Source organism: Pristiophorus japonicus, chromosome 24 (assembly GCF_044704955.1).
Source record: "Pristiophorus japonicus isolate sPriJap1 chromosome 24, sPriJap1.hap1, whole genome shotgun sequence".
Lineage (NCBI taxonomy): Eukaryota > Metazoa > Chordata > Chondrichthyes > Pristiophoridae > Pristiophorus > Pristiophorus japonicus.
In genome coordinates this window covers 12,032,168-12,176,346 of record NC_092000.1, presented here as the reverse complement: position 1 = coordinate 12,176,346, position 144,179 = coordinate 12,032,168, and the positions used below count along the sequence as shown (strand labels likewise).

The 144,179-nt window shown below is 48.6% G+C and overlaps 2 long non-coding RNA genes across 2 annotated transcripts; both read right to left on the bottom strand.

The window, feature by feature from the left end:
• Positions 1–24,732: 24,732 nt before the first annotated feature.
• LOC139237810 (uncharacterized) lies at positions 24,733–31,818 on the bottom strand. The gene is made up of 3 exons (XR_011588521.1): positions 31,716–31,818; positions 29,110–29,218; positions 24,733–24,801 (listed from the first exon to the last, which is right to left on the bottom strand). It is a non-coding gene; the product is annotated as an uncharacterized lncRNA (long non-coding RNA).
• A 96-nt stretch (positions 31,819–31,914) lies between these two features.
• On the bottom strand, positions 31,915–116,857 carry LOC139237846 (uncharacterized). Its single transcript, XR_011588535.1, has 3 exons — positions 116,789–116,857; positions 64,153–64,216; positions 31,915–31,991 (listed from the first exon to the last, which is right to left on the bottom strand). It is a non-coding gene; the product is annotated as an uncharacterized lncRNA (long non-coding RNA).
• Between the last annotated feature and the right edge of the window lie 27,322 nt (positions 116,858–144,179).

The window sequence follows — 144,179 nt, the reverse complement described above, 5'->3', positions numbered from 1 at the left end:
ATGCTGATAGATTTAGATGAGGAAAGACGGGAGGAGGCTCGAGTGGAGCATAAACGCCGGCATGGACTGGTTGGGCCGAATGGCATGTTTCTGTGCCGTATATCTGGTGTAGTCCCATGTAAGCTAGACCTGCACACTAACCACATACCCTCAATAATCCCATCAGATCACATGCTAACCAAATACCCTATTCAATACACCAAGGTAGAGTTGCAAACTAACTGAGTATCCCAATGATTCCTCTAATCCATATCCACATACTAACTAAGTACTCACCAATAAGACTGGTAAATTCACCAAAATAAAATGGAACTATACTAACAAGGTTACCAAAATACATTAGTAAATCCAAACAATAATTCAACAGCCCACGTCAATTGATGAAATATAAACTTTTTTATATATATGCACAACATAGCGACTGATTTTTAAAAATTTGTTCCTGGGCATCGCTGGCCAGACCAACATTTATTGCCCATCCCTAATTGCCCCTTGAGAAGGTGGTGGTGAGCCGCCTTCTTGAACCGCTGCAGTCCATGTGGTGAAGGTGTTCCCACAGTGCAGTTAGGGAGGGAGTTCCAGCGACGATGAAGGAACGGCCGATATATTTCCAAGTCAGGATGGTGTGTGACTTGGAGGAGAACGTGGAGGTGGTGGTGTTCCCATGCGCCTGCTGCCCGTGTCCTTCCAGGGGGTAGAGGTCATGGGTTTGGGAGGTGCTGCCGAAGAAGCCTTGGCGAGTTGCTGCAGTGCATCTTGTAGATGGTACACACTGCAGCCAGGGGGCGCCGGTGGTGGAGGGAGTGAATGTTGAAGGTGGTGAATAGGGTGCCAATTTGTTCTGGATGGTGTCGAGCTTCATGAGTGTTGTTGAAGCTATACTAATCCAGGCAAGTGCAGACTATTCCATAACACTCCGGACTTGTGCCTTGTAGATGGTGGAAAGGCTTTGGGGAGTCAGGAGGTGAGACACACACCGCAGAATACCCAGCCTCTGACCCGCCTTGTAGCCACATTATTTATGTCGCTGGTCTAGTTAAGTTTTTGGTTAATTGGGAAAATGGGGGAAGTTTTAGAAATGCACCTCATGGCACCACCTAGTGGCCACAATCTACAACTACATCGTTACCGGCAACTGTTTACATACAGAAATTCCTTTCTCAGTCTCCCTCCGCCAATTCCGTTCCACTCATTGTTTCGATGCACATCTTCCTCAAGCAACAGTTTTTCATGTGCTGATGTTTATGGAGGGTAGAAGGTGGGAGGCCAGCCAAAAGAGCATTGATAGAGATGGAGTGTTTAATCGCAGCTGCCCTTATCTTAGCTCGCTCCAAGTCTCATTCACCCATCATCTCTATTCTCGCTGACCTACATTGGCTTCCGATCTGGCAATGCCTCTATATTCAAATTCTCATCCTTGTTTTCAAATACCTCCATGACCTCGCCCCTCCCCGGGAGATGTTACTGCATTAAAGGAGCTATATAAATGCGAGTTGTTGTTGTTGTTGTTGATGTTGTTAGATGCCTTATTGTTGTTAGATGCCTCGCCAAGGCTTCTTCGGCAGCACCTCCCAAAGCCGCCAACTAGAAGGACAAGGGCAGCAGGCCCATAGGAACACCACCACCTCCACGTTCCCCTCCCAGTCACACACCATCCTGACTTGGAAATATATCGGCCGTTCCTTCATCGTCGCTGGGTCAAAATCCCGTAACTCCCTCCCTAACAGCACTGTGGGAGCACCTTCACCACACGGACTGCAGCGGTTCAAGAAGGCGGCTCACCACCACCTTCTCAAGGGGCAATTAGGGGTGGGCACTAAATGCCAGTGATACCCACATCCCGTGAATGAATTTTTTGAAAGACCATCACTTGTATGTTCAGCAAGTTGGGCGGTGTATCCAACAACTGAGCCATTGATACCTCTTCACAAGGGGCAGTCGGGTTAGCAAAAATGCTTTGCTCATGGGGAGCTGAAGGGTAAAGTCCCAACGCTGGTTTTTGGATATTTTAAGGGCAGCTGTTTGTTACACAAGATCCTAACGCACGCCAGACTGTTTAAAATATGAGCGCTGTAACTGAAAGAGGAAAGGTTACTCAGACTGAAAGCACCCAGTCTGATGGTTTCACGAGCTGCTATTATTTTGCCTCTTTATTTGGCGACATGCCAGGTTCGTTTCCAAGAACTGTGACTGGTGAGGTTGCAACTTGTTGGCGGGCCATCATTCTGCAACTGGTTTAGAAACGTGGCATTACTAGGCACCAGAGATGACCGCAGCACTGTCTTAAGTTGCATCGCGTTGACGAACCTGTATAAAACACTGGTTCGGCCTCAACTGGAGTATTGTGTCCAACTCCATGGCCCTCGCCCCTCCCTATCTCTGTAATCTCCTTCAGCCTCACAACCCCCCCCACCCCCCCCCCCCCCCCCCCGAGATGTCTGCGCTCCTCAAATTCTGCCCTCTTGAGCATCCCTGATTATAATCGCTCAACCATCGGTGGCCGTGCCTTCAACTGCCTGGGCCCCAAGCTCTGGAACTCCCTCCCTAAACCTCTCCGTCTCTCTACCTCTCTTTCCTCCTTCAAGACGCTCCTTAAAACCTCCCTCTTTGACCAAGCTTTTGGTCACCTGCGCTAATTTCTCCTCGATGTCAAATTTTTATCTCATAACATTCAGTGACGCGCCTACGTTAAAGGCGCTATATAAATACAAGTTGTTGTTGTTGTAAACACCTCCGTTGACTTTGCGCCTAAGGGACAGCACGGGGCCAGTTCGCACACAGCCCTTTGTGTAAAGAAGTGTTGCTGCTTTGCTTTTAAGTAGCTTTGCTCAAGTTCTGAGAGGACAATTTCCATCAGCAAGGCAGGTCAAGCACCAACCACAATCTGCATTTAGATAGCGCCTTGAACGTAGCAGACTGCTTCACAGGAGCATTATCAAACAAAATTTGCTACCGATCCAACGTGACGCTGGGCCGAAAATTGAGGGCTCTCCGGCTGCGTACGATGTGCGTTCGCGCCCGAAGAGGCCTCGCAAGTTTAATTTGACAGATCGCACGCGTCCCCGCAGGAAGAACATCCACGGGGCAGAGATTGGGCCCAACTTTTGCCCAGCAAATGTCCTTCAAACTCTTACGCCTGGTAAAAGCAGGCGCATAGCTTACTTTTACCAGCGTAAGAGGTTTAAATCATAGAAAAATTAAATTTAATCAATAACTTTTATATTAAAAATGCTGTCCATTAAGGTAAGTTTATTTTTAACCCTATTAAAAATAAAATACCCCCCAATTTTTTTTTCTAAAACTTTTAATTTGAATTAATGTTAAATATGTGAGGTTTTTATTTTATTTATTGTGTTGTGTTTCTTGTTTTGGTCGGCGGGGGGTGGGGGGGGGGGTTATTTTCATTGACAGTAATGGGAGCTCCCATTATCAATGAGAATACTAGATGTTAAGTGGTCCAGGCCCACGTGATCCCAGGATATGAATACACACCTGGAGGACATGTTGCACAGTGAAACTAGGCCTCCGACCACAATCCTATGCTCCTTCAGGACCACAAGGTATTTCCATTAAAACATTTCCGGTTGCAGGCGTTTGCCCGAAGGAATCCTTCGACCGCAATTTCCTCCCCATTACGACAGGTGACCAAAAGCTTGGTCAAAGAATTTAGACCAAGGAGGAGAGAGAGGTTTAGGGAGGGAATTCCGGAGTTTCGGGCCCCAGGCAGCTGAAGACACGGCCGCCAATGGTGGAGCGATGGAAATCAGGGATGTGTGAGAGGCCAGAATTGGAGGAGCAGCAGAGATCTCGGAGGGTTGTGGAGCTGGAAGAGGTTACAGAGACAGGGTTTGGATTCTGCTGTTCTTGCGGCTGTTGTTCACATCCTAATGAACTGTGTTCATTCTGTGAGTTGGCCTTTGTTTCTGCTGTTGTTAATAACCCTTCAATTATGTAGAAGTTTAATATTTTGATATTTCAAATAACAGTGTCGATATTTGATGTCTCCAAAATAAGAGGAGACTAATTGATGTCCTGTTTCTGACTGCTCCATTTTTGATCCGGGCAGAGGATAAGTGAGAGACCGAGGCCCGGGAGCGTCGTGATTGGGGCCCAGGAGAGGCGAGGGTTCGGGGCCCAGAAGAGGCGAGGGCCCAGGGGCAGCACGGGCCCAGCCCACACTGCGATATGTGCGCGCACTAGGTCCGTGCAGCAGAGCTTGGTCTCCAGTCGCCCTGGTTAATCCTTGCCACTGGACCAAGACCTAGCTCTGTCAAGCCCGTGTGGTGGCTGGTGTACAACGGCCACCCCACGTTAAAAGAACTCACGCACAGGCATCTTCCACCCTTCAGGATGGAGTTTTGGGACCTAGAATGTCAGGTCCCTCATTGAAACGCCTGTGAACTCATCCCTTTTTGGTGTGGAAGCAAGTAATCCTCGATAGTAGGGACTGCCTAACACTAATACTAATACAGAGACAGGGAGGGGCGAGGCCATGGAAGGATTTGAAAATGAGAATGCGAGTTGCTGGACCGATGTCGTTCAGCGAGCGTAGGGGTGATGGGTGATACCGCCCCTTTAAATAAAATGGCCCCCATCAGACTAATAACAGATGGCTTTGCCCAATAGCCGCTGTATCCATTCAAGCTCTGCTGCATACATTCTTTTAAACTATAGCCTGTCAGTGTCTATACTTAACAATAATGGGCAGGTTGGAGTATACGAGGTTGTAAATGAGAAGGACAAGTCACTGTCTATCTTTAAATATCGCCTGCTGTGGGATAATGGTTCTTACCCGCCGAAGCTTTTAATCAATTTTTAGTGTTTAAGAGTGTAGGAGATAATGGTAACATTGGGATGTGAGACGTGAGATGTGTGAGCATCGTAAAATTTGTTTGTCCATTGTTACTGTTTAACCGCATCTTAAAGGGGCACCGTCTTCACAGAGCAAATGTTTTTCTCATCTGTCTTTGAAAAGAAAGACTTGCATTTATATAGCGCCTTTCACGACCACCGGCCATCCCAAAGCGCTTTACAGCCAATGAAGCACTTTTAGAGTGTAGTCACTGTTGTAATATGGGAAACGCGGCAGCCAATTTGCGCTCAGCAAGCTCCCACACACAGCGACGTGATAATGACCAGATAATTTTTTTTTTGGTGATGTTGGTCGAGGGATAAATATTGGCCCCAGGACACCGGGGATAACTCCCCCTGCTCTTCTTCGAAATAGTGCCGTGGGATCTTTTACGTCCAGCTGAGAGGGCAGACGGGGCCTCGGTTTACCGTCTCATCCGAAAGACGGCACCTCCGATAATGCGCCGCTCCCTCAGGAATAGATAGATATGCCGATAGGGGTGGGAGAAGGCTTGTGTGGAGCATAAACACCGGTACGGACCTGTTGGGCTGAATGGCTTGTTTCTGTGCCAAACATTCTGTGTAAGACTACGAAATAGAAGGCGTCTTATGCAAGAAAAGGCGATTTAATTGGCTTTTGGTCTGCAGACAGGGCTGACTGTTAAAAAGGAAGGATTGTTGTACACCTGCTGGCGTTTTCTGATTCCAAGTATTAGGCAAATAAAAGCAGAAGGAGCCCAAGGCAGAGGAGGCGTCCATTTGCCAATGACAGTGTACTAACAAGACATGAAATATGTTGATTCCTTTGAGACGCCTGCCAGAGTAGTCACGCTAGATTGCAACTGCCACAATCCAAGAAAATTACATTGGCGATTCGTTCCTCCAAAGTCATCATTTAACTCCCCGAGCACCGCACTTCAGTCACGGGATAATGCAGAGCTACAAGTCCCGAGATCAAACACCATCTGCATCCCATCAGGGCCGGGGGGGAAAAAAAAAAACACTCCCAAATGCAGGGACAAAGACTACGGGGCCGGAATTGGGTTTTGCGGAGGCCGCCCGTTACCGCGCGTTGGGAGTGGGCCGCAAAGGGCGACCGACGACGGTAAGCACCGTCCGCACTCCGGCTGAAATTCAGTCGGCTCTTTGGCAGAGGTGCCAAGAGGCAACGCTGTGCCGGCTAACGCCACCCTTGTGGTGACGTCATCCAGCGTACAACGCCTCCTTGGACGCCTCTGTCACGATATGTGCTTTGTAGAGCAACAGGCGGCCCGTACGGCCTGGAAAAAGTGATGGTGAAAGGGCGGACCTCGGGCGGATTCGCCGAGAAAAGGAAGGCGAGTTTTTCTCTGTATTTATTTCTGCATGTTTTCATTGGTTTTATGAGTGGGGGAGTGTGTGTGTGTGTGTGTGTGTGGATCGGAGAAGTTTTAGTTCCTTTTCCTTTCCTTCCCGTTTATTTCCCCGGCAGACTCCCGTTGGGAAAATTCAGCCGGCCTCCTGAGCTCCCGCCCGAGGATGAGTGTGCAGTGCCACTTGTTAGCGCTGCTCTCTCACCTTTGGGAGTTACAACTTGAATTTAGCCCGCACCTAGCGCCCGGCGCTAAATTCAGCACTCGGGCAGTAATAGCGCCTCAAAAACGGCCATAACCAATTTCGGCACCTATGCATTTAAAAAATGGTGAACTTTTTTCGAGCGGGGCAGGGTGACCTGTTGCAGTCACTCTTCTGAAATTCCCACACATTCAGGATCTACTCCATAGAACATTCCCAGGCAATTATAGCATGGGTGCAGAAAAGTTTATTTAAAATTCCTTCACAGGATGTGGGCATCGCTGGCATTTATTGCCCATTCCCTAATCGCCCTTGGTGAGCCACCGCCTTGAACATGCTCCCACAGTGCTGTTAGGGAGGGAGTTCCGGGATTTTGACCTAGCAGCGATGAAGGAACAGCCGATCTATTATCAAGTCGGGTTGGTGTGTGACTCGGAGGGGAACGTGGAGCTGGTGGTGTTCCCGTGCACCTGCTGCCCTTGTCCTTCTAGGTGGTCGGGGTCACAGGTTTAGTGAGGAGGACTTGGCAGGGTCAACTAGGGCTGGGTGCGCCTTTGTTGTGTCTAGTGCTGAGGTCGATGAAAGGTATTCTGTCTGGTATTATTCTTTGCAGCAGTTTGGTGCAACTGAGTGTCTCACTGGGCCATTAAGAGTCAACCACGTTGCCGTGGGTCTGAAGTCACACATCGGCCAGACCAGGTAAGGGCAACAGATTTCCTTCCCGAAAGGGCATTTGTGAACCAGATGGGTTTTTACGATAATCCAGTAGTTTCATGGTCACCATTACTGATACTAGCTTTTTATTCTAGGATAATTTAATTAACTGAATTTAAATTCCCCAGCTGCCGTAGTGGGATTTGAACTCGGGTCTTGGATCATTAGCCCAGACCTCTGGATCACTGGTCCAGTAACACAACCACTGTGCTACCGTACCTGATGAAAGTTGCCTCCTCACTCCCCAGTTATTTCTACTTGCCATCCTTATGGGAGTAACCCTCTCGCCTCTGAGACAGAAGGTTGTGGGTTCAAGTCCCACTCCAGGGACTTGAGTACAAAAATCTCGGCTGACACTCCCAGTGCAGTGCTGAGGGAGCGCCGCACTGTCAGAGGTGCTGTCTTTCAGATGAGACGTTAAACCGAGGCCCTGTCTGCCAATGCAGTGCCATTGGGGCCCTCGCCTGAAGGGGTCCCTTGAACTTTAGGATTTTTTTTCTTCAAACTTTTCATTTAATAGGGTTTACTGTCCTATTTCGCTTTTGTTCGGTTCAATTTCGCCTAAATATTTCCTTATCTTAAAAACTAATTATTTAGTAAAAAAATTCGGTTCAATTTTGCCACAAAAATTCCCTAACCTCTAAAAACAAATTATTTAATAATTGTCTTCGATTCAATTTTGCTAAAATTTTAAATAACTATATAATTCGAATAGTAATATGAGATACAATAAGTTAATGTGGCTTCTGTTTAAAGACATCCTAATATACCTTTTCATGTTGCAGTAATATCCACCACAATCCCCTGATGTTATAGCACTGAGGCCTTCTTCTGTCTTGGTTAAGAGGGACTCTTCGCTATCGGGTACCCTTTGATGATTTTTCCACCATTCCTGTTGTTAAATATCTTTTTATAATACTTCTCTGTACTGCAAGATAATCCCTCGTATGCTACAATTTCAGAAACGTTCTTTGCATCGTTATGATTTTTTATTATTGTTTCTTGTCGTTCATTAGTTATTTTTTGCGTAATTTTGACGAGCTGTTGGAGTTGAATGTTGAATTGTTTCAGTGTTCATTTTTAGAGTAAGTGAAATTGAACCGAACAAAAGCAAAATTGAAATTAATTTTTAAAAATTAAATAATTCGTTTTTAAGATAAGGAAATATTTCGGTGAAATTGAACCCAACAAAAGCGAAATAGGACCGAAAACCCTATTTTTTTTGTAAAAAGAATTTAAAACTATTTTCTTTCAGATGAAAAAGTTAATGCAACAGTTGTTAATTAATGAAAACCTATGCTCTATGTTTTATTTATAAAAATACAATTTCTCTGTTTGCATTGGGGCCTACATCCTTAGTTACGTCACTGCCCATGGTACTATTCGAAGGGCAGGCAGGGAAGTTATCCCCGATATCCTGGGGCCAATATTTATCCCTCAATCAACAGATTATCTGGTCATTTATCTCATTGCTGTGTGTGGGAGCTTGCTGTGCGCAAATTGGCTGCTGCGTTTCCCACATTACAACAGTGACTACACTCCAAAAGTACTTCATTGGCTGTAAAGGGCTGTGGGAAGTCCTGAGGTTGTGAAAGGCGCTATTTAAATGCAGGTCATTCTTTTTTTCATTCGCACTAGTGGTCGGTACTTAACTGCCCTCTTAAGCGGCATAGCAAGGCAGTGAGTTGTATCAAACCCAGGGCAACTAGGCCTGGCCATCGACACGCCCGAGAATGAATAAAAAAATAAATGTGTGCGAAAAATGTAGGTTTTAGCACAGTAGGGATAATTGATCATGAAGAAATCCCAGCCCTGTTTGTACTCCACCCTCTCGATGCCGACACCTCTTCAGACTCATTGCTATTGGATCAAACTACATAGATCTTGTGATTACCTCGGTTTTCGGACATCAACCCTGAGCTGAGGGAAAAATCGGGTATTTATTATCGAAGAATCATAGAATGGTTACAGCACAGAAGGAGGCCATTTGGCCCATTGAGCCTGCGCCGGCTCTCTCCAGGAGCACCTTAGCCAGTCCCACTCCTCTCCTCCCTTTTCCCCTTGGCCCTGCTACTCTTTTTCTTTCAGGTACTTATCCAACCCCCTTTTGAAAGCCGTAATCGAATCTGCCTCCTTACACCAAGCCTCGTCCCATTCGGCCCTTCTGTTGACGTTCGTTCAATGTTCTTATAGAGATAGATTGTTGGAGTCCAGGGCAATCAGGGGATATGGAGATCGGGCGAGAAAGTGGAGTTGAGGTCGAAGGTCAGCCACGATCTTCGTGAATTGGCGGAGCAGGCTCGAGGGGCCGTATGGCCGACTCTTGATCCTAATTCTTATGTTCTTAGGATCACACTCTTGCTATGTCAAGCAGAGCCACAGTCACCGCAGAGTCTCAGTGTAGACTGCTACCATTCGATGAGTAGAAATTGTGACCTGAGGAGTTAACACAGCCACACCAATAAAAAAACACCGACTCTCGGTGTCCGAGCTCATGCGGCAAATGCATAATATGCACAGAACCATAGCCCGCTGAAACACTTTAACATGCTTCACGCGCAATGAATTACTTCTGATGTGCTATGGCAGTTGCTATGGAGACGAACGTGGCAGCCATTTTGCACACTTCACAAACTGCCGCAAACAAATTGAAGGGTGGGCAAAGATTATTTGGGCCGATCGATGCTTATCCTCGCCAAGGTCCTGCCCCACCCTCCTCAACCATTAGTAATCCTAACTCCCGTGGGGAGTAAGAGGGGGCGGAGTGGGGAGGGGTAGGGGGGAAGATGAACAAAATATTAACCAATTTCTGAAAAATAACTCCCTAATTTTAAAGGAGGATTGCTCCTCCAATTCTGGCCTCTCCCGCATCCCCGATTTTCATCGCTCCAGCATTAGAGGTCTTCAGCTGCCTGGGCCCTACGCTCTAGAATGCCTCCCCGAACCATAGAATCGCAGAAAATTACGACACAGAAGGAGGCCATTCGGCCCATCGTGTCCGTGGTCAGTCAAAAAAGAGCTACCCAGCCTAATCCCAGCTTCCAGGACTAGGCCTGTAGCCCTGCAGGTTACGACTTTTCAAGTGCACATCCAAGTACTTTTTAAATGTGGTGAGGGTTTCTGCCTCTACCACCCTTTCAGACAATGAGTCCCAGACCCCCACCATCCTCTGGGTGAAGAAATTTCTCCTCAAATCCCCTCTAAACCTACCAATTACTTTAAATCTATGCCTCCCTGGTTGTTGACCCCTCTGCTAAGGGAAATAGGTCCGTCCTATCCACTCTATCTAGGCCCCTCATAACTTTATACACCTCAATTAAATCTCCCCTCAGCCTCCTCTGTTCCACAGAAAATAACCCCAGCCTATTAAAACTTTCCTCACAGCTAAAACCATCTCTCCGCCTCTCTCACCTCCTCCTTTAAGGCGCTACTTAAAACCCACCCCTTTAACCAAATTTGTGGTCTCCAGCCCTAACATGTGGAGCGATGTCAATTTTTGTCTGGTTATGTACATGAAGCGCTTTGGGACATTTTACTACGTTAAAGGCGCTATATAAATACAAGTTGTCGTCGTTGTTAAAAGGCCAGCACACAAATATCAGGAGAACATGGTAACCCGTGACGCATCACTAAGCAAACTTAACTCCCACCTCTGTGCCTGTCCCCCTAACCGATGTATCTCAATGTCCTCTTACCTCAGGATCTTGTCAAGTTCTTAAAGGACCGCAGAAAACTCCTATTTAAAAAGGTGTGTGGTGGGAGTTGTGTATCACAGCCCAGTTATAAGCTACATCTGGGGCTGGCGCTCGTAAGTTAAGCGACACGTGGGTCTAACCTGGGCTAATTCCGGGCAAATCAGGAATTTGAAGGGGCGCAGTGGGTGGAAAGGTGGACTAAAGAGGCTAAAGTCTTTAATTCCCCGCTCCACTCCCACTCTGACCTCTCCGTCCTCGGGCTCCTGCACTGTTCCAATGAAGCTCAACGCAAACTCGAGGAACAGCACCTCATCTTTTGTTTAGGCACTTTACAGCCTCTGGACTCAACATCGAGTTCAACAATTTCAGAGCGTAACCTCCTACCCCTATTTTTTTTTCTTTTTTCCTGTTTTTTTCTGTTTCCCACTGTTGATGATTCTGCCATTCCCATTCACACCCTATCTAGACCAATCTTTTGTTTCTTAACTTGTCCCATTACCATCTCCTTTTGCCTCGCACCATCATCCCTTTTGCCTCTCAAATCTCTCCTGCCTTCCACCCTATCACAGATCTTCCCTTTTGTTCTTTCCTCCCCTCCCCCTCCCTTTCCCTGCTCTTAGCCTTCATAGCGAGGGGATTTGAGTATAGGAGCAGGGAGGTCTTACTGCAGTTGTACAGGGCCTTGGTGAGGCCTCACCTGGAATATTGTGTTCAGTTTTGGTCTCCTAATCTGAGGAAGGACGTTCTTGCTATTGAGGGAGTACAGCGAAGGTTCACCAGACTGATTCCCGGGATGGCAGGACTGACATATGAGGACAGACTGGATCGACTGGGCCTGTATTCACTGGAGTTTAGAAGAATGAGAGGGGATCTCATAGAAATATATAAAATTCTGACGGGACTGGACATATTAGATGCAGGAACAATGTTCCCAATGTTGAGGGAGTCCAGAACCAGGGGTCACAGTCTAAGGATAAAGGGTAAGCCATTTAGGACCGAGATAGGGAGAATCTTCTTCACTCAGAGAGTTGTTAACCTGTGGAATTCTCTACCATAGAAAGTTGTTGAGGCCAGTTCATTAGATATATTCAAAAGGGAGTTAGATATGGACCTTAAGGCTAAAGGGATCAAGGGGTATGGAGAGAAAGCAGAAATGGGATACTGAAGTTGCATGATCAGCCATGATCTTATTGAATGGTGGTGCAGGCTCGAAGGGCCGAATGGCCTACTCCTGCACCTATTTTCTATGTTTCTATGTTTACACTTGCTTAAAAACCTGTCACATCTCTAACTTTTTCCAGTTCTGACAAAGGGCCATCGACCTGAAACATTAACTTTGTTTCTCTCTCCTTAGATGCTGCCTGACCCACTGAGCATTTCAAGCATTTCCTGTTTTTATGATCGGTGAAAGTCTTGATTGTGAGACTGCTCTCTGACAATGTGGTTTAAGGGAATGAGCACTTGATTAACGAAGCTCTTGATTTTGTTCTCTCTCAGTTGGATGTTCCTGTGATCTGAATGAGTGCAATCAAAGCTATCGCAAAACACAAGCAAAATCGAAGACTTTTTGAGAAATGTTTTGTTGACCACTTCAATCAAAAGACCACGGGAGACAACTGATATAACTCAAACCATTTATCAGTAACGGATGTTTATTTGAAGACAGTGCATAATAATTCATCGCGACAGTAGAACAAACTGGGCAGAGACAAATTTAAGACAGTTGTCAAGCAGATCCTCACATGAAGGGTCCGCACTTCTGATGGACTTCTGGCTAGAGTACTCGAAACAAATGTTGGCTGTCCTGGTGAGGAGGATGTTAGATTTTTCTCGATGGACGAGCTAAGATGGGCCAATGGGTTGGTCATCATCCTATTTACCTTGTGGATCTTCTGACCCGTCACTGTTCCCGTGTTGCGGAAGTCGAATTTGCGGAAAAACACCACTGTCACTGTGAAACAATCGAAACTAGCACAGCTGACACAAGCAGTGTCTCACCAAAACCATCTGGTCGGGGAGCAGATCAACGCGCCGTTGGAGGGAAGGCAGCAGGGTGCTAACGAAGGTCCACTCTGGATGGAACAGCTTCATCATAAGAACATAAGAAATAGGAGCAGGAGTAGGCCATATGGCCCCTCGAGCCTGCTCCGCCATTCAATACGATCATGGCTGATCTGATCATGGACTCAGCTCCACTTTCCCGCCCGCTCCCCATAACCCCTTATCCCCTTATTGGTTAAGATTACTTAATCACGGCTGATACGTTGGACATGCTGAGTTTGCAATTAGACTGGAACTTGCTTAACTCTGCAACTCCAGGATGGGACACTGTCCTTTATTGGCAGTGAGAGAGACGCTCAGTCAGGGGGAGATTCACATTTAATTTTTGCAGGCAGCAGAGGAAGACTCCCCCCCCCCCCCCGGCCTCCCCCCAATCCCCGGCGTCTCGACTCCAATACATTACAGAGTCACCTCTCGGAGAAAGCTACATCCAGAATGAAGTCATTATAAACCAGCCCACCCTCCGACTCACCGTGCGCAATGCCACGGGAGATCTGCTAGTCCGTTCAAAAATAATTGCATCCGTCCTGAACTCGCGGGGGGGGGGGGAAATAGTAAGAGCCGTTACTAGACAACAGGGGGCTGTCTGCTTTTCTGCGTAATGTGCTGAAGGAATAGCAGCGGTTTCTGCGAATGTAATTGTGCTTGGCGGGATTGTTAGCTGCAGAAGGAAAATCAGGCTAAATTCTCCCATTTGTCATGAAGAGACATCTCCCTTGCCCCAGTTGAAAGCTCGGCTGCACCAAGTCGGGCATTTTCAGTTGTACAGTGGCAGGTTAGAAGTTTCAGACCCAGCTAATCCAAGCAGTGAACCTTCAGAGTTCCCAATAGCGTGACACCCTCCCCTCTAACGTCATGGCCACATCGGTATTGGCTGTTAATTTGGTCCAACAGGGAGGTTGCTGGGCTCCTGACGAAACTACTGTCGACAGCCAAATGTTTAGCTGTCAGTCAGTGTCGCTGGAGAAATACCACCCAACGATGACTCCGCAAGATCCTACAAATCCCCTGGGAGGACAGACGCACCAACATCAGCGTCCTCGTCCAGGCCCAACGTCCCCAGCATTGAAGCACTGACCACACTCGATCAGCTCCGCTGGGCAGACCACATCGTTCGCAACCCAGACACGAGACTCCCAAAGCAAGCGCTCTACTCTGAGCTCCTTCACGTCAAATGAGCCAAAGGTGGGGCAGAGGAAACATTATAAGGACGCCCTCAAAGCCTCCCTGATAAAATGCGACATCCCCACCGACACCTGGGAGTCCCTGGCCAAAGACAGCCCTAAGTAGAGGAAGTGCATCCGGGAGGGCGCTGAGTTCCTCAAGTATCGTCGCCGAGAGCACGCAGAAGTCAAGCGCAGGCAGTGGGAAGAGCGTGCGGCAAACCAGGCTCCCTGCCCACCCGTACCCTCAACGACTATCTGTCCCACCTGTGACAGGGACTATGGTTCTCGTATTGGACTGTTCAGCCACCTAAGGACTTACCATAAGAGTGGAAGCAAGTCTTCCTCGATTCCGAGGGACTGCCTATGAGGATGAGGATGATGACACTGACATACTGGAACCCAAAGAAACTTACAGCACAGAAAGGGGTACTGAGGAAGTGATCAGCCATGATCTTATTGAATGGTGGTGCAGGCTCGAAGGGCCGAATGGCCTACTCCTGCACCTATTTTCTATGTTTCTAGAAGGAGGCCATTCAGCCCATTGTGCTCATCCCAGCTCTTTGAAAGAGCGATCCAATTAGTCCCACTCGTCTACTCTTTCCCCATAGCCCTGCATATTTTCCCTTTTCAAGTCTATATCCAATTCCCCATTGAAGGTTACTATTGAATCTGCTCCCACCGCCCTTTCAGGCAGCGCGTTCCAGATCACAACAACTCGCTGCGTAAAAAAAAAATTCTCTCCATCTCCCCTCTCATTCTAAATAAGAGCATAAGAAAAATTGGAGCAGGAGTCGGCCAATCGGCCCCTCGAGCCTGCTCCGCCATTCAATGAGATCATGGCTGATCTTCTACCTCAACTCCACTTCCCTGCCCGATCCCCATATCCCTTAATTCCCTTAATATCCAAAAATCGATCTCAGCCTTGAAAAGACTCAACAACTGAGCCTTCACAGCCCTGTGGGGCAGAGAATTCAAAAGATTCACCACCCTCTGAGTGAAGAAATTTCTCCCCATCTCAGTCCAAAATGGCCGACCCCTTATTCTGAGACTGTGTGACCCCTGGTTCTAGACTCCCCAGCCCCGGGGGAAACATCCTCCCTGCATCTACCCGGTTCTTTAGCCAGTGATCTTAAATCTGTGTCCTCTGGTTACCGACCCTCCTGCCATGGGAGACAGATAGTTGCTCTATCAAAACCCTTCACGATTTTGAACACCTCTGTTAAATCTTCCCATAAACCTTCTCTGCTCGAAGGAGGGCGATCCCGGTTTCACTCCTCCCTGGTGAGCTCGATTAGGTTGTCACGGCCAGCAAACACCACAGTAGCATCGATGGTAGTCAACGGGTCACGGCATCACGGGCCACTCTTGGTTGAGGTGGCTCCCCGTAGAAAGTGGTGCTCCACTCCTGTTCCTGCTGAACTGAGCCAGTGTGTATGATATCGACTGATTATCAGCTCAGTAGGCACGGGAGATGGAGCCCGGTTTGTCTTGTAGGCAGAGCCCAAGTGTCTTGGAGAGAATACACAGTTGGAATTTAATCACGTGAGGGAATCCTCGAATGAAAAGCGAGAAACACAATGCCCCCGCCCTCCCCCCCCCCACCGAAGCAAAATAAGAAGCATTGCAGTTATGTTATTGAAATCATATTGAAATCATACATATCCCTCCTGGGAAGAGGCTGACCCAGGTGACATTCTCTTTCAGTTCCGCCCACCCCCATCCCTTTCTGGGGTATGGTCTCTCAGGCACTAGATACTCTCCGAATCCTCAGTCAAATGGCTATCCCAAATGTGTGAGCCTAGACAGCGAACGCCAGCAGGCATTCCGATTGCACAGGTGCCCGTTTGGCCTGACCCACCATGTGTTGCACCAGGAAAGTGATCAGGAGCTGTGGGCTGCCCCGACCTGTGTGAGAACACCACTGCAGGTTGGAGCGCCGGGCCCTGGAACATTGTGGGCGAAGGTGCAACGATCGAGGGAACGGGGCCCAGAAGAGCCGCGGGCCCAGGGGCAGCACGGGCCCAGCCCACACTGCGATATGTGTGCGTACTAGGTCCGTGCAGCAGAGCTGGTCTCCAGTCGTCCTGGTTAACCCTTGCCACTGGATAAAGGCCTAGCTCTGTCAAGCCCGTGTGGTGGCTGATGTGCAATGGTCACCCCACATTAAAAAAATCCACGCACAGGCATCTTCCACCCCCTCAACTGGAAAATCAGGTCCTTCATTGAAACATCTGTGAACTCGTGTGGAAGCAAGTCATCCTCGTTCGAGGGATTGCCTATGATGATTATCCCTTCTGGGATCCAGTTCCCTCCCCTGCCCCCCCAGCAGTTTGGAGGTCCATCTCCACTCTCCCCTGTTAACATCAAGACCATAATCTCCTCACCGGCCAATCGCCGTGTGAAATATTTTTGTAGACCGTAATCACTGCAGGAAGTAGACACAGAAGAACGAATAACAACAACAACCGCTTGCATTTATATAAGCACCCTTAACTTTGTAAAATGTCCCAATGCACTTCACAGGAGCGTTATCAAACACCGAGCCACACAAGGAGATATTGGGACAGTGACCAAAAGCTTGGTCAAAGTGGTAGGTTTTAAGCATCTTAAAGAAGGCAGAGAGGTTTAGGGAGGGAATTCCAGAGCTTGGGGCCCAGGCAGCTGAAGGCACGGCCGCCAATGGTGGAGCGATGGAAATCGGGGAGGCTGAAATTGGAGGAGCGCGGTGAACTCAGAGGGCTGGAGGAGGTTACAGAGATTGGAGAGGGGACAAGGCCTTGGAGGGATTTGAAGACAAGGCTGAGAATTTTAAAATTGCAGTGTTGCCGCACCTGGAGTACTGCGTGCAGTTTTGGTTTCCATATTTAAGAAAGAACTGCTTGGGAGGCAGTTCAGAGAAGGTTCACTAGGTTGATTCCGGAGATGAGGGACGGTTGAGTAAGTTGGGCCTCTACTCATTGGAGTTCAGAAGAATGAGAGGTGATCTTATCGAAACGTATAAGATAATGAGGGGGCTTGGCAAGGTGGATGCAGAGAGGATGTTTCCACTGATGGGGGAGACTAGAACTAGAGGGCACGATCTTAGAATAAGGGGCCGCCCATTTAAAACTGAGATGAGGAGAAATTTCTTCTCTCAGAGGGTTGTAAATCTGTGGAATTCACTGCCTCAGAGAGCTGTGGAAGCTGGGACATTGAATAAATTTAAGACAGAGATAGATGGTTTCTTAACTGATAAGGGAATAAGGGGTTATGGGGAGCGGGCAGAGAAGTGAAGCTGAGTCCATGATCGGATCAGCCATGATCGTACTAAATGGCGGAGCAGACTCGAGGGGCCGTATGGCCTACTCCTGCTCCTATTTCTTATGTTCTTATGCGGGACTGGAAACCAATGTAGGTCAGCGAGCACGGGGTGGGTGGCTCTGGTGATTTAGTCGTCAAGATTTAGTTCGGACCTGGAATTTTAGGTCCATCATTGGGACACCTGTGAACTTTTTGACGTGGAAGCAAGTCAACCTCGGTTCGAGGGACTGCCTAGGATGAAATGATGACCTTTAGCAGTAACGGTGTCAGAATTGTAATCCTATTAAGATGGAGACTTGCTCACCATTGTTGGATATGGCTCTCCAATCGTGTGCCAGGCTACTAGGCAGAAGGACTAAGCTGATGGAACCAGAGGCGACACGAGGAAAAACCCTCTTTTTACGCTAACGTGTGGTTAGGATTTGGAAAGCACTGCCTCTTGAAGCATCTTGAAGGAGGAAAGAGAGGTAGAGAGGCGGAGAGGTTTAGGGAGGGAGTTCCAGAGCTTGGGGCCTAGACAACAGAAGGCACGGCCAACTACGGTTGAGCGATTATAATCAGGGATGCTTGATAGGGTGGTGAAAACAGATTCAACAGTAGCCCTCAAAAGGGAATTGGATAAATATCTGAAGGAGAGGAAATTGGAGGGATATGGGGAAAGAAAAAAACTTAAAAGACTAGGATTCATATAGCGCCTTTCACGACCACTGGATGTCTCAAAGTGCTTTACAGCCAATGAAGTACTTTTTTGGAGTGTAGTCACTGCTGTAATGTGGCAAACGCGGCAGCCAATTTGCGCACAGCAAGCTCCCACAAACTGCGCTGTGATAATGACCAGTTATCGTTTAGCGTTGCGGGTTGAGGGATAAATATTGGCCGGAACTCGCAACCCTCCCAGATCTCTGCGATCTTCCAATTCTGGCCTCTTGTGCCTCCCAACTCCTGTCGTCCCACCAATGCCTTGAGCCGTCTAGGTCGTAAACTCGGGAAACCGCCCCCCTCCCTAAATTTCTCCGCCTCTCTCTCCTTAAAAACTACCGCTTTGGCCAAGCTTTTGGTCAAGCTTTTGTCCTAAAGTCCCCTTCTTTTGAAACGGTGTCAATCTTTGACGGATTACGGCTCCCGTGAAGCGCCTTGGGACGTTTTCCTATGCGTAAAGGCGCTGTATAAATGCAAGACGTTGTTGTTGCCTGCTCGTGAGCAGCGAGGCCCACTGCAAAAGTCAGGAGGGAGGGTGGGACTAACTGGATTGTTCTGAGAGAGAGAGAGAGAGAGAGAGAGAGAGAGCTGGCACAGCCTCGATGGGCCGAACGGCCCCCTTCTGTGCTGTACGTCAGCTGAGAATGGAAGGGACTATGGCTGGTCCCGAAGGGCTTTCGATGGGGGTCCCTGGGCCGTGATCCGTCGGTCGGCTGGAACAGTCCCCTTGGCTTGCCGCTTACAAGTGAACCACAGAGGCCGGATGAAGCCATCGGCAGGACAGAGGGAAATACAGCAGAACAAACAGGAAACCCGGGGAGGGAGAGAGAGAGAGAGAGAAAAAAAAAAAAAATTTCTAATTACACTGCTAATGCCTCGCCAGAAGCAACAATAGTCACCGCGGAGAAAGATCAATAGCCAGTTTGAAAAAAACCCTTTTCCATGTCTGATTGCTGGCTCGGCTTTGCTGATACCGCACACGATGATGGCAGTTCTTCAAACTGCAGCTTAACTCCCCTCAGTAAAAATAAAGATTAAAAAACGGTGGAAAAGCCCAGGCTGCGTTGGTTTTGCTTGTGATTGAGACTCAATGGTCACGCCCCAAATTTTAAAATTTCCCCTTTTCCATCACTGGCTGGGCTGATGGAGGGGGCAGATGTGTGGTCCCTTGCCAGCGCTTGTTCCGCCTTTGCGGTTTCACGTTTTAAACGGCAACAACAACTTGCATTTATATAGCGCCTTTAACATCGTGAAACGTCCCAAAGCGCTTCACAGGAGCGTTATGAGACAAAACGATTTGACACCACATGAGGAGAAACTCGGGCAGGTGACCAACAGCTTGGTCAAAGAGGTGGATTTTTAAGGAGCGTCTTCGGACTGAGATGAGGAGATAGTTCTTCACTCAGAGGGTGGTGAATCTTCGGAATTCTCTGCCTCAGAGGGCTGTGGAGGCTCAGTCGTTGAGTATATTCAAGACAGAGGTCGATAAATGTTTGGAAACTAAGGGAATCAAGAGATATGGGGAGTGTGAAGGAAAGTGGAGTTGAGGTGGATGATCAGCCATGATTTGGTTGAATGGCGGAGCAGGCTCGAGGGGCCCGAATGGCCTATTCCTGTTCCTATTTCTTATGTTCTTATAACTGATCACTTAAGTATAGGATAACATAGAGGCAGAACAAAGTTCACTTTCCCTAAACCTCTCCGTCCCTCTACCTCTCCCTCCTCCTGTAAGACGCTCCTTAAAACTTACCTCTGTGACCAAGCTTTTGGTCACCTGCCCTAATTTCTCCTTCAGTGGCTCGGTGTCAATCTTTTTGTTTCATAGTACTCCTGTGAAGTGCCTTGGGATGTTAGATACTACATTAAAGGCGCTATATAAATGCAAGTGGTTGTTATAGTACCTCCTCAGATACTCAGGACATCCCAAAAAGTGCTTGACAACCAATGGACGACATGAAGTGCAATCACTGTTGTTATGTAGGTAAATGTCCATTTTCACATGAACAGGCTCCATAAACAGCAAATGGGAACATAGAATCTGGTGGTGCTGGTTGAGGGATAAATATTGCCCAGGACACCGAAGAGAATGTTGGCCAGGACAGAGGGGAAGTCCCTTCTCTTCTTCAAATAGTGCCATGGAATGTTTAGTTCTAGCTGAACAGGCAGATGGGGCCTCGGTTTAATGTCTGATCCAAAACGCAAGATCTTTCTCAGGGCCGTACTGAAGTGCCCCCCCTAGACTGTGAGATCTAATCCATAGTGGGACTTGAAGCCACAACCGAGAGGGCCAGGGTGCTACCAACTGAGTCAAGGCTGACACACTGCGATTCTTTAATGGGTTCAAACAAACTGTGAGAACACAATGTCACACAGGCCTCAACGTCCGTTACGACTGACATGCATCTTACATGGCCACTGTTGGTACTTACACACCGGTCACCCCATCGACAAGGCATCTAATGCTCTTGTCGCATCACGGAACCACACAAAATTTAAAAAAAAGATGCAAAACCTACTCACCTGAACTTGTAGGTGGATGAATGCCAGGAGCCTCCACCACACCAACGTGGGAGGTGGGGGGGAGAATGGAGTGATCAGGAACACACACACACACACACACACACAAACAGCAACTGCACCAACTACCCACCCAAGGTTGAGCTGGCCTGCCAGAGGTCGACCAGACAGAACCCATATAGAGCCAAGCCCAGAGCACAGTTAATGCAGAGGCGATTTGCACTGAGGGTTCAGGGGGGAATGATGTCATGTATCTTACATGGCCACTGTTGGTACTATATCAAGGTGTGCCACCCAGAGGGCACTGCGGTGGGAGACTCGCAGGTTACCTGTACAGGTGTGCCTGGCCTAGTATAAAAGGCAGGCCACCAGGTGTGATCCTCACTCTGGAGTTAAGTAATAAAGGAATAAGGTCACCACAGTTCAAGTACATAAACACTGCCTCGTGGAGTCATTGTTGGAGCATCTAAGGACATAACAACGACCTTGAATCGTATTCCAGCTCTATGTGTCATAAACAGGTGGTCACTTTCACACTGAGTGGGATGCTCGCTGTTGTACCCTGGGGTATGATGAACTGTCAGAACGTTGTGTCAGCTATGGCCCAGAGGGGAGCACTCTCGCCTCTGAGACAGAAGGTTGTGAGCACAAAAAAATCTCGGCTGACAGTCCAGCGCAGTGCGGAGGGAGTGCTGCGCTGTCGGAGATGCCGTCTTTCAGAAGAGACGTTATACCAAGGCTTCCTCTGCCCTCTCAGGTGGACATAAACAATCCCACGGCACTATTTCGAAGAAGAGCAGGGGGAGTTATCCCCGGTGTCCTGGGGCCAATATTTATCCCTCAATCAACATAACAAAAAAACAGATTATCCGGTCATTATCACATTGCTGTTTGTGGGAGCTTGCTGTGCGCAAATTGGCTGCTGCGTTTCTTACATTACAACAGTGACTACACTCCAAAAATGTAATTCATTGGCTGTAAAGCGCTTTGAGATGTCCTGTGGTCATTAAAGGCGCTATATAAATGCAAATCAGTCTTTCTTCTTTCTCAAGCCTTTTTTTGAATGGATAGATCAAATCGACTCCTTCATGTGAATTTATGTTATGTTTTGAACTGCAATAATATTATATTTCATTGCACACCCTCTATATACTGTAGGAAAACAGCATGTATATTGTAAAGAATAGCAGCCCCTATATACAAATTTATTCATTCATGGGATGCCAGCATTTATTGCCCATCCCTAATTGCCCCTTGAGAAGGTGGTGGTGAGCCGCCTTCTTGAACCGCTGCAGTCCGTGTGGTGAGGGTGCTCACACAGTGCTGACTTGGTTGTACTGGCGTGTCCCAACAGGCTCACTCAGCCATTTCAGAGTCAACCACATGGTGTCTGGAATCACATATAGGCCAGACCGGGTAAGGACAGCAGATTTCCTTCCCTGAAGGACATTAGTGATGGGTTTTCACGACAATCCAGTAGTTTCACGGTCTCTGTCACTAGCTTTTTTAAATTCCAGATTTATTTTAATTGAATTAAAATTTTCCAGCGGCCGTGGTGGGATTTGAACTCACATCGCTCGATTATTAGTCCAGGCCTCTGGATTACTAGCCCAGTAACATAACCACTATGCTAGCGTACCATAATATCACACAATTGGGGTCAATTGGATTTTGGGCAATAGTAGCAGATCAGCGTCTCCTGAAACATCTCTCCCAATTTTAATTTTCATTGAAGTCGAAGCCCACTGTATATATAGAGAGTAGCACACACTGCGGATATTATTGAGGAATCAAGGCCCTATACATTCTTCAGAGGAATACAAGACCACACATATATAAATATGAGTATGGAATGGCAGATCATGTAGGTATTGTAGAGTATTAAGGCACTTCCTTAAGAATGTTACATTTCAAACTTTTGCCAGTTCTGATGAAGATACATCGACCTGAAACGTTAACTCTGTTTCTCTCTCCACAGTTGCTGCCCGACCCGCTGGGATTTCCAGCATTTTCTGCTTTTGTTTCAGATTCCAGCAGCTGCTGTATTTTTCTTTTGTTGTTGGTGTTATAGAGAATGGTTGTGTATGTATTAAAGGGAATGGCAGACCCTGTCTGTGTTAAAGAGAAAGGTAGATCCTGTGGCTATTAAGGCAGGTCTTGTGTATAACAACAGACCTTGCATTATATTCAATCTCATTAGTTACCCATTCGGGGCCCAAAGCACACTTTCATGGTCTGTGTGATGCAGTTCTATAACTGGGAGCCGATTTACCCATTGAGCCAATAAGGGACCTCAATTTCACTGTGTGTGTATTCAGTTTGTCAATTTTAAAAAGACTTGCATTTATATAGCACCATTCATGACCACCGGATGTCTCAAAGCACTTTACAGCTAATGAAGTACTTTTTGGAGTGTAGTCACTGTTGTAATGTGGGAAACATTGGCCAATTTGTGCACAGCAAGCTCCCACAGACAGCAATGCGATAATGACCCAGATCATCTGTTTTTTTAAATTATCTTGATTGAGGGATAAATATTGGCCCAGGACACTGGGGATAACTCCCCTGCTCTTCTTCAAAATAGTGCCACGGGATCTTGTACGTCTGCTTGAGAGAGTAGACGGGGCCTCGGTTTAACGTCTCATCCGAAAGACGGCACCTCCGACAGTGCGGCGCTGCCTCAGCACTGCACTGGGAGTGTCAGCCTAGACTGATGTGCTCAAGTCTCTGGAGTGGGACTTGAACCCACAACCTTTTGACTCAGAGGCATATAATCATTGAAAAGGTGATCCAATCAGAGAGTCCCTTTGGGTGGGGGCCTTACCTGGGTCCAACCGGAATGCGGGAGTAACTATCACACTCGGCTTGTCCATTATTACCTAACTCCATCATTTTCCTTGCTGTGGCATTTCCGTATTTCACTGTGAACCTCCCTCGTACAGGATATCATGGTCGCAACACCTTCCGTGGCCTGGGATGCATTCCTTTCCATGTGAGATGAAAGATGTTTTTGAATTCCAAAAGGTTGTAACACAACAAAACTCGTCCGTACTGTTGAAAGAAAGTTGTCACTTTATCATCTAAAAGGACTGCATTCAACGATTCCCAAATTACAATGTGGAAGGGGAGCAAGAGGGAGAAATCTTTCTTCTGGAATACCAGCAGAATAAGAATGGAGGCTGTCATGTATGTAGACCATGTGTACGAACTGTATAGTCACATAAGGTGTGCCACCAGAGGGCACTGCGGTGGGAGACCCGAGGGTCACCTGCATAGGTGTGCAGGGCCCAGTATAAAAGGCTGCCCACCGTGCTTGTGCCTCACTCTGGAGTTACAATAAATGGGGCTAAGGTCACAACAGTTCAAGTACAATACTAGACCTCGTGGGACCATTCATAAGAGTGTTAAAGACATAACAGAGGCAGTTCCTTGGTGCAACAGTGTTAGCTGTGGCTCAGTGGGTGGCACACTCACCTCTGAATCAGAAGTTTGTGGGTTCAAGTCCCACTCCAGGAACCTTGGTTACAAATCCTTCCATAGCCTCGCCCCTCCCTATCTCTGTCATCTCCTCCAGCCCCACAATGCCCTGAGATGTCTGCACTCCTCTAATTCTGGCCTGTTGAGCATCCCTGATTATAATCGCTCAACCATTGGTGGCTATTGCCTGGGCCCTAAGCTCTGGAATTCCCTCTCTACTACTCTCTCCTCCTTTAAGATGATCAGCCATGATCTTATTGAATGTTGGTGCAGGCTCGAAGGGCCGAATGGCCTACACCTGCACCTATTTTCTATGTTTCTATTAAAACCTACCCCTTTGACCAACATTTTGGTCACCTGCCGTAATTTCTCCTTATGTGGCTCGGTGTCAAATTATTTTTGTCTTATAACACTCCGGAACATGATCTTGAGAATAAAACATTCTAAGCAAGGTTGAAAGATTTGGAATGAGTCACGCTTGGATTTAACAAAGGGAAGCCCCCAGTTGCCGTGTGGATATCTGGAGTGTGTCGTGATGTCCGGGATATTCTTGCTGGGTCTTTTAGAATGTTCAATAACTCCCACCGACTGCTCCACCCCCACTTTGTTGGTGGAGAAAAGTGAAACCAATTGAGTGCAGACACGCAAAGCAAATGATGCAAGCCACGAAATGTTGTTTTTTAATTAATATTTTACTGCAACGTTTTAACCTTAGGGGACATCATAACCGCGAGCTTGGGAGTTCGACTGTAAAGCAGGCTCCAGTCCTAAAGTAGAAGAAAGAAAGACTTGCATTTATATAGCGCCTTTCACGACCACCGGACGCCTCAAAGCGCTTTACAGCCAATGAGGTGCTTTTGGAGTGTAGTCACTGTTGTAATGTGGGAAACGCGGCAGCTAATTTGCGCACAGCAAGCTCCCACAAACAGCAATGTGATAATGACCCAGATAATCTGTTTATTTGTTATGTTGATTGAGGGATAAATATTGGCCCCGGGAATAACTCCCTACTCTTCTTCGAAATAGCACCAGTGGGATCTTTTACGTCCACCTGAGAGAGCAGACGGGGCCTCGGTTTAACGTCTCATCCGAAAGACGGCACCTCCAACAGTGCAGCACTCCCTCAGCACTGCCCTGGGAGGGTCAGCCTGGATTTATGTGCTCAAGTCCCTGGAGTGGGACCATGAACCCACGACCTTCTGACTCAGGGGCGAGGGTGCTGCCCACTGAGCCACTGGCTGACACTGTGTGCCCCCGCTAACGCGCTCCGCCAACATGGAGGGCAGACAGACAACCGTGGGCCCGCGGCAGGCGTGCTGACTGGAGAAGAACCAACACTCCCCGCTAATGCAATGCTAGAGTGGGTTTGGCCCCCGGCCATCGGCAGGAAGAGAGAAATTTCAGGTGGGTGAATGAACCAGAAGATAAAACAAAGGAGACTTCCTCCAAGGCAACAGGTGTGAGGCTGTGAAAGGAATCGTAACCCTTTGGCTTCCAGCGTAGTTTGACTTCTGCACCAAAGTAAAGGGCGAGCACAGCTCTTCCATTTGAATACAGTACACATTTAAACTCTACATAAATTGGGGGGGGGGGGGGGAAAGGGGTTGGGGGTGATGTTCACTGTGGTTTCTTTCTTTCGCTCTTCCCCCTTTTATATATATCTCTCTCTAAGCGTCTATGTAGTTGAGAGGTTTGGCAATACTCTTCTTCAATCCATGTGTTGCAATATGGGAGAAAGACTTGGATTTATATAGCGCCATTCACGACCACCGGACGTCTCAAAGCACTTTACAGCCAATGAAGTACTTTTTGGGGTGTAGTCACTGTTGTAATGCGGGAAACACGGCAGCCAATTTACGCAAACCCCCACACACCGCAATGTGATAATGACCAGATGATCTGTTTTTTTTGTGATGTTGATTGAGGGATAAATATTGGCCCCAGGGATAACTCCCCCCCTGCTCTTCTTCTTCTAAATAGTTCTGTGGGATCTTTTACATCCACCTGAGAGAGCAGACGGGGCCTCGGTTTAACATCTCATCCGAAATACAGCATCTCCGACAGTGCAACACTCCCTCAGCACTGCACTGGGAGTGTCGGCCTAGATTTATGAGCTCAGGTTCCTGGATTGGGACTCGAACCCACAACCTTCTGACTCAGAGGCGAGAGTGCTGCCCACTGAGCCACGGCTGGCACTATGAGGATGGACTGCCTGGGATGACCTGCATTTTGACCTTTTATTGTTTCTCTCCTTGAGGCGAAACCTCGAGCCCTCTCCTTGACTCTTCCTTGTGATGGGAGAATCAGGAACGTAGTTCCTTGGTGATATTACAGGCCGTTTCTGTGGCTCAGTGCATTGGAAATCCAGCATATTTACCCCACTGTGCTGTCTAAATAAGAAAAGCATGCCTTCATATAGTACCGTTCTGCGTCTCTCATGAACATCTCAAGTACTTCATTTGCTGTGAAGCGCTTTGGGGCATCCTGAGGTCATGAAAGGCGCTATATAAATGCACTTTCTTTCTAAAGTATCTGGTCACCCCTCTCATCTTGATTTCATGTGCCCTTTTTGTAGATAAAATAATAGATGGGTTCAACCATTTGACTTGAGGAGGAGTGGCTGGGGGGCGGGGGGGCGTAACTCCTCGCTGGCAACAGCTTCCTCTTTGTGATCTTCTCATCCTGAAGATCTATTGAATCCATGCAGCTTCTCCCAGCGCTGTCGGATACCTCTGTCCCATTCACTTCCGCCTGACAAAAACTGACAACAAGGACTCTGACCAAGAGGTTCTGACCCGCGAGGCTCACGATGGGATGACCAAGCTAACGGAACTTGGAACGTCCACCAGCGGTTTCAGCGGCCGGCCGTGCGAGTCCCTCTTCCTGTTGACTTCTGCCCGAGAGGTGCGGAACTTAGCCACTGTGAACAAGGAGACGATTACAGCTCTGTTCACAAGTCAGCTAAGCCCTGTACCGCAGCGGACTAGAGAGAGAGAGAGAGAGAGAGAGAGAGAATGCGGTATCATGACAAGCTCTAGCATATGAGAGATGAGAAGGAACCATTTGCAATACAGACACATTTTCAGTCCAGAATTCCTTTCTTAATCGTTCAGGTTGAGCCAGCCACCCCTGGTTGGGCGCATCCATTCTGATGTTTGGTGAAATATTTCATCCTCCCCCATCGGTTTGCCATCTTTCCCTTCTCACCAGATCCATTCCCAACGGGAAGGCCGCAGGATTGCTCCCCGTGCCATTCCCTTCCAAACTTTCCCTCCAACCTTCCCTTCCCGTGGGGATGGCCCTGGCCTCCTCAGCCCTGACACCACCTCGCAGTGGCTGAGATCGGGAACCCGAGGCCAACTTCCAAAAGGCCCATCTCCGCCATCGCCATAGAAACCCGAGGGCTGCCGTTTCATCTGGGTTTAGTCTTGGCTTGTCCTGGTTTGAAGTGGGCCGCCCACGAACTTAAGTCATTCGACCAGAAACCTCCTCTTTTGAAAATGATTAACCGCCCATTATCTCGAATGCTATCGGGTCTGCTGATCATTCCGAAGGTTTGATGAGCGTTCATCAGCAGCCAATCGACAGCCTGGATCCCTGCCCTGCCCCATATCCAGTTTTGGACTTGGCAAAAGGTTGGTGACCTGATGTAATAATTGTCACTTTCTCAAATTCACCCTATTTAACTCTTAGACTCACAGACTCATGTGGCACAGACAGAGGGCCATTCGGCCTATCGTGCTGGTGTCGTCTCGTTGAAAGAGCCAAACAATTAGTCCCATTCCCCCTGCTCTTTCCTCGTACCCCTGCAATTTTTTCCTTTTCAAATATTTATCCATCTATCTTTTGAAAGTTACTACTGAATTTGCTTCCAGCGACATTTCAGGCAATGCGTTTCCAGATCACAATCCCCTCTGTAAAAAAAAATCTTCTCAGCTCCCACCGGCCTTATTTTGCCAATGATCTTAAATCTGTCTCCTCTGCTCATCGATCCTACCGCCAGTGGAAGTAGTTGCTCCCGATCTAATCCTATCAACACCCCTCTTCTACATAAGATGGAGCCGGCGTTAAATAGAATGACATTACAATAATGACGGGATGAAACAATTCGGCGCACTTAAATTCATGCTTCTTATTGTCCGCTTCTATATAATGAGACGTCAAACGCTAACGGTCATTTCAGTTTTGGGACTGATGATGCAGCACGTGTCACCAATTGGTAATCCCTGGCAATGTGATTCCGTGTTTTATATAAAATCACGTCACCAGGAATCCCCTTCAGCAACAGTGGAAAGTGGGCAGGGGGCAGTGAACAAGCCCCAATTGTCCTTTGCCGCGTCTTCCAGTTAATAAACGTCGCCATTTAAGACCCAGTCAAAGCCCCTCAAAAACACTCAAAGCCTCCCTGATAGAGTGCAACATCCCCACCAACATCCCCAGTCTCTGGCCCAAGACCAGTCCGCCCTAAGTGGAGGAAATTCATCCAGGAGGGCGCTGAGCACCTCGAGTCACATCGCCGAAATCAAGCGCAGCCAGCGGAAAGAGCGTGCGGCAAACCAGTCCCACCCTCCCTTTCTCTCAATGACTATCTGTCCCACCTGTGACAGGGACTGTGGTTCTCGTACTGGACTGTTCATCCACCGAAGGACACATTTTAAGAGTGGAAGCAAGTCTTCCCCGACTCCGAGGGACTGCCTATGATGCTGAGTCAGTGTGAACCTCAGACGCAAATTCTAGAAAGGTACAGTGCAGAAGGAGACCATTTGGCCCATCGCACCTGTGCTCGTTGAAAGATGCTATCCAACTAGGCCCAATGCCCCTCCTCTTCCCCATAATCCTGCATTGTTTCCCCCTTTTAACCCCAAACCTTGCATATTAGACTTGTGCCTTGATGATAGTCCAGCAATTCAGTTCAGTAGAATGTTTTCTTTCGCGGTGATGCTGGAGCTTGATCTCTGTGGGCCCTACTGGGACTGAACCATGAGAGGAGGCAGTGCCAGCATTGGGCAGGATCCACTTCACTGTAAGACTCAGCGTGTCCAGTTCAAGCTCAACAGAATTAACTTTTCACTTACCAGAACGTGGTTATTTCTTTACCGCTATCTCCTCTCCGGAGAGTGCCGATGGGGGTTCCTTGGATACTGGTATTCCTCAGCAACTGCCACCAAGAGTTGATAAGCTCAGCTACGAATACACAAGAAGGGACAACCAATCTGCCTGTCAAATGCATTCCTCCCAACGGACCGATAGACTGTCCATAATTTATTTTGTGCCCTAAGTGATGCAACAACAGGGGGGGTGGGTATAGATTTAAAGTCGTTGTTTGAAGGATTAGAGGGGCGATGAGGAAGCATTTCTTCACCCAGAGGATGGTGGGGGTTTGGAACTCACTGCCTGGTAGAGGCATTTACAAAGTACTTGGATATGCACATTAAAGAGCCGTGACCTACTTGGCTATGGATCTCGTGCTGGAAGGTGGGGTTAGGCTGGGTTGCTCTTTTTCAACCAGCATGGACACGATGGGCCAAATGGCCTCCTTCTGCATCAGAACTTTTCTAGGATTGTATTCTAACAATGCTGAGGTAACGCTTCTCGTTCAAGAATTCGAGATTTGCCAGATATTCAGTGCGTATACCCAACGGAGGATGGTGTCGGGGGGGGGGGGGGGGGTGGGGGGCGGGGGGAGGGGTTTGGACGTGGAACCAGTGGGTGATTTGGTTTGTATTAAAACTCTACTTCTTATTCTCGGATCGCTAATCCCCTTCTTCTAATTCCCCTCCTGAAAACGCGGAGGTTTTTTCCGGGACGTGGATCCACAGATGACATCGGATCTCTGGTGCCTTTACCGAGTGGCAATTGGTTGCGTGCGGGACTAGCTTGAGACGGGAACACCTCAGCCGAACTCAATCCCATGCACTCGCCCAGCCCCCGCTTCCTTTGTCCCACCATTGGTGGCTGAGCCTTCAGCTGCCTGGGCCCCAAGCTCTGGAACTCCCTCCCTGAAGCTCTCCGCCTCTCTACCTCTCTTTCCTCCTTTAAGATAATCGTTCCTATGCAGCACCTTGGGATATTTTGCTACGTCGAAGGCACTATATAAATGCAAGTTGTTGTTATAAGAACATAAGAAGTAGGAGCAGGAGTAGGCCATACGGCCCCTCGAGCCTGCTCCGCCATTTAATACGATCATGGCTGATCTGATCATGGACTCAGCTCCACTTCCCTGCCTGCTCCCATTAACCCCTTGTTCCCTTATCATTTAAGAAACTGTCTATCTCTGTCTTAAGTTTATTCAATGACCCAGCTTCCACAGCTCTCTGAGGCAGCAAATTCCACAGATTTACAACCCTCAGAGAAGAAATTTCTCCTCATTCAGTTTTAAATTGGTAGCCCCTTATTCTAAGATCGTGCCCCCTAGTTCTAGTCTCCCCCATCAGTGGAAACATCCTCTCTGCATTCACCTCGTCAAGCCCCCTCATAATCTTATACGTTTCGATAAAATCACCTCTCATTCTTCTGAATTCCAATGAGTCGAGGCCCAACCTACTCAACCTTTCCTCATAAGTCAACCCCCTCATCCCCGGAATCAACCGAGTGAACCTTCTCTGAACTGCCTCCAAAGCAAGTATATCCTTTCGTAAACCAAAACTGCACGCAGTATTCCAGGTGTGGCCTCACCAATACCCTGTATAGCTGTAGCAAGACTTCCCTGTTTTTATACTCCATCCCCTTTGCAATAAAGGCCAAGATTCCATTCCTGAGGATTTCTTGAGGCAGGGATTGACAATCCAGGTGCGTATCCAATAGCTAGGGTCAAACTTTATCCGATCGCCCTCTCTTACCTGCTCAAAGCAGAGGTCAAGAAAATGGAATCGGTTTGGCTACAACTGAGTTTGGGATCAGAGAGGGACTGCCACGTCACATCCTCAACCACAACAACAATAAGTTGCACGTAAAAGCCCCAAGAGTGCTTCATAGGTGCGTTACCAAAGAAAATGCGGTGCCAAGGCGATATTAGGACAGGTCGCCACAGCCATGCCAATTGTGTCCTCCCAGCCAGGTCTGTACACAGACCTTCCAGCAGTGCTTGCTGGATAGAAATGACGATGACAACAACTTGCATTTATATAGCGCCTTTAACGCAGTGAAACGTCCCAAGGCGTTACAAAAAGATTTGACACCGAGCTTCATAAGGAGAAATTAGAGTAGGTGACCTAAAAGCTTGGTCAAAGAGGTCGGTTTTAAGGAGCGTCTTGAAGAGAGGTAGAGAGGCGGAGGGGTTTAGGGAGAGAGTTCCAGAGCTTGGGGCCCAGGCAACTGAAGGCACGGCCACCGATGGTTGAGCGATTATAATCAGGGATGCTCAGGAGGACCAAATTAGAGGAGCGCAGACATCTCGGAGGGGGGGGGGGGGGGGGTGGGGTGTTGTGCGACTGAAGGAGATAGGGACGCAGATGTGTCCTTGCATGTGACCTGTTGATCCGCCATGGCTCTGCAAATGACGCCACCCCCCCCCACCCCCTCGCTGGAATTTGAGACAGGGTCTCTGGCCTTGGGTGAGTAGGGTGGGCGGGGAGGGGGTGGTTCTACTGGGCCCCTCCTCCTGTCAAGAAGTTCCAGGGCCCAGTATTATTAAAGAAACTCTAAATAAGGCGAGGAAAGGCGATTAAAAAGACAGTCCTACCTCGGAGATTTCAGGCTAATCCTGCTCCGGTTGTGTGCTGGGTATTGTCACGCAACTTTGGAGAAAACGGTGACGCTGGCTTTCTGCGAATTCACCGCCAGGCCTTCACATGGAACCTTCCTTTCATCTTTTGTTATCTGCGGCTGAATCGCTGCTCGTCTTCAAAGCCCCAGCGCGTGAGGTCAGTCCGAAAGCAGGTGGGGGGGAGGGGGGTGTGGGGGGGCGTTTCCTGGAAGTGCTGGCAGCCGCGCTTCGTAAAACCGCCGCTCGATTTCGCTGGAAAAAAAAAACCGACAGAAAGTCATCCTGTCAGACGGACGGGCCACCCTCTCGGCGAACCTCTTGCGTGCTTGACGTTTCGCTGACGGATTGAGAAAAAAAAAACAACCACACACCGACACTCTCTGTTGTAACCTCCTTGCGGTCCCTTGGAATTAACCCCTCGCTCGCTGACTCTGATTGCAAGCTGACGGTTACCTGCCTTCGTCATTTTCTTTTCTGACCCCCGTTGGCTTTTTTGTCTCCTCTGACCCTGCTTTGTGCAGCAGTATCGCCTACTCTGCAGGATTACCCTGAAATCTCCGAGAATTAAAGACCGATCTCCCGGAAACCGCTACGACCAAAACTGGCTGCAAAATCAGAGGGGTAATTTTTTTTTGTTTTTAACTCGTGCTTTTCAACTAAATTTATTTGAACACTTTTAGGTATCAAAATCTTGGACATGGGAAAGAAGGCTGTTATCCGATAGTCACGAATCGTCCAATCATAGAAGGAAGAGTCTATTTCATTTCCGATTAACGTGGGCACCATGAGGATAGAATCGCAGAACGGTTACAGCGCAGGAGGAGGCCATTCGGCCCGTCGAGCCCGTGCCGGCTCTCTGCAAGAGAGCACCTCAGCCAGTCCCACTCCCCCCGCCCTTTCCCCGTAACCCTGCAGAATTTTTGTCCTTCAGCTACTTATCCAACTCCCCTTTTGAAAGCCACGATTGAGTCTGCCTCCACCACCCTCTCAGGCAGCGCGTTCCAGATCCCAACCACTCGCTGCGGGAAAAAGTCTTTCCCCCCATGTCACCTTTGGTTTTTCTGCCAATCTTTTTTTTTTAATTTCAAAAATATACTTTATTCATCTAAAAATTTGTACAGTACATTCAAAAGCAGTTCAGTCCGTTTAGCTGCGGTCAGCAATCCCATACACCACATTTGGGTGCATCCCAAATTTTCTGCCAATCTTTTCTGCCAATCGCCTTAAATCTGTGTCCTCGGGTGTGTGACCTGGAGGGGAGTGTGGAGGTGGTGGTGTTCCCATGTGCCTGCTGCTCTTGTCCTTCTAGGTGGTAGAGGTGGTGGGTTTGGGAGGTGCTGCTGAAGAATTATGCTGGTTATCTTAAAATTTCCGCCCTTGAATTATTGACTCACTGATTAGTGGAAGTAATTATTCCCTCATTACCTTATCAAAACCTTCGCAATTCTGAACAGACCTCCTCTCACCCTTCCCTGTGCTAATAAAAGGAGCCTTTAACTGATCCCTGTCTCACAAAGATCTTGATTTCTGTTTTGGAACAGCATATTGTGGGTGAGAGAAGGACGAGAGCAGCGGGTGCAAGGGGACACCATTACCTCCCAGTCACACACCATCCTGACTTGGAAATATATCGGCTGTTCCTTCATCGTGGCTGGGTCAAAATCCTGGAACTCCCTCCCTAACAGCACTGTGGGAGCACCTTCACCACACGGGACTGCAGCGGTTCAAGAAGGCGGCTCACCACCACCTTCTCAAGGGGCAATTAGGGATGGGCAATAAATGCCGGTCTTGGCAGGGGGAATAAAGAAAAGGATTAAAGGACAAACGAGAAGATTTTGTTTTGAATACAGATGGCTGTTAGGACATGAAATGCTGAACCAGAGGTGGTGAGGGGGTGGGGGGCGGGGGGAGGGGGGGGGGAGGGGGTGCAGAATCTTTGATAGCTTTTAGAAGGGAAAAGGGATAAATATTTGAAGTGCTATGGGGAGAGGAAATGGGAGTAAGTGGTCTTTCAGAGAACTGGCACAGGAGCGTTGGGCCGAACGGCCTCCTTCTGTACTCTATAAAATTCTATAAGACTAGACTTTCCGCTTTACATCGCTGGGCTAGTGACTATATATCGCCCAAAACGGCCTGCTCGCGCCCATTTTGACTGAAAAGTGGAAAGTTGGGCTGGAACAGCGTTGAAAAATTGCTGATATACTGAATCTTTTAAATATGAACCATAAAATTCAATGGCACTTTATTCACGCTTTTAAAGTCCTCCTTTGATGACATTGTGCGATCTACGTGGGCAGATCCATCCGCTTGTTGTATTCCTGGTTCCTGCAACCCTCCACCAGCGACCCACACAACGCAAAGTGCTCAGGATTGGCTCCCCACATTATAAGGCTGTTCTAAAGGATCATGTTATAGAGGCACATCTTGGGAGGGTCTTCGATATCACCGGTTCCAGGAGCCCATAGTGTTTACAGCATAAAGAAAGACTTGCATTTATATAGCGCCTTTCATGACCTCAGGACGTCCCAAAGCGCTTTGCAGCCAATGAAGTACTTGTGGAGTGCAGTCACTGTTGTAATGTGGGAAACGCAGCAGCCAATTTGCGCACAGCAAGCTCCCGCAAACAGCACCATGATGATGACCAGATAATCTGTTTTTTGTGATGTTGATTGAGGGATAAATATTCGCCGCAGGACACCGGGGATAACTGCCCCCTGCTCTTCTTCAAAACAGTGCCGCGGGATCTTTTACATCCACCTGAGAGAGCAGACGGGGCCTCAGTTTAACGTCTCATCTGAAAGACGGCACCTCCGACAGCGTAGCGCTCCCTCAGCACTGCACTGGGAGTGTCGGCCTGGATTTATGTGCTCAAGTCCCTGGCGTGGGACTTGAACCCACAACCTTCTGACTCGAACCCACAACCTTCTGACTCGGAGGCAAGTGTGCTCAGCCTCGCGCCTGTAGCTTCATGTGACTGGATGGGGAAATGGGCCTGTGGTTACCACAGCAGCAGCCTAAAGACTTCCAGAATGAGAGCTACAATACACAGTGCTAAATAATACAGGGGGATAGGCTGGTTGCTGAGCGACACGTACACTATCTGATTCACCCTTCCACCCTCTACCCTCACTGCGTTGTCGCACTGAGACCCGGCTCTGACTCATACTGGACCTCAGAAATCCCTTGGCCGTCTCAGTCTCACTTTCCAACAGTGACTGCACTACAAAAGTACTTCATTGCCTGTAAAGTGCTTTGAGATGTCCAGTGGCTGTGAAAGGCGCTATATAAATCCACGTCTTTCTTTTTTCCTCCTACAGTCGACAGGCTTTGAAAGCCCAACCTTGGTGTCACCTAACCACGATTCCTTGATTCATCGGAAGAACATAGGAACAGCGGGTGGCCATTCAGCCCCTCGAGACTGCTCCCCCATCCAATGGCTGATCTGCGACCTAACTCTACATACCTGCCTTTGGCCCAATTCTCTTAATACCTTTGGTGAACAGAAATCTATCAATCTCCGATTTACAATGAACAATTGATCTAGTGTCAGTTGATGTTTGTGCAAGAAAGCTCCAAACTTCTATCACCCTTTGTCTCAATTTCACTCCTGAAAGGTCTGATTTTTAGACTATGCCCCTTAGAATCCCCAACCAGCAGAAATAGTTTCTCTCTATCTACCCTTATCAGTTCCGCTTAATATCTTGAAAACTTTGATCAGATCACGCCACAACCTTCTAAATGCAAGGGACGCCACCCTAATTTGTGTAATCTCTCCTTGTAAGTTCACCCTTGAAGTCCGGGCGTTATTCACCATTGCTTCTCTTTTACTGGTTGTTTTGTCAATCTCGGTGTCCTGAACTGTGGACCTCAGTCCTTCACCGACGCAATTGGTAAACCACTTAACCTTTGCTTCCCTCATTTATGATGCAAGCCTGTTTCTTCAAGTGCGCTGCAGCCCTTGTGACCTCCCCAACACACAGGTTCCCCGGCCTGTAGAGTAAATGATTAAACCCACCTCTAGGCCGGGTGAGAGATAAGATACCAATAATTGTGCCAAGTCAGAGTGCAGGATTGAATCAGAACTCAGGCCCATCCCTCTGTGGAACTTTTATTTCATAAAGAGCCGGGGGGAGGGGGAGGGGGGGGGAGTTCTCCCCGGTGTCCTGGCCAAAATTGATCCCTCAATCAGCATCGCAAAAAACAGTTTATCTGGCCATTGCTTGCTGTGGGAGCTTGCTGTGCGCAGATCAGCATGCCGCGTTTCCCACGTTACAACAGTGACTACACTTCAAAAGTACTTCATTGGCTGTAAAGCGCTTTGGGACGTCCTGTGGTTGTGAAAGGCGCTATAGAAATGCAAGTTCTTTTTTCGGATACCAGTTGCCGTTGCTGGTTTTGCTGTGGCCCTTACGGCGAAAGGGATCAAGGGGTATGGAGAGAAGGCAGGGGTAAGGTACTGAAGTTGCATGATCAGCCATGATCATATTGAATGGTGGTGCAGGCTCGAAGGGCCGAATGGCTTGCTCCTGCACCTACTTTCTATGTTTCTATGTTTCTATTTACACCGCCTCTGGACTCATCTTTTGCCGTGCCATAGAATGATACGGCACAGAAGGTGGCCATTCAGCCCATCATGCCTGTGCCGGCTCTGTGAACGAGTGATCCGATTGGTTCCACTCCCTCTGCTCTTTCCCCCCCCATCCCGGGAAATTTTTCCTTTGCAGTTATTTATCCCAATCCCTTTTGAAAGTTAGAATCGCTTTTGCCGTTTAATCACTCCTGCCCTCCACCCTATCACAGGCCTTTTACCTTAGATCTCGCCTCCCCCCCCCTCGTCCTCCCCACACTTCCCCCCTGACTGTGCTTGCTTCAAAACGATTAAATCTCCAACATCTCCCCCTTCTGACCAAGGGTCATCGGCCTGAGACGTTAACTCTGTTTCTCCCCGCACACAGACTGCCTGACCTGCTGAGTGTCTCCAGCATTTTCCGCCTCTAGTAGATCCCGGTTTGATTTTGTGTAAACTCACAGGACTCTCCCTTGTCTGAACAGACCCTTCTACACCATGATCCTATTGAATGGCGGAGCAGGCTCGAGGGGCCAACTGGCCTACTCCTGCTCCTATTTCTTATGTTCTTGCACTACATCAGCCGTGTCGCTTTAATGGCCCTTTGACTCGGCCCTTTTTAATGAAAAAAATTCTCTACCCTCCAATCCATGCCCCACGTCAGCAAAGTACAGTTGCCTGTCGCGTCAGAAATCGAGCAAGCCACAGAAAGTGGAGTTTGACGCGGGTTCAAGGGGCGCCACACGGGCCTGCCGCGTCACCTGACTTCCTTGCCCGCCGACCTTGCGACTCGGAGGTTTTATGCCTTTAAGAGGTAGCAGGAGCAACACTGGGGCGAAGTCGACAACAATCTGCATTCACATAGCGCCTGACACGCAGCAAAACATTCCCAAGGTGCTTCAGGGGAACACAATCAGGACAAAACTGGCGGAAGGGTCGAGAACGAGAGGGCACAGATTTAAGGTGATTGGCAGAAGAACCAAAGGCGACACGAGCGAAAACGTTTTCACGCAGCGAGTGGTTGGAATCTGGAACGCGCTGCCCGAGAGGGTGGTGGAGACCGACTCAATCGTGGCTTTCAAAAGGGAGTTGGATAAGTACCTGAAGGAACAAAACCTTTGCATGGCTACGGGGAAAGGGCGGGGGGGAAGTGGGACTGGCTAAGGTGCTCCTACAGAGAGCCGGCACGGGCTCGACGGGCCGAATGACCTCCTCCCGTGCAGTAACCGTTCTATCTTTCTATGAAAGTTTGACATTGAGCCACAATAAGGAGATATTTGGGCAGAGGACTAAAAGCTTTTTCAAAGAGGTAGGTTTCAAGATGTCTTAAAGTAGGAGAGAGAGAGAGGTAGAGAGGTGGGAAGGTTTACGGAAGGAATTCCAGGGCTTGGGGCCCAGGCAGCTGAAGGCACGGCCGCCAATGGTGGAGCGATGAAAATCGGGGGATGCACAAGAGGCCAGAATTGGAGGAGCGCGGACATCTCGGAGGGTCGTGGGGCTGGAGGCAATTACAGAGAAAGGGAGCGGCGTGGAGGGATTTAAACACAAGGATGAGAAACATAGAAACATAGAAAATAGGTGCAGGAGTAGGCCATTCGGCCCTTCGAGTCTGCGCCACCATTCAATAAGATCACGGCTGATCATCACCTCAATACCCCTTCCTGCTTTCTCTTCATATTTAAGGTGGAGATAGACACATTTTTGAACGATAAGGGAATCAAGGGTTATGGGGAGCGGGCGGGGAAGTGCAGCTGAGCCCAAGATCAGATCAGCCACCATCTTATTGAATGGCGGAGCAGGCTCGAGGGGCCGTATGGCCTACTCCTGCTCCTATTTCTTATGGTCTTATGGAAGGCGAATTAGGGCCGTGACACTTAGGGCCAAGGTGCTGAGAACGGCGGTGTAGTCCCGCTCTGGAGAGACTGGTCTCTGCCCGCTGACTGACGGAGGCACGGGGTGGGGGGGGGGGGGGGGCAGGGGCGGGAGGGGAGAGGACGGGGAACCGTCTGACAGCTGGGATACAGAAGCTCTGAAGGTAGGTATGAAGCACCGAGGGAGAGGGTGGATGGCACGTGGTTCTCAAGGCCAGGAGGGCAAAGTGAGCAGCCAGACCCGAGGTACGGGCTGGTCAAGCGGTGGCAGTGGAGTTGAGCATGTGGAGTAAAGGGAGATGACACTGCTTGGGCTGGACTTTGGTTATAGAATATTCTCTTCTTCAGCGGTCCCTCGTATCGAGGATGATTTGCTTCCACGCCAAAAAGGGATGAGTTCACAGGTGTTTCAATGAAGGACCTAATATTCCAGATCCCGAAGTACACCCTGAAGGGTGGAAGATGCCTGTGGGTGGAGTTTTTTAACGTGTGGTGACCGTTGCACACCAGCCACCACACGGGCTCGACAGAGCCAGGTCTTGGTCTAGTGGCAAGGGTTAACCAGGATGACTGGAGACCAGCTCTGCTGCACGGACCTAGTGTGCACACATATCGCACACAGTGTGGGCTGGGCCCGTGCTGCCCCTGGGCCCTCGCCTCTTCTGGCCCCACGAACTCACGCCTCTCCTAGGCCCCGATCACATCGCTCATGGATTGTGCTTCTGTTAGCGCGCCCCCCCCACCACCGCCCCCCCCACCCCGGAGAGGCGGTAAATGGTCTCCAAATGCTTAGCGCCCGGGCGGACAACTTCCAGCACCCCCACCGGGAAAATTGGTGCCGATTTTGCAGTGGCTCTGAGCAATGCCACCCGGGAGTGTCCCACCGGTGTGCAACGCCCCCGGTTTCGACAGCGATGCGATATTTGCTTGGAGCGGCACCAGTAGCGCCCCCTAGTGACCCAGCCAGAGAAAGCTGGTGTGTAGAGCTGTCCCGGGGCACTAAGGGACGGAATGATTGAAAAAGGGTAAGTGAAATTGATATTTCTTTGGCTTTTTTTTTTTGCGATTCGCCTTTATTTGGGGAGAGTATTTTGTTGGGAATGTTTTTTTTTTGGTCCTGATTTTTTTTTCAGGGAGGCCTCTCTTAAGCTGCTCCGAGGCTGGCTCTTTAGCACGGGGTCTTCAGTTGCTCACCCGGCCTAGTGCCGCAAGAGAGGTGTGGAGCGCCTCCATTAGCACTCAGCCCCACTCTCGGGGCACAGCAAACAAATGTTTTGGCTGCCGTCACTAACTATTTGCCGTCGCGCGAAATTTCCCGCCCCGCCACCATTAGCCCCCCCCCCCATCAGAATTGTCCAACTGAAAATCTAGCCCCTTACGTTCCGTGCCTGCTCTCGTCAATTCTCTTGATGGCACGAGTGAGATGAAGGACTCACCACACACTTGTATCCTCGCGTGCCTGATCACCAGGTACACCAGCGTCATCAGGCCCCGTCCATCGGGACCATTTCCTACCGCCATTGCTAATCAAGTGAAAGGTGATTCTGTGCTGCCATTCTGTGCTGCACGGGCCCAGCCCACACTGCGCGATGTGTGCGCGCACGAGGTCCATGCAGCAGAGCTGGTCTCCGGTCGTCCTGGTTAACCCTTGCCACTGGACCAAGACCCAGCTCTGTCAAGCCCGTGTGGTGGCTGGTGTGCAACGGCCAACACACGATAAAAAAATCCACGCACAGGCATCTTCCACCCTTCAGGATGTAGTTCGGGACCTGGAATATTAGGTCCTTCATTGAAACACCTGTGAACTTTTTGACGTGGAAGCAAGTCATCCTCGATTCGAGGGACTGCCTATGGTGATGATGATTCCTGTGTACACACATATATATGAGCTGCAACAAGCGCCTGTTGAACTTAAACTAGTTAATTCTTTGAGGAATACATTTCCTTTGAAGCCTTTTGCCCCCCCCCCCCCCACCAAAGAAATCCACATGTTTTCCATCTCGCAACATCTGCCAGACACATGGCCTGCAGATTCTCTCGGCTGAATGTTACGAGAGAATTATACAGTAACAGAACACCGTGCAAACCTGAACTTAATGGGTCTTTGGTAAGTGCAAACAGCGGCAAGGAGGACTGGAACTTGACAGGGGTATTGAGCCTGTGTGTGTAGTTACACCTCACGAGAACCTTGACGGCCCCTTTCGCCCTCGATCTTATGCCTGCGGTGCTCATTAATTCCATTCGCTGCGCCATGCTGCAATTATTTCCAAGATCTTTTTTGACTCACTTCCTCGAGCTTTCCCCAGTTTCCTCTGGGTTTGAAGCGCAGTGGGAAGCTGAGCAAAACTGGAGGCATCGAGTCCGGAGAGGGTCCGTACACCACTGAAGCGTGGATTATGGCACAGACTAATAGCCAATAGCCTCATTAATATTCCCATGCTGAGGCAGCAGGGGAACGGCCTGTACCGTGCACATGCTGACCGTAGAAGCTTCATATTACTTGCCTTATATTTTAGCACCAGATGCCCAAGTTCGAGCCTGCGTCCCAGAAGAAGGAATTTACCCCGGGGGACTGGCTGGCATAGCAGGCCCTGTGCCCCAGACTTGGGTTTGAATTTAGCCCAAACGAAACGTAGGAACATCAGAATTAGGAGCAGGAGTCGGCCATTCAGCCCCTCGAGCCTGCTCCGCCATTCAATAAGATCACGACTGATCTTCGACCTCAACTCCACTTTCCCACAGCACCCCCATATCCCTTAATTCCCCCCAAAATTTGTCGACCTCTGCCTTGAATATACTCAATGACTGAGCCTCCACAGCCCTCTGGGGTAGAGAATTCCAACATAGAAACATAGAAACATAGAAAATAGGTGCAGGAGTAGGGCCATTCGGCCCTTCAAGCCTGCACCACCATTCAAGAAGATCATGGCTGATCATTCCCTCAGTACCCCTTTCCTGCTTTCTCCCCATACCCCTTGATCCCCTTAGCCGCAAGGGCCATATCTAACTCCCTCTTGAATATATCCAATGAACTGGCATCAACAACTCTCTGCGGCAGGGAATTCCATAGGTTAACAACTCTCTGAGTGAAGAAGTTCCTCCTCATCTCCGTCCTAAATGGCCTGCCCCTTATCCTAAGACTGTGTCCCCTGGTTCTGGACTTCCCCAACATCGGGAACATTCTTCCCCCATCTAACCTGTCCAGTCCCGTCAGTATTTTATATGTTTCTATGAGATCCCCTCTCATTCTTCTAAACTCCAATGTATAAAGGCCCAGTTGATCCAGTCTCTCCTCATACGACAGTCCAGCCATCCCTGGAATCAGTCTGGTGAACCTTCGCTGCACTCCCTCAATAGCAAGAACGTCCTTCCTCAGATTAGGAGACCAAAACTGAACACAATATTCCAGGTGAGGCCTCACTAAGGCCTTGTACAACTGCAGTAAGACCTCCCTGCTCCTATACTCAAATCCCCTTGCTATGAAGGCCAACATACCATTTGCCTTCTTTACCGCTTGCAGTACCTGCGTGCCAACTTTCAGTGACTGATGTACCATGACACCCAGGTCTCGTTGCATCTCCCCTTTTCCTAATCTGCCACCATTCAGATAATATTCTGCCTTCGTGTTTTTGCCCCCAAAGTGGATAACCTCACATTTATCCACATTATACTGCATTTGCCATGCATTTGCCCACTCACCTAACCTGTCCAAGTCACCCTGCAGCCTCTTAGCGTCCCCCTCACAGCTCACACCACCACCCAGTTTAGTGTCATCCGCAAACTTGGAGATATTACACTCAATTCCATCATCTAAATCATTAATATATATTGTAAAGAGCTGGGGTCCCAGCACTGAGCCCTGCGGCACCCCACTAGTCACTGCCTGCCATTCTGAAAACGACCCGTTTATCCCGACTCTCTGCTTCCTGTCTGCCAACCAGTTCTCTATCCACGTCAGTACATTACCCCCAATACCATGCGCTTTGATTTTGCACACCAATCTCTTGTGTGGGACCTTGTCAAAAGCCTTTTGTAAGTCCAAATACACCACATCCACTGGTTCTCCCTTGTCCACTCTGCTATTTACATCCTCAAAAAATTACAGAAGATTTGTCAAGCATGATTTCTCCTTCATAAATCCATGCTGACTTGGACCGATCCTCTAACTGCTTTCCAAATGCGTTGCTATTTCACCCTTAATGATTGATTCCAGCATTTTCCCCACTACTGATGTCAGGCTAACCGGTCTATAATTATCCGTTTACTCTCTCCCTCCTTTTTTAAAAAGTGGTGTTACATTAGCTACTCTCTAGTCCATAGGAACTGATCCAGAGTCAATAGACTGTTGGAAAATTATCACCAATGATTCACCACCCTCTGAGTGAAGAAGTTTCTCCCCATCTCCGTCCTAAATGGCCGACCCCTTATTCTGAGACTGTGACCCCTGGCTCTAGACTGTCCAGCCCGGGGAAACATCCTCCCTGCACCTACCCTGTCGAGCTCAGTTTGAGCTTGTTTCTGTCCCTCTGTCCATTCTCCCTACTTTAGGAGGGAATTCAAGGCCATGGAGAGGGTACAGAACAGATTTGCTAAGATGACACCAGGGATGAGTGGCTTCAGTCATGAGGAGAAACTTGGGAAGTTGGGGCTTTTTATTTCATAGAACAGAGAAAGATAATCAGTGATCTGATAGAATTATGGAAGGCTTATGGGCCTCTTATTCTGAGACTGAAGTCGGCAACCACTTGGTTAACCTCCTGGTTGCTATCGCAGCAACATTTCTTCCAAAGGCTTTTGCAGTTCCTGTTTGCTCACTGGGGGCTGATGGTTATCGAATCCCATTCAGGTTGATCACCGCCATGCATTGCAACAACAATTTAACATGAGATAAATCAATTATTTTAAGCTAAAGCGTGACAACAACTGGGTGGCAGTGTGAGCTGGAGGAGGATGCTAAGAGGCTGCAGGGTGACTTGGACAGGTTAGGTGAGTGGGAAAAAGCATGGCAGATATAGTATAATGTGGATAAGTGTGAGGTCATTTACTTTGGTGGTAAAAACAGGAAGGCAAATTATCTGAATGGTGACAGATTAGGAAAAGGGGAGGTGCAACGAGATCTGGGTGTCATGGTACATCAGCCATTGAAAGTTGGCATGCAGGTACAGCAGGTGGTGAAGAAGGCAAATGGCATGTTGGCCTTCATAGCGAGAGGATTTGAGTATAGGAGCAGAGAGATCTTACTGCAGTTGTACAGGGCCTTGGTGAGGCCACACCTTGAATATTGTGTACAATTTTGGTCTCCTAATCTGAGGAAGGATATTCTTGCTATTGAGGGAGTGCAGCGAAGGTTCACCAAACTGATTCCCGGGATGACAGGACTGACATATGAAGAAAGTCTGAATTGACTAGGCTTATATTCACTGGAATTTAAAAGAATGAGAGGGGATCTCATTGAAATATATAAAATTCCGACGGGATTGGACAGGTTAGATGCAGGAAGAATGTTCCCGATGTTGGGGAAGTCCAGAACCAGGGGTCACAATCTAAGGATAAGGGGTAAACCATTTAGGACCGAGATGAGAAGAAACTTCTTCACTCAGAGAGTTGTGAGCATGTAGAATTCTCTACCACAGAAAGTTGTTGAGGCCAGTTCGTTAGATGTGGCCCTTACGGCTCAAGGGATCAAGGGGTATGGAGAGAAAGCAGGAATGTATGATCAGCCATGATCATATTGAATGGTGGTGCAGGCTCGAAGGGCCGGATGGCCTACAACTACACCTATTTTCTATGTTTCTAACAACGCAAGAAAGACTTGCATTTTTATAGAACCTTGCATGACCACCGGGCGTCCCAAAGCGCTTGTCAGCCGATGAAGTACTTTTGGAAATGTAGTCACTGTTACAATGTGGGAAACGGAGCAGCTAATTTTCACACAGCAGGCTCCCTCAAATAGCAATGTGATAATGACCAGATAATCTGTTTTAGGTGTTGTTGAGGGATAAATATTGGCCAGGGACACCGGGGAGAACTCCCCCTGCTGTTCTTCGAAATGTTGCCATGGGATATTTTACATCCACCTGAGAGGGCAGACGGGGCCTTGGTTTAAGGGCTCATCCGAAAGACGGCACCTCCGGCAGGGCAGCGCTCCCTCAGTGCTGCACAGCAGTGCTCTGGAGTGGGGGGATTGAAACCCACAAGCTTCTGACTCAGAGGCGAGAGTGCTGCCCACTGAGCCACGGCTGACACCTAATTGGCAATCCCATTCATAAAGTGCTGCTGGCGTGGGGAACAGAGGGACTCACACGGGCACAGTCAGGGCCCTGTTCCGAGGTTGGTTCCTCGGAACATGATTTTCTTGTCCAGTTGTATGTTTAACAGCGAGGAGCCAACGATCGATGGATGTTTCCATTCTAATGGACTTCGGGGCTCTCTAATTCCATACTCAGCGATACGCTGTTCCTATTCTGGCTGACTATTGCTTTGTAATCAGGAAGAGGCAAAGTCTTACTTCAGCATTACAGGGTCCGTGAGGCCGCTGATATCATTTCCCTTTACATCAGCAGCAGAAACCGTTAATAGACACTGGGAGTGAGACACTTCAAAACTGTCAAGGAATTTCTCCGTTGGGCAGCCTGCTGCTTACGTACAATGTCTACCATCACTGCGCGCGTCACTAGTCAGCCGTGACTCAGTGGGCAGCAATCTCGCCTCTGAGTCAGAAGGTTGTGGGTTCAAATCCCACTCCAGAGACTTGAGCACATAACTCCAGGCTGACACTCCCAGTGCAGTGCTGAGGGAGTGCCGCACTGTCGGAGGTGCCATCCTTTGGATGAGACATTAAACCGAGGCCCTGTCTGCTCTCTCAGGTGGACGTAAAAGATCCCACGGCCACTATTTCGAAGAAGAGTTATCCCGGTGTCCTGAGGCCAATATTTATCCCTCAACCAACATCACTAAAAAAAAACAGATTATCTGGTCATCATCACATTGCTGTTTGTGGGAGCTTGCTGTGCGCAAATTGACTGCCGCTTTTCCCACATCACAAAAGTGACTACACTTAAAAAAAAAAGTACTTCAATGGCTGTAAAGCGCTTTGAGATGTCCGGTGGTCGTGAAAGGCGCTATATAAATGCAAGTCTTTTCTTTTTACTAGCAGAAATGGAACAGAATCATATCTCATTAAAATCGCGGTTCAGCGAATCTGTTTTTTTTGGGGGGGGGGGGTGGGGGGGCTGTGGGGTGCACATCATATAACAGATGAAACTTGTGGTGGCCCTAGTTCTACCAACCTTTCGGACCACAGTGCAACGCGCAGTCCATCTCAGGGTGATCGCTACCTCAGACTATGGGATAGGAACAACAACAACTGAAGCCTGCATTTATATAGTGCCTTTAACAATAAGAACATAAGAAATAGGAGCAGGAGTCGACCATTCAGACCCTCGAGTCTGCTCCGCCATTCAATGAGATCATGGCTGATCTTCGAGCTCAACTCCACTTTCCTGCACTATTCCCATATCCCTTGATTCCCTTAATATTCAAAATTCTATCGATCTCGGTCTTGACGACTGAGGCTCCACATCCCTCTGGGGTAGAGAATTCCAAAGATCACCACCTTCTGAGTGAAGAAATTTCTCCCCCATCTCAGTCCTAAATGGCCGACCCCTTATCCTGAGACTGTGACCCCTGGTTCTAGACTCTCCAGCCCGGGGGAAACATCCTCCCTGCATCTACCCTGTCAAGGCCCTGAACGAATTTTACAGGGAACTTTAACAGTGCAAACATAGAAACATAGAAAATAGGTGCAGGAGTCGGCCATTAGGCCCTTCGAGCCTGCACCGCCATTCAATGAGTTCATGGCTGAACATGCAACTTCAGTACCCCATTCCTGCTTTCTCGCCATACCCCTTGATCCCCCTAGTAGTAAGGACTACATCTAACTCCTTTTTGAATATATTTAGTGAATTGGCCTCAACAACTTTCTGTGGCAGAGAATTCCACAGGTTCACCACTCTCTGGGTGAAGAAGTTTCTCCTCATCTCGGTCCTAAATGGCTTACCCCTTATCCTTAGACTGTGACCCCTGGTTCTGGACTTCCCCAACATCGGGAACATTCTTCCTGCATCTAACCTGTTCAATCCCGTCAGAATTTTATATGTTTCTATGAGATCCCCTCTCATTCTTCTGAACTCCAGTGAATACAAGTCCCGTGTTGCTCCACAGGAACGTTAGCGGACCAAAAAACTGACTGATTTGGAGGTGAATCAGGAGGGGGGCGGGAAGGAGGCTGGGTGGTTTTTCCACTTGACTACTGCCTGTGGCCTGCACCCCAGGCGAGGACCTGTGAGAAAGGCCTCCTGGCCGGAATGTGCAGTCTTTGGGAGGGGCCGCACCTAAAAGGGGAAACTGTGCAAGTTGCGAGTATAAAAGGCATAATTACCGCCGCAGCTGATGTCAAAGTGGGTTGGGAGCCTTTTGATCTTTTTTTATAAGGAACATCAGAAGCCTGCCACGAGATTATAAGCCTTCCTGTAAATAGAGCAATATGTACTGCAAAGCTGGTGATGTGGTTTGATCCGGGCCACTCCTGTTGACAGGGTCTGTGGCCCGGTTGTGGTGGGTGACGGGTGTTGCACGCACTGTCAGCTTCATGGCTCTCGGGGACACCCGAGATCATCATCATCATCATCATCATCATAGGCAGTCCCTCGGAATCGAGGAAGACTTGCTTCCACTCCTAAAGTGAGTCCTGAGGTGGCTGAACAGTCCAATACGAGAGCCACAGTCCCTGTCACAGGTGGGACAGACATTCGTTGAGGGAAAGGATGGGTGGGGAGTCTGGTTTGTCACACGCTCCTTCCGCTGCCTGCGCTTGGTTTCTGCACGCTCTCGGTGACCAGACTCTAGGTGCTCAGCGCCTTCCCGGATGCACTTCCTCTATTCAGGGCGGGCTTTGGCCAGGGACTCCCAGATGTCAGTGGGGATGTTGCATTTTATCAGGGGAGCTTTGAGGGTGCCCTTGTAACGTTTCCTCTGCCCACCTTTGGCTCGTTTGCCGGGAAGGAGTTCCAAGTAGAGCGCTTGCTTTGGGAGTCTTGTGTCTGGCATGCGAACAATGTGGCCTGCCCAGCGGAGCTGATCAAGTGTGGTCAGTGCTTCGATGTTGGGGATGTTGGCCTGGACGAGGACGCTGATGTTGGTGTGCCTGTCCTCCCAGGGGATTTGTAGGATCTTGCGGAGACATCGTTGGTGATATATCTCCAGCAACTTGAGGAGTCGGCTTCGCCATCAAAAATGAGCTGGTCGACCGTCTCAAAGACTCCCCCTGCAGGGCTAGCAAACGCCTCATGACTCTTCGACTCACCCTATCCCGGAACCAGTGCGCCACAGTCATCAGTGCGTACGCCCCAACACTCAATGCAACTGATGAGGCCAAAGAGGATTTTTACTCCAGCCTCGAAAAATCCCTGTCCTGCGTCCCTGCGGGCAACAAACTGATCCTCCTCGGTGATACCCGTAGGAGTGGCAACTCCCTCAGGCAGAATGAAAGCAAGGTCCAGCTTAGCTTCTCTGTGGGTGGGCCAGCGACACGCACTCCAGGAGGACGTTAACATCGAGGAATATACTTAACCAAATGGTCTAAAATAATCCGTACCAGATGTCATACTGTTCACTCAGTGTATACTGCGCACTGGATATAGAAACATAGAAACATAGAAAATAGGTGCAGGAGTAGGCCATTCAGCCCTTCGAGCCTGCACCGTCATTCAATAAGATCATGGCTGATCATTCACCTCAGTACCCCTTTCCTGCTTTCTCTCCGTACCCCTTGATCCCCTTAGCCATAAGGGCCATATCTAACTCCCTCTTGAATATATCCACTGAACTGGCATCAACAACTCTCTGCGGCAGGGAATTCCACAGGTTAACAACTCTCTGAGTGAAGAAGTTTCTCCTCATCTCAGTTCTAAATGGCCTACCCCTTATCCTAAGACTATGTCCCCTGGTTCTGGACTTCCCCAACATCGGGAACATTTTTCCCGCATCTAATCTATCCAGTCCCGTCAGAATCTTATACATTTCTATGAGATCCCCTCTCATCCTTCTAAACTCCAGTGAATAAAGGCCCAGTTGATCCAGCCTCTCCTCATATGACAGTCCAGCCATCCCTGGAATCAGTCTGGTGAACCTTCGCTGCACTCCCTCAATAGCAAGAACGTCCTTCCTCAGATTAGGAGACCAAAACTGAACACAATATTCCAGGTGAGGCCTCACTAAGGCCTTGTACAACTGCAGTAAGACCTCCCTGCTCCTATACTCAAATCTCCTAGCTATGAAGGCCAACATACCATTTGGTTGCACCTCCCCTTTTCCTAATCTGCCGCCATTCAGATAATATTCTGCCTTTGTGTTTTTGCCCCCAAAATGGATAATCTCACATTTATCCACATTATACGGCATCTGCCATGCATTTGCTCACTCACCTAACCTGTCCAAGTCACCCTGCAGCCTCTTAGCGTCCTCCTCACAGCTCACACCACCACCCAGTTTAGTGTCATCTGCAAACTTGGAGATATTACACTCAATTCCTTCATCTAAATCATTCATGTATCTTGTAAATAGCTGGGGTCCCAGCACTGAACCCTGCGACACTCCACTCGTCACTGCCTGTCATTCTGAAAAGGACCCGTTTATCCCGACTCTCTGCTTCCTGTCTGCCAACCAGTTCTCTATCCACGTCAGTACATTACCCCCAATACCATGTGCTTTGATTTTGCAAACCAATCTCTTGTGCGGGACTTTGTCAAAAGCCTTTTGAAAGTCCAAATACACCACATCTACTGGTTCTCCAACACACTGGAGTGTAAATCCGATCATATCCTAGAATTCAGCCCATCCACTATATTCCCTCCCTCCACCACTGGCGCACCGTGGTTGCAGTGTGCACCATCTACACGATGCACTGCAACAACTCGCCAAGGCTTCTTTGGCAGCACCTCCCAAACCCGCGACCTCTACCGCCTCATCATCATCATAGGCAATCCCTCCTGAAGTGAGTTCTTTGGTGGCTGAACTGTCCAATACGAGAGCCACAGACCCTGTCACAGGTGGGACAGATAGTCGTTGAGGGAAGGGGTGGGTGGGACTGGTTTGCCGCACGCTCTTTCCCCTGTCTGCACTTGATTTTTGCATGCTCTCGGCAACGAGACTCGAGGTGCTCAGCGCCCTCCCGGATGCACTTCCTCCACTTAGGACGGTCTTGGGCCAGGGACTCCCAGGTGTCGGTGGGGGTGTTGCACTTCCTAGAAGGACAAGGGCAGCAGGCGCATGGGAACACCACCACCTCCATGTTTCCCTCCAAGTCACACACACCGTCCCGACTTGGAAATATATCGGCCGTTCCTTCATCATGGCTGGGTCAAAATCCTGGAACTCCCTCCCTAACAGCACTGTGGGAGCACCTTCACCACACGGACTGCAGCGGTTCAAGAAGGCGGCTCACCACCACCTTCTCAAGGGGCAATTAGGGATGGCCAATAAATGCTGGTGAGTGAATTTTAAAAGGTCATACCACACAGGAGGTGATTCGGACCATCGTGTCTGTGCCAGCTCTTTGAAATGCAATTAGTCCCACTCCCTTCCTCTTTCCCCATAGCCATGCAAGTTTTTCCTTGTAGAAGTATTTGTAGAAGGATTGCAAACTCTTACCCAAAGCGAATGAAGCCCTTTTATAGTAATGTGTTGGATCTGGACTTTGCAAAATGGTAGCGCTTACTAGAATGCATTGGATCCCTGACAAAATACAGTGGTGTTTTATTAACCAACACCCAGAAGTTAATATGAATTATAAAGTGAAGACAATGCACTTCCCAAGGGGGAAAGGAAACATAGAAACATAGAAAATAGGTGCAGGAGCAGGCCATTCAGCCCTTCGAGCTTGCACCATCATTCAGTAAGATCATGGCTGATCATTCCCTCAGTACCCCATTCCTGCTTTCCCTTCATACCCCTTGATCCCTTTAGCTGTAAGGGCCACATCTAACTCCCTTTTGAATATATATAACGAACTGGCCTCAACAACTTTCTGTGGCAGAGAATTCCACAGGTTCACAATTCTCTGACTGAAGAAGTTTCTCCTTATCTTGGTCCTAAATGGCTGAGATGAGGAGAAACTTCTTCACACTAGAAGAACAAACTACAAGATCAATTGCTCGACCAAACAGTACACTTTCAGTAGGGCCATTTCAATTGGTCAAGAAAGAAAGACTTGCATTTATACAGCGCCTTTCACGACCACCGGACGTCCCAAAGCGCTTTCACAGCCAAAGTGTAAACACAAATGCCCCTGTCCCCGAAGGGGAATTCTCATCCCTTTTGCCGGAGAACAGGAAAAGATGAGAGAGCAGTGCTGGATCCCAGTTCCCCCAAAGTCCCACATCCGAGTGAATGAATAGTGTAGATGTATTTCAGGGGAAGCGAGGTAAGTAGGCGAGGGAGAAAGGAATAGAAGGTTTATGCTGATGGGGTGGTGTGGGGCATAAACACCGGCACGGACCAGTTGGGCCGAATGGGCTGTTTCTGTGCTGTAAATTTCTATAAAAAGCTAGTATCAGTAATGGTGACCATGAAACCACCGGATTGTCGTTAAAAACCCCTCTGGTTCACTAATGTCCTTCAGGGAAGGAAATCTGCCGCCCTTACCCGGTCTGGGCCTATATGTGACTCCAGACCCACAGCAATGTGGTTGACTCTTAACTGCCCTCTGAACTGGCCCAGCGAGACACTCAGTGATAATTAGGGACGGGCAAGAAATGCCGGCCTTGCCAGCGACGCCCACATCCCGTGAATGAATTTTTAAAAAAAATCCTACGAAATAAGATGCTGAGTTCCATTCTCTCATCACCTGAGAAAAACCTCCGGCAGAAAATGTGACGGTTTTATTTCGCGCACTTTTATGTCAAAGTGAATTTGGGCGCCATGTTATTGTACATAGCAAGCGACATATTGCGCTGGGGACAGGGGGCCTTTAAGAGGTTCACAGGAATGATTGGCAATATCATGGAAGGAGTCAAACATATGCTTCCCCCTCCCTCTTGTTCTCAATGGGCTGATCCATTTATGATGTCATAAGTGAAATCACAGCCCTCGAGTGGAACGATCCATTCAAGAAGGTGGGTGAGCAACAGAACTTTGTTCATGCAGTCTTAAGGTGCTGTTCGAGAGCTTTCAAGCACTGGATTTTGACCGGAGCCGGGAGCTCTCCGGAATTTAAAGACAAACTACACTGCTGGGCGATGGTGGCGCGGGAGAGTCTACTTTGATGGTCTGCTCCTTCGTGCTCCTTTCATTTGGCCTCCGCAGAATGCCTCCAGCATTGCAAACAAAATCTATAGTTAGGCTTTAACGGCTGGCAATAACATTCTGCAGCTGCATGGTATTTAGTGAGTGAAGCAGACCATAAAGGAGATATCGTTTAACAGGGCTGTAAAACCTCCCATCCCTTGCTCCCAGCAGCCCGCCCCCGCCACCATTAAACGTTTTAATCCTTGCAGTAAGTTTCTGGTCGAGTAAGCTGGTACAAATCCATCGGCCAGCTGCTGAGTGTGCAACTAGAGAGCGAGAGAGAAAACCCCATGGGAAGATACTCGGTGGTTCCATGGGTGTGCATATACTTTGTTTGCATCTCACACATCTTTCTGGCCCTTCCCTCCCCCACCGCCTCGCTCCGCCCTAACGCACAAACAATTAACCCAGCCCAGCCAGGCTGCTGGCACAAAGAGGAATTATTTTACGAGCAAGAGGGGCGACACGACTCTCTCTCGCTTGCAGGGCAGATGTGAAGAACCTATATAACGTCCTTTCCCACCAGTGCAAGCATCTCAGCAATGCAGTGGTGGCGTCTTATGAGCTCCATGTCACTGCAGGACGCATGCTATCTGCTTCTGGGCGAGGACCTCACAGATTGCCAGAGAGTTAAGGGATGATTCATTGCTGATATTTCAGCCCCTGGCTGGGGAGTCTAGAAACATAGAAAATAGGTGCAGGAGTAGGCCATTCGGCCCTTCGAGCCTGCACCACCATTCAATATGATCATGGCTGATCATGCAATTTCAGTACCCCATTCCTGTTTTCTCTCCATACCCCCGATCCCTTTAGCCGTAAGGGCCACATCTAACTCCCTTTTGAATATATCCAATGAACTGGACTGAACAACTTTCTGTGGTAGAGAATTCCACAGTTTCACCACTCTCTGAGTGAAGAAGTTTCTCCTCATCTCGGTCCTAAATGGCTTAGCCCTTATCCTTAGACTGTGACCCCTGGTTCTGGACTTCCCCAACATCGGGAACATTCTTCCTGCATCTAACCTGTCAGTCCCGTCAGAATTTTATATGCTTCTATGAGATCCCCTCTCATCCTTCTAAATTCCAGTGAATATAAGCCTAGTTGATCCAGTCTTTCTTCATATGTCAGTTCTGCCATCCCAGGAATAAGTCTGGTGAACCTTCGCTGCACTCCCTGAATAGCAAGAATGTTCTTCCTCAGATTAGGAGACCAAAACTGTACACAATATTCAAGGTGTAGTCTCATCAAGGCCCTGTACAACAGCAGCAAGACCTCCCTGCTCCTATACTCAAATCCTCTCGCTATGAAGGCCAACATGCCATTAGCTTTCTTTACTGCCTGCTGCACCTGCATGCCAACTTTCAATGACTGATGTACCATGACACCCAGGTCTCGTTGCACCTCCCCTTTTACTAATCTGTCACCATTCAGATAATAATCTACCTTCCTTATTTTTCCACCAAAGTGGATAACGTCACACTTATCCACATTATACTGCATCTGCCATGTATTTTCCCACTCACCTAGGGGGTCACAGTCTCAGAGTAAGGGGTTATAAGAACATAAGAAATAGGAGCAGGAGTAGGCCATATGTCCCCTCGAGCCTGCTCCGCCATTCAATACGATCATGGCTGATCTGATCATGGACTCAGGTTCACTTCCTTGCCCGCTCCTCATAACCCCTATTCCCTTATCGATAAGAACATAAGGGTCGGCCATTTAAGACTGAGATGAGGAGAAATCTCTTCACTCAGAGGGTGGTGAATCTTTGGAAATGTTATTAAAGCCCTCCATAATGCTATCAGATCACTGATTATTTTCCTCTGATAAACAAGAACATAAGAAATAGGAGCAGGAGTAGGCCACCTGGTCCCTCGAGCCTGCTCCGCCATTCAATAAGATCATGGTAGTTCTATGAAATAAAAAGCCCCAACTTCCCAAGTTTCTCCTCATGACTGAAGCCTCTCATCCCTGGTATCATCTTAGCAAATCTCTCCTGTACCCTCTTCAAGGCCTTGACATCCTTCCTAAAGTAGGGAGAATGGACAGAGAGACCGAAACAAGCTCAAAATGTGGACGTTGGCCACTGGGCTTGACAGGGTAGATGCAGGGAGGGTGTTTCCCTGGGCTGAGGAGTCTAGAACCAGGGGTCACAGTCTCAGAATAAGGGGTCGGCCATTTAGGACTGAGATGAGGAGAAATTTCTTCCCTCAGAGAGTGGTGAATCTTTGGAATTCTCTACCCCAGAGGGCTGTGGAGGCTCAGTCATTGAGTATATTCAAGACAGAGGTCGATAAATTTGGGGGGAATTAAGGTGAGACCACACCTAGAGTACTGCATTCAATTTTAGCCTCCTTATTTAAGGAGGGATATACTTGCATTGGAGGCTGTTCAGAGAAGGTTCACTAGGATGATTCCTGAGATGAAGGGGTTGTCTTATGAAGAAAGGTTGAGCAGGTTGGGCCTGTACTCATTGGCGTTTAGAAGAATGAGAGTGATCTTATTGAAACATATAAGATACTGAGGAGGCTCGACAAAGTAGATGCAGAGAGGTTGTTTCCCCTCATGGGGGAATCTAGAATCTCGGGGGCATAGTTTCAGAATAAGGAGTCCCATTTACGTCTGAGATGAGGAGGAATTTCTTCTCTCAGAGGGTTGTAAATCTTTGGAATTCTCTGCCCCAGAGAGCTGTGGAGGCTGGGTCATTGATTATATTTAAGATGGAGATAGACAGATTTTTGAACGATAAGGCTAATGGGGAACGTGTGGGGAAGTGGAGCTGAGCCTAAGATCAGATCAGCCATGATATTGAATGGCGGAGCAGGCTCGAGGGGCCAAATGGCCGACTCCTGCTCCTATTTCTTATGTCCTTATGTTCTTATGAATTAGGAGTAGCTTTGTGCTGTCGGCCCATGCCCACTGGAAACTGGTTTGTGATTGCCGACACTCATCTTACTTCGGACCCTCAGTCTGGGCTGGATTCAAATCCAGCCGCCAGAGGTGAAGCGGAAGTCTCTATTCCACTATGCTATGCTTGCCAACCTTGTCTCTTTTTGATATATCAATCCCACCTACCTCCCTTCTCAGCCTATCCCTCAATACCTTCTCCCTCCAACAACTGCAGCTTGCATTTGTATAGCGCCTTTAACATAGCAAAACCTCGCAAGGCACTTCACAGGAGCGTTACCGAACTAAATTAGCCACGTGAGGAGATGCTAGGAATGGCGATTACAAGCTTGGTCATAGATGTAGGCTTTAAGGAGCGTCTTGAAGGAGGAGAGGTTTAGGGAGGGAATTCCAGGGCGTATCCTAACTTGCATCAAGTCCCGTTCACCCATCACCCTCTGTGCTCGCTGACCTCCATTGGCTCCTGGTTAAGCAACGCCTCGATTTCAGAATTCTCGTCCTTGTTTGCTCTTTGCCTTTCCGTTATTGTTCATGGGTTTGTATGTAACCTTTAGGGTTGCTGACCGAGGGCCGTGTGGCTCTTTGTCGGCCAGCGTAGACACGATGGGCCGAAATGGCCTCCTGCTGCGCTGTAAATTTCTATACTTCTATGTTTCTATGTTGTTTTCAAATCCCTCCATGGCCTTGCCCCTCCCTATCTCTGTACGTAAGAACATAAGAAATAGGAGCAGGAGTAGGCCATCTGGCCCCTCGAGCCTGCTCCGCTATTTAATACGAACATGGCTGATCCGATCATGGACTCAGGCCCACTTCCCTGCCCGCTCCCCATAACCCCTTATTCCCTTATCTCCTCCAGCCCCACAACCCCCTCCCCAAGATATCTGCGCTCCTCTAATTCTGCCCTCTCGAGCATTCCTGATTATAATCGCTCAACCATTGGTGGCCGTGCCTTCAGCTGCTGAGGCCCCAAGCTCTGGAACACCCTCCCTAAACCTCTGCGCCTCTTTTTCCTCCTTCAAGACGCTCCTTAAAACCTACCTCTTTGACCAAGCTTTAGGTCACCTGCGCTAATTACTGCTTATGCGACTCAGGGTCAAATTTTTAGTCTCATAATATCCCTGTGAAGCGCCTCGGGACGTTTCACTACTTTAAAGGTGCTATATAAATACAAGTTGTTGTTGTTGTTAGGGCCTAGACATCATCATCATCATAGGCAGTCCCTCGGAATCGGGGAAGACTTGCTTCCACTCTTAAAATAAGTCCTTAGGTGGCTGAACAGTCCAATACGAGAACCACAGTCCCTGTCACAGGTGGGACAGACAGTCGTTGAGGGAAGGGGGTGGGTGGGACAGGTTTGCCGCACGCTCTTTCCGCTGCCTACGCTTGATTTCTGCATGCTCTCGGCGACGAAACTCGAGGCGCTCAGCGCCCTCCCGGATGCACTTCCTCCACTTAGGGCGGTCTATGGCCAGGGACTCCCAGGTGTCGGTGGGGATGTCGCACTTTATCAGGGAGGCTTTGAGGGTGTTCCTTGTCACGTTTCCTCTGCCCGCCTTTGCCTCGTTTGACGTGGACGAGTTCCGAGTAGGGCGCTTGCTTTGGGAGTCTCGCGTCTGGCATGCGGACAATGTGGCCCTGCCCAGCGGAGCTGATCGAGTGCGGTCAGTGCTTCGATGCTGGGGATGTTGGCCTGGACGAGGACGCTAATGTTTGTGAAGGCACGGCCCCCCCCCCCAACGGTGAAGCGATTCAAATCGGGGATGGGCACGAGGTCAGAATTGGAGGAGCGCGGAGATCTCGGAGGGCTGGAGGAGACGTACCCATCCTGGGAATGCTCGATGCCGGCACGCGGGGGGGGGGTGCCCGAGTGGGGAAATATCCCACTCCCCAAGTATCTTACAGCCCTCACCTTGAAGCTCGCGAAACCTAATTGCCAGATGGGTCCGACATGAAATTAATCACGAGGTTCTCAGGCTTGACCAGATGTTCCAGGATTTCAGCACTGTTCAACGTCCCAGCACTTAGCGGCCCCATAAACCCGTCAACTAAACAAACGCCTACGTACAATCGAGGCAGGAGAACGATTCTTGTTGATTGTTGGCTGGCTTGAACCCGGTGTCAGAGGAAACCAACATAATCAGTCTCAAGTAACTCTCATGGCCCAATACTTTCCACTGCATCGCTCCACAGTAGTTACCCAGGGATTTGATAGAGAGAGGCCCTTTCAACTCTTCAAAGGGGAGGGGGGGGGCAGGGGAAAGGAAATGCTTTCAATATACTTTTTACAGCATATAATTTATTTTTAAACTACTGTAGCTTTCCTGCTTAATTTTTTTTTCTCTCTTTTGGAGAGGGCAATCATCGGGGACAATAGTGTGTGAGTGTTTGCTTTGCAACGCCCTTTCCAATTCGCTCACATCGTATTCTGCGAGAAACTGGGGGTTGCAAGCTTAATAAGAATTGCTGCCAGCACGATTACGTGATCAACTGGAGAGATTCAGCAACCCCCCCCCAGCTACCCGCACTCCTTCTCCCCGGTTCCCCAAATCGCTCCAGAAACGCTCGTGTTTTTTTGTTGCAGAGGTATTGCGAGCAAAGCTTTCTCTTAATTGCCTTGTCCAGACACCCACTTCCGCTTCCTCAGACTGTGACAGAGCTGAAACAGACCCACCTAGCGATGGAAGCTGTGCTGTGTGTGTCTGCTGGAAGCAGCTGTGGGTAAAGAAAGGCAGACTTACGTTTATATAGCGCCTTTCACGACCTCAGTGTAAGGTCTGCCCACCAACAGGGGGCACTACAGTCGGATGTCCTCATCATCATCCTTGGCAGTCCCTCGAAGAGAGGGTGACTTGCTTCCACACCAAGAAGGGATGGGTTCAATGAAGGACCTAATATTCCAGATCCCGAACTACATCCTGAAGGCTGAAAGATGCCTGTGCGTGGATTTTTTTAGCGTGGGGTGACCGTTGCACACCAGCCACCACACGGGCTTGACAGAGTCAGGTCTTGGTCCAGTGGCAAGGATTACCCAAGACGACTGGAGACCAGCTCTGCTGCACAGACCGAGCGCGTGCACATATCGCAGTGTGGGCTGGGCCTGTGCTGCCCCTGGGCCCTCGCCTCCTCTGGCCCCGAACTCACGCCTCTCCTGGGCCCCGGTCACTTCCCTCTACGGATTCTTGCCGCTCCTTCTTCGGAGGTCCTAGGGTCATAGGTACGCTTGTGCTGGGCCTGGTTTATAACCTGAACTTCACCTTTGTATCTTCACTTTTGGAAGCCATTAAAGACGACCAGGTTACACCTAGTCACTGGCTCACAATACGGAGTTCATTGTATCATTTCATACACTACACTCAGGACATCCCAAAGCGCTTTTCAGCCAATGAAGTACTTTTTGGAGTGTAGTCACCGTTGTAATGTGGGAAACGCGGCAGCCAATTTGCGCACAGCAAGCTCCCACAAACAGCACTGTGATAATGACCAGTTTAGCGGTGCGGGTTGAGGGATAAATATTGGCCAGAACATGCAACCCTCCGAGATCTCTGCGCTCCTCCAATTCTGGCCTCTTGTGCCTCCCAACTCCCGTCGTCCCACTAATGCCTTGAACCGTCTAGGTCGTAAACTCGGGAACCCCCCCTCCCTAAATCTCTCCGGCTCTCTCTCCTTAAAAACTACGCTTTGGCCAAGCTTTTGGTCACCTGTTCTAATGTCGCCTTCTTTTGAGACGGTGTCAATCCTAGACCGATTACGCCTTGGGACATTTTCCTATGTATAAAGGCGCTATATAGATGCAAAACATTGTTGTTGCCTGCTCGTGATCATCATCATAGGCAGTCCCTCAGAATCGAGGAAGACTTGCTTCCACTCTTAGCATGAGTTCTCAGGTTACTGTACAGTCCAATACGAGAGCCACAGTCCCTGTCACAGGTGGGACAGACAGTGGTTGAGGGAAAGAGTGGGTGGGACTGGTTTGCCGCACGCTCCTTCCGCGGCCTGCGCTTGATTTCCGCACGCTCTCGGCGACGAGACTCGAGGTGCTCAGCGCCCTCCCGGATGCACTTCCTTCACTTAGGGGGGGTTCTTTGGCCAGGGACCCCCAGGTGTCGGTGGGGATGTTGCACTTTATGAGGGAGGCTTTGAGGTTCTACTCGGAACGCCTTTGCGCCAAACGAGCCAAAGGTGGGCAGAGGAAACGTTACAAGGACACCCTCAAAGCCTCCCTGGTAAAGCGCCTGCTCGTGAGCAAAGTCAAGCTGAACAATGGACCTTGGCTATGGTGGCCTAGCCACTCAAATAGCCATCGGCCACTGCCCAGGCTGTGGAAGAAGGGCCTCTTGAGCGAGGTATCTGCGGATGGTCACGTCTGCGAACCACTTGCCCAACGTGAGTCTTCAGGAAAGCAGGAGGAAACACTGGGACAATTACAGAGGGATCGTAAGATTGGGATCGCTCAGTGGGAGTCGGATTTCCGGCGATTTCAGAACAAGTCTGTTGGAAGGAACAACATTCCTGCAATTATAACAGCAACCAGTTCAAACAGGGTTTGTGAACTTAAGAGTCGAACTGAAAATTGTTCGGAAACGAACGGATCGAAAAGCCTCAGACCGTTTAGGCATTAATTATGCTCTTTGAGAACAACCCGATCATTTTAGCCGTAGGTTCCTGTAGGACACTGCAGGCACCAACTAACTTCGACTTGCCGTGCAAACACGACCCCAGTCTCTAGCTGGGTTCAATCTTATCACTTAAAAAAACAATTTGTTCACGGGATGTGGGCGTCGCCGGCAAGGCTGGCATTTATTGCCCATCCCTAATTGCCCTCGAGAAGGTGGTGGTGAGCCGCCATTTCAGAGAGCAAGTTAAGAGTCAACCACGTTGCTGTGAGTCTGGAGTCACATACAGGCCCAGACCGGGTAAGGACGGCAGAATTCCTTTCCTAAAGGACATTAGTGAACCAGATGGTTCTTTGTCCGACAATCCGGTAGTTTCATAGTCACCATTACTGATGCGAGCTTTTTTTAATTCCAGATTTTTTTTTAATTAACTGATTTTAAATTCCTCCAGCTACCTTGGTGGGATTTGGACTCAAGTCTCCCGGATCATCAGTCCAGTTCTCTGGAGCACTAGTCGAATAACATAAGAACATAAGAAATAGGAGCAGGAGTAGGCCAATACGGCCCCTCGAGCCTGCTCCGCCATTTAATACAATCATGGCTGATCCGATCATGGACTCAGCTCCACTTCCCTGCCCGCTCCCCATAACCCCTTACTCCCTTATCGGTTAAGAAACTGTCTATCTCCGCCTTAAATTTATTCAATGTCCCAGCTTCCACAGCTCTCTGAGGCAGCGAATTCCACAGATTTACAACCCTCTGAGAGAAGAAATTCCTCCTCATCCCAGTTTTAAATGGGCGGCCCCTTATTCTAAGATTGTGCCCTCTAGTTCTAGTCTCCCCCATCAGTGGAAACATCCTCTCTGCATCCACCTTGTCAAGCCCCCTCATAACATAACCACTGTGCTACCATACCCTTCATTTGCACAGTGAGGGCAAGTGAACCGGGGTTGGGGGGGGGTGGAGGGGGAGATGAGGTGAATCTTTATTTTGCGGCGCGAGTTGTTGAGCCGACGGTGCGTATCATCCTGCACATAACGCACTGGAGCCCGTGTGTTATCCTGAATGGCGGCTGTACAAAACAGCACGTATCTACTTTTTTTTAATGCAGAAGGCCCACTTTCCCCGAGTTGTTCTGCCGACGGCGTGCTAAGCTGGGCCACACAGTACGTCGGGCTGTGGTGCCTCCCATTCCCCAGCTTGGCCGGCGGGAAGAGCAGGCTCCCTGAGGGTAGTGTGAGCTTGGAACGTCGGCAGTACAATATATGGCAAGAGCTGTCAGTGGAAAAGAAAACAGCACGTTTTGGCTGCCGAGAAAAGACAATAAATTAATGGTCACAATTTAATAGCCCTGAGTGGGGATCTTTCCGAACCAGCATAGTTTCCATTAATATCGAAGCCCACAGAAAAACTATCAAACAGCGCTGTCTTCAGTGATAAATGGCAACTTCTGTTGCGTCTGGTCAAACCACAATGCTAACACCATGACAGGCATAAACCCACGATTGGTTTTGGACCGAAAGTCTCCTTGACAACAGCAGCAGCGACTTACGTTTACCTGGCGCCTTCAATGTAGTAAAACAGGAGTGATTACCAAACAAAATTTGACACCGAACCACATAAGGAGGAATTAGGGCAGATGACCAAAAGCTTGGTCAAAGAGGTCGGTTTTAAGGAGCGTCTTGAAGGAGGGAAGAGAGATGGAGAGGTTTAGGGAGGGAGTTCCAGAGCTTGGGGCCCAGGCAACAGAAGGCACGGCCGCCGATGGTTAAGCGATTATAATCAGGGAATGCTCAGGAGGAGCGCAGAATTTGAGGAGCGCAGACATCTCGGGAGGGGTGGGGCGGGGGGGGGGTGGTTTGTGGGGCTGGAGGAGGTTACAGAAATAGGGAGGGGTGAGGCCAGATTTGAAAACAAGGATGACAATTTTGAAATTGAGGCATTGCTTAACCGGGAGCCAATGTAGATCAGCGAGCACAGGGGGTAATGGGTGAGCGGGACTCGGTTGGAGAACCTAAATGTGACAAACTACACTGGGCAAAAAGCCTCAGTCACCTTAACAATCTGGCCTGGAGGAAGAGAAAGGTTGAGCGGTCACTCGGGATGCCTCAGCGGCGATGCATTGGACAAGGCCCTGGCCCGCGTGACACTCACAGCGCCTCAGTCCCGGTTGCTATTTTCCGTGGCATCTCCGCTAGAACGGGTCGGGAGAAGGCTGAGCCATATCTGGGATAAGATGCGGCACAGGTGTTTACGGTGTCAGGCAGGTGCGGCCTAGTTTGGCTTTACCCCGGAGTTTTTTGGTCAAGCTGATCCGCTCACACTGCGGGGCAGGTCTTGCATCAGCGACACACCCACTCCACGGCCGCTAACCTCCCCCAACACCGGCGTTTTTCTCCCGGATTTCCCCCTTTCACCTTCCGGGGCCTTAAATTCCCCCCTCATTTTCTCTGGCATTTGGCTGCTAGGTTTGCCTACAGCCCAATCAGAAACATAGAAACATAGAAACCTACAGAGCAGAAGGAGGCCAATTCGGCCCATCGTGTCCGCGCCGGCCGACAAAGAGCCGCGCGGCCCTCGGTCAGCAGCCCTGAAGGTTACACATAAACCGATGAACAATGAACAATGGCGGGCAGGTAAAGAGCACCCGGCCCAACCAGTCCGCCCCACACAACTGCGACACCCCTTACACCGAAACATTCTGCACTCCACCCCAACCGGAGCCATGTGATCTCCTGGGAGAGGCAAAAAACCAGATAAAAACCCAGGCCAATTTAGGGAGAAAAAAATCTGGGCAAATCCTCTCCGACCCATCCAGGCGATGGAAACTAGCCCAGGAGATCACCCTGGCCGTATTCGATTCCCTGCAGTACTTACCATTAATACTCGCGCAGACTTTGACACAATCTGTTCCTGTCTCTTTGTATCAACCACCTCCTCCCACCCTCTGCCCTGCCTGTAATATATATCGCTCCACCCGGTGGGTTACTGTGGCATTGCAGGCCAGCGCTGTTTACAACAACGTAGAAACATAGAAAATAGGTGCAGGAGTCGGCCATTCAGCCCTTCGAGCCTGCACCGGCATTCAATGAGTTCATGGCTGAACATGCAACTTCAGTACCCTATTCCTGCTTTCTCGCCATACACCTTGATCCCCCTAGTAGTAAGGACTACATCTAACTCCTTTTTGAATATATTTAGTGAATTGGCCTCAACTACTTTCTGTGGTGGAGAATTCCACAGGTTCACCACTCTCTGGGCGAAGAAGTTTCTCCTCATCTCGGTCCTAAATGGCTTACCCCTTATCCTTAGACTGTGACCCCTGGTTCTGGACTTCCCCAACATTGGGAACATTCTTCCTGCATCCAAATGTCTAAACCCGTCAGAATTTTAAACGTTTCTATGAGATCCCCTCTCATTCGTCTGAACTCCAGTTGATCCAGTCTTTCTTGATTGGTCAGTCCCGCCATCCCGGGAATCAGTTCAGGTCACCCGGCAGGGGTTCCCTGAAGATATCAGCCATCTTAAAGCTGTGCGTGTTTGTGATGCCGTACTGAAAACATCACACTTCCCACTTTGCAAAACCTGCCACTTTGCAGAGATTCTGCAAACTGTCTGTGTGAAAGCACTTGGGGGCTCCACCCATACTGCAGTCACTGCTACAAGTCAGACCTGGGTTTTAATTGTGAAGGTATGAAATGTTGCTAATTCTATCCCCTCCGCCACCTCCCGCTGGTGACTGCACCGACTACTATTGAGGTACTTTGCTCAAGCTGTTGTCTATTTATGCGGGAGGGAACAACGACAGACTATTTACGGTTGACATGAACAGCCCGATCCGCGCCTCCCCTGAAGTCCATGCCCGTGCTCGTTCAACCACTCAGGAGCAGGCACGTTGACTCACGTTCCCCCAGCTCTCAGCAGCGCAACGGGGAACACCAGCGGACTTAAAAGGAGCATATCACTCCAGGGAGCAGTGCAAGCTGGTGCAGGTTGGCGACGGCAGTGAAGAGGGCAACTGGACTGGACGTCACCATAATCCAGGTCGGTGATTGGAGCGTGGGCAGGTACAGCAGGAGTGGCGAGGTCGGGGCGAAGGAGCGGCGCGTGATCGTGGAGCGACGTGATCGAGGCCCAGAAGAGGCGAGGGCCCAGGGGCAGCACGGGCCCAGCCCACACTGCGATATGTGTATGGCACTAGGTCCGTGCAGCAGAGCTGGTCTCCAGTCGTCCTGGGTAATCCTTGCCACTGGACCAAGACCTAGCTCTGTCAAGCCCGTGTGGTGGCTGGTGTGCAACGGCCACCCCACGTTAAAAAAATCCACGCACAGGCATCTTCCACCCTTCAGGATGTAGTTCGGGATCTGGAATATTAGGTCCTTCATTAAACCCATCCCTTCTTGGTGTGGAAGCAAGTCACCCTCTCTTCGAGGGACTGCCTATGATAATGATGAGGACCTCCGACTGTAGTGCCCCCTGTTGGTGGGCAGATCTTATGTACACACATTACACTGAGGTCGTGAAAGGCGCTATATAAACGTAAGTCTAATGGTGAATTTAAACTCATGTCTCTGGATCATTAGTCCAGGCCTGTGGATTACTAATCCAGTGGCATAACCACTATGCTACCGTACCCGTAATTGTTAGGGCGGACTATAGCCACACCTGGACTGGGTGCCTGAAATGAAAGCGGGTTCCATTTGCCAATACTTAAAACTCATCGTTAGAAAATTCAGCAGCCCATTGCAGTATGGAGTAGTACGTTAATGGTCTAGTGCTTGGCTCCCTTGAATGCAGGTGATCCTATTTGTTTAATGGTGTGCAAGCATTGGAGTGTTTGTCCTTACTTTCCGATTGTATTATAATCATTGTTATGCATGTTCCTAAGCAACCACTGTATCGTGCTTTCCCCAAAGGACACAAGCTAATGCTTCTTTTTTTTAATAGACTTGACTCTCACTGCATTGGAAGTGATTTAAAAAATATATATAATCGACCATCTTTTCAGCTGTTAATAGGAACTTAACCAATAGCACTTGCATAAAATCTTGGTCGAGGTGGTTCAGAGCTCTGCCTTCTCGCTCCACTTAATGATCAGAAGCTTCTCTTACCCAGTCCGATGGTCTCATTGGTCTGTGCGGAGCTCATTCTTCCAGTCGACACCAAGCCTTTCATCTGTACCGGGACAAAACAGTATGAGTGTGAGTCACCATCACATGATAGTTCTCTGATCTGCTGTTGCACAATGCCACTGTTACTGAGGATAGCCCCATGTCCCTCCCCCAGAGCTTACTCCAGCACCATTCAGGCCTAAATGCTGACCCACCCACCCACTCCTAAGCTCCCTCCACAAGCACAAACGCTCCAACAATATTAACACCTCGAGTATCGCTGCCACACTTTAGAGCACAATAAAGAAGGACTTGCATTTACAGCCAATGAGATACTTTTTGAAGTGTAGTCACTGTTGTAATGTAGGAAACGCGGCAGACAATTTGCGCACAGCAAGCTCCCACACACAAATGTGATAATGACCCAGATAATCTGTTTTTGGTGCTGTTGATTGAGGGATAAATATTGGGCAGGACACCAGGGATAACTCCACTGCTCTTCTTTCGAAAGTGCCATGGGATCTTTTACGTCCACCTGAGAGAGCAGACAGGGCCTCGGTTTGATGTTTCATCCGAAAGACGGCACCTCCGCCACTGCAGCGCTCCCTCAGCACTGCACTGGGAGCATCAGCCTAGATTATACAGAATGGGACTTGAACCCTCAACCTTCTGACTCAGAGACGAGAGTGCTACCCACTGAACTACAGTTAATGCCATAATGTGCCGATTATTCTGCAGAATTGGTTAGAGTAGATACACCAAAGTGAAGAATGGGCAGTGAAGAGAAGGAGATGAAGAGAGGGCGATGAAGAGTGGCAGTTGAAGACTAGGAAGAGAAGAGTGGGAAGGAATACTGGGAGATGAAGAGTTCGACAGTTTTGACATCATGATGAACCTTGGTTTGGACACAGTGAAGGGGAAAGAATGAGTTGGATGGTTGAATTGGAGCATGTGTTGGAACAGGTAAATTAACACTCGATAAACTTCCAAAGATTACGTCACTGATCATTCAACATCAATGTCATTGTGCATCAGCTGTCGTCATGACAATTGACGTGACTTTGACCCAAACCATCTCATGAAACTCAGTAAATATCCTGCAGAGATCCCAAGGCTGCTATATTACCTTACAGCACAGGTGACAGTTATAACCAGCGCAAACTTCGGTGCTAGGAATCGTATTGTTTGGACCACTTTGTAATTAACCTTCTTCGCAGTCGCTCCTGGGTATCCATTATCTCTCTCCCTATGAGGGAGAGTGAATATTATAGTCCACCAACCAAAATAACTTCATAAAACTCTAGATCATAACAATCCTGTCTCGGGATATCTTGTAACCCTACCAAGAAGACCCTGAGATTAAAGAAAGCGATTGTCTTCAATTAGTATCCTCCACTGGCAGAAAACCACATTATGTGAAAATTGCGACATATTATATGTGGAAATATTCTAATTAATATCAGACCTCCTCCCCTCAGTCAGTCACTCTGGGATTTTCCCCGTTCTAATGTTTTCCTGACTGTTGTGTCAATAATGGTTCAGTGGTAACATCCGCTCTCTGAGCGATCTGCTTATGGGATCAAGTCTCCACTCTGGAGAGTTAAGCACATACTCTAGGCTCACACTGAGGGAGTGCTGCACTGTTGGAAGTGCTGTCTTTCGGATGAGATGTTAAACCCGAGGTCCTGTCTGCTCTCTCGGGTGGATGTAAAAGATCCCGTGGTACTATGTTGAAGAAGAGCGGGGGGAGTTATCCCCAGTTTCCTGGGGCCAATATTTATCCCTCAACCAACATCACTAAAACAGATGATCTGGTTATTATCACATTGCTGTTTGTGGGAGCTTGCTGTGCGCAAATTGGCTGCCGCGTTTCCTACATTACAGCAGTGCCTACACTTCAAAAGGTATTTCATTGGCTGTAAAGCGCTTTGAGACGTCCAGTGATCGTGAAAGGTGCTATAAGAACATAAGAAATAGGAACAGGTGTGAGCCATACGGCCCCTCGAGCCTGCTCCGCCATTTAATAAAGTCATGGCTGATCTGATCATGTAAGTCTTTCTATCTGCCATTTCAGGGGTATGTAAAAAATCCCATGGCACTATTCGAGGCAGAGCTGGGGAATTATCCTGCTCAACATTTATCCCTAAGCCAACCATCTAAGCGGAAACAGATTGGCCATTTATTTCATTGCTGTTTGTTGGATCTTGCTGTGTGCATGCTTTGGGATGTTCAGAGAATGTGAAAGGTGCAACAAAAATGGGAGTTGTTCCCTTTGTTTGAAGAGCTTGACTCACGTTGGGGTACGTTTGAGCAATGCACCTTGCCCAATATCTCGCCCACGTGCCCATATTTGGTGTCTGAGCTTTGACGTCGGGCGTTGGCAGATGATTGGCCACAGTCAATCTCAATCCCGCCCCCGTCATTGGGTGAACCTTCTGGGAGGTGGTGAGGTGAGTCATTTGGACAGCGATCAGGAGCAGGGGCTCGTTTTTCCCTCCACCTCCAGTTTGGCAACTTTGACGCCACACGCAGTCAATCCTCACCTGAGCCGACTTGGCTCAGTGCCGCCCCGTAGCCAGTCCAAGACGGGTAATCCGATCTCAAGCTCTCAGATGATGAACTTAAGCTGCTCAAGCTTTGCTCTCACGCTTTGCCACATGATCCGTTTCCTTTGACTGGGTTGCCACCCTTGTATCCTCTTAACTCTCCGCGCCTGGATACTTTCTGAATGACTCAGCCCTGCTAATCCTTTCCTTTTGCAAGTTTCGGGCCTGAATTTCCGCAGTGACGCCCTGCCCCTGCACCATTGTAACCTCGCCAGCACTCCCGCCAATGATACACCGGCAGAATGTCTGAAGAAATTCAGGGCCATTAACACTGACAGTGGGATAAATAGCACTGCATTTTGAAAGTTTTATCAAGACTAGCGCTGGGGGCAAGGGGGGAACTGAATAATGAAACACCATGTACTGTAAATTAAGATGATTTGAAGCTGAAATTTGCCATTACTGAATCTCTTTGGTTATTACATTCAGGGCATATTTCAGATCAGTAAAAATCTGAGTGCTGTTTAAGACAATTAAGATTGAGTGCGACGCATTTTCCTAATTGGTTCAAACTTCCCAAGATAATCAGCAAATTAGGATCATTTTTTTGTGCTGCAGAGAGTATGCCACACTGTTCACAACCTTGGTGTCATATTTGACCCTGAAATGAGCTCCCGGCCACATACCCGCAGCGTAACTAAGACCGCCTATTTCCATCTCCGTAACATCGCCCGTCTCTGCCCGCGCCTCAGCTCATCCGCTGCTGAAGTCCTCATCCATGCCTTTGTTACCTCTAGACTTGATTATTCCAACGCACTCCTGACACATTCTACCCTACGTAAACTAGAGGTGATCCAAAACTCAGCTGCCCGTGTCCTAACTCGCACCGAGTCCCGCTCACTCATCACCTCCTGTGCTCGCTGCCCCTTGTCCTAACTCGCACCAAGTCCTGCTCACCCATCACCCCCTGTGCTCGCTGACCTACATTGGCTTCCGGTTAAGGAACGCCTTGATTTCAAAATTCTCATTCTTGGTTTCAAATCTCTCCATGGCCCTCGCACTATCTCTGTAATCTCCTCCAGCCCCACAACTCCCCGAGATGTCTGCGCTCCTCTAATTCTGCCCACTTGAGCATCCCTGATTATAATCGCTCAACCATTGGAGGCCGTGCCTTCTGTTGCCTCGGCCCCAAGCTGTGGCATTCCCTCCCTAAACCTCTCCGCCTCTCTACCTCTCTTTCCTCCTTCAAGACGCTCCTTAAAACCTACCTCTTTGACCAAGCTTTTGGTCACCTGCGCTAATTTCTACTTATGTGGCTCGGTGTCAAACATTTTATCTCATAGTACTCCTGTGAAGCGCTACGTTAAAGGTGCTATATAAATACATGTTGTTGTTGTTTATACAAAACTCGCTGTACATCACAATTTGTACAGTTGTAAAAATGAATCTTTCGGCTGAGTGAAAAGGTAAATGTTCCGGTGATATCACTAGCTTAAAAAGACCTTGACTGGATCTATTCAGTCACGACAGCATGGAGCTCATGGTGCCGTTTATGGGCGCTGATAATGTGTGGGGGGGAAACGTTATTTATGGTGCCAACGCACCAGGAACTGGCATAAAAGTACGATTGGAGCTGTAGGTGATGGTGGTGACGGTTAAATTGCCACACAGCAGTGAAGGGCAATCTTGCCGGTGGCCACAAAAGCCACGGGGTGGGTGGGGGGGGGGCAGGTGAAATCGGTCTTGAGCACGGGTGTAAAAACAGGCAACTGTGAGGACAGATTAGAGAGGCTGGGTTTGTTTTCTTTTGAACAGAGGAGGTTGAGGGGAGACCTTATGGAGGTGTATAAAATGAGGGGCCTGGATAGAGTGGGGAGGAAGGACCTACAGAGGGATCTGGGGGTAATTGTGCATGAAACACAAAAGGATAGTAAGCAGGCACAGCAAGAGTATCAGGAAGGCCAATGGTATCTTGGCCTTTATTGGAAAGGGGGTGGAGTATAAAAGCAGGGAAGTCTTGCTACAGCTATACAGGGTATTGGTGAAACCACACCTGGAATACTGCGTGCAGTTTTGGTTTCCATATTTACGAAAGGATATACTTGCTTTGGAGGCAGTTCAGAGAAGGTTCACTTGGTTGATTCCAGGGATGAGGGGGTTAACTTATGAGGAAAGGTTGAGGAGGTTGGGCCTCTACTCATTGGAATTCAGAAGAATGAGAGGTGATCTTATCGAAATGTATAAGATTATGAGGGGGCTTGACAAGGTGGATGCAGAGAGGATGTTTCCACTGATGGAGGAGACTAGAACTAGAGGGCACAATCTTAGAATAAGGGGCCGCCCATTTAAAACAGTGACAAAGAGAAATTTCTTCTCTCAGAGGGTTGTGAATCTGTGGATTTCGCTGCCTCAGAGAGCTGTGGAAGCCGGGACATTGAATAAATTTAAGACAGAAATAGACGGTTTATTAAACGATAAGGGGATAAGGGGTTATGGGGAGCGGGCGGGGAAGTAGAGCTGAGTCCATGATCAGATCAGCCATGATCTTATTGAATGGCAGAACAAGCTTGAAGGGCCGTATGGTCTACTCCTGTCCCTATTTCTTATGTTCTTATTGTTATATATGCAGACTCTAGTTATACTCTCTGTGTAGTCACTGTATAGTTGCATAAGATGGAGACTTGTTACCTGATGTACCATCAATAAGGTTTACACTGTGTATATACTATGCTGGCACCACTAGAGGGTGCAACTGGTGGAGACCGGGGTTTCCTGCCCCTGTGGCAGAGGCTGTCCACCAGAGGGCACTGCAGTGGGAGACCTGAGGGTCACCTGCATAGGTGTGTAGGGCCCAGTATAAAAGGCTGCCCACCATGCTTGTGCCTCACTCTGGAGTTATGAATAAAGGGAGTTAGATATGGCCCTTACGGCTAAAGGGATCAAGGGGCATGGAGAGAAAGCAGGAAAGGGGTACTGAGGGAATGATCAGCCATGATCATATTGAATGGCGGTGCAGGCTCAAAGGGTCGAATGGCCTACTCCTGCACCTATTTTCTATGTTTCTATGACAGACAGCCCTAGAAGTCATTAGAATAAGTTCCCTGATGGACTTAATGTGTACAGACCGGTTTAAGACTACACCACCCAGACCGGAAGGAAGAAAGACTTGCATTTATATAGCGCCTTTCACGACACCAGGATGTCCCAAAGTGCTCTACAGCCAATGAAATTCTTTTCAAGTGTAGACGCTGTTGTAATGTAGGAAACAGGGCAGCCAATGGGTGCACAGCAAGCTCCCAACGTGATAACGACCAGAAAATCTGTTTTTTAGGTGTTGGTTATAGAATCATAGAATGATACCGCACAGGAGGCGACCATTCGACCCATCGTGCCTATGCCAGCTCTTTGAAAGAGTGATCCAATTAGTCCCACTCCCCCTTGTTCTTTCCCCGTAGCCCTGCAAATGTCCCCCCTTCAAGTATTTATCCAATTCCCTGTTTGAAATTTACTATTGAATCTGCTCCCACCGCCCTTTCAGGCAGCGTGTTCCAGATCACGACAATTCGCTGCGTAAAAAAGAAATTCTCATAGAAACATAGAAAATAGGTGCAGGAGTTGGCCATTCGGCCCTTCGAGCCTGCACCACCATTCAATAAGATCATGGCTGATCATTCCCTCAGTACCCCTTCCCTGCTTTCTCTCCATACCCCTTGATCCCTTTAGCCGTAAGGGCCACATCTAACTCCCTTTTGAATATGTCCAACGAACTGGCATCAACAACTCTCAGTGGTAGAGAATTCCACAGGTTCACAATTCTCTGAGTGAAGAAGTTTCTCCTCATCTCGGTCCTAAATGGCTTACCCCTTATCCTTAGACTGTGACCCCTGATTCTGGACTTTCCCAACATCTCGCCTCTGGTTCTTTTGCCGATTATCTTAAACCTGCGCCCTCTGGTTACCGATACTCCTACCACTGAGGGGTAAATATTGGCCTCGGGTTTGAGTCTCAATTGTTTCCAAACGGGTCAGCCAGGGCAACAATTGGCTTCATTGCGCCTTGGGTCGGGGTAGGGAAAAACTAAACTGGAGTTGCAATTTCTGATTGCCACCCAGCGAGGCCTGTTGAAAAATGAGAGCCTGCGGAGGTCAGGTTAGGTCAGAATCAGGCTTGACTGAAATTCGCCCCCTCCCGAATGTCAGCCGTGGCTCAGTGGGCAGCATCCTCACCTCCGAGTCCGGAGGTTGTGGGTTCAAGTCCCACTCCGGAGCCTCGAGCACAAAAATCTAAGCTGACACTTCCAGGGTTGAGGGAGCGCTGCACTGTCGGAGGTGCCGTCTGTCGGATGAGACGTTAAACCTAGGCCCCGTCTGCCCCTCTCAGGCGGACGTAAAAGATCCCTAAGGCCACTATTTTGAAGAAGAGCAGGGGAGTTATCCCCGGTTGACCTGGGGTCAATATTTATCCCTCATTGGTCATTATCACATTGCTGTTTCTGGGAATTTGCTGTGCGCTAATTGGCTGCTGCGTTTCCCAAATTGCAACAGTGACTACACTCCAAAAAGTACTTCATTGGCTGTAAAGCGCTTTGAGATGTCCAATGGCCGTGAAAGGCGCTATATAAATGCAAGTCTTCCTTTTAATGATTTTTACCTTGGTTTTAATAATACGTTTGTAGTTGTAGACCTGTTACCGTGTACAACAGTGACTATACTCCAAAAAGTACCTCATTAGCCGTAAAGCGCTTTGAGACGTCCGGTGCTTGTGAAAGGCGCTATATAAATGCAAGTCTTTCTTTCTTTCCTCCACTCCCCTCCGTGATAGAACGTCAGAAAGAGGAGCAGGAGTGGACTCCATGGCCCTTCGAGTATGTTCCACTGACTCACTGGCCTGCTGACTCACCGGCCTGCTTCGTACATGGACTGTGGCCACTTGAACAAGGAAGAACCACACCCGGTATGAGTCAGTGCCTCCAGGAGAGAAACGGTGCAACGAAAACACGACAACAACAAAAAAAAGAGCAGAGAATTCTTTTCGAGAACAGCAGCTTTCCGGACTTTACAAGATAGTCATTTTGTGGCAGTGCCGAAAGAATTCAGAATGGATTAAGTCACGGCACAATGAATCAGAGGCTTGGCACGGCCTTGTGTCTGATTCACTCCACATAAATAGCTGAAGTGACCAGAAGGACCTACTGTGAAAAAACAAGCCTTTGAAATAAACAGAACCTCTGGCTCTTTGCGAGGCGCCCTCGCCATTTTCGCAATGCTTTCTCGAGGTGTCGGAAGTGGAAACTTGGAACATTAACTTAATTATGTGGCCACGGTCTTCCCACGAGACTGAGAAAGGATAGGGATTCGTTATTATATGGTTAACTCACAGACCTATCTTATTAAAGGCTGGTGCAGTTTGATGGCTCACATAAAACTGAGCGTATTGGTGAGACCGCACCTAGAGTACCGCGTACAGTTTTGGTCTCCTTATTTAAGGAGGAGTATACTTGCATTGGAGGCAGTTCAGAGAAGGTTCACTCGGTTGATTACTGAGATGAAGGGGTTGTCTTATGGAGAAAGGTTGAGCAGGTTGGGCCTATACTCATTGGCGCTTAGAAGAATGAGAGGTGATCTTATTGAAACGTATAAGATTCTGAAGAGGCTCGACAAGGTGGATGCAGTGAGGATGTTGGGGGAATCTAGAACTAGGGGGCATAGTTTAAGAATCTCAGTTCGCCCATGTAGAACTGAGATGAGGAGGAATTTATTTTCTCAGAGTGTCGAGAATCTGTGGAATACTCTGCCCCAGAGAGCTGTGAAGGCTGGGTCATTGAATATATTTAAGGCGGAGATAGACAGATTTTTGAACAATAAGGGAGTTGAGGGTTATGGGGAACGGACAGGGAAGTGGAGTTGAGGCCAAGATCAGATCAGCCATGATCTTATTGAATGGCGGAGCAGGCCCGAGGGGCCAAATGGCCTCCTCCTGTTCCTATTTCTTATGTTCTTATGTTCCAGCACTGAGGTGCTTCAGTGAAATAGTTTTGTTTTGTCGTGTCTTGCCTAGGTTCGCCCACCTTCTCCCGAAGGTTTTGACTTTTGCCGGGGCATGGTTCCAAATGTGACGGCCAACCTTCAGTACCCGACTCAAGCACCCAACACATTCTTCATTGTGCTGGCTAATTTGTAAGTGGTCAGGATGCAAATTGGCGTGCTGCAAATCTTTCATTGCCCCGAGCTAGGGAGGTGAAGAACCAGCCTGATTCCAGCTCCTGGTGACTCCCATTGGAATGTGTGTGTGCGTGTGAATGCATGTGTGTGTGTATGCGCGTGTATATATCAGATATGACAGAATGTACACCCCACTCAATTTCATGAAGGGAACTGACAAAATGGATCCAGTCATAAAGTGTTTACTGGACCAGATGGGTTTGCATACCCCGAGGTCACAAGTTAAAAAGTTATAATTCAGATGAACAAGGTCAGGGGATGCGGACTCAGACGACAAGTAGCAGAATGGATAGCTCGCTGGCTTCAAGACAGAAAGCAGAGAGTAGGGGTAAAGAGTAGCTATTCAGGGTGGCAGAAGGTGGGAAGTGTATATCCTATGTAATATGTCATGTAAAAGATGTTGGGTGGGACTGTCTCATTCAAGGTGCAATAGAAAAATAAGTTATCAGGAAAGAACTTTGGGGCAGACAATATAAATGGGTTTGAGAGACAACTAGATGTTTTTTTCTGGGAAGAGATGGGGTTGCTGGATATGGTGGGGAGCAGATCACTGGGGCTGATGGATATAGTGAGAAGGCAGGTCACTGGGGCTGATGGACACGATGAGAAGACAGGTCACTGGGGCTGATGGACATGGTGAGAGGACAGGTCACTGGGGTTTTATGGACATGGTGAGAGGACAGGTCACTGGGGCTGATGAACATGGTGAGGAGACAGGTCACTGGGATTGACCCCTGAAAAAGGACCACACTTCTTGGACCTCATTGCCTTTGCCTGTTTCTAAAAAATTATGTTCACCAAGCAAACAAAAAGTTTGCCAAATCATTTTTATCATGAAGACAGCTCCTTTAAGCATCTCATTGGCACAGTATTCCTTGAAGACAAGTGCCAATTCTGCTATATCAACACTAGGATGGGAATTGCAGCTATGAATTTTCCATAGGATTAGATGAATCATCTATATTATAGTCAAGCACAAGATCCAGCTGTAAAATGACAATGTAACTATCCTCCGCCACCCTCATTATGAAACATTTCTGATCCACAGATAATCCTGAATTCCTGATTTAAGCAAAAAAATAAATTCTTGGCGAATAGAATTAGAAGCGTTCAGCAGTTTTTGATGCACACAGATATTTTACACTTAAGCTCTAATCCTTTGAGGTTGCAGGTAACTCCCAATTAAAATGCCTACAAGTTCCCCCTTTGGAATACTTACTGAGAATCTTCTGATTGAAAGGATCTCCTGCGGTTTCTAAATTTTCCTCAAATTATACTTAACCCTGCTGAGGTGGCACTGCTGTGCCCATTAACTGTGCCCTGAAGAAAGTTGGGAAGTGGGTCCAAAGCTGTCTCCTGTTTGATGACACAGTGCCCTGAAATATTGCATGATATATAGATATTGGCAAACTCAAACTATTACTACAAAGTAAGCCCAGAATGTAGGGCATTGATGAAAAGTAAATTTAGAACAGCTATCTCCTTAACTCAAAGGGTGAGAAATGTTAAGAGCATTTTACCATGCAAAAAAAAATGTATTGGAGGAATGGGCTTCGATGGGAGAGATAATGTACTGGAGGGATGGTCTTTGATGGGAGAGATAGTGTACTGGAGGGATGGGCTTCGATGGGAGAGATAGTGTACTGGAGGGATGGGCTTCGATGGGAGATAATGTTCTGGAGGGATGGGCTTCGATGGGAGATAATGTACTGGAGGGATGGGCTTTGATGGGAGAGATAGTGTACTGGGGGGATGGGCTTCGATGGGAGATAATGTACTGGGGGGATGGTCTTTGATGGGAGAGATAGTGTACTGGAGGGATGGGCTTCAATGGGAGATAATGTACTGGAGGGATGGGCTTCGATGGGAGATAATGTACTGGAGGGATGGGCTTTGATGGGAGAGATAGTGTACTGGGGGGATGGGCTTCGATGGGAGATAATGTACTGGGGGGATGGTCTTGGATGGGAGATAATGTACTGGAGGGTTGGGCTTCGATGGGAGATAATGTACTGGAGGGATGGGCTTCGATGGGAGATAATGTTCTGGAGGGATGGGCTTCGATGGGAGATAATGTTCTCGAGGGATGGGCTTCGATGGGAGATAATGTTCTGGAGGGATGGGCTTCGATGGGAGATAATGTTCTGGAGGGATGGGCTTCGATGGGAGATAATGTTCTGGAGGGATGGGCTTCGATGGGAGATAATGTTCTGGAGGGATGGGCTTCGATGGGAGATAATGTACTGGGGGGATGGGCTTCAATGGGAGATAATGTACTGGAGGGATGGGCTTCGATGGGAGATAATGTACTGGAGGGATGGTCTTCGATGGGAGATAATGTACTGGAGGGATGGGCTTCGATGGGAGATAATGTACTGGAGGGATGGGCTTCGATGGGAGATAATGTACTGGGGGGATGGTCTTCGATGGGATAGATAATGTACTGGGGGGATGGGCTTCGATGGGAGATAATGTACTGGAGGGATGGGCTTCGATGGGAGATAATGTACTGGGGGGATGGTCTTCGATGGGAGATAATGTACTGGGGGGATGGTCTTCGATGGGAGATAATGTACTGGGGGGATGGGCTTCGATGGGAGATAATGTACTGGGGGGATGGTCTTCGATGGGATAGATAATGTACTGGGGGGATGGGCTTCGATGGGAGATAATGTACTGGGGGGATGAGCTTCGATGGGAGATAATGTACTGGGGGGATGGTCTTGGATGGGAGACAATGTAATGGGGGGATGGTCTTCGATGGGAGATAATGTACTGGAGGGATGGTCTTCGATGGGAGATAATGTACTGGAGGGATGGTCTTCGATGGAAGATAATGTACTGGGGGGATGAGCTTCGATGGGAGATAATGTACTGGGGGGATGGTCTTCCATGGGAGACAATGTACTGGAGGGATGGTCTTCGATGGGATAGATAATGTACTGGAGGGATGGGCTTCGATGGGATAGATAATGTTCTGGAGGGATGGGCTTCGATGGGAGATAATGTTCTGGAGGGATGGGCTTCGATGGGAGATAATGTTCTGGAGGGATGAGCTTCGATGGGAGATAATGTACTGGAGGGATGGGCTGATTTGCCTTTCTGATTCTAGGATAATATTCTTATGAGTCAGAATCACCAAGTTGAACATTATCTTTGCGAGCTGCACAACTGCCGTGTGATAAACAGAGGCATCCAAAAGCATTTTTTTAGCGATGGATCCAGTTTAAAAGACTTAGCTGACATGCCTGCAGCTGCTTTGGCCGGAAATCTGTTCGGCAGATCCCCTGCTCCGTGGGAGGAATAACATTCCTCTGATCTCCAGTCCCCTTTGAGGCTTATTAATTCTGAACCTGTGTCCTGTATCTCCGCACTCGCGATCCAAGTCAAATAGCTTTCGGCATCATCTGTGCCTCTCAGCACTTTCAAGACATCAAATCACCTAGCCTTGGTGTCTCCCTCACAAGATTAGTGGGAGAGTAGAGTCACGAGTGTGACCATGAAGCGGAACAGTCAACTCTTTCCAAACCAGCGCAACGATTGAAAGTGTCTCCACCATCAGCTAACCCCACTCACTGCCTCTTCTCCGCATTGACTTACTTCCACTTAGTTTTGCTTGTTACGAACAAAACGCTTGCACACAAACTCTTAAAAAAAAATCTTTCCCACAGATTTCATTTCAACGACACTCAAATGTTCAGTTAAAAAAAAAACACTTCGATTTTCAGTCCAGTTTTCACCTGCCTTGTAACTTTTATTTGCTTAGCAGAGCTGGTCTCCAGTTGTCTTGGTTAATCCTTGCCACTGGACCAAGACCTAGCTCTGTCAAGCCCGTGTGGTGGCTGGTGTGCAATGGCCACCCTGCGTTAAGAAAATCCCCGCACAGGCATCTTCCACCCTTCAGGATGCAGTTCGGGATCTGGAATATTAGGTCCTTCATTGAAACACCTGTGAACTCATCGAACTCATCCCTTTTTGGCGCGGAAGCAAGTCATCCTCGATACGAGGGACCGCCTATGATGATGATTTGCTTTGTTAATTCGATGACGGACTGGATGACAAACCAATGGAAAATGGGCTAGAGGGTGGTCCAATTCCATGCAGCTGACCAATGAGAGCCAACGGAAAGAGCGATTGGACTAACCTGCCGCTGCTGAGAGTCCAAAAGGGCACATCCTGAGCTCAATGACCGAGAAACATTCCTGTAGGTTGGCCGCTGCCTGTAGTTCCTGCCTCCTGCTCTTGAAGGGAGGGCAAGTTATCGGAGGTGGGTAAAAAGAAACAGGAAATGGCTGGCTTTTTTTTTGTTGACATTTGGAACAGAAGACTTGTACGTATGCAAACACCGGCAAACCTACCGTGGCATTGCTCATGGCGAGGCACAAAAAAAACGCCATGGGTAATTTGGGCTTACTACGCCTGGCGGCAATCTGATGGAGCGTATCACCCGCCAGTTACAGAACCCACCTGATTTCCATCCCATTGGAATTAATGGCATGGCAATTGGGCGGATGCGACCAAATTGTGAGATCAGATTAGCACCAGGCGTACCTGCCCTCGTGGGTGGGCGTAAAAGATCCCATTTCGAAGAAGAGCAGAGGAAGAGTTCGCCCCGGTGTCCTGCCCAATATTTATCCCTCAAGCAACGTCATCATTAAAAAAAAAAACAGATTATCTGGGTCGTTACCACGTTGCTGTGTGTGGGAGCTTGCTGTGCGCAAATTGGCTGCCGCGTTTCCCACATTACAACAGTGACTGCGCTTCAAAGAGTATTGATTAGCTGTAAAGCGCGTTGAGATGCGCTGAGGTCGGAAAAGGGGCTATTTAAATAAAAGTTATTTTCTCCAATGCACATATGCCACTACTGCATATGGTCACCGTAGATCGAGTGAGATGGGCACCAACTATCGGAGAATCTCTCGACGCTCATACAATCAAAGGGGCTGAAATTCATTATCGCCCCCGTTTGGGGGCGGCAACACTCGGGAGGCACGAGACATAGCGCCAGGGGCAGAAGCCCCGCGCACCCCCACCCCTCGGGAAATTCGGGTTACCGCCCCCGGGAGGAAGTGGAGCAGTAAATCGAGCCCTCCTTTTCCTCCCAGGGGCACTAACTGGGTGGACGCCTCAGTGCCGTGTCCGAGGGGCCTATCCCACGCTTAACGGGAAGGGCCCACGCTGCCGACGCTGCAGAAGGAAAACGGGACCGAGCTGGACCAGCGGGGGAGCGGGGGTGCCGCGCGATCAGCCCCGGCTCTCGAGCATAGCGCTGGCGGCCAGGACCCCGCGGATAAAACGCAGCAGCAGCGGGAAACAGAAGGTACGTTTCCCCCCCCCACCCCGGCCACCTCGCCATTAACCGTCGCCCCGGTAACGGCCGGCCGCCCGAGCCCCGCCTCCTGCAGCTGTCGGTGTTTTCGCCCGGCGCTGTCGCGGTGGCAGGGTGGGGGGGGGCAAAAGTGAATTTCGGGGCCGGCGCTAACGAGGCGATGCACGTGCGGCGATGATGTCACGATCTCCGGGCGCAGGACAACGGCGTTGGGGCGCAACGCTGTAGCGCCGGCGCTAAACCCCCGCCCAATATGGCGGCAGTCGTTGCCAGCATGGCGCCCGGGAGGTAAGGCATTTACCCCACAGGGGGGCGCTAATGGGAAGCGCAAATGCACTGAATATCTAGCCCATAGCGTCATAGAACAGTACGGCCAACATCCCCAGCATTGAACCACTGACCACACTCGCTCAGCTCCGCTGGGCGGGCCACATTGTCCGCATGCCAGACACGAGACTCCCAAAGCAAGCGCCGTACTCGGAACTCCTACTCGGCAAACGATCCAAAGGTGGGCAGAGGAAACGTGACAAGGACACCCTCAAAGCCTCCCTGATAAAGTGCAACATCCCCACCGACACCTGGGAGTCCCTGGCCAAAGACCGCCCTAAGTGGAGGAAGTGCATCCGGGAGGGCGCTGTGCACCTCGAGTCTCGTCGCCGAGAGCATGCAGAAACCAAGCGCAGGCAGCGGAAGGAGCGTGCGGCAAACCAGTCCCACCCACCCCTTTCCCTCAACGACTATCTGTCCCACCTGTGACAGGGACTGTGGCTCTCGTATTGGACTGTTCAGCCACCTAAGAACTCACGTTAAGAGTGGAAGCAAGTCTTCCTCGATTCCGAGGGACTGCCTATGATGCTGATGGGATAAGAACAGGCAGATCACAGGGCAGTGTGTGGCCTGAGCAAGGGGGAGTGAGGCCTGGCGATCCTTGACTAACTCAGCCACTGCGATTGAAGAGTCAGTTCACATACCATTGCTTATTTGGCTATGCTTTGGTCACAATGCTTCGAACGATCATTTTTAAAAAAAAACACACACACACAACTCGCAAAACAATCGACGTGCTTGAGTTTTTACTAATTTGGTTACCAAAAAAAGGAAATTTGCAATTTCCATTTCATTCCCTTTTCTGGTCATGTGCGATGGTTAGCCTGTGATTGCGTGCCGTAGTATGGCATCTGATGGAGCAGCAGACAGCATGTGACTCCATGCTGGAAAAGCTCAACAGAGTTTCTGTAATCAATCCCACACGTTAACTCCTTCAGCACTGCTTTCATTTTCAGAGTGAGCTTTTTTATAACAAATAATCTTCTCGCGATATATGCTGTCCATCTTTGAAGGTGAGATTCGCTGACGCACCCAGTGCAGTGCTTGTGAAATGCAGAAATCAAGTGCAGGCAGCGGAAAGAGTGTGTGGCAAACCAGTCCCATCCACCCTTTCCCTCAACGACTATCTGTCCCACCTGTGACAGGGTCTGTCGCTCTCGTATTGGACTGTTCAGCCACCTAAGGACTCATTTTAAGAGGGACTGCCTTCTGATGATGACAGAAACATAGAAACATAGAAAATAGGTGCAGGAGTAGGGCCATTCGGCCCTTCGAGCCTGCACCACCATTCAATAAGATCATGGCTGATCATTCACCTCAGTACCCCTTTCCTGCTTTCTCTCTATACCCCTTGATCCCTTTAGCCGTAAGGGCCATATCTAACTCCCTCTTGAATATATCCAATGAACTGGCATCAACAACTCTCTGCGATAGGGAATTCCACAGGTTAACAACTCTCTGAGTGAAGAAATTTCTCCTCATCTCAGTCCTAAATGGCTTACCCCTTATCCTTAGATGAGCTTGAGGGAGCGCTGCACTGTCGGAGGTGCCGTCTTTCGGATGAGACGTTAATCGGAGGCCTCCGTCTGCTCTCTCAGGTGGACTTAAAGGATCCCGCGGCCACTATATTGAAGAAGAGTGCTCTCCGGTGTCCTGGCCAATATTTATCCCTCAGCCAACATCACTCAAATCTGGTCATTATCACATTGCTGTTTGTGGGAGCTTGCTGTGCGCAAATTGGTTGCAGTGTTTCCCACATTAACAGTGACTTCACTTTAAAAAAAAAACTACTTCATTGGCTGTAAAGCACTTTGGGAAGTCCAGTGGTTGTGAAAGGCGCTATAGAAATGCAAGTCTTTCTTTTGCTCTAAAAGGGGCAATGTTGGTAATGACCTTTTTTCTCCCTCAAAGGCACTAACTTGCGCAGGGGTGTGATTTCAGGGCCCTCTCGTGCCTCATTCCACTGCCCACCCTTCCTGTCTGAGCCTAGGTAGGAAGTGGTAGACTCTTTGACTACCAGAGGCATCGCCTCTGAGCCAGATCCAGTTCTCTGCGCATGTGGGCGTTTGAGGGGTGGAGGGCTGGGGGTCAGGGGGCACTAGGCTTGCCACCCAATCTGGCCACAGCCTGTTCGGATTGTGCCAGCCAATCACGATGGGGGGAATTGCCAAAGCTCGGGAGCCCAAGTGACAACTGAAGCATTGAGCCTCTTTCGGGCCTCGTGTGAATAGGGTGGCCAGCAAGGGCCAAACTGTGAAAGAGATCTCTGCATTTGAAAGGGAAAAAACAGGGCTGTCAATTCATTGCAGTTAACTTCACAGAAGTTAGCTGCCTCGTTAGGAATTTTAAGTTCATTACAATTTTAATTACAGTCAGTCGCATAGTCAATTTGAACTGGGATTAAAATTTCGAATCGCATGATTAATTACAATTAACTTTTCGAATCACTTGACTGTTGTGAAAAAAAGGACTTGCATTTATATAGCGCCTTTCACGATCTCAGGAATTCCCAAAGTGCTTTACAGCCAATGGAGTACTTTTGAAGTGTAGTCACTGTTGTAATGTGGGAAATGCAGCAGCCAATTTGCGCACAGCAAGCTCCCACAAACAGTAATGAGAAAATGATGTTGGTTGGCCCAGGATACGGTGTTCTTCTCCGACATAGTGCAGCGGGATCTTTTAGGTCCACCTGAGAGGGCAGACAGGGCCTCGGTTTAGAGTCTCATCCGAAAAACAGCCCCTCTGACAGTGCAGCACTCCCTCAGCACTGCACTGGAGTGTTGGACTGAATTGTGCGCTCAAAGTCTCTGGTGTGGGACTTGAACCCACGACCTTCCACCTCAGAGGCGAGAGGAGTGCTACGCACTGCGCTACAGCTGACACTTTATACGAGGTGTGACAGATGCAGAGCTGATCTAACAATCCCCCTGAGATGCTAACTATGCCGATTCCCAGGTAGTATGAACACAAATGGCATTAGCTAGACAAACATTTGTACACGGGTCCTTTTTGAAATTCCCCGTAATCAACTACAGATTGTGCTTTGGTGGACGGGCACAGAGGGCGTCAAGGGTATTAAGCCGCCCCTGCCAGAGTGGCTGCCCCGAGGTATCAGAGAGCTGGGATTGTCCGTTGCTGTGGGCATCAGTCTGGTAGCCACTGTTGGCCTGAAATCAGATTTAAAGCTGAAGAAATACCCACCAAAAAAAAATTAAAACAGCATTAATTACTTTTCGGAAACAAAATACCAGAGAATGATTTTATAAATGTAGTCTAAAAGAGGAAATAGAAGAACATTTAGAAAATATAATAACAAATAGTCGGCATGGATTTCAAAAGGGAAAGTCTTGCTTGACCACCCTTATTGAATTTTTTGAAGAGGTAACAGAGAGAGTAGACAAGGGTGACGCAGTAGATGTAATATATCTCGGTTTTCGAATGGTCTTCGATAAGGTACCCCACAATAGACTAATGAACAAGGTCTGAGAATGCGGAGTAGTAATAGTATTGCTGCATTTAAGGGGAGGCTAGAGAAGCATATGCGGGAGAAGGGAATAGAGGGTTATGTGGATAGAGTTAGATGAGGAAAGACTCGAGTGGAGCATTAACGCCGGCATGGACTGGTTGGGCCGAATGGCCTGTTTCTGAGTTGCATATCCTATGTAATCTCTAAAAATGGCTGCTAATTATAAGCCATTTAAGCTTTGTTTTCACGGTTACATTACATAGAATGTACAGCACAGAAACAGGCCATTCGGCCCAACTGGTCTATGCCAGTATTTTTGCTCCACACGAGCCTCTCTCTTCCCTCTTCTATTCATTTATCTCCATCAGCGTATCATTCTGTTCCTTCCTCACAGTGGTTTCTTCATCTTGGTGCTAGTGTGCATAGCAAAGGTTTTGTTAAGGGACTACAAGATTACAATCACCTGCCTACAGGTCCATTGGAAAAATTCTAAATTGAAGGAATGTACACAGAATCATCCATTATATCCAAAGGATTTGACTACCTTGCTTATTTAGAACTTGTCAAAATATTTGTCAATGTAACAAGTAACATTCGCGCCACTCAAGTGCCAGGCAATGACCATCTCCAACAAGCGAGAGTCTAACCACCGCCCCTTGACATTCAACAACATTACCATCGCCCAATCCCCCACCATCAACATCCTGGGGGTCACCATTGACCAGAAACTTAACCTGATCAGCCACATAAATACTGCAGCCACAAGAGCGGGTCAGAGGCTGGGTATTCTGCAGCGAGTGTCTCACCTCCTGACTCCCCAAAGCCTTTCCACCATCTACAAGGCACAAGTCAGGAGTGTGATGGAATACTTGCCACTTGCCTGGATGAGTTGCAGCTCCAACAACACTCAAGAAGCTCGACACCATCCAGGACAAAGCAGCCCGCTTGATCGGCACGCTACCCACCACCTTCAACATTCACTCCCTCCACCACCGGCGCCCCCTGGCTGCAGTGTGCACCATCCACAAGATGCACTGCAACAACTCGCCAAGGCTTCTTCGGCAGCACCTCCCTGTGGTCTATAATGGTCATCCTAAATTGATCCAAAAGGTAATATCTTAATAAATGTTCAACTCTGAATCATTCATTTATTGTTTAAGGGTCTTTATAAAAAGAGTATCACCATCAGGCTTAGAAAATAATTAGATACAAAAAGCTATAATATGTTAACACCTGTTTCTTGTACCTAGAAGGACAAGGGCAGCAGGCCCATGGGAACACCACCACCTCCACGTTCCCCTCCAAGTCACACACCATCCTGACTTGGAAATATATCGGCCGTTCCTTCATCGTCCGACGCTGGGTCAAAATCCTGGAACTCCCTCCCTAACAGCACTGTGGGAGCACCTTCACCACACGGGACTGCAGCGGTTCAAGAAGGCGGCTCACCACCACCTTCTCAAGGGGCGATTAGGGATGGGCAATAAATGCCGGCCTTGGCAGCGACGCCCACATCCCAGGAAGGAATAATAAAAAGAAGTGTTTATCTAGCTTTCCCTCAGCATGCGTGGTCACTCCAGGTCCCCGTTAATCCACATAACACGGAGCCGTCTGAGAAAAAAAATGCCTTCTTTTTGCCTCACCTCTGTCTCCTGACGACAAATTGTGGCCTTCCACATCAGAAGTCCCTACTGCAAGCCTATTTATAGACTCGGGAAAATAGTCCGCTGACAACAGACCAATGAATACTTGTAATCCGGCCAACTTAGTTTAATATTCCGCATTTTAATGTCTCATTTCAAACCCAAAAAAAAGAGCGAGTTTCCTTCCACTCCCCCACCCCCCCCCGCTCCTGCCCCAATCCGCCATTCCTCAAATGTCAGATGGTTTGTCTGAGATTAGGAGTCAGCTTGCAAGGAAGTGGGGCTATCAGAGAAGGAATGTGCTGCAGTTGCCAAACGCCATAACTCTACTCACTGAATAATGTCATAAATTATATTACGTGATTTATTAGTGTAACAACCTCAACTTTCCTTTTTAAGAATGCTGACATCTATTGCTCTTCGCTTTATGATGTCATAGAAATTTACGGCACAGAAGGAGGCCATTCGGCCCATCGTATCCACGCCGGCCGACCAAGAGCTACCCAGCCTAATCCCACTTTCCAGCTCTCGGTCCGTAGCCCTGTAGGTTACCGCACTTCAAGTGCACATCTAGGTACTTTTTTAATGTGGTGAGGGTTTCTGCCTCTACCACCCTTTCAGGCAGTGAGTTCCAGACCCCCACCGCCCTCTGGGTGAAGAAATTTTTCCTCATCTCCCCTCTAATCCTTCGACCAACTATTTTCAATCTATGCCCCCTGGTTATTGACCCCTCTGCTAAGGGAAACAGGCCCTTTCTATCCACTCTATCTCGACCCCCCATAGTTTTATACGCCTCAATTAAATCTCTCCTCAGCCTCCTCTGTTCCAAGGAAAACAATCCCAGCCTATCCAATCTTTCCTCATAGCTAAAGTTCTCCAGGCCTGGCAACACCCTCGTAAACCACCTCTGTACCCTCTCTAGTGCGATCACATCCTTCCTGTCATGTGGTGACCAGGACTGCACGCAGTACTCCAGCTGTGGCCCAACTAGTGTTGTTTCTATAAATATATTCAAAAAGGAGTTAGATGTAGTCCTTACTACTAGGGGGATCAAGGGGTATGGTGAGAAAGCAGGAATGGGGTACTGCAGTTGCATGTTCAGCCATGAACTCATTGAATGGCGGTGCAGGCTAGAAGGGCCGAATGGCCTACTCCTGCACCTATTTTCTATGTTTCTATGTTTCTATGTTTCTATACAGTTCGAGCGTAACCTCCCTGCCCTTGTGTTCTATGCCTCGAGTGGGCCCGGCAGTCTTTCTTCTTTCTTGCTCGGACTTATAATTGCAGAACTGGTTTAAGGAACAGTGTTGCCATATTGCCTGGGGCTTCTACTGTCATGGGTTCTGCCCCAGTCAACGAGTTTGTTTCTGGCTGTCATACCTTCCCCTATGGCTGTGGAGTGTCTAAAGAGCACAGGCCATGCCCAGCAAGTGATAAATCAAATCTCTGGATTTGGTTAGGGAACCAAGGCGGTGAGTTGAGTTAAGATGCAGAGCAGCCGTGATCTAATTGAATGGCGGAACAAGCCCGCGGGGCTGAATGGCCTAAACATGTTCGTATCCTCATCCTTGTTTGCAAATCCCTCCATGGCCCTCGCCCCCTCCCTATCCCTCTAATCTCCTCCAGCCTCACAACCCTCCGAGATGTCTGCGTTCCTCTAATCCTGCCCTCTTGAGCAATCCTGATTTTCATCGCTCAACCATTGGCGGCCGTGCCTTCTGCTGCCTGGGCCCCAAGCTCTGGAACTCCCTCCCTAAACCTCTCCGCCTCTCGACCTCTCTTTCCTCCTTCAAGGCGCTCCTGAAAACCCACCTCTTTCCTGCTGTAATTTCTTCTTAATGTGGCTCAGTGTCAAATTTATGTGTTTTGTCTTACAACTCTACTGTGAAGTACCTTGGGATGTTTTACTACATTAAAGGCTCTATATAAATGCTAATTATTGTTGTTGTATGTTCCTAATCTAAGTACAACCTCGAAACTAGATGCTGAAGCTTGTCTCTGGCAGTTACCTTGACACTGTTTATTTGCATCAATCACTTCAGCAATAAGATGACTAACTTTTATTTCAGCACAGGATGCACAGCTAAGCTTGCTTTGCTGGGTCACCTTTGAGAGGACTGCAATAAAACATGTGAAAGTGAGGAGGATTGGGCTGCGTATGAGGCAGTCTGTCTATGAGATAGGGAAGCTAAATCAATGGGTCCTTTATGACTGAGGGAGCCAGATCAAGGGCTAAAGTCCCTGGTGCGTGGGAGGGTAGATGTAATGATTACCTCAAGTTCTGGTTTTTGACAGCCCGTGGGAGGAACAGAAGAAATAGGAGCAGGAGTCGGCCATACGGCCCCTCGAGCCTGCTCCACCATTCAATAAGATCTTGGCTGATCTGATCATGGACTCAGCTCCACTTCCCCGCCTGCTCCCCATAACCCCTTATCCCCTTATCGTTTAAGAAACTGTCTATTTCTGTCTTAAATTTATTCAATGTCCCAGCTTCCACAGCTCTCTGAGGCAGCGAATTCCACAGATTTACAACCCTCCGAGAGAAGAAATTTCTCCACATCTCAGTTTTAATGGGCGGTCCCTTATTCTAAGATTATGCCCCCTAGTTCTAGTCTCCCCCATCAGTGGAAACATCCTCTCTGCATCCACCTTGTCAAGCCCCCTCACAATCTTATACGTTTCTGAATTCCAACGAGTAGAGGCCCAACCTGCTCAACCTTTCCTCATAAGTCAACCCCCTCATCCCCGGTATCAACCTAGTGAACCTTCTCTGAACTGCCTCCAAAGCAAGTATATCCTTTCATAAATATGCGTGAAGGGAAGAGGTGAAGGGTTAACACAGGTTTTTTTCTCAGGTCTTGAGCACAAACTGGTTGAGTAGGGGAATACGGCTTGAGTTCAACACATTGGGGGGGTGAATCTGCGCAGGAATCACATCGCCCGCCTGTAATACGTCTCGCTCGAGATCCAGTTCCATTGGTAAGGAATTCAGGAGAAACTTCTTTACCCAGAGAGTGCTTGGGATGTGGAACTCGCTGCCACAGGGAGTGGTTGAGGCAAATAGCAGAGATACATTTGAGGGGAAGCTGGATAAACACAGGAGGGAAAAAGGGATTTGCTGATGGGGTGAGATGAAGTAAGGGTGGGAGGAGGCTCGTGTGGAGCATAAAGACCGGCACGGACCCCATTGGGCCGAATGACCTGTTACTGTGCTGTAAATTCTATGTAATATCATATAATGGGTGGCAAATGAGATTGCACCTGTTTTGAGTCAAATTTCACCCTCTTTGATTGTTAAAGCAGAGCGGGATATTAGAAAGGGTGCAATGGGCCTCCTCACTTAATGAATATGCAGTCTCCAGAGAATACAACCACTACACCAGCAAAGGCAGGCCGATCCAGGCCGACTTGAACAACCGACCACCAACCCGTCTCAAATCTAGGCGGCCATTTTGGACTGTCGCCGAAGCCCTTCAGCGATCTCCCCTCAGCCTCGATGACCGACGGCGAAATGCTTGGAAGAACTGCGACATACGGAATGGATTCATTATAGAGGACCCCACAGTACAACCTGAAGGATCAAACCTTCCTCGCAAACAGTGGACAACCATCAACCGCCTCAGAACCGGTCATGGTCGATGCTGCCACCTTAAGAACATAAGAACATAAGAAATAGGAGCAGGAGTAGGCCATACGGCCCGTCGATCCTGCTCCACCATTCAATAAGATCATGGCTTATCTGATCATGGACTCAGCTCCATTTCCCTGCCCGCTCCCCATAACCCCTTATCCCCTTATCGTTTAAGAAACTGTCTATTTCTGTTTTAAATGTATTCAATGTCCCAGCTTCCACAGCTCTCTCAGGCAGCGAATTCCACAGATTTACAACCCTCAGAGAGAAGAAATTCCTCCTTATCTCAGTTTTAAATGGGCGGGCTCTTATTCTAAGATTATGCCCTCTAGTTCTAGTCTCCCCCATCAGTGGAAACATCCTCTCTGCATCCACCTTGTCAAGCCCCTCATAATCTTGTACGTTTCGATAAGATCGCCTCTCATTCTTCTGAACTCCACTGAGTAGAGGCCCAACCTACTCAACCTTTCCTCATAAGTCAACCCCCTCATCTCTGGAATCAACCGAGTGAACCTTCTCTGAACTGCCTCCACAGGTGGACGATTAAAGCATCCCCATCATGTGACTGTGGAGCTCCTAATCAGACCTTGGGGCACATCACTGAGCACTGCCCCCAGAGGGAATTCGCAGGCAGCCTACACAGTATCCACGCTGTTACACCGGAAGCTTTGGCCTGGATAAAAGACTTGGATACTTGTTGAACCTCTCTTAACCCGGCACCTTCGGGACCTGGCCTGTGCCGGATAAGGGATTTTGCCGGACGAGGGGAGGTCACGTTAAATTGGATGGTACAGGTACTGAGCAAGGGGATATGGGGGCTGGCTGGCTTGGGGCTGGGAGTGCGGCAGAGAGATCGTGGGCTGGGGGTGGGGGGGGGGGGGAGTGGGGGGAACGGTGGATCGCGGGGTAAGGCCAGCGATTGCGGGAGTCGGCAGCGAGGAAGGGCTTCAACTTGTTCAATTTGTGCATGTCGGAGCGGCCAGGAATGGTGCCGGACGAGGGGTGGTACCGGATAAGGGAGTCCCAGATAAGGGCGTTTCAACCCGTATTAACATTTGATTTGCTACGAAAGAAGAAGGCGGCTTAATGACCTCTCCTGTCATGGCTCTCCGGAGTGGAGTCAGGGAGGGTGCCTTTTCTGAAAGAGGTGGTACAGGCAATGGTATAAACAACTCGACTAGCAAAGTGAGCACATGGCTATGTAAACCATTGCCTAAACAGAATGTATCGTGGCTAAAGTCATCAATGGATACCTTGTTTTTTTTTTCTTCCCTTTTTCTATTTCGCTGAAAGAAAAACACCTCTTGAAAAAAAAAACCCACAAGCCTTCTGTTGGAAAATCCTGCTCACGTCTGAGAGAAATCAAAGCTAGAGAACGGAACCGGCGCAAATGTATAAACTGGCACCAGAATTGGTTAAGGCCTCACCGACACTAAGAAAATATTTTTTCTTTACCACGTTGCTCGGGCAACCAGGTTACTATGTACACAAAATACGTGTGACGATTTAATGTTAGATCCCATTGCACACAATCGCCATGCCTACTATTCTCGTATAGTCAGGGTAGCCTTGACTTAAAGATTCTGGTCCTGAATTGTCACTTTCTGAAAGTTTCTGTGTAGAATTTGTGGTGTACATTGGCTGACGACTCTCCCAATTCCTTGCTATTCATGGTTCATCTCGTGCATTTCTTTGACACTATAAAGTTTAACACTCAAAATTCTCATCCTTATTTTCAAATCCTTTCAAGGCCTCGCTCCTCCCTATCTCTGTAATCTTCTCCAACCCCCCCCACCCCCGAGATGTCTGCGCTCCTCTAATTCTGAGCCCTCCTGAGCATCCCTGATTATAATCGCTCAACCATCGGCGGCCGTGCCTTCTGTTGCCTGGGCCCCAAGCTCTGGAACTCCCTCCCTAAACCTCCCCGCCTCTCTTTCCTCCTTCAAGACGCTCCTTAAAACCTACCTCCTTGACCAAGCTTTTGGTCACCTGTCCTAATATCTCCTTATGTGGCTCAGTGTCAAATTATTTAAATCTTATAATACACCTGTGAAGAGCCATGGGACGTTTTACTACATTAAAGGCGCTATATGAATACAAATTGTTGTTGTTGTTGTAATTGGTATTCCATGAGGCTTATCTTTGTAACCCCCCCCTCCAGCCCTGCAACCCTCCGAAATCTCTGCACTCTTTCAATTCTGGCCTCTTGCGCATCCCCAATTTTCCGCGGCCTTAAACCTCTCCGCCTCTCCATCTCTCTTTCCTCCTTTAAGGCGCTCCTTAAAACCGACCTCTTTGACCAAGCTTTTGGTCGCCTGCCCTAATATCTCCTTATGTGGCTGGGTGTCAAATTGTGTTTGATAATCGCGTCCCGTGAAGCGTCTTGGGACCAAGTTAAAGATGCTATATTGCGCACAGCAAGCTCCCACAAACAGCAATGTGATAACGACCGGATAATCTGTTTTTTTTTTGGTCTTGTTGATTGAGGGATAAATATTGGACCCAGGACACCGGGGATAACTCCCCTGCTCTTCTTCGAAATAGTGCCGCGGTATCTTGTACGTCCACCTGAGCGGGCAGACGGGACCTCGGTTTATCGTCACATCTGGTTAGTGACTGCTACGTACTTAAGAGCAATGAGAGCCTTCACCACACAGGACTGCAGCGGTTCAAGAAGGTGGTTCACCGTCACCTTCTCAAGGGCAATTAGGGATGGGAAATAAATGTTGGCCCTTGCCAGTGACGCCCACAACCCGTGAACTAATTTTTAAAAAACTCTACAGGCAGACAAAAAACTGCCCCAATTGATACATGTTAAAATGCAGTATCCTGCAAAAATATGTTCAGCAAAAATAAAAACAGCAAATTACTTTTGGCAGCGACCAACGTTTTAGCAGAAGAGGATAAGTTGGTGACTTCACTGTGGGTTACCCTCTGTGCACCTTAGTGACCCCTTGGAATTAGGGGCCCAGCTAAAACTTCTGAAAATTCTGTACTTGCCGACGGAAATAAAGATAAGCTTTCTTCGAAAAAAGGAAACAGCCTTCAGCAGTGACTGTGAGATGAGCCAGCTTTTCTTATCTGGGCAGCTCATTCTTCTATTACTGAGCGGTAGAAGGGGCCTGGTATCAGTGGACCACACAGCCTACTGCCCTGCTCATATTGTCCGTGAAGAACTCTCGCCATAAGTTTTATAATATAGTAGGCATTTTTCCTTCACCCTCAGTGCAGTACTGAGGGAGTGCTGTGTTGCTGGAGGTGCTCACCGTTGGAGACTTGCATTTATATAGCGCCTTTCACGGCCACCGGACGCCTCAAAAGCGCTTTACAGCCAATGAAGTACTTTTTTGCTTGGCGTTTAGTCACTGTTGCACTGTGGGACAAATAGAAGGAGGATACGGTAACAGAGCGGTTGCGTTACTGGACTAGTAATCCATAGGCCTGCACTAATGATTCGGAGACACGACTTCCAATCCGGGGAGTTTGAATGCAGTTAATTAAATTAAAAAGTCACAGTAATGGCGACCATGAAACTACCAGAGTGTCGTAGAAACCCATTGGGTTCACTAATGCCCTTTAGGGAGGGAAATCTGCCGCCCTTACCCGGGTCTGGCCTAATGTGTGACTCCAGGCCCCCGGCTTTGACCCTTCGCAGTCCTCGGAGTTGTGCCAACAAAGAAGTTTCACCGCACGGACTGCAGCGATTCAAGGCGGCGGCTCACCACCACATTCTCGAGGGGCGATTAGGGACGGGCAATAAATGCCGGCCTTGCCAGCGACGCCCACATTCCATGAACAAATAAAAAAAACAAACAAAGGTCCTGCATGCCTGTTTGGGTGGATGTAAAAGATCCCATGACAAGTTGTCTCGACAAAAATAGGTGTGTACACATTTGGCCAATATTTTCCTCGGTCTTTTTTTCCCTCTCATTGTCTATTTTATTCAGCCTATTTGGGAGTCCGTATATATTTTTTTCCTACATTTATTTGGTGCTCCTATGTTCTTTGGTGGGGTTAATCTGCCCCTGGGGACAGTGTTGTAAACCCTATCTCTAGTCAAGGGACAGTCCTCAATTGCCGAATCTATCTCTAGTTAAGGGACAGTAGTGGTACAGGCCTGATGGGCCAGCTGGTCTTTACCTGTCCATCATTGTCCGTATGTCCGTAAACCCTGAGGGTTGTGGGGTGGGAATGGAAATAACTGTAAACGAATTTAAGGCTTTTCCAGTTTTCAGTCCCGTTTTTGTAACTCCACCTCTCAGAAGTGCCACAGAAGCGTAGAATGGATATAGCACAGAAGGAGGCCGTTTGGCCTGTCGAGCCCATGCCAACTCTCAGCTAGTCCCACTCCCCCGCCCTTTCCCCGTAGCCCTGCATTTTTTCTTTTGCTTCAGCTACCTGTCCAACTCCCTATCCCTGCAATGTTCCTTCCCCTGTGCATCTCTTGGTACCACCCGAGAAGGGACCCCCAATTAGCTTAGATGGTGCAGGCCCAGATTAGGGTTTGCATTAGTGAGCCCTCAGGGGTATACACTAAAAGCAATCAACAACATGTCTTTATATAGCGCCTTTAACGTAGCCGCGTAAGTAGAAATTAGCGCAGGTGACCAAAAGCTTGGTCAAAGAGGTAGGTTTTAAGGAATGTCTTGAAGGAGGAAAGAGAGGTAGAGAGGCAGTAAGGTTTAGGCAGGGAATTCCAGAGCTTGGGGCCCAGGCAACAGAAGGCACAGCCACCGATGGTTGAGCAATTATAATCAGGAATGCTCAAGAGGGCAGAATTAGAGGAGGGCAGAATTAGAGGAGCGCAGACATCTCGGGGGGTTGTGGGGTTGGAGGAGATTACAGAGATAGGGAGAGGGGGTGAGGCCATGGAGGGATTTGTAAGCAAGGATGAGAATTTTGAAATCGAGGCGTTGCTTAACCAGAAGCCAATGTAGGTCAGCGAGCACAGTGGGTGATGGGTGAGCGGGACTTGGTACGAGTTAGGACACGGGCAGCCGAGTTTTGGATGACCTCAAGTTTAGGTAGGGTAGAACGAGGGAGGCCAGCCAGGAGTGCATTGGAATAGTTAAGTCGAGAGGTAACAAAGGCATGGACGAGGGTTTCAGCAGCGGATGAGCTGAGGCAAGGGCGGAGACACTGTCCTTTGCTATTTTAGACTTAGCAGAAATGAGCAGGAAGTAGCCTTAGACCTTCAAATAGCTACAGTGTGCACTTAAAGGAGTGATGCCCCTGTAATAGAACACTTGAAAAAGACTTTGGTTCCACAGCTTTTGAAGCAATCTTTCTAACCATGGGAAAACGCAACGACATTCAATTAAAGGTGCAAACTGCCAGTAAATGAAAGGGTTTGGGAATATCGTGCATGTAACCAAACAAAGCAAATCCTTTTATTTTTAAACTGAGACAGCTTTTTTTTTTAAACAATTTTTTTTTTAACAATAGCTCATGTGTCTTTTGATTGGAAGCAGTTCAAAGCGCTGGTGGGTCATGAATGACCAGACCGTTGCCCAACAGCAGCTGGTGGAGTGGTTGCAGACATGGTTTTGGAAAGGACTGGGTGTCTGATTTACGAGTTCTGAGAAAGGGTTGGTGCCCAAGTCGTGCCAGCCACCAGGATCCGTTTTAAGAAAGCAAGCAAGAACTTGCATTTATATAGCGCCTTTCACCATCTCAGGACGTCCCAAAGCGCTTTACAAAGTGGATAGAGTGGATAAGAAGGACCTATTTCCCTTAGCGGGAGGGAGGGAGGGAAGGAAGGGAGGGAGGGAGGAAGGAAGGAAAGAAAGAAATGCATTTATGTAGCGCCTTTCACAACCACCGGATATCTCAAAGCGCTTTACAACCAATGCAGTACGTTTGAAGTGTAGCAATGTAGGGAAAGGCGGCAGCCAACTTGCACACAGCAAGCTCCCACAAACAGCAATGTGATAATGACCAGATAATCTGGGTCCGTTTTTGTTTTTTTGCAAAGCGCTTTGGGACATTCCGGTGGCCATGAAAGGCGCTATAGAAATGCAAGTCTTTCTTTATATGTAAAAATGCAAAGCTCTCCTCCCTCACAAATCCAAGCAGGTCAGCTATCTCCGTGCTGTAAGTGTCAAATTCAGCATAAAACCTTTCCCTGGGCTAGATCAAACGCTCAGGAGTGGTCATGTTAAAACTGAAGTCAATGGGGGATTAAGATCGGGCGGTGTGTAAAACGGACAGACGATCCCATCAGTTTCCGCCAGACGGGATTAGGTTAAGAATACCTGCTCGGTCTAGACTAGCAAGTATTAAAAGACTTCTGTTGTTTGTGTTGAAATGTGTAACCCGGGCAACAAATGTTGCATGCTTAAAGCTTTGTGCCCCAGCTACCTCATTTACCCCACCGTGGATTACGAGCGATTGGTAATTTAACTTAAAGCACGGCGATAGAACACAAAGAAAGACTTACATTTATATCGCGCCTTTCATGACCACCAGACGTTTCAAAACAGGTTTAACAGCCAATTAAGTACTTTACAGGTGCAGTCACTGTTGTAATGTGGAAAACACAGCAGCCAATTTGAGCACAGCAAGCTCCCACAAACAGCAATATGATACCAGATAATCTGTTTTTTTTTAATGTTGATTGAGGGATAAATAGTAACCAGGACACTCCCCTGATCTTCTTTGAAATAGTGCCATGGGATCTGTTACATCTACCTGAGAGAGCAGACGGGGCCTCGGTTTAACGTCTCATTCGAAAGATGGCACCTCCCACAGTGCGGCACTCCCTCAGCACTGCACTGGGAGTGTCAGCCCAGATCTTTGTGCTCAAGTCCCTGGAGTGGGACTTGAACCCACGACCTTCTGACTCAGAGGTGAGTGTGCTGCCCACTGAGCCACGGCTGACACTGAATACGGTGGCAAGCACTGATTCTCAGCCCCCAAGTTGAGTCTGTAGGGGTGTATTTGGACTCCATCATGCTGGGCTTGGTCCCATGCCTGAACAGCCACTAAATGTAACCACAATGCCATATTGGTTCGGGCAACATATAGGTGTCCCTGGCAGCTGCCTGGAGCAGGCATTAGGCTTCTAGCATATGCGATTTGAATAAGTTAATTAGCAGGCCTGCCCATCAGCATTGTTGGGTCGGATAGGCCATCCGCTCAATGTGTTGTAGCTTAATCAATAGCTTTATACGTTGGTTCCTCGATCAACAAGATCACAAAGAGGAACTCCCCCCCCCCCCCCCCCCCACCCCTACAAAGATGGGCAAGTTGTTGCCAGATCTTTGAAAAACAACACTTGGTGACAGTCCTCTCGGTGTCTGAGAAAATCGAAATCAGAGAACAAGAACCAACTGACATTGCACCATTGGAACAGGAGGAGGCCATTTAGCCCCTCGAGCCTGTTTCACCATTCAGTGAGATCAGGGTTGATCTGTGGCCTAACTCCATTTACCCCCCCTCTTTACCCCACATCCCTTAATATCTTTGGTTAACAAAAATCTATCAATCTCCGATTTTGAATGAACAATTGATCTAGCATCAGTTGCCATTAGCGGAAGAGAGTTCTAAACTGCTACCACGCTTTGTGTGTAGAAGTGTTTCCTAATTTCACTCCTGAAAGGTCTGGTTCTAATTTTCAGACTATGCCCCCCAGTCCTAGACTCCCCAACCAGCGGGAACAGGTTCTCTCTATCTACCCTCTCTGTTCCCCTTAATATCCTGAAATTTTTGATCAAATCACCTCTTATCCTTCTAAATGTTGCAGTTATCCATCTGATTCTGCCTATCTTTCTGTTTATACATCGACTTGTCTGTCTATCTATCGTTGACCATCTATACATCTATCTGGCTATCTATCACCTATCTAAATGACTATCTATCACCTATCTAAATGACTATCTATCACCTATCTAACTTAATGGGAGTCCCCGGCCCAAGACCGCTCAATGTGGAGGAGAGCACCCGGGAAGGCGCTGGACACCTCGAGTCTCTTCACCGGGAGCAAGCGGAAGCCAAGCGCAAATAGCGGAAGAAGTGCACGACAACTCCAAGCATCCCACCCACCCGTCCCTCCAACCACCATCTGCCCCACCTGTGACAGAGACTGTAGGTCCCACATAGGGTGCCTGAGAATTTATTTAAGTGTGGAAGCAAGTCATCCTTGACTCTGAGGGACTGCCTAGGCCGAATCTGTCTATCTATCACCTACCTCCATAACCATCTGGCCCCAGCTATCTATCTGCCTGTCTCTCTTCCACCCAGGCCAATTATTAGGTGTTACTTGTCCTGCTGGAAAAGCATAAAGCAACTGAGTAACTAGTCTCCCATCCAGTTGAATGGTGAATGGCACTGGATGTGGGCGGAGCCTACAAACAACAACAACAACTTTCATTTATATAGCGCCTTTAACGTAGCGAAACATCCCAAGGTGCTTCATAGGAGTATTTTGAAATAAAGATTTTGACACCGAGCCGCATAAGTAGAAATTAGCGCAGGTGACCAAAAGCTTGGTCAAAAAGGTAAGTTTTAAGGAGCGCCTTAAAGGAGGGTAGAGAGGCGGAGAGGTTTAGGGAGGGAGTTCCAGAGCTTGGGGCCCAGGCAACTGAAGGCACGGCCACCAATGGTGGAGCGATTATAATCAGGGATACTCAGAGGGCAGAATTAGAGGAGCGCAGACATCTTTGGGGGGGTGGGGGGGGCTTGTGGGGCTGGAGGAGATTACAAAGATAGGAAGGGGCGAAGGCCATGGAGGGATTTGAAAATAAGGATGATAGTTTTGAAAACAGGGCGTTGCTTAACCGGGAGCCAAATGGATGTCCAGAGCATTGCAATCTCTTTCCTATAGCAGGGTTTGGAATGCACCATGCACAGCCCATGTTGTGATCAATAAGATACCCAGTGCGTACATAGCGCATGCCTCACCTCAGTGGGTGTTCCCCTCACTGCCACAAAAGGAACTGCACATCTGGGATGGAGCCAATCGGGTGCAGACCGATACCTCATCCGCATTCGGGACACGGAAAGGCTTTTGGTGTGGTTTATTTTCCTGAAGCAGTTGAAGGTACTTTGTGTAACATATGAACAACAGGTGGGCCGGAGCCAAAATGGCTGCCTGAACTTTGACCCCCAGCAGCATAGCAATGGCAGACGTGGCACGTTGAGATGCCATAGGTTATGTGTGGCTTCCAGCCCACATAGGTAGGAAATAGCTGCACATGTTATTCTTGGCTGCCCCGCTCTCAGGCCTCAGTGAATTTATGTGAAAAAAAAACGAGGTTTGGATATACTGTCATATACAAAGTTAACCTTCACAGACCTAAACATCCATTGTAGCTTTACAGCACATGTGGTTCCTATTAAATGACATCTGCAAAAGGGATACTCGAAAGATTTTTAATAATGCAATAAGCTCTCAAAGTGAGGCGCTCTGATACTCTGCAGCATTTCTAATGGATGCACTGTTGATGGAAACACTGGTAAACACACACCAGAAACACTCACTATAATGTTATGTGATAAACACAAACAGCTTAGGCCATCGCCATCTATTCCTCACTCCAATCTCTTGCTCTCCTGAAAAGGCACTGGCCTGTCAGCCGTGGCTCAGTGGGCAGCACCCTGGCCTTCCGAGTCAGAAGGTTGTGGGTTCATAGTCCCACTCCAGGGACTTAAGCACAAGAATCCAGGCTGACACTCCCAGTGCAGTGCTGAGGGAGCGCTGTACTGTCGGAGGTGCCGTCTTTCAGATGAGACGTTAAACCGAGGCCCCATCTGGTCAAAGAACTTCATTGCCTGTAAAGTGCTGTGAGATGTCTGGTGGCCATGAAAGGCGCTATATAAATGTAAGCTTTCCTTCCCGTGAATTAATACTGTGCCCTTTTTATCTCTCATCATTCTTGGGATCCTATCGCTAATCTCGCTACCACAGGGAGTGGTTGAGGCGAATAGTATCGATGCATTTAAGGGGAGGCTGGACAAGCGTATGAGGGAGAAGGGAATAGAGGGTTATGCTGATAGATTTAGATGAGGAAAGACGGGAGGAGGCTCGAGTGGGGCATAAACGCCGGCATGGACTGGTTGGGCCCACTGGCCTCTTTCTGTGCCGTTTATCATGTGTAATGTAATGTAATCAAAGAGGAGCCTTTCCAGTCGCTCAATTAACGAAAGATAGACTTACATTTATATAGTTCCTTTCACGACTACCGGACATCTTAAAGCGCATTACAGCCAATTAAGCACTTTTGGAGTGCAGTCACTGTTGTAATGTAGGAAACGCAGCAGCTAATTTGCGCACAGCAAGCTCCCACAAACAGCAATGTGATAATGACTCAGATAATCTTTTTTTTTGTGTTGATTGGGGGATTAATATTGGTCCCAGGACATCTGGGATAACTCCCCCTGCTCTTCTTCGAAATAGTGCCGTGGGGTCTTTTACGTCCAGCTGAGAGGGCAGACCGGTCCCTCGGATTAACGTCTCATCCAAAAGATGCCACCTCCGACAGTGCGCCACTCCCTCAGCACTGCATAGTAATGGACGGCGCTAACCTGATAACTGGGGTCAGAGGACACTGGCTACAGACTGCATTCAGCTTCACCTGTCGTGCATGTACGATATGAAGCGTTGCTGGAAATGAGTCATCAGCTCGTGTTGGCGAAGAGTTGCGTGCTTTCAACAGGGCTGGGTAACATCTGGAGAAATGCTACACCATCTCTGAAAGGCAAGAGCAGATTTTACAATAGCCACGTCTTAGTCACATGACACTAAAGGAAGGCCAATTAAAGGCGCCACTTGACACACTTGACATTCTGGCAAATCTGGTGTTGCATATATTTAATCCTAATTTAGAATTCTGCTGTCTGAGAAAATAAAGAACTTCCGTTTATATAGCGCCCTTCACGATGTCAGGACATCCCAAAGCGCTTTACAGCTAACCAAGTATTTTTGGAGTGTAGTCACTGTTGTAATGTGGGAAACGCAGCAGCCAATTTGCGCAGAGCAAGCTCCCACAAACAGCAATGTGACAGTGACCAGATAATCTGTTTTTGTTATGTTGATTGAGGGATAAATATTGGCCCCAGGACACCAGGGAGAACTCCCCTGCTCTTCTTTGAAATAGTGCCATGGGATCTTTTACATCCACCTGAGAGAGCAGACGGGGCCTCGGTTTAACGTCTCATCCGAAAGACTGCACCTCTGACAGTGCAGCACTCCCTCAGCACCGCACTGGGAGTGTCAACCTCAATTTATGTGCTCAAGTCTCTGGAGTGGGACTTGAACCCACAACCTTCTGACTCAAGCGAGAGTGCTACCCACTGAGCCCCAGCTGGAACACGGAGGCATGAAGCGTAGAAACAGCAGGGTGGATGCAGAGCGGATGTTTCCACTGATAGGGGAGACTAGAACTAGGGGGCATAATCGTAGAATAAGGGGCCGCCCATTTAAAACTGAGAGGAGGAGAAATTTCTTCTCTCAGAGGGTTGTAAATCTGTGGAACTCGCTGCCTCAGAGAGCTGTGGAAGCTGGTACATTGAATAAATTTAAGACAGAGACAGACAGTTTCTTAAACGGTAAGGGGTTATGGGGAGCGAGCGGGGAAGTGGAGCTGGGTCCATGATCAGATCAGCCATGATCTTACTGAATGGTGGAGCAGGCTCGAGGGGCCGTATGGCCTACTCCTGCTCCTATTTCTTATGTTCTTGTATGAGTGAAGTGATGGCAGAGTGCGGCGCCTGGGCTCGAATCACCTGGCCAGGTGACTGCGGGGCTGTACCTTCTGGCAGGTGACATTACCTGCGACGAGGTGAGATGCAGCAGCTCACCAAATAAAGCAGGGTGGAGCGGAAGGGACTGGTGCCAGCTCTCTGGGCCTAGGGCACTGCAGTCGCTACAGACAAGGATCTGCAACTGTAGAGCTTTTAATAACCGGATTGGAAAACCGAGACAAACCCATGTTTCTTGGTAAGGTTCCATGTTAACCTGGGTGGATTCAGACACTTAAACAATGCAGTGGCAGCATCAGATGGTGCCTGAGGTAACTTCTCCTCACTAGGTCGGGATGTGGAACCTTAGCAGGAGATTAAGCCATTTACAACCCGTTCCAATTGCTTGTGCACAGTTTTGGTCTCTTTACCCAAGGAAGGATATACTTGCCATTGAGGGAGTTCAACGAAGGTTCACCAGACTGATTCCTGGGATGGGGGGATTGTTTCTATAGATGTAGTCCTTACTACTAGGGGGATCAAGGGGTATGGCGAGAAAGCAGGAATGGGGTACTGAGGTTGCATGTTCAGCCATGAACTCATTGAATGGCGGTGCAGGCTCGAAGGGCCGAATGGCCTACTCCTGCACCTATTTTCTATGTTTCTATGTTCTATGAGGAGAGATTGAGTAGACTAGGCCTCTATTCTCTAGAGTTTATTAGAATGAGGTGATCTCATTGAAACATACAACATTCTTACAGGGCTTGACAGGGTAGATGCAGGGAGGATGTTTCCCCGGGCTGGGGAGTCTAGAACCAGGGGTCACAGTCTCAGAATAAGAGGTCGGCCATTTAGGACTGAGATGAGGAGAAATTTCTTCACTCGGAGGGTGGTGAATCTTTGGAATTCTCTATCCCAGAGGGCTGTGGAGGCTCAGTCTTTGACTATATTCAAGGCAGAGATCGATAGATTTTTGGATATTAAGGGAATCAAGGGACAGTGCAGGAAAGTGGAGTTGAGGTAGAAGATCAGCCATGATCTCATTGAATGGCGGAGCAGGCTCAAGGGACCGAATGGCCGACTCCTGCTCCTATTTCTTAAGTTGTTAAGTTCGCTAATGTCTTCTTGGATGTCGCTGAGGGTCACCTGGTATCTTCCAACAGGATACTGGAAGCTATTCCCAGAGCAGCTCCTGAGACTGGGCCACCTTCCAATTCTCTCTGCAGATTAATGTTGGTCCCTCCGCTCCTCTGCCGGAGGCACAGATGTTCTATAGGAACTGACAGGGCCCCGCCCTTCACTGCCCCACACAAGGCCTATCATCTGTGCAAGATTATCTGCTGCTAAGCAGATTTGGAGAGGTGCGTGTTAATGTCGTGACTCAAGCATTAGGGTGAGGTTTCACTAAACCCCGTGAGTCACTCCTGTTGGGTTTTTTTTTGTCTCCTCTCTCTCACAACCACATATTATGTTAGTTGGTGAAAGAAAGGCCAATTCTGGACCCCTGTGGATTGCGGCTGAGTAATTGGAATCATCCTTTTTGAGACCTCAATAATTATTTTAATAAGACACTGGTTTAATACTGGCTATCTCATTGCACAATTCAGTGAAATCCCTATTGACAAATCACCACAGAATTGTGATTATTTATATGGTGCTCAGAACACGTCAAACGATATCAACCTCTTTAAACTTCTTGTTTTCTGCCGAGGCGAGATTTGAACTCAGGTCTACGTGATCATTGGTCCAATCTTCTGAATTACGAGTCCAGTAACACGACCACTATGCTACTGTGCCAGAATAGCTGGTGTGAGAAATGCAATAATGTCACATTTGTGCAATCGGGATGGGAAGGTACCTTTATGAGGCTGTGACTGAAGCAGTTTGTCTGGGAATTGAAAAGGGATCTTCCCTTTGCATCCAAGCGGGATTTCCCTACGAGGAGTGATTGAGTAGACTAGGCCCATATTTCCTAGAGTTTAGAAGAGAGTTGATCTCACTGAAACATACAACATTCTTACAGGGCTTGACAGGGTGGATGCAGGGAGGATGTTTCCCCGGGCTGGGGGGTGTAGAACCAGGGGTCACACAGTCTCAGAATAAGGGGTCGGCCATTTAGGACTGCGATGAGGGAGAAATTCCTTCACTCAAAGGGTCATAGAAACATAGAAACATAGAAAATAGGTGCAGGAGTAGGCCATTCGGCCCTTCGAGCCTGCACCGCCATTCAATGAGTCCATGGCTGAACATGCAACTTCAGTACCCCATTCCTGCTTTCTCGCCATACCCCTTGATCCCCCTAGTAGTAAGGACTACATCTAACTTCTTTTTGAATATATTTAGTGAATTGGCCTCAACAACTTTCTGTGCTAGAGAATTCCACAGGTTCACCATTCTCTGGGTGAAGAAGTTTCTCCTCATCTCGGTCCTAAATGGCTTACCCCTTATCCTTAGACTGTGACCCCTGGTTCTGGACTTCCCCAACATTGGGAACATTCTTCCTGTATCTAACCTGTCTAAACCCATCAGAATTTTAAACGTTTCTATGAGATCCCCTCTCATTCTTCTGAACTCCAGTGAATACAAGCCCAGTTGATCCAGTCTTTCTTGATAGGTCAGTCCCGCCATCCCGGGAATCAGTCTGGTGAACCTTCGCTGCACTCCCTCAATAGCAAGAATGTCCTTCCTCAGGTTAGGAGACCAAAACTGTACACAATACTCCAGGTGTGGCCTCACCAAGGCCCTGTACAACTGTAGCAACACCTCCCTGCCCCTGTACTCAAATCCCCTCGCTATGAAAGCCAACATGCCATTTGCTTTCTTAACCGCCTGCTGTACCTGCATGCCAACCTTCAGTGACTGATGTACCATGACACCCAGGTCTCGTTGCACCTCCCCTTTTCCTAATCTGTCACCATTCAGATAATAGTCTCTCTCTCTGTTTTTACCACCAAAGTGGATAACCTCACGTTTATCCACATTATACTTCATCTGCCATGCATTTGCCCACTCACCTAACCTATCCAAATCACTCTGCAGCCTCATAGCATCCTCCTCGCAGCTCACACTGCCACCCAACTTAGTGTCATCCGCAAATTTGGAGATACTACATTTAATCCCTCGTCTAAATCATTAATGTATGAATCTTCTCTACCCCAAAGGGCTGTGGAGGTTCAGTTGTTGAGCATATTCAAGACAGAGGTCGATACATTTTTGAGAACTCAGGGAACGAAAGGATATGGGGACAGTGTGGGAAGGTGGAGTTGAGTCCGAAAATCAGCCACAATCTCATTGAATGTTGGAGCAGGCTCGAGGGGCCGAATGGCCGACTCCTGCTCCTATTTCTTATGTTCTTATGAATTATACCATACCTGGTCTGGGAGCATTCAAAGCTGACAGAGGCTGTCTCAATTGGGAAGAGTTCGATTCCTCCAGCACCAACATTAACTGGACAAGCAAAAATATTTATTTTCAACACTAAGCCCCCGAGAACTTCTTTCCATAAAACAATTACACCTCAAAAATAAAAATGAACTGAAAAAAAAAAAGATATATAAGCCCAAGGGGCCATGATTTAAGCTAAAATATTGGACGGTTTGACAAACTTGATTCGTTCCTTAAAGGTTTAAAGTATTTTTTAAAATTTAAGTCTCAGTTACCAATTGACGTTTTAAACAAGTGTTTTTCTTCCAGGCTTCAGTGAACACACCCAGACGTTCTGTGCCAGCAGACACAAACATATTATTTACAGACTTTCCTTAATGTGGACGCTGGGGCCCCATGGGGTTGTGTTTAGTTTTTTGAGAAGGCACTGAGAGCTGGCTTTGTGCTCAACCTGCAGGGGCCGCTCATTATATACATATATATATAAAGAAAATTAAAACTGTAAATTTAAACAAAAGGCAAACAGTCTGGAACTCGGCGAGTGTTTCTCAAACTGCGCCGTTGCATTCACGCCACGATCGCAACTCCGACAGAGGCACGGGGGGCATTCTCGAAGTGCTGTCACCTCACTGTCTGAGCCACTCCACGGTACGGAGGTGCGCGTGGGCCGGAGAATTTCTAGCGTTTGATTTTAACCGGCGCAAAATGGCGGATTGTGCCTGCGCGACATTCCCAGATACTTTCAACAATGACCTGCATTTATATAGCGCCTGGGGTAGGGTGGTGGGGGCGGGGCAGAGTTTCAGAATTAAGGGGTCGCCCCACTTAAGACGGAGATGAGGAGGGAGTTTATTCTCTCAGAGGGTGGTGAATCTGTGGAAGTCTCTGTCCCAGAGGGCTGTGGAGGCTGGGTCGTTGAATATATTCAGGTTTTTGAACGATAAGGGGGTCGAGGGTGATGGGGAGCGGGCAGGGAAGTGGAGTTGAGGCCAAGATCAGTTCAGCCAATGGCGGAGCAGGCTCAAGGGGTCAAATGGCCTACACCTGCTTCTGTTTCGTACGTTCTTAACGTAGTAAAACATCCCGTGGCGCTTCACAGGATCGAACAAAATTTGACACTGCTGTGCGAGGAGATAGTGGGACAGGCGGCCAAAAGTTTGGTCAAAGAGGTGGGTTTTACGGAGCGTCTTGAAGGAGGAGAGCGAGACGGAGAGGTTGCGGGCGTTCCAGAGCTTAGGGCCATCGGCAGATGGAGGCACGGGCGCCAATGGTGGGGCGATGGAAATCGGGGATCATCGCAAGGGCCAAGGAACTTCAGAACAGCACGCCCTTCCACAAGTTCGGCCGGGGGAAGGATGCCCCCAGGGACCAGAGTCTTCCTCTGTTGGCCGCTGGTGCATCGGGGGAGGCGGGGGTTGGGGGGGGGAAGGAGCCGGAGTGCTGGGGGCTGATGGGATTGAACGTCCCATCGACCAGCTTCCCCGCCCGCGGCCTGGGGCCTCCGGGTTACACTTTGGGGCTGCGGAAAGCAGCATCCAACTTGCCGCCTGGACGCATCACGTGGCGACTTGCATTTACATAGCGCCTTTCACGACCTTGGGAAAGCGCTTTGCAGCCAATGAAGTACTTTCGGAAGTGTAGTCGCTGCTGCAATGTGGGAAACGCGGCAGCCCATTTGCGCACAGCAAGCTCCCACAAACAGCAATGTGATAACGACTGGGTAGTCTGCCTTTGTGATGTTGATTGAGGGAGAAATATCGGCCCCAGGACACCGGGGATAACACTTCTTTGAAATAGCGCCGTGGGGATCACCTGAGAGGGCAGACGGGGCCTCGGTTTAAGGCCTCGTCTGCGAGACGGCCCCTCCGACAGTGCAGTGGAGTGGGACTCGAACCCACGGCCTTCTCGCTCAAAGTGGCCTGCAGTGGGCAGGTTTGTAGCCTTGCTAAATTCTACCGAGCAGGATGTGGCTGCGCCTCTTAAGCCCGAAGGCGAAAAAGACGATGGCCCGAAGTCTGGGGAAGCAGTCTGGCTCTGTCTGATCCTCTGGAATAAAAACTGAATGGCAAAGCTCACGGCATCCGATGGCGAGGCGGATTTCGCAAACATTTCGCCAGGCTCGACAGGCCACATGCATGCGCTGCGGGGTGAGGTTTCAGTCGGGAAGGTGTGCATGGGGGCTGGTTGACCGCACGATGCATCGTAGTGAACACAAGCCCCGGCCCATTCACCCACGCAGTAATCCATACAGCGCAGATTAAAGATCCCTGCCCACTCACCCACACAACGATTTACACAGCACAGATTAAAATTCCCTAGCCATTCATCCACGCAATAACCTTCGCGGGCGGGGATTAAAGTTATCTTCTTTCTAAATCTCTGTTAAATGGGAGCCCCTCGGGGTGGTGGTGGGAGGGAAAGGAAAGGTTTTCCGACAATCTGATTAACACGGCATAAAAATGTTCGTTCTTACTGAAAGGTTTCCTCGTTTGGACGTCACCTCCCTCCCCCCCCCCCCCCCCACCCCACCGATCCAGACTGCCATTTGACTGAGGCGTCGGGCAGAAATTTAAGGCGTTTTATGATCCGGCCTCCCCTGGTATTGCTCAGGGGGAGTCGGGAGGACAATGGACCTGACGTCTGGTGTTGGGGAATGCTGTTGGACGCTGGGGTGGGTCCCCAGATGCCGACATTACATTCCTGAGCCTAGGCTGCTTTCCTGCAATGGCTGACGCTCGCGATTTCAAAATAGAAAAAAACAAAAAAAAATTCCATCCTCATGCTGACAACTCGGCAAAATACACATCGCGCCTTCCAGGACCGAGTTCAAATTGCTTCCATTTGTCTCAGTGTGAATGGAAAAGTTTACAGGGCTGAAATTCAAAGGGTGGGCTTTTATAACATTGCTCAGGCAGTTGCAGTGCCGCGTCGTGAATTAAGAGCAGGGCGGATTAACCGCGCAGCCCCAGGCCCACCAAATAAATGTAGGGAAAAAAATACAAGGCCTCCCAAATAGGCTGAATAGAATCGACAATGAGAGAGGAAAAACCAGACCGAGGAAAATAGATTCACTTGTTTATACCTATATATAGAAGTACCTATATACACTAATATACCTATTTACAGAAGTACCTATATACACTAATGTACCGATATACAGAAGTACTTATATACACTGATGTATCTATATACAGAAGTACCTATATACACTAATATACCTATATATAGAAGTACCTATATACACTAATATACCTATATACAGAAGTACCTATATACACTAATGTACCGATATACAGAAGTACTTATATACACTGATGTATCTATATACAGAAGTACCTATATACACTAATGTACCGATATACAGAAGTACCTATATACACTGATGTATCTATATACAGAAGTACCTATATACACTAATGTACCGATATACAGAAGTACCTATATACACTGATGTATCTATATACAGAAGTACCTATATACACTAATGTACCTATATACAGAAGTACCTATATACACTAATGTACCGATATACAGAAGTACCTATATACACTAATATACCCAGATACAGAAGTACCTATATACATTAATATACCTATATACAGAAGTACCTATATACACTAATGTACCGATATACAGAAGTACTTATATACACTAATGTACCGATATACAGAAGTACCTATATACACTAATATACCTATATACAGAAGTACTTATATACACTAATGTACCCAGATACAGAAGTACCTATATACATTAATATACCTATATACAGAAGTACCTATATACACTAATGTACCGATATACAGAAGTACCTATATACACTAATGTACCGATATACAGAAGTACCTATATACACTAATATACCCAGATACAGAAGTACCTATATACACTAATGTACCGATATACAGAAGTACTTATATACACTAATGTACCGATATACAGAAATACCTATATACACTAATATACCCAGATACAGAAGTATCTATATACACTAATATACCTATATATAGAAGCACTTATATACACTAATGTATCTATATATAGAAGTACCTATATACACTAATGTACCGATATACAGAAGTACTTATATACACTGATGTATCTATACAGAAGTACCCATATACACTAATGTACCGATATACAGAAATACCTATATACACTAATATACCCAGATACAGAAGTATCTATATACACTAATATACCTATATATAGAAGCACTTATATACACTAATGTATCTATATATAGAAGTACCTATATACACTAATGTACCGATATACAGAAGTACTTATATACACTGATGTATCTATACAGAAGTACCCATATACACTAATGTACCGATATACAGAAGTACCTATATACATTAATGTACCGATGTACAGAACACAATATGTACTAGCCTGTTTTATTTCACATCTTATTGAGAGAAATGTGCATATATGTATAGGAATCGAGTATTGCAGAACCAGAATATATACCTACTTGATACAGAATATACGCTTTCATTGTTGAATATGCCAGCCTATTTTTCCATTCTCAGAATCAGAATCATACACGCAATGTAATGAACATGAAAAAACAGAATTATTGGCCCGTGTGGATCAGTTTGCCCCAGGCCCATCGGGCCCTGAATCCGGCCCTGGTTAAGAGCCCAGCTATGGGAGCGGACCGTCTGTTCTGCTTCCAGGTTCAAGGCCTGAGTTGCACTCAACCCTCGAACCCAGCATGCTACCAAACGAGCCAAGCTTCGAATGGGCACGTTCAGAACCTGCTGTGCATTGATGCATTTGTGCAGAGGTGTTCAAAGTCATGAGGTGGTCTAGACAGAGGAGACAGAGAGAGAGAAACTGTTCCCATTGGCGGAAGGGTCGAGAGCCAGAGGGCACAGATTTAAGGCGATTGGCGGAAGACCCAAATTCGACATGAGGAAAAACTTTTTCACACAGCGAGTGGTTAGGATCTGGAATGCGCTGCCTGAAACGGTGGTGGAGGCAGACTCACACCTGGCTTTCATAAGGGAATTGGATAACTACCTGAAGGAAAAAAGTATTGCAGGGCTACGGAGAGCGGGACTGGCTGAGGTGCTCTTGCAGAGAGCCGGCATGGGCTCGACAGGCCAAATGGCCTCCTTCTGTGCTGTAACCGTTCCACGATTGGTCAGACTGTGTACAGGAGAGGAAGACAGAAGACAGACTTGCATTTATCGAGCACTTTCACAACCTCAGGATGTCCCAAAGCACTTTACAGCCTGTGAAGTACTTTTTGGAGTGTAGTCACTGTCGTAATGTGGGAAACACAGCAGCCAATTTGCGCACAGCAAGCTCCCACAGACAGCAATGTGATGATGATCAGATAAACTGTTTTTGTTATGTTGATTGAGGGATAACTATTGACCAGGACACCAGGATATCTCCCCTGCTCTTCTTCGAAATAGTGCCGTGGGATCTTTTATGTTCACCCGAGAGAGCATACAGGGCCTCGGTTTAACGGTTCATCCGAAAGACGGCAGTGCAGCACTCCCTCGGCACTGCACTGGGAGTGTCAGCCTAGACTAAGTGAGACTTGAACCCACGATCCTTCTGACCCGGAGGCGAGTGTGCTACCCACTGAGCCACTGATGTGACGAGACCTCCAGGAATACTGCTCGACCACAGTTGTCAACCTGTAATAGCTGCTGCTCGCGATTCCTGATCATATGATTGTCTTGCAGATATCAGAAAGCTTTTCCAGTCTTATCTTCCATTTTTATTGTATTTTGTAACAATGATTCATTCTCTTTCCTCCACGATATGGAAACTAATTTAATGACCCTACATTAACGAGCACTCCGACATACAGTGTAAGTGCTCCCTGTAGCTGAGCCAACCTAATTATAGGTTAATGCCCAATACAATGGGTTTTTGGTCAAATCTCAATTATAAATTGATGCCAAATGAAAGGGATAATCTTACATTAATGAGTAATTAGCAGCAATAATTCTGCTTAGCTGCAAAACTCACATTAATCCTTGGTTCAAGCCAAGGTTCTGAAAGCCTAATTTAAATTTCAAAGTAGTACCAATAATAGGCATTTATAACAGAATGCCGCTGAAGATTTAAAAAAAAAAATGTCAAACCATGTTCTACATTATCCCATGAAGAAGAGCAGGGGAGTTTTCCCCGGTGTCCCAGGGCCAATATTTATCCCTTAATCAGCATAATAAAAAACACAGATTATCGGGACATTTATCACATTGCTGTTTGTGGGAGCTTGCTGTGAGCACATTGGTTGCCGCGTTTCCCACATTACAACAGTGACTACACTCCAAAAGGTACTTCATTGGCTGTAAAGCACTTTGAGAGGTCTAGTGGTCGTGAAAGGCACCATATAAATGCACGTCTTTCTTTCTTTAAATTCCCCAGCTGCCGTGGTGGGATTTAAACTCACATCCCTGGATCATTAGTCCAGGTCTCGGGATTACTAGTCCAGCAACATAACCACAACACTACTGCACGCGTGTCTACAGCACTTTGCCTATATAAATGCAGTCACAGCAATTCAAAGTAATATTGCGTAAAGGGCTTTGAAGCCTCTCGGAGAGATCGGGGACTATATACACGCAAGCCTATCCCTTAAATCCCAGTCTTCCCATGTGCATGCGTGCAATTTATTTTGGTACGGAATGCGATTCAAAATATTACATATTTCCACAGCTGGTAAAGGAAGCTCTCCGTCTCTGATCCACATCTGGCAACAAAAAAAAAACTTCAAAACATTTCTGATTTACTGAGAGCTATCCTCAGGGCCCACTCCCTGTATGGAGAGATTTTCTTCGGTGAGATGAGGAATGCGCTCAACCCACGGCTCCTAGTTGGGAGGCTGTTTGCAAATTGATACCACTTTCCGACAAGTGTTCCCCCGCCTTGCAAAAAAAACTCAAAAATATACATTTTCCAATGCTCTGGAAAATGTTCGAGACTGAACAGGCTGGTGGGCTCTCGAGACAAGAGAAGGCTGAGAGGGTGACCAGATGAAGAGAAGATGTTTCCATTTGTGGGCAAGAGCAGAGCTAGAGGCTGTAAATATAAGATAGTCACACTGCATACAGTTCTGGTTGCCATATTATAAAAAGCATGTCGAGGCACTGGAGAGGGTGCAGAGAGGATTTACAAGGCTGATACCAGAAATGTGAGGGTATACATATCAGGAAAGGATGAACAGGCTGGGTCTCTTTTCTCTTTGAAAGAGAAGGCTGAAGGGTGACCTAATAGAGGTTTTGATCGAGTGGATACAGAGAGAGTGTTTCCACTTGTGGGGACGAGCATAACTAGAGGCCATCAATATAAGATAGTCACCGAGAAATCCAATAACGAATAAGAAGAAACGTCATTACCCAGAGAGCGGTGAGAATGTGGAACTCGCTGCCACAGGGAGTGGTTGAGGCAAATAGTATCGATGTATTTAAGGGGAGGCTGGACAAGTATATGAGGGAGAAGGGAATAGAGGTTTATGCTGATAGATTTAGATGAGGAAAGGCGGGAGGAGGCTCGAGTGGGGCATAAACGCCGGCATGGACTGGTTGTGCTAGATGGTCTGTTTCTGCGCCCGATATCCTGTGTAATCCGATCTATGTAATCCAACATGGAATTCAGGAGAAACTTCTTTACCCAAAGAGTGGTGAGAATGTGGAACTCGCTGCCACGTAGAATAGTGGAGGCGAATAGCAGAAATGCATTTAAGGGGCAGCTGGATAAACATATGAGGGAGAAAGGAATAGAGGGATGTGCTGATGGGGTGAGATGAAGAGAGGTGGGAGGAGGCTCGTGTGGAGCATAAACACCGGCACGGAGTCGGACCTGTTGGGCCGATTGGCTTGTCTCTATGCTGCACCTGCTTCATAATTCTATGCAATAATTTTACTGGAAAGGATGATCACAGTGTGGGAATCACCAAATACCTCGTGTAGGGTAGGACCTGGGAATACAATACCTAGACACGACTGCGGGTATTCTCCGGCTGGGGAGTCTAGAACCACGGGTCACAGTCTCAGGATAAGGAGTCGGCCAATTAGGACTGAGATGAGGAGAAACTTCTTCGCTCAGAGGGTGGTGAGTCTTTGGAATTCTCTACTCCAGAGGTCTGTGGAGGCTCAGTCGTTGAGTATATTCAAGACAGAGATCGATAGATTTTTGGATATTAAGGGAATCAAGGGATATGGGGATCGGGCGGGAAAGTTTTGAGGTAGAAGGGAGTTAGATGTGGCCCTTACGGCTAAAGGGATCAAGGGGTATGGAGAGAAAGCAGGAATGGGGTACTGAAGTTGCATGATCAGCCATGATCATATTGAATGTTGATGCAGGCTCGAAGAGCCGAATGGCCTGCTCCTGCACCTATTTTCTATGTTTCTATGTTCAGCCGTGATCTGATTGAACGGCGGAGAAGGCTCGAGGGACCGACTGGCATCCTCCTGCTGCTAATACTTATGTTCTTATCTAGTTATATTAACGGATTGAACAACACATGCTGTTAGCATGCAAAATCCCGAGATGTGCTCTCAGTGCCTGGTGGGAATCTGGAAGCAGAAAACATTTCTCTATCATCCCTGATACAGCCAACCCTTGTTATAGAGAAGCCAACGATCCCGTTGCTAATCCTCGGAATACGAGAGGCAAGCAGGGCCTCACAGCTCCAGTCATCGGACCGGGTCTCGCCTGCAAGGCTTCACAGTGCCGGCTGCCAATTGGAAGCTGGATATTTCCAACCTCTTAGTCACGAGTGAAATGCAACGATTATTTTCACCCAAGGCTTGGGCAGGTCACTCCAAAAAAATTACGTGCCGGTTTTCCACCCTTGTCACCAAGAGCACCACGCCCATCCTGTCAAGGTGGCCACTCAACCACACCCTCATGCCAACGTTGCTAAACGCCCCCCCTGCGCTCCTCCCCCTCCCCCGCCCGGATCTTTACGAAGGAAAGCCTTCGGTTCCCCCCCCCACCCTCCCCCTCCACCGCCGCACCCCCGCCTCCCCCCTCCCCAGCCTGGAGTTTTGCCGAAGGGAATTGCAAGGGTTGCAAAGCAGCAACACGGAGCCTGACGGAATCTGTTCTCAAAATGGCGGCGATGTCAGTGCTGACTCACCGGCCTACTGCGGGAGTTCTGACCATGCACATTGGTGGGTGGGGCAGGATGAGTCACGCACCAACATTCTCACTAACAAAACAAAACAAAAAAGTCGTCGATCAGAAAAAAGAGATCGGACGGACAGATAAGGATGCGGAGAAGTAAAAGCCTTTCACTGTACGTCATATAAACAAGATAAGTTACCGAGAGACAGAATTCTGCCACATATAAGGAAGCGAGACAAAATAAAAAGTACAATTTTAGTCACACTGCCCTCATACTGTTTGCAAAGGGAGATTTTTATGTTTTAGTGTCTGTGATCACGGGCGCTGTCCCCTAGTGCAGCAGTAACGTTCCCTTTTTGCTAATTTGCAGCATCTCGGACAGCCTAATTCCAAGGGGCTTCCTATTGCCTTTACTTGCCTTGCAAAGACTTGCCCCTGGCTGGCTCTATCTAACAGGGAGCTTCCAACAGGGCCCGACAGCAAATAATTGAACACAAAATAAATCAAGACTTACAATTGTTTTCGACTGAATTACTTTCGTTAAAAGCCGAAGAGAATTTTATTTCCAAATAATCATTTCTTTTACCAAGATTCCTTAGTTTATATTTCAACAACCCTTCGAGTACTCAAGATATATAAAAACCAGAATTAATCAGCATTAATTAACGTTACACAGTCTCCTATCATTCATCATTCCCCCTGCCCGCCCCCAATAATTCATTATTTTAACGACTGCAATTTGTGAGAGGGGACTAAATTCCAGTTTCATTACACATTTCATTCAATCCAGTCGAATTTTATTTTCGAGTTTGTGGCTCGCTCCACCCCAGGATTCCTAGTTTAACGTGTGACAGTTTGTGTGTGTGTGTGTGTGTGTGTGTGTTGAAGAATCTCCCTCCCTCCAATATTCAGATGCTAACATTATACGCACGCAAGCACTTCAGAAAATGCTGTGGTTTAATGTTTCTAAATACACCCTGAGCCTTAACTGTGTGACACCATTATTCCAGTGGATTTCTTGGGAGTATTTTTGTTCCCTCCCTATCACTGTAACCCCCTCCAGCCCCACAGCCCTCCGAGATCTCTGCGCTCCTCCAATTCTGGCCCCGATTTTAATCGCTCCACCATTGGCGGCCGTGCCTTCAGCTGCCTGGAACTCCCTAAACCTCTCCACCTCTCTCTCCTTCTTTAAGACGCTCCTTAAAACGTAACTCTTTGTCCAAGCTTTTGGTCACCTGTCCTAATATCTCCTTATGTGGCTCGGTGTCAAATGTTTAGTCACGCTCCTGTGTAGTGCATTTGGGATGTTTTATTAGAGGCACGACATATGTACAAGTTGCCGTCTCCTGTAAATTTACTGCGAGGAATCAGTATACAATTCAGAACACCTTTTTAAAAAAAAATAAGAAGTTGTGTTTAGTTTTAAGGGACGGCTGATTTTTAATGATAACAGTTTCCGAGCTCCCGTGTTGCTCACAATTGGACTTGTCAAATTGATTCGACGCTGGGCGCTTGGGTCTGAGAACTGGCAGAAGAGATAAAAAGTATTTGTACGATAAGGGAGGGAACGAGATTGTCCAACACACACACACACACACACACACACACACACACACACACACACACACTGTCACATCGTAAACCAAGAGTCCTGGGGCGGAACTAACCACACACCGAACACATCATATGAATAAATTGAAAGCAAATCGCAATGAGCTCAGATGTTTCTCCCCCTCTCAAAAATGATTTTAATTATTGTAATGAATTAATGGAAAAAAAGAAAAATGGCATGAAGCTCAAGCGCTTTAATAAATTGTGTTAATTCTGGTTTTAATCTTATATATTGAGTATACGGGGTACCTTGTGCTGTGATAACACTCTAAGCAAACTGTCGTCCATGGAGTAAACACCGAGAATCAAAGCTCATTTTAAATCTGCTTGGGAGCTGCTACGATATTAAATGAACACTCTCATTCGATTCAGTTCAAGTTAGGGAACTTTCTTCAATTTTTCATCTTTGACTTCTGTTTCTATTGCTCTTTGCCATCTCTTTTATGCCTTTTTTTAAATCATCCTTACAATTCTCTCCTTATTCTTTGCTTCTTTGCCCAGCTTTACGCTTTTATTCATCCCGTTTCCCTCCGATTTTTACAATCTCAGACTCCTGAACACCTTCCCTCCTTTTTTTAATCCATTCGCCTACTTCAACCTTTTTTAAAATTCTCTCTTTCCCTCGCTAAGACTCTTTCCCCGTTTTTTAAATCGACGAATTAAAAAAATTAATTCTCTTTTCCTTTCTCGCTCTTTCCCCTCCTTTTTAAATCTGCTCTCATTCATTTCTTTCGCTCCATTTTAATTCTCTTTCCCTTTCTCACTCGTTTTAAATCTACACTCATTCATATCGTTCCCTCTCTTCTCAATGAATTCTGCCTTCTTTTCTCACTCTTTCTAAAGTGACTCTCGCTCATAGCTTTCTCCCTTTTTTTGAATTAATTCGCTCTTCCTTTCTCAGACTCTTGCCCGATCTAAAAAAAAAATCTTGCTCTCAATCACTTTTTTCTCTCCCCCTTTCTGCTCACACCACGGAGCTGGGTCTGCACAGCATGATGTCTTTTTCTTCAGCAGTCCCCGGGCGTTGAGGACGGCTGGCTGCCACAGCGACACGGGTTCTAAGATGGCCGGCGAGTCGGACACGGGACCGACAGACTCTGTATGTATCAGCGGGGATACCGCTCGCGGTCACAAGCATCTCGGTCAGCTTGTCCGAGATCAGCCACTCTGCGGAGGCTTGGTCGGGCGAGAACTCAGCGATGGCCCCGGAGCTTTGCTGTCTCCTCTGCGTTGCCATGGAACCATTTCTACTCTGTTGCGCCTGTTTCCCAAAGAGCAGCCACCATGGGCTGAGATTGCTCCGGCCTGCTCTCATCTGGTGCGTCCTTTCAACCAAAGCGGAGACCCAAGGCCGCTGGGCTGGGTGACTGTTGGAAAGTGCACGTTTTCTGCTGGCTTTTGGTGGGTTTAACCTGAGATGGGCTTCCCCCCCCGTCCCACCCAACTTTCACAGAATCCTAGAAACGTACAGCACAAGAGGAAGCCCTTTGGCCCGTCAATGCCCGTGCTGGCTCTCTCAAAAAGCCGCCGTTCTGAGCCCCACCGCCTCTTGTCCGAAACCCCGTCAGTTCCTCTTCCTCAAGGACCCATCCAACTCCCCATCAAACCTCCCACTGTGTGTTTCCCAATGACTTCTCAGCACGGACACAATGTTAAACCACCCCCCCCCCCCCATCCCCACCCCCACCCTGCCTGTCCCGTGAAGATGGGCTCTTCGGAACCACTCCTTCATTCCTGGAGCAGGGGAACAAGTTTTCAAATCCTTATCGGCAACAGCTGACGTTAGAGCAGGGGGAAGATTTACAACTTTGCGACGGCTTAAGGCTTGTTTAGTTTGGCTTGCGTTGGGGTGGGGGGAAAGAAGGGGGGGGGGGGAAAAAAACCCCGACGCGCGTTAAACGCCGGGAGGCAAATTCCTTCGGAGCAATTTTGCCGTCGCACGCACGCACGCACACACACACGCAAGTCCACTCCCATTGTTATCTGCAACACGGAGCACACACACTGCCCAGCTGGCTAGTGTCACAGTGTCCAATCGCTGCTGGACCAGAGTGCAGATTGGTGACTGAGGAACCTGCATCGCCGCCTGGAATGCTACAGACAGGCAGCATCGGCCAATTCTCCCCGGGGAGTGCAGCGAGACTTTCCAAGCTCATGCTGCCATCCAAAATTGGTCTTTGGGTGGGGGGGGGCGGCGGTGACCCTTTAAGCAGAAAATGATTGAGGCAGGCGAGTGTGGGGGAGAAAGCTGCTGGTTCCCCAGTTCTGTCAACCTGCAGTCATGTCCTAATATAGCTGCAAGCACGCCCTGGCTTTCCAAAAACCGTTCTCACTGTCGCGCCCCAAATAAGCTGGAGCGAGAGAGCGACGTCTCCATTCACACATGGTTCACCCGCTGCCCCGCCACTGCTCCAGGAAAGAACTTAAATTTTTTTTTTTTTTACATTTGAAAAGCCTCTCAGAACAATTTGCTACCTGCAGGAGTGAGACCCCCAAAGTTTCGATGGAGGGGTGGCGCGGCACTGCCATGAAGGGTCCATGAAGGTTTGAGAAGAGCACCGGCTCCAAGAGGTCAAAGGGGGGGGAAGAAGAAAAAAATGTTTCTGAAAAGAGTGCTGGGTTTTGTTAACAAGTGGGGGAAAGACAGGGTGGGAGGCAAGCCTTAATCATTGCCTCTCCCCGCCCACCACTCCCACCGCCCCGTACCCCAGAGTCACGCAGCTTCAAACAGCTACTTGCTCCCATGGATTTGCTGGGACAATACGGCCGGTTTCATGCCTCTGGTCTAATGTGCGAATAAACCAGCGAGGGGGAGGGGACACCCTGCGAGCCAGACGATCTGCACCGCTCTGCCGCCAGCCTTGAGGAAACGGCAGCTCGCCCTCCACTCCCCCCGTGAGTTTCCAGGAAATGCACCCTAGCTACGATTGAACCTCGTTAGGGCTGGTACTTAACGATGCAAGGACCCCTTTTAATGACGAGGTTCATATCCCCGCAGTGCTGCGCCACCCCTCCGTAGAAACTTTGGGGGTCTCACTCCTGCAGGTAGCAAATTGTTCTGAGAGGCTTTCTAAATGTAAAAAAAAAAATGTACATTTCTTTCCTTACTTTTCTCTCCTCTTTCACTCTTAACCTTTCCTTCCCCCCCTCCGTCTCTCTTTCGGCATCTAATTTGACTCGAAGCCACCCTGTTTCCTTAGCCGCCGTTCTTTCACTAGACCCTGAGTGGTCAGTAGTGACGGAGAAGGACGGTATGTCCCCATCGCTCACTCAGCTCCCAGATGGACCCCGCTGCCCCAGTTATCTGCTCGCACTTCCCTGCAACGAGCGGCACAAAAAATTTCCGAGCTAAAGGGCGGGGGGGTGGGGGGGGGGGGGGGTGGTGGGGTGGTGGGTGGGGGTGGGGGGGGTGAGTTTAACTCACGAGGCATGCGGACCAGAGATTCACACCCCCCTCCCCCCCGCCCCCACTCTGGCAAATTCGAGCCCATAATGTCACAAATACCATCTCTTGTCCCCTTCGTTTAGTTTACGATCAGATTCGCATCTCACGCAACCACCCAGCCCTAAAAGCTGCTCCTGACTAGTCTTCTACCAAGCGTAGAATTAACATTTTGATTGTGCTCAACGATGGCAAATAGAATCAATTTATTGCAATCACTGTTGGGGAAAAAAATCTAGGAAAACAGTTCCTTACCCTGAAGTGTGTTGAAGCTCGCAATCCTGACACACACTAGCCCTCCTCCACAGCGCAGGACAGTAAACCTTATATAGCCAGACTCAAACTTCTGTTAATCTTAAAAGGGATTTCCTTTTTAAAATGCTAGTCGCCTCCCACTGCTTTCAATAGGACGGAACAGACATATGCGTAGGCTGTGCCACAAAGCAGCTACTGTAATGTCGGGTGTATAGATCGGGCTCCCTGCTTACACACATACACACACACTGCTGCACCTCAGGGAAATTCTCACTCTGATTAACCAGCACCTAAAGCCAGCAGGGGCCCTGTCAGGGTCTGAGGCCTGTATTCACTAGAGTTTAGAAGAATGAGAGGGGATCTCATTGAAACGTATAAAATTCTGGACCGACTGGATGTGGGGAGGAGGTTTCCCCTGGCTGGAAACAAGTCTAGGACAAGGGGTCACAGTCTCAGGATACGGGGTAAGGAATTTAGGAGCGAGATGAGGAGAAATGTTTTCACTCAGAGGGTGGTGAACCTGTGGAATTCTCTACCACTGAGGGCTGTGGAGGCCAAGTCACTGAATATATTTAAGATTTCTAGAAACAAAGGACATCAAGGGGTGTGGGGAGAAAGCGGGAATATGGTGTTGAGATAGAAGATCAGCCATGATCATATTGAATGGCGGTGCAGGCTCGATGGGCCGAATGGCCTACTACTGCTCATATTTTTCTATGTTTCCATGGAGACCACCAGGCCCTTCTGACAAAAAGGAGGAAATGCTCACGTAGTTTCCAAAAGACCTGGCAGTGTGTGGAATGCTGTGCTGCCTAATAGGATCCGCATTGCAATTATTCCTTGCATAATTAAACACTCTTTGTCGAGAACCAGCAATGGGCTTAACTCGCGCAGTAAGTGCATCTTTAGTTCTTTTCCCTACCCCAGAGGGCTGTGGAGGCTCAGTCGTTGAGTGTATTCAAGGCTGAGATCGATAAAGAGTTTTGGACTCTGGGGGAAATCAAGGGATATGGGGATCGGACGGGAAAGTGGAGTTGAGGTCGAAGGTGACCTTATTGAATGGTGGAGCAGGCTCGAGGGGCCGTATGGCCGATTCCTGCTCCTAACTCTTACGTTCTTATTAAATTATTTTCTGCCTTTTTCAAAATTCCCCCCTTTCTAACGTGACCGAAAGTGTAAGCTGTGGCTCAGTGAGTACCACCCTTGCCTCTGAGTCAGAAGGTTGTGGGTTCAAATCCCACTCCAGGGACTTAAGCACATAAATCTAGGCTGACACTCCTAGTGCAGTGCTGAGGGAGAGCGCCTTTCGGATGAGACGTTAAACCGAGGTCCCATCTGCTCTCTCAGGTGGACTTAAAAGATCCCATGGCACTATTTCGAAGAAGAGCAGGGGAGTTATCCCTGGTGTCCTAGCCAATATTTATACCTCAATCAACAAGACCAAAAAAACAGATTATCTGGTCATTATCACATCACTGTTTGTGGGAGCTTGCTGTGCACAAACTGGCTGCCGCGTTTCCCACATTACAACAGTGACTACACTCCAAAAGTACTTCATTGGCTGTAAAGCGCTTTGAGATGTCTGGTGGTTGTGAAAAGCGCGATATAAATCCAGGTCTTTCTTTTTCTTTCTTTTCCCGTCCTGAAGGTGCTCATCATCATAGGCAGTCCCTCGGAATCGAGGAAGACTTGCTTCCACTCCTAAAGTGAGTTCCTTGGTGGCTGAACAGCCCAATGAGAGCCACAGACCCTGTCACAGGTGGGACAGACATTCGTTGAGGGAAGGGGTGGGTGGGGCTGGTTTGCCGCACGCTCCTTCCGCTGCCTGCGTTTGACCTCTTCACGCTCTCGGTGTTGAGACTTGAGGTGCTCAGCGCCCTCCCGGATGCACTTCCTCCACTTAGGGCGATCTTTGGCCAGGGACTCCCAGGTGTCAGTGGGAATGTTGCACTTTATCAGGGAGGTTTTGAGGGTATCCTTGTAGTGTTTCCTCTGCCCGCCTTTGGCCCGTTTGCCGTGAAGGAGCTCCGAGTAGAGCACTTGCTTTGGGAGTCTCGTGTCTGGCATGTGAACCATGTGGTTTGCCCAGCGAAGCTGATCAAATGTGGTCAGTGCTTCGATGCTGGGGGTGTTGGCCTGGATGAGGACACTGATGTTGGTGCGCCTGACCTCCCAGGGGATTTGCAGGATGTTGCGGAGACATCGTTGGTGATATATCTCCAGCGACTTGAGGTGTCGACTGTACTCAATGCTGGCTGCAGGTCAAAGGCCAGAGGTTATTACCCAATTGCTGAAACAAGTGTCCATTCTTCATATGTGAGCCAAGAGAGTGCCTTTTGGGCTACTTGGCCATGAAAGGCACCACAGTTAACCCTGATCCTCTCATCATTGCCCTTAAACCCCCGCAACCCCCGCACCCCCCCACCCCTCCCACACACACACACACACACACACACACGTGTGCACCTTTCCAGACAGGAGCCCCCACTGACCTCTTTAACCCCTCATGGGCCTAATCGTTGCATTGCTCCTGCTACCCAGCAAACTCAAACTGCGGGGCAGATCCTCCTGGTATTTAAGGCTCAGTACCACTCCCCTCGGTGAATCGGCTCACTGAACCATAGGGAAGCTGAGTCCAATCGCATCACCAGTTGGTGTTGGTTTCTCTCGATGAAGAAGGGGCGATGCAGGGTCTGGGGACAATGAGCACACATCCCGCACACCCAGGGTATACTTGGAACTTAGAACTGGCCCACAGCTACGATGGCTGATGTAGTTGGCACAGGAAGGGTCTACGATCGAGACATCATTGCATTTTGTCACCGTACCCTCACACACATACACACACCATTCATTACCTAAATCAACCTGTACTGAAACAGAAAGCTTGTGGACTGGGGAAAGCCCAGTCTCATTTTCATTTCTTCGAGTCAAGTGTGGAACAGAATAGAATTCAGGAACGATGTTGCTTGTATTTTCTGTTTTGGTGCTATAGCCTTGCTTCACCGTCGTATGTGTACACGTATGTATATACGCGTGCGTGTGTGTGTGTCAGAGTGTGTGTATACACCTGTGTGTCTGTGTACACCTGTGTGTGTGTGTGTGTGTGTGTGTATATACACCTCTGTGTGTGTGTGTGTACCTGTGTGTGTGTGTGTGTGTTTACACCTGTGTGTGTGTGTGCGCTTGTGTGCCTGTGTGTGTGTGTATACATCTGTGTGTGTGTGTGTACCTGTGTGTGTGTATATATACACCTGTGAGTATGTGTGTGTGTATGCCTGTGTGCCTGTATGTGTGTGCCTGTGTGTGTCTGTGTGTGTGTGTGTGTGTGTGTGTGTGTGTGTGTGTGTGTGTATACGTCTGGAACTAAACCTCCGTGAGCTGGCACCCAGCAATACCACAGCCAAATACCTGTGCAGGAACATGGCATAAACCCTCTTCCTGTGCAGACGATAAAATGCATCCACCTCAAAACTAGACAGTAGCCAAATGATATTAAGCTTTACCAGTATGAGGAATTGTGTACAAACATTTCACACCAGAACACGGAATGAATGTGTCCGGGGTTTCAATGGATGCATTGACCCAGTGAAAATCACCTCTGCTCAAGCAGACTCCAGCTATTTCATGTCAGTGCATCTAACTAATATTGCTCAGTATCTGGATCGTTGCATTTTACACGGGCGAAGCAATGTATTGTTTGCAAACAGCATCACTTGGGGAACAGGCATCAACATTGGGAAATTGTTAAGAACGAGACTTACAATCAAAATGAGCGAGGCAGATTGCAAATCCATTTAATTAGATGGGGCTGAGCAGATTTTCGAGTACCACAGAACATTCATCAATAGAATCCACGGCCTCAAATACCCAGCACAATATTTTGTGGCAGGGCAAACCCTCTTGTGAGATGTGCAAACTGTCTAACATCGGGGCCATTGGAGGGAGCAGCCTGCGGTAGCCCAGCCCGGAAATCGGCACAGTCCCGGCCTGTAAGACCATCGGCAGACCGGGGCCATTGGAGGGAGCAGAATGCAGTGACATACCACTGCAGGGAGCAGCGCGTGCTGCGAAGCCAGGTCGCTGATTGCAGTGCGGGCAGGCACAGCAGGAGGGGCGAAGGAGCGGCGAGAGTCCGTAGAGGGAAGTGACTGGGGCCCAGGAGAGGCGTGAGTCTAGGGCCCAGGGGCAGCACGGGCCCAGCCCACACTGTGCGATATGTGCGCGCACTAGGCCCGTGCAGCAGAGCTGGTCTCCAGTCGTCATGGTCAACCCTTGCCACTGGACCAAGACCCAGCTCTGTCGAGCCCGTGTGGTGGCTGGTGTGCAACGGCCACCCCACGTTAAAAAAATCCACCCACAGGCATCTTCCACCCTTCAGGATGTAGTTCGGGATCTGGAATGTCAGGTCCCTCATTGAAACACCTGTGAACTCATCCCTTTTTGGCGTGGAAGCAAGTCATCCTCGCTTCGAGGGACCGCCTATGATGATGATGATAACAGGTCCCTTGTTATTTGTGCTTCATTCCTGCCCCTGAGGCATTGGAATCGTCGAGTGTGGGGGTGACAAAGACACGGGCGAGGGTTTCAGCAGCAGATGAGCTGAGGCAGGGGCGGGGAGGGGCGATGTTTGTGATGGAGGGTGTGAAGTGGAGCTAGAAGCTCAGCTCAGGGTCAGATGGGACACTGAGGTTGCGGACAGCCTGGCCGAAGCTGAGACAGTGACATCGTGGAGGGGCCACTGCAGCCGCCAGATGCGTGGCAAGCGGCAAATGAGCCAAAAGGCGGGCAGAGGAGAGGTTACAAGGGACACCCTCAAAGCCTCCCTGATAAAGTGCGACATCCCCACCGACACCTGGGAGTCCCTGGCCAAAGACCAGTCCGCCCTAAGTGGAGGAAGTGCATCCGGGAGGGCGCTGGGCACCTCGAGTCTCGTCGAAGAGAGCGTGCAGAAACCAAGCGCAGGCAGCGGAAGGAGCGTGCGGCAAACCAGTCTCACCCTCCCCTTTCCCTCAAAGACTATCTGTCCCACCTGTGACAGGGACTGTGGTTCCCGTATTGGACTGTTCAGCCGCCTAAGGACTCATTTTTAGAGTGGAAGCAAGTCTTCCTCGATTTCGAGGGACTGCCGATGATGATGGATGACTGCGGCTCCAACAACACTCAAGAAGCTCAGCACCATCCCGGACAAAGCAGCTCGCTTGATCAGCACCCCATCCACCACCTTCAACATTCACTCCCTCCACCACCGGCGCCCCCTGGCTGCAGTGTGCACCGTCCACAAGATGCACTGCAGCAACTCGCCAAGGCTTCTTCGGCAGCACCTCCCAAACCCGCGACCTCTACCCCCTAGAAGGACAAGGGCAGCAGGCGCATGGGAACACCACCACCTCCACGTTCCCCTCCAAGTCACACACCATCCCGACGTGGAAATATATCGGCCGTTCCTTCATCGTCGCTGGGTCAAAAATCCTGGAACCCCCTCCCTAACAGCACTGTGGGAGCACCTTCACCACACGGACTGCAGCGGTTCAAGAAGGCGGCTCACCACCACCTTCTCAAGGGGCAATTAGGGATGGGCAATAAATGCTGGCCTTGCCAGCGACGCCCACATCCCAGGAACGAATTTAAAAAAAAATCAGAATGCCCAATGGTTCCTTCTGCAGAATGTGAGCGGTGCCGTCTTTCGGATGAGACGTTAAACCGAGGCCCCGTCTGCTCTCTCAGGTGGATGTGAAAGATCCCAGGGCACTATTTCAAAGATAACGCAGGGGCGTTATCCCCGGTGTCCTGGGGCCAATATGTATCCCCCAATTAACATAACAAAAAACAGATTATCTGGGTCATCATCACATTGCTGTTTGTGGGAGCTTGCTGTGCACAAATTGGCTGTTGCGTTTCCCACATTACAACAGTGACTACACTTCAAAAAGTACTTCATTGGCTGTAAAGCGCTTTGAGACGTCCTGAGGTTGTGAAAGGCGCTATATAAATGCTAGTTGTCCTGGTTAACCCTTGCCACTGGACCAAGACCTAGCTCTGTCAAGCCCGTGTGGTGGCTGGTGTGCAACGGTCACCCCACGTTAAAAAAATCCACGCACAGGCATCTTCCACCCCCTCAATTGGAGTTCAGGACTGGAACATCGGGTCCTTCATTGAAACATCTGTGAACTCGTGTGGAAGCAAGTCATCCTCGTTCGAGGGACCGCCTATGATGATGATAAATGCAAATCTTTCTTTCTATGTTGGGTGCATGTAACACGCAGAGGAAATCTTCCACATCCCACCATCAGGAGAGAGCAGTGGCAGGCTCTGCTGTGATGCCCACTGTGGTGGAATAGCTCAGACACAGAGGCTACACGGGCAAGGCGCTGGGGTCCTTGGAGCTGTACACCATTAAGGGGTTGGGATTGGGGGTGGGGCTTAATCTATTGGGGAGAGGGGTCGGATGAAGAAATTTCGATAAAAGTCACAAATATTATAATTTATTTCGGTGAAGAAGTGAAAATTGAGCCTGCGAAATAAGGCACAAAGCTGTGAGCACCTTCTCCACGCAACATTACGGTATCCCACGCTTCATTTCTACTCCACCCCTCACAGAAGGTTGTTGCATAGACAACAGCCCAATGTTACTTTACCCACATCCAAAATGTGTACGCGTTGCCAAGGCAACAGCCGGCCACAATAAAAACTCCTCCGTTTTAACCATTAACCCCATCGGGAGCAGCCTGCAGATCGCTGACTCCTGCAACTTCGCTAGACAGTGCTGAGCATTGCAAATAGAGGCTGGTGGTTAGACTGGTTCATTACATTGTCTGTGTGTGTGTTAGTGTGTGTGTCTGTGTGTGTTAGCGTCTGTGTGTGTGGGTTAGTGTGTCTGTGTGTGTGGGTTAGTGTGTGTGTGTGTGTGCGTTAGTGTGTGTCTGTGTGTCTGTGTGTGTTAGTGTGTGTGTATGTGTTAGTGTGTGTTAGTGTGTGTGTCTGTGTGTGTGTTAGTGTGTGTGTGTGTTAGTGTGTGTATGTGTTAGTGTGTGTTAGTGTGTGTGTTAGTGTGTGTGTGTGTTAGTGTGTGTGTGTCAGTGTGTGTGTGTCTGTGTTAGTGTGTGTGTTAGTGTGTGTGTGTGTTAGTGTGTGTCTGTGTTAGTGTGTGTGTTAGTGTGTGTGTCTGTGTGTGTGTTAGTGTGTGTTTGTGTTTGTGTCTATTTGTATGTGTATGTTTGTCCGTGTGTGTCTGCATATGTGTCCGTGTATGCGTGTCAGTATGTGTGTTAGTGTGTCTGTGTGTGGTGTTAGTGCATGTGTGTCTGTTGGTGTGTCTGAGAATTTGTGTGTATGTGTGTGTGTCTGTATGTATCGTTTTGTGTTTCTGTATGTGTGTGTCTCTGTGTCTGTGTGTATGTGTGTCCGCGTGTGTATGTGTATGTATGAGTCTTTTTGTGACTCTGTGTGTGTGCGCCTCCGTGTTTGTGTGTGTGGGTCTGTGTTTTTGTGTGTGTGTCTCGGTGTCGGTGTGTGTGTGTGTGTGTCTGTGTTTATGTGTGTGTGTCTCTGTTTATGTGTGTGTGTGTGTTTGTATGTCCATGTGTGTGTGTGTGTGTGTATGTGTGTGTGTCTGTGTGTGTGGGTGTGTGTCTGTGTGTGTGTCTGTGTGTGTGTGTGTGTGTGTGTCTGTGTGTGTGTGTGTGTGTGTGTCTCTGTGTGTGTGTGTGTCTGTGTGTGTCTGTGTGTGTGTGTGTGTCTGTGTGTGTGTGTGTGTGTGTATCTGTGTGTGTGTGTGTCTGTGTGTGTGTGTGTGTGTGTGTGTGTGTGTGTGTCTGTGTGTGTGTGTGTGTGTGTGTGTGTGCCTGTGGGGGCCAAAGCCTATTGTCTCTCATAGAATCATACGAACATACGAAGATGACAGGCAGGTCCATGTGGTTCAGCAACCCTGCCCCACACTCATGAGGGCTGGAGCATCATGACCGGGTACTTCTACACCCCACCCGCCCTCCACAACCCCGACCCCACGACCCCATGACGCCGACCCCACCCTCCCTCCACAACCCCGACCCCACCCACCCTCCATGACCCCGACCCCACGACCCCAAGACTACCCGCCCTCCACGACCCGGACCCCACGACCCCAAGACTACCCGCCCTCCACGACCCGGACCCCACGACCCTGAGCCCACCCGCCCTCCACGACCCCGACCCCACCTGCCCTCCACGACCCCGACCCCACGACCCCACGACCCCGACCCCACCCGCCCTCCACGACCCCGACCCCACGACCCCGACCCCACCCGCCCTCCACAATCCCGACCCCACGACCCCGACCCCATGACCCCGACCCCACGACCCTGACCCCACGACCCCACCCGCCCTCCACGACCCCGGCCCCTGGACCCCGACCCCACAGCCATGCAGTCTCTTGGGAGAGGCAAAAAACCAGATTAAACAGAGAGCCAATACGGGGGAAACAACTCCGCGACCCTGACACAGCTCAGGACGCCATTCGGCCCATCATGTCTGTGCTGGCTGTTTGTAAGAGTGATCCAACTAGTCTCAGTCCCGTTGCACTCTGGTGGAGATTTTCCCACTGGGTTCGGCCGATCTCCCGCCTTAACTTCGGCCGGGAAAATCATGGGGTAAGTGTCGTCGGGAATTCCAGACGGTCACGTTTGGGATTTTTTTTTGGTTCAGTCCTCAGATCTTTGTTTTTGTTGCTTCCGTCTGAGTCTCTACTCCTCCCTTTGGTGTTGGCCGACTGATGTCAGTCTGGTTCCCCGCCCATCCCCTCAATCACACGGGCTTTAGCCGCTGGGACAAGGGCTTGTCCCCGAGTGCCAGCCGGCTCACCTTCGCGGCCGGATAGCCACGCAGGCTGGCGGGCAAAGCCCAGTGTTGGCAAGCTATTCAACCGTGGGAGGGCGGTGCTTGACTTGTGTTTATGTCGCGCCTTTCGCGAACCTCAGGATGTCCCAAAGCACCCTTACAGCACTCTCTGAAGTGGAGTCGCTGTTGTAATGTGGGAAATGCGTGTCAGCCGAGGTCACGCGCAGCAAAATCCCACATACAGCAATGAAAGAAACAACCCGATCACCTGCATTTTTAGGTGTTAGTTGAGGGATAAATATTGGCCCCAGGTCACCGGGGATAACTCCTCCCTGCTCTTCTTCCAACAGTGCCATGGGATCTTTTACACCCACCTGAGAGAGCAGACGGGGCCTCGGTTTAACGTCTCATCCGAAAGACGGCACCTCCGGCAGTGCGGCGCTCCCTCAGCACTGCACTGGGAGTGTCAGCCTGGATTTTTGTGCTCAAGTCTCTGGAGTGGGACTTGAACCCACAACCTTCTGACTCCGAGGCGAGGGTGCTGCCCACTGAGCGACGGCTGACACAGTGGGGGGGGTGTGGGCGGAGCCAAACAAAGGGTGGTATAGATGAAAGAGCACTCACAGGTACAGACACTGATGCTCAAACACCTTGCACATCTATTCAGAACTGGATCATATATATGTGAGAGTAACAATCTGAGGCAGACACCATTTCAAATTTCAGTGGCGAAATGGAAGTTATTTTAAAGACCACTCACTTTGTGATTTGTGCTACCCCTAGGTTGTATTTTTAACCTAACACACCCATCGGGGGATTTATTCACTCACTCACAGGATGTGGGCATCGCTGGCAAGGCAGGTCATTTATTGCCCATCCCTAATTGCCCCTTGAGAAGCTGGTGGTGAGCCGCCTTCTACAACTGAGAGTCTCGCTGGGTCATTTCAGAGGGCAGTTAAGAGTCAACCACAGTGCTGTGGGTCTGGAGTCACATGTAGGCCTAGACTGGCTGGTTTTCTTCCCTAACGAGCATTCGTGAACCACTTGGGTTTTTACGACAATCTGGTAGTTTCATGGTCACCATTACTGATACTAGCTCTTTAATTCCAGATTTATTTAATTAATTACATTTAAATTCCCCAGCTGCCGTGGTGGGATCGGAACTCAGGCCTCTGGATCATTGGTCCAGGCACTCTGAATTACTGGTCCAATGACATAACCATTATGCTACCATTCCCCATTGGGAATGTGGGGAGATCGGGGGCAATGTTGGTTTTACATCCCGCCCGGTTTCGCTCATTAATAACAATTTGTATTTATATTAAAGCCAATATTGGGGCAGGGTGTCACACATATGAGATTCTGAGGGGGCTGGACAGGGTAGGTGCAGAGAGGATGTTTCCCCTCGTGGGGGAATCTAGAACGAGGGGGCATAGTCTCAGAAAAAGGGGTCGCCCATTTAGAATGGAAATGAGGAGGAATTTCTTCTCTCAGGAGGTGGTGAATATTTGGAATTCTCTGCCCCAGAGAGCTGTGGAGGCTGGGTCATTGAATTTATTCAAGGTGGAGATGGACAGATTTTTGAATGATAAGGGAGTGAAGGGTTATGGGGAGAGGGCAGTTGAGGCCAAGATCAAATCAGCCATGATCTTATTGGATGGCAGAGCAGGCTCGAGGGGCCGAATGGCCGACTCCTGCTCCTATTTTTTATGTTCTAAACTGATGTTCCACGCCACCCTATAGGTTTCCCGGCCAGCGCCTTAGCTAATAATGACCCTCCCCTCCGTGACTCAGAAAGTGCTAAAGGAGATCTTGCACTCGGTAACTGGTTACCCCTGGCTCCATCGACCCCCCCCCCCCCACATGCACGTAAATCAGTACCATCTGGCAGATCGGTGCGTGACTGGAGCGAAGAGGAAGGGGAAGTGACTGGCCACGACAGCTTCCCAACATACCTTCGTTTCCGCAAGCACTCGCAGGGCGTGTCGGTTTATAATTATCAGCTTGGAGGAAAAGCTGACAGAGCAGCAGACTGGATTAACCCTTTGGCAATCCACCAGTTCCACAGAGAGAGACGAGACACGCTGGGGTTCTTCATACAGCAGAGAAGCTTAAGGCGGAGATTTTATAGAGGTCTTCAAAATGATGGGGGGGCTTTGATACAGTTTTGGTCTCCTAGTCTGAGGAAGGACATTCTTGCTATTGAGGGAGTGCAGTCAAGGTTCACCAGACTGATTCTCGGGATGGCAGGACTGACATATGAAGAAAGACTGGATCGACTAGATTTATATTAACTGGAATTTAGAAGAATGAGAGGGGTTCTCATAGAAACATATAAAATTCTGACAGAATTGGACAGGTTAGATGCAGGATAAGGGGTAAGCCATTTAGGACCGCGATGAGGAGAACCTTCTTCACTCAGAGAATTGTGAACCTGTGGAATTCTCTACCACAGAAAGTTATTGAGGCCAGTTCGTTAGATATATTCAAAAAGGGAGTTAGTTAGATGTGGCCCTTACGGCTAAAGAGATCAAGGGGTATGGAGAGAAAGCAGGAATGGGGTACTGAAGTTGCATGATCAGCCATGATCAAATTGAATGGTGGTGCAGGCTCGAAGGGCCGAATGGCCTGCTCCTGCACCTATTTTCCATGTTTCGATGTTTCTATGTAGTAAATCCTCGAACGAGGACGACTTGCTTCCACGAGTTCACAGATGTTTCAATGAAGGACCCGATGTTCCAGCCCTGAACTCCAAGTGAGGGGGTGGAAGATGCCTGTGCGTGGATTTTTTTAACGTGGGGTGGCCGTTGCACACCAGCCACCACACGGGCTTGACAGAGCTAGGTCTTGGTCCGGTGGCAAGGGTTAACCAGGACAACTGGAGACCAGCCCTGCTGCACGGACCTAGTGCGCGCACGTATCGCAGTGTGGGCTGGGCCCGTGCTGCCCCTGGGCCCTCGGCTCTTCTGGGCCCCGTACCCTCATTTGCCGCAACTTCACCCACAGTGTTCCAGGGCCCGGCGCTCCGGCTCTATTTATAGCCCCGACCTGAGGTGGTGTTCTCACACAGGTCGGGGCAGCCCAGTAAATAAAGAGAAACTGTTACCAGTGGTAGAAGGGTCGATATCTGAAGGACCACAGATTTACGATAAACAACAAAGAAATCTCTTCCATTTAATTGCTCTTCCTCGCTTTCAAAGCCTCAAGCCCACAAGGCATGCTCACGTGTCAAAGTTTCAATCAACAACAGCTTGTATTTATATAGGGCCTTTAATGTAGTGAAACGTCCCAGGGTGCTTCACAGGAGTGTTATAAAACAAATAATTTGACACCGAGACACATAAGGAGATGTTAGGGCAGGTGACCAAAAGCTCGGTCAAAGAGGTAGGTTTTAAGGAGCGTCTTGGAGGAAAGAGAGGTAGTAGAGAGGCGGAGAGGTTTAGGCAGGGAGTTCCAGAGCTTGGGGCCCGGGCAACAGAAGGCACGGCCACCAATGGTTGAGCGATTATAATCAGGGATGCTCAGGAGGGCAGAATTAGAGGAGTGCAGATATCTCGGGGGGGGTTGTAGGGGCTGGAGGAGATTACAGAGATAGGGAGCGTGCGGCAAACCTGTCCCACCCACCCCTTCCCTCAACGACTATCTGTCCCGCCTGTGACAGGGACGGTGGTTCTCGTATTGGACTGTTCAGTCACCTAAGGACCCATTTTAAGAGTGGAAGCAAGTCTTCCTCGATCCCAAGGGACTATCTATGATGATGATCCTTCCTTAAATACGGAGACCAAAACTGTGGGCCAGATTTGCCGCACGCTCTTTCCGCTGCCTGCGCTTGGTTTCTGCATGCTCTCGGCGACGAGACTCGAGGTGCTCAGCGCCCTCCCGGATGCACTTCCTCCACTTAGGGGCGGTCTGTGGCCAGGGACCCCCCAGGTGTCGGTGGGGATGTTGCACTTTATCAGAGAAGCTTTGAGGGTGTCCTTGCATTGGAGGCTGTTCAGAGAAGATGCACTCGGTTGTTTCTGGAGATGAGGGGGTTGACTTATGAGGATAGGTTGAGCAGGGCCTCACCAATGCCCCGAACAGTTTTCTGGGCTCCGGTGTTTTAATATTTGTTTCTCAGCCTCAGGCAGAGGCCGGGGAGTGGTTGACAAACCTCCTTCCCTTCCCTGCGTGCCTGCTGCAGATTTCAATCACGACCTTGCCTCGGAGCAGGGCGCTATTTTAGTGCTGTGGTTGGCACCACCTCGAACCACATCAGCAGAATCCAGCCGGTGGTGTGTTGGCGTGATCAGGTCACCGCGACGAGAGCGCTGTGACTCAATCCGAGGCCTCCCGTCACACAGCAATCCCTCCCCCGCTCTCGAAACCTGCGGTGGGGCCTAGTGTGACTTCGCTGAATCATCGCAGGATCGGGGGGGGTGTCTTATCCTGCGATTCACTGACGGGACTCACCAGACATCTCGCTTTCGGTATGACTTGCAGAAAGCCCCCCCCCCCACCCCACCCCCACCTCGCACCCTATTAGCAACCGTCCATCACGGGAATACGAATTGCATACTTTCGCACAACTCTTCCCCTCAGTGAAATATGCGCAGGTTAAATTAAAAAGATGACTGCATTCATTAGAGTGTGCAAATTGCACAGTGGTTATGTTACTGGACTAATGATCCAGAGACATAAGTTCAAATCCCACCACGGCAGCTGGGGGAATTTAAATTCAGTTAATTAAATTAACCTGAAATTAAAATGCCAGCATCAGTAATGGTGACCATGAAACTACCGGATTGTCGTAAAAACCCATCTGGTTCGCAGATGTCCTTTCTGTCTTTCGGATGAGACATTCAACCGAGGCCCCGTCTGCTCTCTCAGTTGGACATAAAAGACCCCACGGCAATATTTCGAAGACGAGTAGGTGTCCTGGGGCCAATATTTAGCCCTCAACCAACATAACAAAAACTGTTTATCCGGTCATTATCACATTGCTGTTTGTGGGAGCTGGCTGTGCACAAATTGGCTGCCGCGTTTCCCACATTACAACAGTGCCTACACTCCAAAAGTACTTCATTGGCTGTGAAGCGCTTTGAGACGTCCGGTGGTCGTGAAAGGCACTATATAAATGCAAATCTTGCATTTGGTGCATAACCACTGACAAGTGGATGTAGAATTGTGTAACTTTGGCCACAATGATTGGGTTGTGGCTCAGCTTGCTTGTGCAGGTTGTATGTTCAAGCTCCACTCCAGAACCTCAAGTGCAAAACCTAGACTGACAACTCATTGCAAAACCGTGGGAGTGCTGCATTGTCAGAGGTGCCGTCACTCGGATGAGGCATTAAACTAATGCCCATCTGCCCCTTCAGGCGGATGAGGCAATGTAGGCACCTGTGGCTACGCTCACAGATTTGTAGAGCTGTTGATGACTTGGCCTGGAGGGTGTTGCACGGAGCAGTTCCGTGCAATCGGTTTTTAAGTCGGTTCACGGACTCCCAGACCGCCTGCGATTTCTGCTGTCTGGAGGAGTCTGTGTTCCACGTCTATGTTGTATATGTGAGGTTGCAGCCCCTCTTCCAATATTTGAAGGGGCTGCTCCTCAAATTCTGGTTCCACTTCAGTCCCACGTTCCTGATCTCTGTGCGGAGGGGAGCGGGCAGGTCGGAAGGTTATGAGGGAGCTTGACAAGGTGGATGCAGAGAGGATGTTTCCACTGATGGGGGAGACTAGAACTAGAGGGCATAATCTTAGAATAAGGGGCCGCCCATTTAAAACTGAGATGAGGAGGAATTTCTTCTCTCAGAGGGTTGTAAATCTGTGGAATTCGCTGCCTCAGAGAGCTGTGGAAGCTGGGTCATTGAATAAATTTAAGACAGAAATAGACAGTTTCTTGAGTGATAAGGGGATAAGGGGTGATGGGGAGCGGGCGGGGAAATGGAGCTGAGTCCATGATCAGATCAGCCGTGATCTTATTGAATGGCGGAGCAGGCTCGAGGGGCCGTATGGCCTACTCCTGCTCCTATTTATGTTTTTATAAATGCAAGTCTTTCTTTCTAATATCACCTTTTGCCTGATAACACTCCTGTGAAGCGCCTTGGGACGTTGTACTGCGCTAACGGCGCCGTATAAATGCAAGATGTTGTTGTTGGTCAATGAGCTTGTGATGAAGAGAGGGGCTGGAGGGCAGGTAGGAACTGTAGCCCAGCGCCCACAGGGAGCGGGGAAGGGAGGGGAAGCGGACCGCTGCACTCCAAAATGGCTGCTTCAGTTAATGCCATGGAATCAGAAGTTACTGAAGGAGCTCAGCAAAGAGTTTCCACAATGCCCTCTCCTTGCCAAAGTTTAGTGGGATTCGGGGAATGTGTAGGTTAAGGAACTTCAAAGTCAAAGGAAGAGAAGCTAGCTTCTCACTGTTGACATTAGGCAGGTGTGCATGGGGGCTGGTGTGTGCGTTGCACTTACTGGGTCAAAAGTCGCCAGCTCCTTAGAAACCGTTGGTGATTTGACTCTCTGTTGACACAGGGATTGAACAAGACTGGCTTACGAGTAATGCCGAGGGCTGCACCTTTACTTTTATTCCCCTCCCCCCACCCACCCCCAAAGATTGGTTTAACAGCAGTCACGGGGCTCAGAGTTCTCAATGAACTTTGGGAGATCGTTGGGACAATTTGTGGCCTCCTCGTCTTCCCCATTCCACCCAATCCCGCCCAAAACAAACCCTTCAGATGATCGGGGCTAAAGTCACCACTCACATCTCTCTTGTGTCACTTCTTGCAGCGAAATTCCCGAAACTTAAACACCTCAAAAAAAAATGTACACACGGAAAGACCCACAGACCCACACAGATAAACAAATGAAATCGGTCAGGTTTGGGATATTTTAGGTTATTTTACTTCGTTCTGGGCTGGAGAGGGGAGACGAGGGGAGGGCTGGGGCGAGGAAAGGGGAGGGTAGGACAGGAGGGGTGTAGAGGGGAGAAGGGGAGGGAGGGGAGACGAGGAGAGGGCTGGAGAGGAGGCGAGAGGGGATGGGGAAGGGCTAGGAGGGGAGGAGAGGAGAGTGGAGGGGAGGGGTGGGGAGGAGAGGAGATGAGATGGGAGAGGAGGGGAGGGGTACGGGGAGGAGACAAGAGAGGAGAGGGGAGTGCGGGGCGAGTAGGAGGAGAGGGTGGAGGGAGGAGAGGGTGGAGGGAGGAGAGTGGAGGAGAGGAGAGGCGTGGAGGAGAGGAGAAGAGAGGGGAGGGGTGGGCGAGGAGAGTTGAGGAGAGGGGAGTGGAGGGGAGGAGAGGGGAAAGCGGGGAGGAGAGTAGGGAATGGTTGGGGAGGAGAGGAGAGGGGAGGAGACTGGTGTGGAGGAGAGGAGAAACAAGGGGAGGGTCGGACAGGAGAGAGGAGGAGAGGAGAGGAGAGCATAATTGGACAAATTAGGCTGAGATACAATCAGATACTAGGCTACTGCCCCTCAATAAAAAGCCAGTGGGTCACAGATTGAGCAGGCCAGCCAGGATGGGCCAGTTTCCCAGAGCTCCCTTTTGTCTGTGGAGCTATTCTGCCTGTATCTCTTGGCAGCTGCTTCCCTCAAATCCCTATCTTCTTTTTTTTTTATGGTTGGTTCTCCTTTGAAACAAACCTGCCAGAACTTGAAAATGTCAAAATATTTCTTGGCTTTGAGTGGAGATGCTGGGAGTTAAACTGCAGTCGTCAGGGGATTAATCTTCCAAGACGCTACTATTCTGGCAGTCATATAATTTAGCCTCATTAAAGTATATTTGGGGGAATAATTACACAGTAAAATGAAACACTATGTCCTCAGTAAGACTTTAACTGGCCTTGAATTGGATGCCCAGCAGTTTATTTAGCCGTGATGGCCGACTGGGCCATGAAGACTGAAGGATTCTGAGCGGCAGATATTGTAAGTCCCGCCCGCACCTATCGGAGAGTACAAGAAAGAAAGACTTGCATTTATATAGCGCCTTTCACGGCCACTGATTGCCCCAAAGTGCTTTACAGCCAATGAAGTACTTTTGGAGTGTGGTCACTGTTGTAATGTGGGAAACGCGGCAGCCAACTTGCGCACAGCAAGCTCCCACAAACAGCAATGTGATAATGACCAGATAACCTGTTTAAGTGATGTTGATTGAGGGATGAATATTGGATAAATCCCCCTGCTCTTCTTCGAAATAGTGCCTTTTGTGTCCACCTGAGGGCAGACGGGGCTTCAGTTTAACGTCTCAACCGAAAGACGGCACCTCCAACAGTGCGGCGCTCCCTCAGCACTGCACTGGGAGTGTCAGCCTAGATTTTTGTGCTCAAGTCCCTGGAGTGGGGCTTGAACCCACAACCTTCTGACTTAGAGGCGAGGGTGCTGCCCACTGAGCCACGGCTAACACTCGGGCAGCGGGCACTGCGCCCGCCATTTTCTGATCATCAATGGTGGAGTAGGGCCATGCAAAATCTACACATGTAAGAACATAAGAAATAGGAGCAGGAGTAGGCCATTCGGCCCTTTGAGCCTGCTCCGCCATTCAATAAGATCATGGCTAATCTTCGACCTCAACTCCACTTGCCCGCCCAATCCCCATATCCCTTGATTCCCTTCGTGCCCAAAAATCTATCGATCTCTGTCTTGAATATACTCAACGACTCAGCATCCACAGCCCTCTGGGGTAGAGATTTCCAAAGATTCACCACCCTCTGAGTGAAGAAATTTCTCCTCATCTCAGTCCAAAATGGCCGACCCCTTATTCTGAGACTGCGTGACCCCTGGTTCTAGACTCTCCAGCCCGGGGGAAACATCCTCCCTACATTTACCCTGTCAAGCCCTGTAAGAATGTTATATGTTTTAATGAGATCACCCCTCATTCTTCTAAACTGCAGAGAAGAGCTAGAATGGTCTTCTACTCTGGAGTTTACAAGGATGAGAGGTGATCTCATTGAAACAACATGGGCTGGATTTTGGGCACTTTGATATTTTTGGGGCAGTAATGGCGGCGGGGCGGTAAAGTTAGCACCCGGGAACAGTTTGCGCCTCAGTCAGTAACATCGGGTAGCTGGGCCCTGAGTGCTAAGGGAGGCGCTCCTCTCGGGCCGCTAGGATGGGAAACTCCCGAGCTAAAGAGCCGGGCCGGGAGCGCTCCGAGAACATTCCCAAAACATTGCCCACATCACAACACAAATCACAAAAAAAATGAGAAGAAAAAAACAATCACTCTTACCTCAGGAATCCATTACTCACCTCTCTGCTGTCGGGATCGTTGGACCACCCCGATTTCCCAGGCAGTCACTGCGGGGCGTGCTACGGGGCGGACAGGTCGGGCTGAAGTCCAAACTCGCGCTGGTGTCACAACTGGGGGGGCATTGCACACACCGGGCGCAGCTCTTCCGGGCGGTGCTGCTTTGCGCCGCCGTTAAACCGGACCTGAGGATCGCCGCGGGGCGCTGGAGGCTGACCGCCCGCCCAGAACACCTCACCGCCGCCATTGCCGCCGCTCCGGGGCGACAAACGGAGCGGAGGGAAGCCGAAAATCCGCCACCATGGATCAAACACCGTACTAGCACCAAACTAGGAGCGATCCTCGGAGTGCGAGTATTCCCACCTCAGACTCAAAAGGTACAAGGTTCGAACTCTGCTCCAAATAGTCCCGACGAGTGTGATATATTCACAGAGCACAGCACACACAGCTCCTAACATGGCAGGCAGCTCTCTCTCGGAAGCCTCCGGAATCTGCCTGGTTCTGTTTAATTATTAACTATGCAGTTGCAGTACACAATATGTCCACATCCACAGTGTGGCACTACAAACATTACAAGCTTACAGACATTACACTTCTCCCTCCTTAATGAAGAAGTTATTATAACAAACATCATACATAACACAGGATATAAACTTCTTTTTTTCCATATTTACAAATTTAACTTTACCATTTGTTTTCTGTTTCGAAGAGGATACCTTCACTCTCGAACAGAACCTTCCAAACCTGGTGTTGATTTCACACACATTCGAGGTTCAGCCTGACGAATGTTTTCCTCCACGGAAATTCCCTGATTTTCATTTGAACTCACTCTAACTTCAGGCTCTTTGTTTTCCTGACTCAGACTCAGACTTTCATTCTGATTCTCTCCTGGATTTGTTTCCAGTACATTGGATTTAGGATTTGCTACTGGTGTATCAAAACTATCTGATGAGTCAGAAATAAATTGAATCATTCCCACCTTCAACTCCTTCCATGTCTGTAGGTAAAATATGATCAATATGAACAAACCTAACCTGTCCATTATCAAGCATCTTTACCAAATATGTGCGAGGACCACATATCTTCACCACTCTTCCTGGTAACCACTTTACCCATTTATGGTGATAGTTCTTCACTCTCACCTTCTGGTTTAATTTCACACTTATCACTTTTACTCTACCTCTATCATGATTCTCTTTCTGTCTTAATTGTGTCTCTTCTACGGACTGTGCCAAATTTGGCTTTAACAACGAGAATCTGGTTCGGTGGCTGTCGTTTGAGAAACAACTCTGCTGGTGTTCTACCAGTAGTTGTATGAGGAGTATTTTGATATGTAATCAAAAAATTAGCCAAATTTGGTAGGAACTTCGCATAATAGTTCAAAAGACCCAAGAATGAACGAAGTTCAGTGACATTCCTGGGAGTGGATGCATTTCTAATTGCATCCAATTTTTCCATGGTTGGATGTAAACCATCTTTGTCTACTCTGTACCCTAAGTACTCCAGAGTTTTTAAATAACTCACACTTACGAGCAGATACTCGTACTCTGTGCTTCTCTAGCCATTTGAGGACTTCATTCAATATGTTATTATGAATTTGCCTATCTGGTGCTGAAATTAGTATGTCATCCAAATAACATACTACCCCTTCAGTACCTTGCAAAATCTGGTTCATCACCCCTTGGAATATGGCAGGGGCAGAAGATACTCCAAATGGTAGCCTATTAAATTTATATAGGCCTAGATGAGTATTTATAGTCAAACATGACTTGGACTCCTCATCTAATTCAAGCTGTAAGTAGGCATTCGTAAGATCCAGTTTTGAGAACAAATCTTCTATATTCGGCAATGTATTGGGGACATTACCCTCTAGAACCTGGTTTACGGTTACTTAATAATCACCACACAATCTTACCTTACCATCGGACTTAGGTACAACAACAATGGGTGTCGCCCAATTACATCGATCTATCTTACAAATAATGTTCTCAGTCTCTAGTCTTTTGAGTTCTTGCTCAACTTTCTCCTTGAGTGCATATGGTATGGAACGTAGCTTGTAGTAAACCGATCTAGCGTCCTTCTGTACCCTGACATTCACCTTGAAGCCTTGGATCGGACAGCCCGTTTCGCAGAACACCTTCGGATACTTCTTGATAACCTCATCCGTTGATGAAAGTCTCGCTTCCACACAGAAAATCTTACTCCAATCCAGCTTCAGTGAGCTCAACCAATTTCTTCCTAGTAAGGCAGACTTGTCTCCTTTCACTACTATTAGAGGCAAGTTCTGAAATTGATCTTTATATTTCACCGGTACGGTGATACGACCTACCACAGGAATTTTCTCTCCCGAGTAGCCTCGCAGCTCTACCTTGGATTTCCCCAGTTAGAAATCACGCAATTTGTCACGATATAGTGACTCCAGTACTACACCCACGGATGCACCCGTGTCAATTTCCATTGGTATCTTGAATCCTGCAACATCTATGAGGATTTTGATGCTTTCCGAATCGCTGTCCATTAACCTCATGCTCCTGATGACGTGAAACTCTAACATCTCCTTGTCCTGTTGTTGTTCTTCCATGCTATGTAGTCGCTTAGGATTACTACTCATAGCTTTGAACATTGGACTCATAGCTTTAAAAACTGGTTTACCCTTCAGTCGGCATGCCTTCGCAAGATGCCCAGTCTTTCTGCAGAAGAAACACTCTGCCTTCACGTATGGACAACTTTGAGCAATATGTTGTCCCAGGCACCTATAGCACAACTTTGACGCTCTGTTAGAATTTCCAGTTTCTGAGACTTTGGGCCCCCACCGTCTTTTACTTTGAACCTGCAGGTGATTTACCTCGGTTGACTGATAACCGTAATCATTATTTAATTTTCGGGAATATTGTTCAGCCATGCCCATCGACCTCGCTGTCTGACAAGCAATCTCAAAAGTCAAGTCATCCGTCGTCAATAACTTCCTTCTGATAGCATCATTTTTCACCCCACAAACAAAACGATCCCGTAATGCTTGGTTTTGAAAGTTTCCAAAATTACAGTGCATCGATAGCTTTTTTAATGCTACGATGTAATCACTGATACTTTCATCAGCCTTTTGATTCCGAATCTCGAAACGATAGCTTTCAGCAATTTCTAACGGTTTGGGCTTATAGTGCTGCTCCAGCTTCGTTAAAATCTCTTTAAGTGTTATGTCCTTTGGCTCGTCAGGCACAAGCAGATTTACAAGGGTTTCGTACAATGCCGGACCTGCCTCCGATAAGAAGATCAATTTCTTAACACAGCCCGGTTCTGGACTGCATTGTCTGGAACTTCGATTATGTTATTTGCAGTGAAATACAATTCTAGCCGATCCACATACGCTTTAAAACGTTCCCGGTCGTGTCTATATTCCCCCAAATGTCCGATTACACCTGCCATTTTAATCTCTAGCTGTTCACACCGTGTGCTATATTTTACCTCGGATTTTGTAGCTTTTTTCCAAAGACAGAAACTTCCAAAGTCTCTCTGTCGGCTGGCTGAATCCTTCCCCAACAAAATTTAAGCTTTAATTCATCCTAAAAATCCCATCTCGCCGCCAAGAGTGATATTTTCACAGAGCACAGCGCATACAGCTTCTAACATGGCAGGCAGCTTTCTCTCGGAAGCCTCCGGAATCTGCCTGGTTCTGTTTAATTATTAACTATGCAGTTGCAGTACACAATACGTCCACATCCACAGTGTGGAGCTACAAACATTTCAAGCTTACAGACATTACAATGAGTGGACTGCAGACTTCTGCAATTCTAGCGGGATACTTGTGCCCTGTATGTATGTTTCCCGCACGTACCTCCATCTTCGGCTTGTCGTATGGGGTGTGGGAGACCTTAAAACCTTCCCGTTGTTCCGTTGAAGCTGCTGGAGAAATATCACCAACGATGTCTCCGCAAGATCCTACAAATCCCCTGGGATGACAGGCGCACCAACATCAGCGTCCCCATTCAGGCTAACATCCCCAGCATTGAAGCACTGACCACATTCGGTCAGCTCCGCTGGGCAAGCCACATTGTCCGCATGCCAGCCACGAGACTCCCAAAGCAAGTGCTCTACTCGGAGCTCCTTCTTGGCAAACGAGCCCAAGGTGGGCAGCGAAAATGCTACAAGGGCACCCTCAAAGCCTCCCTGATAAAGTGCAACATCCCCACCGACACCTGGGAGTCCCTGGCCCAAGGCCGCCCTAAGTGGAGGAAGTGCATACGGTAGGACGCTGAGCACCTCGGGTCTCGTCGCCAAGAGTATGCAGAAATCAAGCCTTGACAGTGGAAAGAGCGTGCGGCAAACCAGTCCCACCCACCCCTTCCCTCAACCACTACCTGTCCCACCTGTGACAGAGTCTGTGGCTCTCGTATTGGACTGTTCAGTCATGGAAGAACTTACTTCAGGACTGGGAGCAAGTCTTCCTCGATTCCGAGGGACTGCCTATGATGATGATGATGATGATGATGGAGGGCCTGCAAGGCGGTGGGAAAGCCCCCCACAGACCTTCACTCCGGGGAGTTTGACTCAACAGAAGAGATTCTTTGGTGCTTTCAGTGCACGACAACACCCGATCGGGAGTGCGCATCGAGAATTTGTCCCCCCCCGCACCCACCCCCGCAGCTTGCGACTCATTGTAATGGAGCCTGGGGGTGGTGGAGGGGGGGGGCCACAGTTTCTTGTTGCGCGCTCCCTCAGGCACAGTTCAGCACCCGAACTGTTGTAGTGGAAAATCCATCCCTGCAGCTGTGGCTCAGTGGGCAGCACACTTACCTCTGAGTCAGAAGGTCATGGGTTCAAGTCCTACTCCAGCTGCAAAGAAATCTAGGCCGATACTCCAGTGCAGTGCTGAGGGAGTGCCGCACTGTCAGAGGTGCCATCTTTTGGATGAGACGTTAAACCGAGGCCCCGTCTGCCCTCTCAGGTGGACGTAAAAGATCCCGCGGCACTATTTTGCAGAACAGCAGGGGGAGTTCTCCCCGGTGTCCTGGTCCAATATTTATCCCTCAGTCAACATAACAAAAACAGATTATCTGGGTCATTATCACATTGCTGTTTGTGGGAGCTTGCTGTGCGCGCAAATTGGCTGCCACGTTTCCCACATTACAACAGCGGTTACACTCCAAAAAGTGCTTCATTGGCTGTAAAGTGCTACGAGACGTCCGGTGGTCGTGAAAGGCGCTATATAAATGCAAGTCTTTCTTTTTTCATGCCCAAATCATGCTGTGCCTGCCCTGGGAGGGTTTGGTGCTGACACTGAGTGCCAGCACTGGGTAAAACGATGTCACCCTTTCGCCCCGGCACGCCTCACTTCACAACGGCACCTAATTCTTCACCGGAATCCAAAAACAAGTACTGTAGTCGAGAACACACCAATCAGCAGCGACAATCAGCCCCCCCGTTGCCATGGGTGCAAACATTTGGTCCAATGAATGAAATGGACAGGGGCTTGTCCTGCCTGTGTTTTGCAGGCGGTTGGCTCCCACTTAAGATGTGTTCCTAAATGAAGGAACCCGAATTTAGGACCGAGATGAGGAGAATTCTTTCCACCCAGAGAATTGTGAATCTCTGGAAGTTGTTGGGGCCAGTTCGTTGGATATATTCAAAAGGGAGTTAGATGTGGCCCTTACGGCTAAAGGGATCAAGGGGGTATGGAGAGAAAGCAGGAATGGGGTACTGAAGTTGCATGATCAGCCATGATCATATTGAATGGTGGTGCAGGCTCGAAGGGCCGAATGGCCGACTCCTGCACCTATTTGCCATGTTTCTGTGTTTTTAAATCAGACCAAATAAATCTAAATCGGCCTAGTTCAGATGCGCTCACTCTGAACCTCGCTTATCACTGTTATTAATTGGTTTTATTTGCACACCTCTACCACAGAATTACTTAAGTGTAAACTGGGCACTGCCCTTTCTTTAAACGAACTTTCACTGACTGACACACAAACACTGACACTCTGTCATTGAAAGTGATAGCACGACCCCTAACTCTGCTCTTCAGTCCAACGTTAATCCAACAGACAGCAATTTTCACTTTCATGTGAACGCCCTGAATCTGAACTGAATTTTTTTTTAACGTTAAATTGCTGACCAACTTAAATCTGCTTTCATTTCTGTCCTCGCTTCTCTCCAATGTCTACGGTAATGTAGTGGTTATAAAAACATAAGAATTAGGAGCGGGAGTAGGCCATACGGCCCTCGAGCCTGTTCATGGACCAGCCAACCGGAGGCTTAGAACAGGAGTTCAAATCGCTCCCATGGCTTATTTGAGGATTTCAATTCAGCTTAAATAAAAAGCTGGTTTCAGACGTGACCATGAAGCTGTCGGATTGTCAGTAAGAACTGAACTGGTTCACTTTACAGTGTCGGCTGTGCCTCAGTGGGCAGCACTCGCCTCTGAATCCTGAAGGTTGTGGGTTCATAGTCCCACTCCAGGGACTGGAGCACATAAATCTAAGCTGACACTCCCAGTGCAGTGCTGAGGGAGCGCTGCACTGTCGGAGGTGCCGTCTTTCAGATGAGTCGCTAAACCGAGGCCCTGTCTGCTCTCTCGGGTGCACGTAAAATATCTCAAGGGATGATTTCGAAGAAGAGCAGTGGAGTTATCCCCGGTGTCCTGGGCAATATTTATCCCTCAATCAACATCAGAAAAAACAGATTATCTGGTCATTATCACATTGCTGTTTGTGGGAGCTTGCTGTGCGCAAATTGGCTGCCGCGTTTCCCACATTACAACAGTGACTACACTGGGTGACAATGTGAGCTGTGAGGAGGATGCCAAGAGGTTGCAGGGTGACTTGGTTAGGTGAGTGGGCAGATGCAGTATAATGTGGATAAATGTGAGGTTATCCACTTTGGTGGCAAAAACAGGAGGGCAGAATATTATCTGAATGGTGACAGATTAGGAAAAGGGGAGGTGCAACAAGACCTGGGTGTCATGGTACATCAGTCATTGAAAGTTGGCATGCAGGTACAGCAGGCGATGAAGGAGGCAAATAGAGAATTGGTCTTTTTCGGGAGAGGATTTGAGTATAGGAGCAGGGAGGTCTTACTGCTGTTGTACAGGGCCTTGGTGAGGCCTCACCTTGAATATTGTGTTCAGTTTTGGTCTCCTAATCTGAGGAAGGATATTCTTGCTATTGAGGGAGTGCAGCCAAGGTTCACCAGACTGATTCCCGGGATGGCAGGACTGACATATGAAGAAAGACTGGATCGACTAGGCTTATATTCACTGTAATTTAAAAGATGAGAGAGGATCTCATAGAAACATATAAAATGCTGATGGAATTGGACAGGTTAGATGCAGGAAGAATGTTCCCGATGTTGGAGAAGTCCAGAACCAAGGGTCACAGTCTAAGAATATTTAGGACCGAGATGAGGAGAAACTTCTTCGCTCAGAGAATTGTGAACCTGTGGAATTCTCTACCACAGAAAGTTGTTGAGGCCAGTTCATTGGATATGTTCAAAAGGGAGTTAGATATGGCCCTTACGGCTAAAGGGATCAGGGGGTATGGAGAGAAAGCAGGAATGGAGTACTGAAGTTGCGTGATCAGCCATGATCATATTGAATGGTGGTGCAGGCTCGAAGGGCCGAATGGCCTACTCCTACACCTATTTTCTATGTTTCTATGTTTCTATGTAAAAGTACTTCATTGGCTGTAAAACGCTTTGATACGTCCAGTGGTTGTGAAAGGCGCTATAGAAATGTAAGACTTTCTTTCTTTACTAATGTTGTTTAAGGAAGGAAACTTGCTATTCTTACCCGGTCTGGCCGATATGATAGAAAGAAATGTGAAAAATATGTGACTTTAGTTTCCCACCAAGCCACTCGATTGTATAACAACAACAAAGACTTATATCTATATAGCACCTTTAACGTAGTAAAATGTCCCAAGGCGATTCATAGGAGCGTTATAAGACAAAACATTTGACACCGAGCCATATAAGGAGAAATTAGGACAGGTGACCAAAAGCTTGGTCAAAGAGGTAGGTTTGAAGGAACATCTTGAAGGAGGAGAGAGAGAGGTAGAGAAGCGGAGAGGGACAAGGGAAGAGCTTGGGGCCAAGGCAACAGAAGGCACGGCCACCAATGTTGGAGTGATTATAATCAGGGATGCTCAGGATGGCAGACTGAGAGGAGCGCAGACATCTCGGGGGTTGTGGGGCTGCATGAGATTACAGAGATAGGGAGGGGCGAGGCCATGGAGGGATTTGAGAACAAGGATGAGAATTTTGAACACACAATCAATGGTTCGAGAAGAACCACACGCTTCTTAGCTGGGCAATGACTTGCAGCCTTGGCAGTGATGCCCAGATCCTTGAGAACGAAGGAAAGAGACACAGGGCAAAACTCACTCCTGAAGGATCAGAGGGTGTTGGCATGTGACAGCTTGCAACATCCAACATCCTCAGCATCGAAGCACTGACCACGTTCGACCAGCTCCGTTGGGCGGGCCACATCATCCGCATGCCCGACACAAGCGCAAAGCAAGCGCTCTATGCGGAGCTTCGACACGGCAAGCGAGCCCCAGATGGGCAGAGGAAACATTTCAAGAACACCCTCAAAGCCTCCTTGATAAAGTGCAACATCCCCACCGACACCTGGGAGTCCCTGGCCCAAGACCGCCCCCAAGTGGAGGAAGTGCATCCGGGAGGGCGCTGAGCACCTCGAGCCTCATTGCCGAGCACGTGCAGAAACCAAGTTCAGGCAACGGAAAGAGCGTGTGGCAAATCAGGCTCCCCACCCTCCCTTTCCTTCAACCACTGTCTGTCCCACCTGTGACAGAGACTGTAACTCTCGCATTGGACTGGACAGCCACCTGAGAACTCACTTTTAGAGTCTTCCTCGACTCCGCGGGACTGCCTACGATGATAATGATGATGAGCTTGCAACGCGGGGCTGTGTCCGATGAAGCCCTTGCTGTTACAACGCTGTGTGAAGCCCCGCACTGAAAGTTCCCAAATTACCGTCGACACAATCTCTCGCCCGCCTCTGAAAACCCCACCGTTCTGTGAAACGGCCAATTAAACACCGGGCACTCGACAAATTATGGTGCTGCAATTATTTACCAGTTTATGGTGTGTGTAAATGTTATATTTATTCCATTACATTCATTGGTCTCCCTTTGCACTGCAATTATTGGGATAAGTGCTCCGAAGCAAAGCGTTGTTTTGCTATATCCCTAAAGAGCGTCCTTCTCACCAACTCTAATTCATTCCTTTCCAAAGCTGTGGAACCCTTACCTCCGATAGTCCTCCCCCTCACTGCACCCGCCCCCTCTGCGATCAACGTGCTTTTCAAAGCTTGGCACCCTCCAACCACTCCTTGTTAAGTTACCC